The sequence below is a fragment of the Scyliorhinus canicula genome, chromosome 16, assembly GCF_902713615.1.
Source record: "Scyliorhinus canicula chromosome 16, sScyCan1.1, whole genome shotgun sequence".
NCBI classification, from domain to species: Eukaryota; Metazoa; Chordata; class Chondrichthyes; order Carcharhiniformes; family Scyliorhinidae; genus Scyliorhinus; species Scyliorhinus canicula.
Window position 1 is genome coordinate 42020283 of NC_052161.1, and position 144179 is coordinate 42164461.

Below are 144179 nucleotides of genomic sequence, written 5' to 3' on the forward strand. Positions count from 1 at the left end.
TGAAAATGTTCTTCACTATCTTGACCAGTCTGGAGAGGATCTGCAGTACACACATGTATCAAAGATAGTCATCCTCTCCTGTGCGCTGTGCAATGTAATTATTTAATGCGGAGAGATATGACAATAGAAACTGGGAGGAACAGCACTCATCCTCCGATAAGGACAAACTGAAGAGGCTATGAACGTACATGAGCCTTTATTGAATGCAAGGGCCATGGAGAGAAGTACGAGGAATCCAGAGACAACCTACTATACATCTGATTCAAACCTAAGAGCAAGGCAACTACATGACCACAATCCCATTACCAGAACTCTATTGTGTCCTTGGAATGTAGACCAATCCATGCTAGTCTCTCTCATGGAGCCACCTCTGATTCTACCTTCTCTGCCATCTTGATGATCAAGGAGAGTAGAACTATGTCACATTCACTGTGTTGCCCATGTACCTGTGCAAATCTGCCTACCATGACTGGCAAATCTGCACCATCTTTATAGGGTTTTAAGTTCACCTACAACATTCCAATTATCCTTGCTGAGAGTAATCTTGGATAATCTCTCTACAATGCATGAAGGGGAGGGTTAGCTGAATCTGGGATGTTCAGCCATGTCCCACAGAGTGGTGAGTACAACACTTGACATTAAAATGAACATTTCATAAACTGGAGCACAAAAATACAACATTGCATCTTTCGCGATAAAGAAAATTTCTCCATTGTAACCATCAATGTGTGCCAAGCATGAATCGTGTCTTCACATTTACCTCTCTGACTAAGCTAGTCTCCTTGAATGACAATTCTGCACAGATGAATAATGTGAAACCAATGTAAAGTGAAATTTAACTTTGTGCTCCCAATAGGTATTATATTAATGGCAATGGAGTTGGGCAGGAAAGTTATGGCCATGATGAAATGCATCACTGTTTGCTCAGGAAGCTCATTTATAGCCCATCAGCTGCATTGTCAGTTGACTGCACGTTTCACGAATAAAAAACTTCCTCTGCCATTTGACCGCATGTGTCTCCTGTGCCTGCTGCCATAAATTTGAATTCTAATCTCCTGGGAGCCAACTCCTGACACGAGAGTGGAAGTGCCGCCAAATTCCAGTTCCACCATTGGAAATGGTGCACCCCAGACAAAATACGGCACTAAGGCTGGTGGAAGTTTGGGACTCAAATGGAAGTTCATGCTTGGTCAATTGTAAATTATAAATCTGCGATGAGTAAATTTTTGTTATGTAAAGGAATTAATGGATATGGGACAAAGGCAGTTCTATCGGATTAGACGGCAGATTAGCCGTGTTTTATTGAATTGCAGAACAGGCTCATGGCTAAAATGACCAACTCCTGTTCCTATGTCATATACCACAGAAACATCTGTGAAACAGTACATAGAATGCAGAAGGAGGCCATTCGGCCCATCGAGTCTGCACCGACCCACTTAAGCCCTCACTTCCACCCTATCCCCGTAACCCAATAACCCCTGCTAACCTTTTTGGACACTAAGGGTAACTTAGCATGGCCAATCCACCTAACCTGCATGTCTTTGGACTGTGGGAGGAAATCGGAGCACCCAGAGGAAACCCGCGCAGACACAGGGAGAACGTGCAAACTCCGCACAGACAGTGACCCAGCGGGGAATCGAACCTGGGACCCTGGTGCTGTGAAGCCACTTGTGCTACCATGCTGCCATGGAAACAGTAGCTGCTTCTGTTTCCCATTCAAGTAATGATGTAATTGTCTTGGCGGTTTAGTGAGATGTTGCTTGATGTCACTGTTAACCATGTCCTGCAGCTATAGTTCAGAATTATTTTATGGACCTAATTTTGTCCTGGACAGTGAAAATGTTCGCACTCAGTCCTTAAAGTCCTAGATGTAGCTCATTCAAGCAAGAGACTTTCTCTGGCAAGAATCCTAGCCATGAACCCAGGCCGCATTATACAGCCAGTGGAGAAAGTGAAGGTGGATGGTCAGTAAAGAATAATGGGACCTCAGAGGGAAATTCAAAGAAAGGAGCCAAGGCCTTGCCATGTGGCAGCCATCAAACCATCATGTCAAGCAACAGGTTGGTGTGCTTACTTCCCACCACATGACTAAGAGTGGAAAATATTCTGCTACTCAAGGGTCAAATTTTTTATAAAGTTCACCATCTTCAAAGCATTGTCCTGGAACCCCTTCAAATTGGTCGGCATGCCTTCAGTGATGAGTGCGGCCATTTGTATATTGCAATGCACCCAAAATGACATTGGAATCAATGCTGTGATATATGTTTCTACATTGTTCTATTCAGTCATTGACTTTGCCACATTGGTGTAGGTGCCAATATATTGTGAGCAGGTGACATCATATTGATTTATGCAGTTGTTAAACAATTGAATAAACTCCTAAACTGTTGTTCTGCTAGGCAGCACCATTGAGTCCAGTATGATTCTGCTTTGGATCTGGAGAGGCAGGAATGTGATGCGTTTTATGCTGTTGGAAAATGAAGTTTGTTCTTGTTACTCTTTTTGACAGTGGATGCTTTACTGTTGGGAACCACTTGCCAAAGGTTGTAGTAGATATTCGCTTGTGCGATTATTTGTGGATTATTGCTTGCATCAATTTGTCCTGTTTTGATGAAAGTCAAGGCACAAAATCTTTGATTTATTCAGATACGCCTTGGGGACAATGGATTGATAATCAAAGTGATTTTAACACAGAAACCAGACATTCCATAAAAGCAGCTACAGGTCAAAAGAATGACCTCCACACATTCAATTATATATCAAATTTGGAGTTCCTTTTATTTTTAAATGGGACTTACCATTCCATTCAGGACCTTTAAAGAGAAAAAAATTCTCTTTAAAGATGCCAGAGAATATGCAGAGATGTAGCTTAGAGTTTAGTCAAGGGAGTGCGTGAGGGAGAGCAGGAGCATGAATGTAGGGGACAAGCAAGAGAATCCACCACCATTACTCAATTTGTCTTACGTACCCCCAAGCGATGTCTCACATATGCCCTGAGGTAGGCATACCAGTTTGGAAACTGCTGGTGTAAAACATGCGTTTTGGTAAGCTAGAAAATTTGAAGAGGTTGCTGTTGAAAACGCACCACTATTCTTAGAATTCCCCCTATACCAAAAAGGGGCGACATTCTAAATGGTGAACAGGGGCCGGGATTCTCCCCTACCCGACCGGGGGGGGGGGTCCCGGCGTAACGGAGTGGCAAGAACCACTCCGGCATCGCGCCTCCCTAAAGGTGCGGAATTCTCTGCACATTTAGGGGCTTGGCCCGCGCAGGAGTGGCTCCCACTCCACCGACCTGCACGAACGACCTGCCGAAAGGCCTTCACTGGCCGGCGTGAGTTCACACATGCGCCGGAGCATCAGCGGCTGCTGTCGACACCCCGGCGCATGCGCGGTGGAGGGGGTCTCTTCCGCCTCCGCCATGATGGAGGCGGTGGCGGCGGTGGAAGAAAAAGTGCCCCCACGGCACAGGCCAGCCCGCCAATCGGTGGGCCCTGATCATGGGCCAGGCGACCGCGGGGACACCCCCCGGGTCAGATCGCCCTGCGCCCCCCCCCCCCCAGGACCCCGGGGCCCGCTCGCGCCGCCTGCTCCCGCCGGCACCAGAGGTGCTCTGATTTCCGCTGGCGGGAACAGCCTGTCAGTGGCGGGACTTTGGCCCATCGCGGGCCGGAGAATCGCAGCGGGGGACCCGCCGACCGGCGCGATTCCCACCCCTGCCGATTCCCGGGTGGCGGAGAATTCCGGCCACGGCTGGGCAGGATTTCCACTGGCCGCGGGCGATTCTCTGACCCTGCGGAGGGTCGGAGAATTCCGCCCAGGAAAACTCACTCCCTGACTCCGATGCAGGCTTCGGTGGGTGCTATGCAGGTCAAACTATATTTTCAAGTTATCCCCCGGTATAACCCATACCTTCACCGAAGATTTCATCTACTTACCACTTAGTAGCATCGATCCTGGTTCCCCCATTGCTAAGTAAGTAAAGTAGACTTAGGAATAACCACTGTTTCAGGTTAAATTAAATTATTTTATTATTATATTTTTTTTTTAAAGCTGCAATCACTTTCTTTACAGAAAGGTAAAAAGATCTTGCTTCTGGATCCTGCTTGTTGGTTGAAGGGACCTTCAGGCCCACCTTGACAATCAATCTTCTTTAAAGTCTGGTCTTCTTCAGATGTATTCGCTGGTTAGCTCGGTTGCTATGTCTTGTCGATCCCATGTACTGACTTATGAGAGCTGGCTCTGCTGGCTATCTCTGAGCTGACTCTGCTTCCTCTTTAAATTCTAGTCTTCCTTAGATGTATTAGCTGTTTTAGCTCGGCTGCTATGTCTTATCTTTCCCATGATCGAGCTGGCTGTGAGCTGCCTCTGCGTCTCTTGTTCCTTCTCTCTGAATTCTGGTTCTGGTAGTTCCTGCTCTGGTCTCTGGGTTTATATTCTCTTTCTAACAGTTATTAAGTTTTTATGACCTTATTATAAAGTAACTATTAGTTCACTTTGATTGTAAAAAGTATCTTTGATCTAAACATTCTAATACAACTAAGTATTCATTTTGACATGACCTCACCTCTCAGGTCTCTGATTACATTGTTTCCTTTGTGATGTTCAAAGTTCCTTTGTGATATTCAAAAATGCTTTGGTTTCAAGAGTTGTTACTTTTAATTCCTGTATTTTCCAATTGTGTCCTCAGCTCATAATTTTGACTTCGATTTTGGCTTTAAATTATGTTTCTCGTAGACCGATAGTCTCCAGTTTCTTTAATTTACTTGGTGTTAACAGAATTTCACACCTAGAATTGTCACTAAATTCAACCGAACCTCATCCTGGTTTAGCTCACAAGGCTAAATCGCTGGCTTTTAAAGCAGACCAAGCAGGCCAGCAGCACGGTTCGATTCCCGTACCAGCCTCCCCGGACAGGCGCCGGAATGTGGCAACTAGGGGCTTTTCACAGTAACTTCATTGAAGCCTACTCGTGACAATAAGCGATTTTCATTTTTCATTTTCCTTTCCTTTCCAGCCGTTTACTAAGAGAGTTAATTTCAATGAAGGTGTGAAATATTGCTTTTAGCTGTATGCTAAAAATTCACTTGGTTATAACTTGAAAGGTTTACATTTATCACCTAAATCAAGTGAAACCCTCATCCATGTTTTTCCAGATGCTTACTAAGATAGTTACTTTCAATGAAGGTGTGAACCATTGTTTTTAACTTCATACAAAAATCCTGTGTGTTTGCTTGGGAGAAGGCATCTTCATTTTATAATCCTGCTCTTTGCAGCTGCTGTTAACCCTTTGTGGGATCTTCCCCTGTATTCTCTCGTGTTTCTCTCAGACCAGATATTGCCAGACTTCCATGTTTCAAATGACACATCTTTCCATTACAAGGTCAGATTGACAAACATGTTAGATGCCTATGTTTGGACCCCTTTGGACAATATTGTTGTGCTGAAATAGAGGCCAAAGTTGCCAAAAGAGAATAATACCTTTGACTGTGATGATGTACAGATTGAATAAAATTCCTGCAACTGCCCAGTCAGATGGTTAAGTGAATTTGTAAGCTTTAAAGCTCAGTTAAGTGCTTAAAAGTAGAGTGCATTTTAATATACCAAGGGATTTTTCTTTCAAAAGAACATGTTTTCATCTTAATGTCCTTAATGGATTATATACTTGTTATAGGTTTAGTTATGGAAAAAAAAAATCCCTTTGTTGCCAATTAGGGATACAATGGTGATCTGCTATATATTGAAGAGCCGCAACTGAAGCTTTTACTTTTCGATAAAAAGAATAAAGGACCCTTGAGTGCAGAGTGCTCTTGCCAAGTAATTACCTACTGGTCACATCTAGCACTATTAGTCTGTTAACACTAAATAAGGAATAGGTTTGTTTTGTATATTTTCCTGAGAGCTAATTTCTATTTCTCATTCCATTTTATAGACGAACTTCTATTTTTCCTGGAGCCTTTTCCTCTTCATTCCAATGGAAGTTACCAAGATAGTTTCCGTCCATTTCCTGATAGCAATAGTTTTTACTGCTCATGGCTGTATCTCTCAGCACTGGTCTCATGGTTGGCTGCCTGGAGGAAAAAGGAATGCCGTAAGTATGGATGCATATCTAGAGGTAAGACTCAGTCTTTATTCCATTGTTATTTGTTATGTTGTTTACAAACAATACATTGTAGCTGGTAAGATGTTGGATTGTTAACTTGTTAATTGTTAAAATTTAACTTGATGGTACTCACTCAAGTTCTCATTGTGAGCAACTCAAGAAAGTGAACCATTTACTGGTCAGTAAATCCCGGCAAGTGACTTCAGTCAAGGCTGCAACACTCCTTGTCTAATAATAATCATCTTTACTGTCACAAGCAGGCTTACATTAACACTGCAATGAAGTTACTGTGAAAAGCCCCAAGTCGCCACATTCCGACGCCTGTTAGGGTACATGAAGGGAGAATTTAGAATGTCCAAATTACCTAACAGCCCGTCTTTTGGGATTGTGGGAGGAAACCTGGACAGACACAGGGAGAACGTGCAGACTCCGCACAGTGACCAAAGCCGGGAATCGAACCTTGGAGCCCGGCACTGTGAAGCAACAGTGTTAACCACTGTGCCACCTCATATATTGATGTTAATGACTGGTGCCAGGAAATGCATCATTTGCACAAACCTTTCTTAAAACTTTTCCCCAACCTACCTCACCGCTGCTGGTGCTAACTATAAGGAAGCTAAGGTTCTGTGACGATTCAAACTATCCCTTGCCAAGACGCCAGCAGAAGACCGATGGGAACCCCAGAGAAATTATAGGTTTGATTATGTTCAGTTATTTCCCTGTTTTTTCTGGGATTCAGCTGCTCCTCTTCGGCCATGAGAGTTTCCATGGAATTTCAGCCCTAGAATTTTTACCTTCACCAGAGCTGAGCTCAGCTAACTCAGTACAGAGGAGGGTTGAGTCAGCAACTTCTCAGGTTTGTACCCCTTAACATCTTTTATGATATAATTTGTTCCCTATTGAAGTGAGCTACTTTAGCTGTTTGCATCCATTTCCAACAACAAGCTCACATATTAAATGGCTGCCAAACATTCCAACTTGATGGCTCAGCTTATATTTCAAATCTGTTGACAGGATGAGGGTAGTGAGAAGTGAACGAGTGACTTCAACCAACCAGGTATAAGCAGGAAATCTTCAAGCTTGCAGAGAATATTCAGTAAAGAATAATTCATTTACATTGCACATGCTTTCTTTTGCATAATGCTAGCGATTAACTTCTACTTGGCTTGGTCCAAGCAAGCAATCAGCACAGCATTTAACATGTAGAAGTAGTGAATGTTTTATGAATTAGTGGTTATAACAGGATTATGTTTGGGCAGCACGGTAGCACAGTGGTTAGCACAGTTGTTTCACAGCTCCAGGGTCCCAGGTTCGATTCCCGGCTTGGGTCACTGTCTGTGCGGAATCTGCACGTTCTTCCCGTGTCTGCGTGGGTTTCCTCTGGGTACCCCGGTTCCCTCCCACAGTCCAAAGATGTATGGGTTAGGTGGATTGACCATAATAAATAGTCCTTAGTGTCCAAAAAGGTGAGGTTACTGGTTTACGGGGATAGGTTGGAGGCATGGGCTTAAAGGGGGGTGCTCTTTCCAAGAGCCGGTGCAGACTCAATGGACCGAATGGCCTCGTTCTGCACTATAAATTCTATGATATTTGATAAACAGGAAACAGGGGTGGGGAGGGAGGGGATGGGGAGTGTCGGCTGACAGGTGAGGTGGGAAAGACAGGTGGAGTAGGGAACAGGGGAGCAGAAGAGGGGTAAGTGTTGAGGGAGCCTGACCCTTCACATATGTGCTCTGGTACTGACTGACAGCAGAATAGCTCAAACACTTAGAAGACACTATTAAGATCTTTTCTCCACAATTTTATAATTTAGTCCAAATTATGAGCCAGCAGTGTTGACTGGGGTTAGTTTTTGTATATCGTTGAGGAGAATTGATGTCCGCATTGGTGTGAGAGTAAATATTTATGAAGTGCTTTGCTGCTGACCTCATGCATTGTTGGCTGACCATGTGAGATAGTTTTTCAGGCTGTTAGCCAACGAAGGTTTTAAAAATCACGCTGAGCATTGCTGCAGCATCCAGAGTATCATCTCACAAGGAACTAAAATCCATTGTGATAAGTAAAGTGAAAGGGAAAAACATATTTTTAGAAGCAAACTGAGGAAAAGATGGAAGTGTTTGATAAAAGTGGGGGAGGTATAAATAAAATACCTGCGCAATAAACAAATGCTATAAATTTACATGGGTGATGGAACAAAAAAAGGAAAATCTTGTTGAGGCCTGGATTTTTCTGTGGTGATGGTGAAAAATCTGTCAGCGTTCACTGCAGTAAAACAGATCGAAAGTTCAGGAGCTTAGCCATGTGCAGGATAATGTGGAAATCAAAAAGCTGCTATGACTAAGTTCAGGCTTGGTTCATGAACTGACAAGGACTTTCACTCTAACGCTGTTAGTCTCACTGTAAAAACCTGGAAAAGAATTGCACCTTGTTGAAATAAGATGTTTTTGATGACATACCAATCTCATAATTAAACACTTTCACTGGCCCTGAAAATAATTTTATATTTGGAAGATTGTCAAATTTTCCCATAATTAATTAAAAGTTCCACATGCATTCAATGTGAAATATTCATAAAATCAATAAAAAGATAAAGATTATTTTCTTAAAAAGTCTCTTTCTCTTCATTTTCATTCCCACCTTTATATTGTCACACACTTACTTCACAATTTTAAAATTTAAATTAAAAGTGAAGGATTTCAAGTGCTTTCAATTCTTTGGTTTGCTGTGTATAAACACTTCAGTTTGATTGATTGCCTACCTGCAACTGGACACAGGTCATCCCCTTGTTTTGACAGCAGGTTTAAACTGGCGTTGGAAAGGGAGCATTTCCACCAAAGTGATCACTAAACCTTGTTGGACAGCTTTTATCGTGGTCAGCAGCAAGTGTCCTTGCCGACCGCAAAATCAGGGATAATATAAGTCATTCTAAATCAGAGATTTAATTTTTTTAATAAATATTTTTATTTTCCATTTTCACACTTTCTTCAGAATTTACACCCCACCAACAAACAGTAAATGGTAACGAATACAATGTCAATCCCTTTGATAACAACAACAATCCCATCCTCCCACCATCCCCCAAACAACGGCCCACCTGACAATATAAGCATCAAATAAAATAAACCCTCCCAAGGTGGAAATAAAAAGGTAAAAAGAAAAAGGAATCAGGAATCGCCTATGGTCACCATTGACATATATAGTCCACCCTCCAACCTCCTCCCCCCCCCCCCATATTCAATGCCATCCAATCCCCAAAAGAGTACCGTGAATGACACCCATGAATTGTAGACACCCCACCCCACCCCCTCCCAGATTCCTCCCCTCCACTTCCTCTTGTAAACTCCTCCCCCCAACCTCGGTTCCTTCCCCCATCTTTTCACCCCGGCTAGACTCACCGAAACCTGTTCTACCAGGCTCCGATGGCCGCAGCCCCTCCCCCCACCTCACTCCCACTCACTGGCTGGCTTAAACCGGCCAGCGTCGAGGCCTCCGCCGGGTCTCCTTCCCCCTTGCCTGGTCCCAGGAAAACCAAGAAATCTCCTTTAAACCACAACCCCACATACACACCCAAGCCCCAAAGAACCATCATTGAAATTAAAGTCCCATCTCTTCCCTTGTCCAAATATATACAGCATTGACTCATTTAGTACATACACCAACACGCAGTGAAAAAAGAAAGTTACACGAGGCTACATCATCAATTCTGCCTTCACAAACTCCTCCGCTGTTTCAGCTGTTCTAAAATAATAGTCCTTGGATTTGTAGGTCACCCTCAACTTAGCTGGATATCCTCTGTCGCACTGTACCTTGCTGATGTACAGTGCCTTCTTCACCCGGCTGAAGGCAGCCCGCCTCCTGGCCAGCTCCACCGCAAAGTCCTGGTATATACCTATACCTGCTCCAGCCCACCGCACCACTCGCTACTGTTTTGCCCAGCACATGACTTTCTCCTTCACTTTATACCTACGGAAACACAGAGTTACTACTCTTGGCAGCTCTTACGCCTTTGGTATAGGCCTCCACGATCAATGAGCCCGATCCAGTTCATATCAGGAGAGATCGTCCCCCTCACTCAATAGCTTTGCATCGTGGCAAAATACTCCGTCGATCTTGGGCTTTCCAACCCTTTGGGCAGACCCACAATCCTCAGATTCTGTCGCCTGGATCTGTTTTCCAGGTCTTCCATTTTGGCTCACATACCCTTGTTGGTCTCTATCACGCTCCGCAACTCCTTCCACAACGAGGTGAGTTGATCATTGTGCTGCAATAAAGCCTCTTCCACTGCCTTGAGTGTCTCACCTTGCTCCTGCACTCCGCCGCAGTGCTTGATACCGCCGCCCTCACCGGGGCAATCGCCTCCTCCACCAGCACTTTCAATACCGTCTCCATCTCCTTCTTCATCGCTTCCATGTGTTTTGTGAACTGTTTTTTCAAGTTCCACTGCCTTCACCTTGGTCATTTCTTCTGCCGTGAGCGATGCGGCCTCCCCTGGTGCCTCAGCCTCCGCTTTCCTTGCAGTTCCTGCGCTGACTTTTCCACTCACCGGCGGACTTTCATTAGCCCCCTTTTTCACGGCCATTTTTCTCCCAAACTTGGACATTTCTCCTCCCTGTGCCTTCTTACAGCCTTGCCAGCCTCCGTTGCCCCCGGGACCGGGCATTAAAACTCCGAAATTCCTATTCCCGAGCGGGAGCCCTCCAGTGTGCAGCTGCCTCCTGCCCACCGTCACCAGAAGTGCCCTAAATCAGAGAGTTGAGGAGAAAAGAACAAACTAGGTTAATTATGTATTAAAATATTTCTTAAATTTGAAGAAAACAATCGGAGTAAGAATGAATGCTGCTGCTGAGGATTAGCAGAGGAACTGGATGATTTCAATAAAAAAAGTCATGAGTGGCAATTGAATAAACTAGCTAAATCCAGCTCCAAATCTTTTGCTGCATCCTGCATATTGCTCTCATTATTTAATTTCTAGGTGATTAGTATAGATTAGAAAAAATATTGTGCAAGCAGGATGCCATTCAACATCTTCACCAGTCTGACATTATGAATCTCACAATTAATCTCTGTTTGCTAATTCAGGACAACTTTACTGAGTCCCATGTTTTCTACCTGAATCCTCTGTATTCAAGTTTAATTATAAGTCTTTAATGTCAAAACCTTTTTAAAGGGTATAAATGAAGGATATAATGTGGATTAATTGTGAAAAAGAGTACAGAGGTTAATGATAGTAATTGAAGAAACACTAATCGTTGCACTGACAGCATGTAAGTTTTCCATATCAATACCAGTGAAAGACCCATCACAACTATATTTGCACATTCATTTGCAGGCACAGCTGTCAGGATTTGCCCCCCTGCACTCTCAGCTTTCCATACATTTGTCAAACTCTTATAGTGATATCCCAGGTAATTAAAAACCATGATCACACTCACACCGCCACTAAACCTTTACCCCTCATCCCACCCCTCTGTGGTGAATCAGAATATGAAGTTTTGCTGGTGGGGGAATGATTAATAATACGGTGGGGGGGGAGGGGTTAGCAAATGAGAGGAGAGTGTGTTCAGGCACATGGCAATCCTGCCTAGCTAAATGCCCTTTCCTCCTCCATCACTAGGTCGGCCATAATATTTCACCCTTATAGTTTTTCAAGCTTCACAACTAAACGGGCATTATTGCTCCAAATCACAGTTGAACGACCAGGTCTCTTTTTTTTTTAAGTGAAGAGTTTAGTCAGCATTAAATTACAAACTTTATGGGAATACCCTTAACAGAATTGTGCATGTGTTTATCATGCTATGAATGCTGTGTATGTACTGACCTCAGTGCGGAAGGAAAATTGCATGTTGAAAACATTAGTTGCAAATTAATTTAGTTTGCATTGAGCAGATTGTGGTTCCTTGATTGATTGATTTTGCTCACTGGTTCGTCTCATTCAGTCTAGTAGCTTTCCCTACCTGGAACGTAACCAGTGGATATTTGAGCCAATCAACATGGCTAATTAAACAGGTTATTTAAACCAATTCAAGTGGCACAGCATAAATGGTTAAAGTGTGATGGATGTTGCACCCCATGTGTGATACCCTGTGATGCATGATATACACAAGACTATCAATTAAATAGAGAAGCAAAAGAAGAATGCGTTTAGAGAGCACCTTTTCATATCACAGGAACATGTTGAGCCACTTAGCATATAATTAATTTTTTAAAATGTAGTTCCGAGTACTTAGATAATTAAGATAGCCATTTTGTGCACCAAGAACGATGGGATTAATAACTATTAATCTGGTAGGAATACAGATAAGCATATTTTGAAAAATAATGCACACACAATACCCAGTTTGTAAATCTGGGGTAAGTTTGAAATGAAGAATCTGTTCTCTGAACCCAGAATAGTTATGCCCTTGCGAATAAATGTATCATATATATGTATGTTTTATCCCTCAACGGGGAGATGGTGGTTTAGTGATAATGTCACTAATCCAGAACCTCAAGCTGTATTTTCCCTGCCCTTCTCTCCTGAAAGCAAGAAAACCTTGATGGGTTCAGTTCCACAGACTCTGATCATCCTCCGCAATTCACCTGTAGAGATGCATTTTCTAACTGGAGGACTTTAAACAATTCAACCTCTCAAAATTATAATTTGGTAATTTGTAAAAATAATCTTTTTCATTTCAGATGGTAAATGATGAAGACATCATAACTGATTTTGAGATACCCAAATATCAGTATTTATACCAGAAGATGAATAGTCCTCCAGCCTATATAGTAAGTATACAGGCTTCATAAAAAGCACGATGATCCTGAAAGAAACATAGGCAATTTGGGGAAATTTGAATTCTTTCAGAAATGGGCATGTTTGGGTCGGGTGGAGAGCTGTAGTCGTAAAAGTTTGAATCCCAAATCCAAACCACTCACTCCAGGTTTTAAGGGGAGTGTGATGAATTGTGGGAATAACCTTAACAGGTTATTGTCAGGCTGTCAACCCATCCCCAAGAGAAGACTGGGCACATTAAATATTATAATGATGTTGCATGTCTCATTTTTACACCTCATTTGAAATTGAACTCTGGTTGGCCAAGATTCCCAGGCCTCGCGAAACCCAACAACTAAGGTTTAAACCAAGGCGTTAATTTCCACTTGGCTCCCTTCAATCAGGCCTCAGACTTAAAATCTTGTCCGGAGGTCTCCCCATCCTCTGATCTCCAAGCTCTCCGCGATGGGAATGAAACACTCGCCAACCCAACACCAGATTCCCACACACCTGCAGGCTGTAAAACTATGCCCCAATGGGAATAAAAATTGGGAAAAAGGAACACCGGTTCGAATTGGTATTCTATTTTAAGGCATACAAGACTAGTTTGGAACAGTACTCTTTATTTCCCAGCTTTTACTGTTTTGTTTCCCATTGGACCTGTGAACTGCATTTTGCCGAACTAGAAACCAAGGCTGTCAATCAGATTGGCTTCTGGGCAGGGAATCTGTTGGTGATGTCTTCTGGGTTTTCTAATTGCTACTGAGCAACCACAACCCACCGCTCATGATAATTCACCTCTTGGTGTTGCCACTGTAGGAATTATTTTCTTAACAATGTCAACGAATAAAGGTAATTTGGAATGAAAGATGTGGCACTGTTTTTGTTGTGCCATTTATATTTTCTTCACATTGATTGAATTGTATTTATTAATTATTGTCCCAATTTTGGTTGTGTTCCAGCCAGACATCAGCGATAGGAAATTTCAGGAAAAGAGGAAGCTCCAATCAAACTTGCAGCAAAATACTGACTGACAATTTATCACAATTGCCTATTTATTTAAAAACATACTTTGTTGCGGAGAAGATTTGTTCAATATTTTGACATTAAGATTTAAGTGAAATGTATTGGTACATCGGACCAACTACATCTGATACTTTGAAGTAGCTAAGCATGTATCACTAGTAGAAGGAATACAGATAAATATTAGATTGTTTCCATTGCCTGAAAGGGTGTTTCCTTTTCATTTTTGATAAGTGGATACATCTTTAATGTTTTCTACAGACAAACATTCTTGTAAGGATCATCAAGCCTTTGTCCATGTATTTAAGAACAAGGCATATTGCCATGTGAATTAACCATCTAACATTCTACCACAAGAACAAATGCTTCTAATAATTAACTTCTTATAACATACTTTGCTCAGAAATGCCCTGGCAATCAAATGAAAGTAAGGGCTTGATAAACTTCCAGTCATGGTCCATCAATTGCTCATGTTGTACAGCAAACTACGTTAAATCATTAGGGTTAACTCAAGAGAAGCCATTTCACTGAAAACTGAATTTAAATCCCTCCAAAATAACAACATAATTATATAATACAATTGTCAGATGTGAATGTAGAACATGCCATCTACATGGTAACTATTAACCTGACAATTCAGTCACCTGTATTGGGTTCTCAAACAATTTTCTTCTTCCTCCTTTCTAATTGGCTATTTTCTATTTTTAGTCACCAATCATCCAAAGCCTTTCTCCCCATCATTGTCAACGGAGCAAAAAAAACTCTGAAGTACAGTCAGTCAGTATCCCTAAAAATAACATGTAACCATTTATTTAAAATAAACGGACCCAGTTGGCTTTAAGGTCTTTTCTTATTTCTGTGAAGCTATAGAATCATAGAAATTACAATGCCGAAGGAGGCCATTCGGCCCATCGAGTCTGCACCAGCCTCTAGAAAGTGCCCCCCACCCAAACCCACACCTCCACCCCATCCCCGTAACCCAGCAACCTCACAGAACCTTTTTGGACACAGAGGGCAATTTAGCATGGCCAATCCACCTAACCTTAATTTGCAATTCGGACATGCAAATGGGCCAGCACTCTGCTGGCACGAATTGCAAGCAATTCAAATTCAAGCGGTGCAATCCCTGGGGCGGAATTAGTGCAAAACATCCTGGCAGCTGGTGCTGTTTTTAAAAGGTTCATTCACCACACACTGATTGCATACACAAAAATGGTTCAGAGAAGGCATACCCCCGATTTTGGGAGTCCGAGGTGGACCCACTGCTCAATACCAATAATGTGGAGATGCCGGCGTTGGACTGGGGTGAGCACAGTAAGAAGTCTTACAACACCAGGTTAGAGTCCAACAGGTTTGTTTCAAACACAAGCTTTCGGAGCGCAGCTCCTTCCTCAGGTGATTCACCTGTGAAAACCTGTTGGACTTTGACCTGGTGTTGTAATACCAATAAGGAGACGAGGGACACCCTCTTCCCCAGGGGCCGCAGACTCAAGCCCACCTTTCTGAACAGCGCCAGGGAATAAGTAGCAGAGGCAGTCAATGCTGAGAGGCTCACCAAGAGGAGACAGCTCGTGATCTTGAGGGGTGGAGGTCACTTGTGAGGCTTCTGTCCAGAGAAGGGCAGTGAACCAGGGATGGTTCCAAAGGCCACGGTGCAGGTGTCCTTAGTTTGGGGTGAGCTCTGTAATTCCCTGCTTCCTCTGCATTGGAGCAGCGCTTCTGAGGAGTGCCAAGACCTGGTGAGCCACTGATTGAACTTGACCATGACCATCCCCTCGATGATACCGCTGGGGTTTGAGGGTGTCCAGAGGGGTGGCTGGGTGGGCTCTCACATGATCAGAGGCTCACTGAATATTTACAGGACACAGTGAGCAGCCAGTAGTGTGAGCAGCCAGAAGCTTGTAAGTAGCACCTAAGGGTTATCCCAGTCACCCCTTAATCTAATCTAGACGTCTTGTTTGGGGTACTCAAGGGCGATTTAGCATGGCCAATCCACCTAACCTGCACATTTTTGGACTGTGGGAGGAAACTGGAGCACCCGGAGGAAACCCACTTTTTAAAATTTTATTGATGTGGAGATGCCGGTGTTGGACTGGGGTGAGCACAGTAAGAAGTCTTACAACACCAGGTTAAAGTCCAACATGTTCATTTCAAACACTAGCTTTCGGACCACTGCTCCTTCCTCAGGTGCATGAAGAGGTATGTTCCAGAAAAATATATATAGACAAATTCAAAGATGCTAGACAATGCTTAGAATGCGAGCATTTCCAGGTAATTCAGTCTTTACAGATCCAGAGATAGGGGTAACCCCACGTTAAAGAGGTGTGTATTATCTCAAACCAGGACAGTTGGTAGGATTTCGCAAGCCCAGGCCAGATGGTGGGGGGATGAATGTAATGTGACATGAATCCTAGGTCCCGGTTGAAGCCGCACTCAAGTGTGCGGAATTTGGCTTATAACTCAATTAATGGTCAATTGATCATTTAATAGCTACAGGGCAAACATCAAACTTGTGATTTGTCTCCCCCATTGACGTTTTAGTGAGGGTGTAGGGAGGAACTACAGCACCCTGTTAAACCCAGCTCATAGAATTATCAAATGATCACAGCACAGGAGACAATTCAGCCCCCTCATGTCCATGCAATTTCTCCATCAGAGTAACTCAGCTAGTCCATCGCCTTTCCCCTGAAGCCTGCAATTTCTTTCCCTTTAGATAATTATCCAATTGCCAGAATTGAATTTGCTACCATCACATTCTCAGGCAGTGCATTACAAATCGTAACCACTTACTGCTTAACAAAAAAATATTCTTCTCATGTCACATCTTTTTTTTGTTTCACTCCTTGATTCTATACTCCAACAGGTCTGTGATTATTCTGATCTTGGCTTACAACCAATATGTTATGATCTTCTTCTGACCAGTTGAATCCCCCACATTCTAAGGCTGGCTGTGCAAATAAGCAAAATGTTCATGTGCAGCAGCCCGTCCATTTCAAATGTAAAAGACAACAGCAGCTCGCGGAGCAGACCCAAGATGTAATCGTGCAATTATTACATTTGATGATGTGCAGATCTGAGCAGTTACCGTATATACTCACGTATCCTGCGATCTCGCGTATCATGCGACCCCTAAATTTTCGTCCCCAAAACATGATTTTATCATATATCTTATGTATCATGCGAGTCACTCTTTTGAGATACCAGATGACACTAGGCTAGGCTTTCCGCCGTAAACAACCGAATGAGAAACAGCTGTTTTGCTGTTTCTAATCACGATAATAAACAGTTACCTAACACGTAACAAGTACCGTAACACATAACAACGATCGAATACATTCTACCCTTAGCCACTATGGAGAAAAGATCTGCGAAGAAATATACTGCCAAATTGAAGCTGCAAGTTGTTGCCGAAGCGGAACAAAGCAACAACGTTAAAGCTGCAAAGCTGTTTGGTGTCGGAGAAAGCTGTGTCTGAAACTGGAGAAAACAAAAAGAAAAATTGAAGGAAACTCCTTCCTATAAATGCGCAAATCGCGGGTCGAAATGTCATTGGCCACAGTTAGAAGATAAAGTATCAAAGTGGGTGTCCGAAAATCGAGAAAATGTTTATATTATAACACGATCTAAAATAAGACTTTATGCTTTACGAGAAGCAAGAAAAATGGGCATTCGTGTGTTTACTGCAAGTCCCGGATGGTATACGCGGTTCATGAAAAGACATGACTTTGTGTTAAGAAGAAAAACAAAAATTGCACAGAAACTTACCGGAAATGGATACGGTCTGCTTAACAGCCTAACAGCCTAATCTTGGCCAGCACTTCACACCCGCAAATTTTGTATCTCGCGTATAATGCGACCCCCCAAATTTAGGTTACAATTTAGGTTTTCAAGAGTCGCATGATACGCGAGTATACGGTATCTAGGTACTTGGGGAACCTGTGACAAAGTGGAATAATATCTGTACCTGTGAGCAGTTTACACACTTCACCCATCTGTGGCTGAAAATATCAGTGTCAGTCAGAGCCTCAGTTCAGTCTCTTTTTACAGTTGAAGTTCATGTATCTGAGCCAATACCAACAGTTACAGAAAAAGTGCCAGACTTCATGAGCAGCAACAGTGCTCGGTATTGTCCCTTCCAAAGGTGGGGCAAACATACAGCAACAGCAAAGATAAATAAATGAGTTATACTGATAAAGGGAAAGAAAGAAATATCATGAAAAAGTTAGATAAAATCTGATGGGAAAAAGAGAAAAAACATAATCGGGGGAAAGTGCAACAAAAATTTAATTCAGTACAACAGAACACAAAACCGAAGACATACTGATAGAGATTTTTATTGAAAAATAACTATTCAGGCTGAGTCAGTACTGAGAAACAGAGTGTGAGCAAGAGAGAAATAAATGGAGCCTTGCTTTTTACAGATCCCCCAGTATGATCATCCATAACTTGAGGGGTAGAGAAATATTTGGCTTAGTTTCAGCCCAAAGACACATGACAATTATAATGAACTGATATTTGCCAGGGCCATAATAAACATGCAAACTCCTGACTTTATTTTATTGGTACCCAGTAGCAAGGAGAAATAGGAGCTGCAGAGACAAAGGTGTTGGATTGGGGGTGAAGGATGAGATTGTCTTAAAATGGAAGAGATTGGGTGAACAAGATTGGGTAAGGAGAATTTGTTGTAACCTGGAAGCCAAGTTTTATCAGGTTATATCAACACAATCATCTACAATAAGGTCACAGTGGCAAGGTCCTTGTTTGCAAGCAAATGGCCATTTATGAATGGGATGCAGAGAGGGGCAATAATTGTTGATCTGCCAGCAAAGGTCTCAGTATCAGCAGTGGGCGGAGAGAGTGTGCAGGACCGGAAGGAGGTTGGCATGGTTAACCCAACAAGCAATTGGGATGGGAAAGCAGAAGAAAAGAGGATAATGGGGCAGTTGAGGTGGCTACTCCTGAGGAGTCAGCAACACGTGCCTTGATAGGCCATTCAAAGCTAATAACCCCGCCATATCTGCATCTGTTGACATCAGACAGTCGTTTTGGTCAATGCCTTCACAACTTTTGTCAGTGTCAAGGATTTGTTTGTCTTTGACCACTTGGGTGCCTATTTTAAAGATACTGTCCCCAAATGCTGGTATGGGATAAGGAGCAGGATGAAATCCATCCCCTTAGAAGGGTCCATGGAACTTTGAGGTTATAGCAGTCAGTGCTAGAATTTCCTGTTAGAATTCCTTTAACATTTCCCCTAGATACAGCACTATCAATTTAATGGCACGTCCAATTCAGTAAATACTTGAGCATTATTTATTAAACTGAGTTCTACCTCATACCGGAGGGGGGGGGGGGGGGGGGGGAGGGTGTATGATGGCATTGTGGTTAACACTGCTGCCTCACAGTGCCAGGGAGCCGGTTTGATTCTGGCCTTGGGTGACGGTCTGGATTGATCGATATTCACATGTACCGGAGTACATTGAAAAGTATTTTTCTTGGCTAAGGGAATGTACACAGTAGACAAAAGGAATAATCAACAGAGTACATTGACAAATAGTGATTGGTTACCGTGTGAAACCAAGCAAATACACGAGCAAGAGAAGCATAGGGCATTGTGAAATGTTCTGACAGGGAACAGATCAGTCCGAGAGAGAGTTGTTGAGGTGTCTACTAGCTATGGGGAAGAAGCTGTTCCTATGTCTGGATGTCTGGGTCTTCAGACTTCTGTATCTTCTGCCTGATGGAAAGATCTGGAAGGGGCCAAAGCCTGGGTGGGAGCGGTCTCTGACAATGCTGTGTGCCTTTCTGAGGCAGCAGGAGGTGTAGACAGAATCAATGGGAGGGTGGCGAGCTTGTGTGATGCATTGGGCTGAGTTCACCACACTCTGCAGTTTCTTGCGATCTTGGGACAAGCAGTTGCCATGCCAAGCTGTGATGCAGCTGGATAGGATGTGCTTTACGGCACATCTGTAGAAGTTTGAGGGAGTCGATGCAGACATGCCGAATTTCTTTAGCTTCCGTAGAAAGTAGAGACTTGTTGGGCTTTCTTGACTGTTGCATCAATGTGAGTGGAGTAGGACAGACTGTTGGTGATGGTGACCCCCAGGAACTTAAACCTATCGACCATTGGAGCTATTGATGTAGACAGGGGTATGTGTCATGCTTCCTGAAGTCAATGATCAGTTATTTGGTCTTCGGTCGACTGATTCGTGTTGTTTGAGATATGACCCACCAGTTGTATGATCCACAAACTTATAGATCGAATTGCGGTTACATCTTGCCATAGTCATGTGTGTATAGTAAGTACAGTAGAGGACTGACACACATCCTGATGTTGAGGACTATTGTGGAGGAGGTTACTTATCCTGATTACACATTCTGCCCATTGTCTGCATGGGTTTCCTCCAGGTACTCTGGTTTCCTCCCAGTCTAAAAGATGTGCCAGTTAGGTGGACTGGCAATTATCAATATGTGGGGTTGCGATGATAGGGCAAGGGAGGGCCAGTGCAGACTCGATGGGCTCAATGGCCTCTTTCTGCATTGTAGGGATCCACAATAAGGTGTGTGTGATTTTTGCCCCCATTTTTCCTCTTTCAGAGGGTATTAAAAATGCCCGTCCACATCTTAAGGACTGAAGAAGTTTAACTGATAAACACGGATTTCCAGCATTTTCTGATGCTATTGTTTTTTTTTTAGCCATGATGTGGAGATGCCGGTGTTGGACTGGGGTGAGCACAGTAATAAGTCTTACAACACCAGGTTAAAGTCCATGATGTGGAGATGCCGGCATTGGACTGGGGTGAGCACAGTAAGAAGTCTTACAACACCAGGTTAAAGTCCAACAGGTTTGTTTCAAACACGAGCTTTCGGAGCACGGCTCCTTCTTCAGGTGAATGATTCACCTGAAGAAGGTGCCGTGCTCCGAAAGCTCGTGTTTGAAACAAACCTGTTGGACTTTAACCTGGTGTTGTAAGACTTCTTACTGTGCTCACCCCAGTCCAACGCCGGCATCTCCACATCATGGCTACCATTGACACCGCAAACTGCCGGCTCAAAGTGGAGAGGATCTCCAGGAAGATCGGATTCACCTGAAGAAGGAGCCGTGCTCCGAAAGCTCGTGTTTGAAACAAACCTGTTGGACTTTAACCTGGTGTTGTAAGACTTCTTACTGAGGTTAAAGTCCAACAGGTTTGTTTCAAACACTAGCTTTTGGAGCACTGCTCCTTCCTCCTTCACCTGAGTAAGGAGCAGTGCTCCAAAAGCTAGTGTTTGAAACACACCTGTTGAACTTTAACCTGGTGTAAGAATTTTTACTTTTTTTAAGAAGCACATCTCATTCTGAAAGAAGTGAGGATGGTCAGGTGAGTATTTGGAACTGAGTCCTGGCCATGGACGCGCTGGGGGGGGGGGGGGGGGGGGGGGGAGGGGAGATCATTAAGATCGCCTGCCAGTGAAGTGAATCACAACTGCTACTACCTCCCTCGAGCGGGCCGGACAACAACTGCCGACAGCCGGCCGGAACCGCGCAAGCGCAATCGCAGCGCGCAGGTTTAAATCTGATTGGTACGCGTCGACGAACGATCAGCCAATCGGTTGCTTTGGCGCCGAAATTCAAACGGAATTTTAAAAGAGAGGAAAGGCGCGCGCGCTGCTGGAGAGAAGGGGGGGCGAGGAGGTGCGCGCGCGCGAGTTTAAAGGGGGATTTGGTGAGGGAAATATCTGACAGTCGATTTAAACGGCGTCTTAAAAGTTTTAAAGGTATATATATTTTTGGTAAAGTTATTTGTGTTCCGCCGTGGGGACGGGGTGGGGAGAGGGAGGGGTGGGCGCGGCTGGGACGAGCGGGCTGGTTGACGGTTGGGGTGCAGGGGGCCGGGGTAACTGTCAGAGTGCGAGAGAGAGAGACGCGCGCACAGAGGGACTGAGGGGGGCGCCTGGCGGAGCTCCCGAGGATCGGCCAGCCCTGCCCAGGGCGAAGTTACACAGAATCAATCGCACCCGAGCCGAATAGACCGAAAGGACATTTAAAAGGTGCTCTCCAGGTGAGCTGCAGCCAGTAAAGGCTGTTCAAAGGGTATGGGAATGGACCCGAGCGTTGCAGGTGGTTGTATGTTTAACAGGATCGCATCGTGCGCTTGTTTTATTTGTGTGTGTGTGTCTGCATTTTGTACATTTCTGATGCCGACCCAACCGTTTGCAGTTGAAAAATATATACATCTCTCGTCCTTTGACAGTTACCAGCATCGTTGACGTTATGCCCTTTTTTGACATTCTCTCCCCGACGCGGGGTTTCGGTTTGATTCATTTTAAAGCACCGATCTGTCGAGTATTTAAAGGAAATCGGTGCGACTGAGGCGGCTGAACAATTTTGCATTGGTTTGTTTTTGATCCCCCGGTTTGACTGAGCCAGGGCGGGAAGCCAGCTCTTTGTGAAAGGCGCGGATCAATGCCGCACCTGCCCGCCCTCCCCAGTGGGAAGACCTCTCGGCAGCGCCGTTACCGACCAGCGCTTGTTTGCGCTGCAGTCCCTTCCCACCGCCGACCGCGCGCCCTATAAAACTTTCCTGTCCCCGGGTTGAAGTTAACTCGGAAGGTTAATGGGAAATTACTTGACACAAGGAATTTGGTCTCTATTCAAAATGGGGGCTCGTGTAGGGACGGTCTGGATTTTCCTGTTCTGGTCAGTGCCACATCACAGTGTAGCTGTGCAATGCTAGGATAACGGTCTGACAGGTTAACATTAATTGGAGTTAAAATCAAAGTTGATAGCAGGCATGTGTAAAGAAGAACTTCGAGATGTCACACATGCCGAAAGGAATGCCATGTCTCCAAAAGGTTACTGAAATCCCGAAAGACGTGCTGTTCGGTAATTTGGACGTTCTGAAGTCTCCCTCTGTGTACCTCACCATCGCTGGAATGTGGCGACTAAGGGCTTTTCAGAGTAACTTCATTGCGGTGTTAATGTAAGCCTATTTGTGACAAAGATTATAATTATTACCCCAAACGTGCCCATCTTTTGTGCCGCCCAAAATATGCCCATCCAATACCTGCTCCAGGTTTATCTATTCTGATCTGGATGGCTCTTTTGTCATCCAGCCTCCTCAAAACACTAGCTCCCTTCTCTCTCCACAGACGCTGTCAGACCTCCTGAGATGGTCCACAATTTTCTATTTTTGTTTTGGATTCCAGCATCATCCTGCAGTAATTTGCCTTTATCAGGACTATTCTGATGTTCTGACCAGCCTCCCCAACTTCCAAACTTGAATTCATTCTAATGCACTCATTGCTCCTTAACTGATGTTAGTTCCTAGTACAGCAACATCCAGTTTATTTAAAAAAAAATTCTCATCTGTTTTCAAATCCCTCCCTATCGCACACCCTTGACCACTTTCTCAGTCATTGAGCTCCCAGATCTCTGCATTCCTGGCATCTTGCTCATTCCATTTTGGCCCTTCTGGCCCAAAGATCTGGAGTTTTCTTTAAATCTCTCTGTGTCTTTGACCAAGCTTTTGGCTACCTCACCATATCTAATATTTTATCTGGCTTGGTACTCAATTTTGTTTAATACAGTTGTTATTAATAATTTTCTCTATGTTAAAGGTGATATATTAATACATATGGTTATGTGCAAAGTTTGTCATATCTGCTTTATCAATTTACAGTGTTCCTTCCCATAAGGAGTTGGCTAGGAAAGGTAGGCAAGTGAGACACGTCCTGTCAGTTTCTGGTGACTCTAACAGCAAAAGAATAAGATGTTTTGACAAAGTCAGTAGAAAAGTTTAAATTACTGTGGTATCATGTGGGCTGATTGAATAAACTTAACATGAAAGCTATAGGTGGAATCCTGTGCGCCCCCCCGATGAGTTTGTTGGGGTTCCCAACTTCAAAGGCATTCCATGCTCGATTAAGGGACCCAGTATCTAGAGGGGAGGCCTGCTAGGAGCCATCCCTTGACCTTGCTGCAAACGTGTTTCTGCCTCCCATCCATCCCAACCACTCACCTCCTTCTGGGTCTCAGGTGAATGTAGCACTAGCAGCAGCCACCGCCTTCCCTGGTGGTTCTTCGGTGTGCAGAACCTCTGCCTGTGGGGTCAATGATCCTAGTGAAGCGCCACTGCTGACCTGTCAAGTATCTACGTGGCAAAAGATGCAGCAGACCTTCCCAAAACATGATACACTGATCTAGCCGGCGGGAGACTGCAGTTGTCTCCACAAGATTCCATCTTTTATGAAATGGGGTTATTGTAAGAATTATTGGCAGCAACGAGCTGCTGAGAATATTTTTCATTCCTAATTTGGGGCGGCACGGTGGTTAGCACTGCCTCCTCCAAGCTCCAGGGTCCATAGACCCAATGTATGGTTGCGAAATTTGCTCACAAAGATCAGTAGGAGAATAAAGTTGTGAAGAGGATGTAAGTAGTCTGCAAAGGGACATTGTTGAAATTTTTGCGCACTCACTTAAACCATAATGTGGTGAAAGGTGAATTTGTCCATTTTGGCAGGAAGAATAGAAAACAGCATATTATTTAAATAAAGAGAGATTGCAGAACTCTGCAGTACAGAGGGATCTGGGTGCCTTGCTTCATGAATCGGGAAACATTAGTATGCAGGTATAGCAAGTGATTCAAAAGGCAAATGGAATGTTGTTGCTTATTGGAAGGCATGATGTGGAGATGCCGGCGTTGGACTGGGGTGAACACAGCAAGGTTAAAGTCCAGCGGGTTTGTTTCAAATCACCAGCTTTGGGAGCACTTTGGATTCACCTGAGGAAGGAGCAGTGCTCCGAAAGCTAGTGATTTGAAACAAATCAGTTGGACTTTAACCTGGTGTTATTGTAAGGTCAGTAGAGAGCGGAATGATGGCACAGTGGTTAGCACTGCTGCCTCATGGTGCCGAGGACCCAGCTACGATCCCGGCCTGGATCACTGCCGTATAGAGTTTGCACATTCTCCCCATGTCCATGGGCCTTACCCCCATAAACCCAACAGGTGTGCGGGGTAGGTAGGTTGGCCATGCTAAATCGCCCCTTAATTGGGGGAAAAAAACAATTGGGCGCACTGTAAATTTCAAAAGAAAAAAATTGGAAGAGGCAGGAATATAAAATAGATGTCTTCCTCCAGTACTTTAGTGAGATCAAAATGTTCCATTTTGGTTTCCCATTTAGGAAAGAAGGATATAATTGCATGAGAAGCAGTGCAGCAAATGTTCACTTGACTGATTCTGGGATGAAGGGGTTACTTGTGTGAAGGCTGGGAGTGTATTCATTGCAGTTTAGAAGAATGAGCGGTGATCTTAATGAAACAAAAAGATCTTGGAGGTTGAAAGGCTGTTTCTTCTTGTGGGAGTGACTAGAACTAGGAGATGCAATTTAAAAATGAGGTCCGCAGACCTCCAATTCAAAAGGATCCTTCGCCATGCAGTCAGAGAGGTGACGGCCATGGCATCACCCCCCTTCCCCTCCATCAGCTCTGGCTCCTCTGAAACCCCAAAGATTGCCACCATGGAATCCGGCTTTACCTTAGCCCCCGCTATCCTGAATAACATCCTGAACACCAGCTCCCAGTAGCTCTCCAGCCCCAGAACATGTGAGCATGATTTGACAGGCCCCTCCCACATTTCTAGCACCCATCTGTCACTCCCTGGAAGAACCTACTCATCCTTGTCCGAGTCATGTATACCCTGTGCACCACCTTGAACCCCCCCCCCCCCCCCCCCCCCCCCCCCCCCACACCCACCCACCCACCCACCCAAGTTATCTGGGAGCAGCAGTTGCTCCAATAATGTTTACTCCGGTAGCTTGGGGAATGTCTGCCATTCCTTTCGCACAAAGTCCCACACCTGCATATACCTAAACGTGCCTACACTTGGCCGCTCAAACCTCTGACCGGGTTAGATACTTGATTGACAAGGGTGCCAAAGGGAATGGGGTAGACAGGAAAGCTGGAATGGATCAACCTAATCTTATTGATCTTGAGTGACCGAATGTCCTGCTCCTAATTAATGTTTATATGATTACACTTTACATTCTACTTCTTGAAAAAACTCCATTCCATTTTCCGAATTTCTCTGTCGCACCTGTTCTAAAGATGCTACCTTCCATAATCTGCGCTAAATTTGAAATACACTGCAAAATGAATTAAGTAGAGATGGCTGGGCATGTAGCTGCGTGATGTGGGAGCTTGCAGATCCCATTGTGAGCTGCAGTGACTACATCTATAGCAAGTTTTGGTGGCTTGAGGAATTTTGGCTCAAAGTTGATGGCCTAGAATCTCAGCTTCAGACGCTGCGGCACATCCGGGAGAGTTGAGAGTTACCTAGACCCTTTGTTTCAGGAGCTGGTCTCATCCTGTAGATTAAGTACCTCAAATTTGGTCAGTGGTCAGGGGCAACAGGGTGTAGCCATCTCCAAGTGGCAAGTAGAGGGGTATTGAATTCAGGAATGGAGGAGCCTCAGCTATTGACCTTGTCCAACAGGCATGAGGTACTTTCTCCCTGTGCGGATGAGGAAAAGTGTGTTAGAGTGGATGACAGGAGGCCATTCAAGTGGGGGGAACAAAAGGGCAATTGGTAGTTGTCAGGGATTCTATAATTACGAGAATTGATAGCATCCTTTGAAAGTAGGATCAAGAGTCCAGCATGGTATGTTGCCCGCCCAGTGCCAGGGTGAGGGACATCTCTGACCGGCCTGAAAGGATATTGGAGGGGGAAGATCCAGTTGTTGTAGTCCATGTTGGGACGAACAACATAGGCAGGACTAGGAATGAGGACATGTTGGAGGATTATCAGGCACTAGGAACTAAATTAAAGAACAGGGGCGGGATTCTCCCCTACCCGGGGGGGGGGGGGTGGTCCCGGCGTGATGGAGTGGCGTGAACCACTCCGGTGTCTGGCCACCCCAAAGGTGTGGAAGTCTCCGCATCTTTAGGGGCCAAGCCCTAACATTGAGGGGCTAGGCCCGCGCCGGAGTGGTTGGCGCTAAACCGGCTGGTGGGAACGGCCTTTGGCGCCATGCTAGCCGGGGCCGAAGGGACTTCGCCGGCCGGCGGGAGTCCACACATGCGCCGGAGCGTCAGCGGCTGCTGACGTCATCCCCGCTAATGCGCAGGGGAGGGGGTCACTTCCGCCTCCGCCATGGTAAAGACTATGCGAAGGCGGAAGGAAAAGAGTGCCCCAACGGCACATGCCTGCCCGCCGATTGGTGGGCCCCGACCGAGGGCCAGGCCACCGTGGGGGGCACCCCCCCGGGGCCAGATCACACCCCCCCCCCCCCCCCCCCCCCCGGAGCCTGCCCGCGCCGTCTGATCCCGCCAGTAAGGTAGGTGTTTTGATCTACGCCGGCAGGAGAGGCATGACAGCGGCGAGACTTCGGCCCATCGTGGGCTGGAGAATTGCCGGGGGGGCTGCCAACCGGCGCGATTCCCGCCCCCGCCGAATCTCTGGTGCCAGAGACTTCGGGACACGACGGGTGCGGGATTGATGCCGGTCCCGTCGCGATTCTCCGACCTGGCGTGGGGGTCGGAGAATCCCGCCCCAGGTCTTCAAGGGTTATAATCTTGGGAATACTACCTGAGCCACGTGAAAATTCGCATAGGGATGGAAAAATTAGAAAAATAAACATGTGGCTAAAGGACTGGTGCGGAAACGGGTTCCATTTCATGGGTATTGGCACAGGAGAGATCTGTACCATTGGGACCGTCTTCACCTGAACCAATATGGGATCAGTGTCCTCGTGGAAAATATAAAGAGGGTGATCACAAGGACTTTATTCTAGCAAGTGGGGAAGTGCAAAACTACAGTTAGTATAATAGTTAATGGGAAGCAAAGCAGCAGCTTAGCAAGTGGGGAGGTGGGTTTTAACCAAATGTTAAATTATGGAAAAAGTTAAAGGGAAGAACTCGGGAGATGTTATTAATGGAAGTGTTACGATTCAAAAAGAAGATATAAAAACTAGCATAAAGGCACTTTACCTGAACGCTCGTAGTATTCAAAACAAAGTAAATGAGTTCACACAAATCATTGCGAATGAGTATGATTTAGTGACCATTATCAAGAGATATGGGGTGTGATTCTCCACTGCCCACGCCGGTTGGGAGAATAGCGGGAGGGCCTCCTGACATTTTTCATGCCCTCCCACTATTCTCCCGCCACGTCACGAACGCCGCTCGCCGTTTTTTCCGGCGAGCGGCGATTCTCCGCGGCCAGGCCTTTACGCCCGTTTTTTCACGGCAGCAAACACACCTGCTTGCTGCTGTCGTAAAAACGGGCGCTGGATGCCCGTTTGGGGCGGGAGCACCACCGTTGTGCTCGGGAGGGGACAGTCCCGCGAACGGTGCCCACCGATCGTCGGGCCTGCATCCAAAAGGGACGCACTATTTCCCCTCCGTCGCCCGACAAGATCAAGCCGCCACATCTTGTCGGGCGGCGGTGGAGAAATGCGGAACCGCGCATGCGCGGGTTCCGTCAATGGTGTGATGACGGCACCCACGCATGCGCGGGTTGGAGCCGGCCGCGCGTCATCAACGACGGTCGTTAAGGCCGCGACGCCGTGATTCCTGGGGTCCCGCTCCTAGCCCCAATTGGGGGGGGGGAGGAGAATCTGGTCCCAGGAACGGGCGTGAAGGCTGCCGTGAAACACGGCCACTTTCACGGCAGCCTTTACGACTCTCCGCATTTGCGGAGAATCTTGCCCATGGTTGCAGGGTGGTCACGACTGGGAGTTAAATAAGACTATCGGAAGGACAGACAGGAAGGAAAGGGAAGTGGCGTAGGTCTGATAGTTAAGGAAGCCATCAGAGTGGTAGTGAGAGTTGATATAGATTCTATGGAGAAAAAGATTGAATCCATTTGGGTGGAAATCAGGAATAGTAAGGAGACAAGTTCACTGATCGGAATAGTCTTATAGGCCGCAGAATAAAAATAAGACTAAAGGTAGACAAGTCTCCTGGCCATGATGGAATGCATTCCATGGTACTGAAATAGCTGGCGGGGGGAAAACGCAAATGCGCTTGTGGTCATTTACCAAAATCCGTTGGACTCTGGGGTGATTCCGGCAGATTGAAAAACAGCAAGTGTGACCCTACCGTTTAGAAAAGGAGGTAGATGAAAGATGGCTAACTATAGACCGGTTAGCTTAACTTTATAGTGGGGCAAATGCTTGAATCTACCATCAAGGAAGAAATAATGAGATACCTAGATAGAAATTGTCCCATTGGGCAGGCGCAGCATGGGTTCATGAAAGGCAGGTGATGTTGAACTAATTTAGTGGAATACTTTGAGGACATTATGAGCATGGTGGACAATGGGGGACCGTTGGATGTGGTATATCTAGATTTCCAGAAGGCATTCGATAAGTTGCTGCACAAAAGGCTGTTGAATAAGATAACGTGCACAGCATTATGGGTAATATATTAGCATGGATAGAGGATTGATTAACCAACAGAAAGCAAAGAATGAGGGAAAATGGTTGTTTTTCTGGTTGGTAATCAGTGGCTCGTGGTGTGCCTCGGAATCGGTGTTGGGACTGCAATTGTTTACAATTTTCATAGATGATTTGGAGTTGGGGGACAGAGTGTATGAGTGGTAGAGCAAAGTGCAGAGGACACTGAAAGTCTACAGAGGTTAGTTTTAGATAGTTTTAAGTGAGTGGGCAAGGGTCTGGCAGATGGAATACAATGTTGGTAAATGTGAGGTCATCCATTTTGGTAGGAATAACAGCAAAATTGACTATTATTTAAATGGTAAAAAATTACAGCATGCTTCTGTGTCGGGGGACCTGGGTATCCTTTTGCATGAATCGCAAAACGTTGGTTTGCATGTGCAGCATGTAATTAAGAAGGCAAATGGAATTTTGTCCGTCATTGCTAGAGGGATGGAGTTATGTTGCCGCTGTAGAGGGTGCTGGTGAGACCACACCTGGAGTACTGTGTGCAGTTTTATCCTCCTTACTTGAGAAAGGATGTACTGGCACTGGAGGGGGTGCAGTGGAGATTCCAGAGGAGGGTTGGCACATGCAAAGAGACTGAGTAGACTGGGACAGAACTCATTGGAATTTAGAAGAATGAGGGGGAATCTTATAGAGACATAAAATTATGAAGTGAATGGATAAGATAGAAGCAGTGAGATTGTTTCCACTGTTGGGTGAAACTAGAACTAGGGGACCTAGCCACCCAATAAGAGGACGAAGATTTAGGACTGAGTTGAGGAGGAATTTCTTCACCCAAAGGGTTGTGAATCTGGAATTCCCTGCTCAGGGAAGCAGTTGAGGCTACCTCGTTGAATGTTTTTAAGCCAAAGATATATAGAGCCGAGTCCATAAAAAGATCAGCCATGATCTTATTGACTGGCAGAGCAGGTCAAAGTGCCAAATGGCCTACTCCTCTTCGTTCTTATGTTATTATGTTCTTATAATGCTGCTTATGCCATGTCTTTTTCCTCAAGTCCCCCAGTCTGGTTGATGGCCCTAAACTGTCTGACCAATTTCCCACTTTCCCAGAACTGCGATAGTACACCCATTGTTCTCGCGTTCCACCCCACCAGCCTCTGCTTTCAAAGGATAATCCTCCACCATTTCTGCCATCTCCAGCCTGTTGTCACCACCAAACAAGCCTTCACCTCCTCTCACTATCAATATTTGCCTACTGTGGACCAATTCTTGCCCCATTGCTGTAAAAAGAGCTGAATTCCAGAGCAAGGCAAAAGCGACTGTCCTTGATATTTGCCCTATTATTACTTCTTTTGCCGTTTGTTCTGTAGCATCTGTATTATCTAATCTCTCGTGCCCTTTTAATTTATCCATGACTTCCCCTTTTGTATTACCTGGCCTCCCCAGATCTCCTGAGTTTTTTCCAACCCTTTTTTAAATTTCAGATTTCCAGCATCAGCGGTATTTCTCTCAACATAGTATTTTGTTCTTTATTATAGTATTTGCATGGCTCGGTTAAGTTTCTGCTCCATGGTAGATGTTTGGATATAGAACACTCCTTTTTAAAAAAAAAAAAACAACTACAGCAATAAATGCCACAACAGCCGTTTACTTTTGTGCTAGATGTGAATCCAACTAATGGAGAGTTTTCTCCCTGATTCCACTGACTTCAATTTTAATTAACTGCTTGATGCCACCTTTGATTTAATGTTGTCTTGATATCCAGGACAGTGCGCTTTCGGCTTGCTCTGGAATTCAGAAGTTTTGTCCATTTGGACCAATACTAATGAAGTCTGAAGCAGAGTAATCCTGGTGGAACCCAAATTGAAGGTTAATGAGCAGGTTGTTGATGAGTAAATGTCGTTTGATAGCACTGTTAATGGCTCCTTCCATCACTTTGATTGGGAGTACTGTAGACTGGTGGTACAGCAATCAGCCAGATTCGATTCATCCTGTCGTGTGCGTACAAAACTTATCTCAGCAATTTTCTACTTTGTCCTGTAGCTCAGATGCAGCATGGTTAAAACTGCTTTTCCACTATCATTCTAACGAAAGGTTATCTTAAACTGAATCTTTAACCTCTGTTTCTGTCTCCACAAATGCTGCCTGGTTTACTGGGTGTTTCCAGTGTTCATTGTTTATGTTTCAAGTATCTGCAGTACTGGGCCATCACGTGTTTGATTTGGTTTTAGATATCTGTTAGTGGGCTTCTTGCATTTACGCTAAATTCACCTTGCCTACTTGAATTATAAACATGCCATTGGAATGAAGAAGCCAAATTTGTTATTGCAGGTTTGTGGGTTACCTCTCGAACCCTGGACTTTCTACAAACAAAATGTATCAGTTGGTTAGTTATATCTGCTGCCTCATCCTCCCAAACACACGTATTATATTTTCCTTGGGCCATATCTCCTATCCTGTGATGTTTAGAGGGGGATGTCAAAATTTGTTCAGTTTTAGAATAAATTTCACCAAAGCTGCCCGAACACATTTCAGGCTGGCATTTAACTTGATGTCATTAATCGCCATGTAGTTCATTTAATATTCATTTGAATTTGAGATGGATTATAATTTCAGGGTATCTTTAAGATAACTCAGACAAAAGAATGGCAGCTACTTTTTTTCAGGACTTGAACCATATTTGAAATCCATGCATTATGGTGACAATTTGGACCGCAGAGTGGTTAAAATTGTTGCATCTTTCTTGAAATTTGATATAGTATGAAGATTTCATTTTTTTATTTCAATAATATTCCTAACAAGAATGTATAGTTTATGTTAACCATACAGGATAATGCTGTGTGCATGTATGCAATCATTCTGAAAGTTGCTGATATCACTGAGTTAAATATTCTTGGCCTAAATGCTGAGTGCTAAATTTCTTGAAGGGGATCTTCAGAGCAAAAACACAATGCATGGTTTAAATACATTGGGAAAGTGTTGTTTAAAATGATGAGTATAGAAATATTTCATGGTGCAAAGTTTCACTATTGAAATACCTCTGTTTTCAGGTAAGAAATTATCTTGGAAAATGCCGCTCTATGGTAAAATTATAGTTATCAAGCGTACTGGAGCAGATGGATATAATTTTCCGTTGACATCATCTTCATGCTTGTTTGGAAGGTAAGGATACTGTTCTGCATCTATGTTTCCAAATATAACTGTCCGACAAATAAATAAATGTTTTTATTTAATCTGTGATTTGGTATCTATAGGAAAACTGAGTGTGACATCCGTATCCAATTGCCTCATGTTTCGAAAGAACATTGTAAGCTTGAAGTGAATGAAAATAATGAGGTAATTTTTAATGTTTTAGTTATTTGACTTTAATTCCTTTAGCGTAGAATTTTTTACCTACCTCTTAGATATGTTACGTTTTGCTTTACAGGTAATTTTAACTAATTTGAGCGAAGTGAATCGAACACATTTGAATAGCAAAGTTGTACTTCTATCTGAACGTCTAAAGCATCGTGACGTGTTCACCATTATTGATCGATCTTTCAGGTAAGAGGTGCAGTGGCGTTGTGGTATTGTCAGTGGACTAATAATCCAGAGATGTAGGGTAATGCTCTGGGGACCAGGGTTTGAATCCCACCAGGGAAGAATTTGAATTTAATAAAAATCTGGAATTGAAAGTCTAATGATAATCATGAAAACATTGTCGAATGTTGTAAAAACCCATCCGGTTCACTAATGTCCTTTATGGAAGGAAATCTTAGATCTTTTACCTGGTCTGGCCAAACCCATAGCAATGTGGTTGACTATTAAATGCTTGATAATCAATGCCATTGCAAAAATGACAATTAGGATGAGACAGGAAGTTTTAGTTGGAAAACATAATGAGCTTCATGAATAACGTTCTTAAGCTCTTCAGATTAGTGTTCATTTCTGCTTTTTGAAGTGGCATTGGATATTGACTATTAACAGCACAACATAAAAAAGTTCACTCAGCAACTGAAAATATTGTCTATTAAAATGGGCTGTATTTTGGAAGCAAAATAATCCTATATTTGTTCATAAAAATACTTCAAAAAATTGTATTTTTATTACTCTGCAGTTGAAATGGGTCTACATTTAACTCTGCCACGCACAACTGGGTTACAGGTGTAATGGGTCAAATGACTTGCATCAACTTTTTTAACTTTGAGACTTACATCTATCTTTCTAACCATTTTATCTCTTATTTGAACTACAGATAGGCTTCCCTATTACTTTCAATCTTTCCTGGCCCCAATCTTGCTCTTATCCATGCATTTGTTATCTTACTCTTTTTTTTCTCGTCTGTACTTTTTCTGGGGTTGCACCTCGCTCTTATAAACTCAGTTTGCTACAACTCTTCCGCCTATAGTCTGGCTTGATTACTGATGCTAACATAACAATTTCAAAATCCTCATCCTTGCATGACAAATCCATGACTTCATCCCAATCTGCACCTGCAACATGCTCCCACACTCGCCCTGTCTTTTTGATATTTGCACTATGTGTACATACCCTATCTCCCGGGCATGAACAATAAACTCTTTTTTTTTTTAAATACTTTTTATTGAAGAAATTTTTCAGAGTACAAACATTTTAACCCCCTCTACATTTGAATTATATCAAAACAAAGTCAAACCCCCCTACTTAACAAGAATCCCCCCCCACCCCCCCCCCCCCCCCCCCCCCCCCCCGCCTACGAACCGGCCGCCAGACCACCTTGATACCGTGTTTCCTTCGTTGTTATCCCCCCTCCCTCCCGCCCTCCCCTCCCCTCCCGGGTTGCTGCTGTCACGACCTCAGTTTCTATCTCTGATCTAAGAGGTCCAGGAAGGGTTGCCATCGCCTGAAAAACCCCTGCACCGACCCTCTCAGGGCGAATTTGATTCTTTCCAATTGGATGAAGTTTGCCATGTCGTTTAACCAGGTGTTAACACTTGGAGGCCTTGCGTCCCTCCACTGAATCAAGATCCTCCTCCGAGCCACCAAGGACGCAAAGGCTAATATTCCAGCCTCCCTCGCCTCCTGTACCCCCGGCTCCACCCCAACCCCGAAGATCGCAAGTCCCCATCCTGGCTTGACCCTGGACCCCACCACTCTCGAGACCGTCCCTGCCACCCCCTTCCAGAACTCCTCCAGTGCCGGACATGCCCAAAACATGTGTGCATGATTCGCAGGGCTTCCCGAACATCTGACACACCTGTCTTCACCCCCGAAAAACCGACTCATCCTTGTCCCCGTCATGTGGGCTCTATGCAGTACCTTAAATTGAATGAGACTCAGTCTCGCACATGACGACGACGAGTTGACCCTCTCTAGGGCGTCTGCCCATGTCCCATCCTCTATCTGTTCCCCCAGCTCTACATCCCACTTGTCTTTCAACTCCTCTACTGGTACCTCCTCCACCTCCTGCATAATCTTATAAATGTCCGAGATCTTCCCCTCCCCGACCCAGACCCCTGATAGCACCCTATCGCTCGCCCCCCTGTCGGGAAGCACGGGAAACCCCTCTACCTGTCGTCTAGCAAATGCCTTCACTTGGAGGTACCTGAACGTGTTCCCCGGGGGGAGCCCGAATTTCTCCTCCAGCTCTCCCAAGCTCGCAAACCTCCCCCCTATAAACAAGTCCTTCAGTTGCCTAATGCCCACCCTCTGCCAGCTCAGAAATCCCCCTCCTGTATTTCCCGGTGCAAATCTGTGGTTCCCTCTTAGTGGTGCCCTTATCAAACCCCCCACTTCCCCCCTGTGTCGCCTCCACTGCCCCCAGATCTTGAGGGTGGCCGCCACCACCGGGCTTGTGGTATACCTCGTGGGAGGGAGCGGCCATGGTGCTGTTACCAGTGCCCCTAAGCTTATGTTGCCACAGGACGCCCTCTCCATACGCTTCCAAGCTGCCCCCTCCCCTTCCATCATCCACTTTCGTACCATCGATGCATTTGCCGCCCAGTAATATCCTGAAAGATTGGGTAACGCCAGCCCATCACTATCCCTACTCCGCTCCAAAAAGACCCTTCTAACTCTAGGGGTGCCATGCGCCCACACGTACCCCATGATACTACTCGTTACCTTCTTGAAAAAGGCCCTAGGGAGGAAGATGGGCAGACACTGGAACAAAAACAAGAACCTCGGGAGGACCGTCATTTTAACTGACTGCACCCTCCCTGCCAGCGACAGCGGCACCATGTCCCACCTCTTAAACTCCTCCTCCATCTGTTCCACCAGCCTAGAAAAGTTCAGCTTGTGGAGGGTCCCCCAGTTCTTTGCCACCTGCACCCCCAAGTACCTGAAACTTTTTACTGCTCTTTTGAAGGGGAGCCTCCCAATTCCCTCCCCCTGGTCTCCCGAGTGTATTACAAAGACCTCACTTTTCCCCAGATTTAATTTATATCCCGAAAAATCCCCGAACTCCGCTAGTATTTCCATAACCTCTGGCATTCCCCCCTCCGGGTCTGCCACATACAGCAACAGGTCATCCGCATAGAGCGAGACCCGATGCTCCTCCCCTCCCCTTGTCAGTCCCCTCCACCCCCCTGAATCCCTCAGTGCCATCGCTAACGGTTCAATCGCTAATGCAAAGAGTAAGGGGGATAGGGGACATCCCTGCCTAGTACCTCGATGGAGCCCAAAATATTCTGACCTCCTCCCGTTTGTTACCACACTCGCCATCGGGGCCGAATAGAGCAGCTTTACCCACTTGATAAATCCCTCCCCAAACCCAAACCTTTCCAACGTCTCCCACAGGTATTCCCACTCCACCCTATCGAATGCCTTCTCCGCGTCTAGCGCTACCACTATCTCCGCCTCCCCCTCCACTGCCGGCATCATGATCACGTTTAACAATCTCCGGACATTTGTGTTAAGTTGGCGTCCCTTCACGAACCCCGTCTGGTCTTCATGGATTACCCCTGGCACACAATCCTCTATCCTGGTTGCCAGGACCTTTGCTAACAGCTTGGCATCTACATTTAAGAGGGAGATAGGCCTGTAGGACCCGCACTGGACCGGGTCCTTGTCCCGCTTCAAAATCAAGGAGATCAGGGCCTGCGACATTGTTGGGGGCAGAACCCCCCCCTCGCGCGCCTCATTAAAGGCTCTCACCAGCACTGGGCCCACCAGGTCCACAAATTTCCTGTAAAACTCCACCGGGAACCCATCCGGCCCCGGCGCCTTCCCCGCCTGCATCTGGCCTATCCCTTTAATTAGCTCCTGCAGCTCTATTGGCGCCCCCAACCCTTCTACCAGCTCCTCCTGTACCTTTGGGAACCTCAATTTGTCGAGAAAGTTCTCCATTCCCCCTCTCCTCTTCGGCGGTTCAGACCTATACAATTCCCTGTAGAAGTCCCTGAAGACCCTATTCACCTCTTGCCCCTTCTGCACTACGTCCCCACCCCTCTCTCTCACTCCCCCAATCTCTCTGGCTGCATCTCGCTTACGACGCTGGTGTGCCAGCATCCTGCTCGCCTTTCCCCGTACTCATACGCCGCACCCTGCGCCCTTCTCCACTGCGTCTCCGCCTTCCTAGTGGTCAGTAGGTCGAACCTGGCCTGTAAACTGCGCCGCTCCCTCAGTAGCCCCTCCTCTGGTGCCGCCGCATATTTCCTATCTACTTCTAGGAGCTCCCCCACCAGCCTCTCCCTTTCCTGCCTCTCCTTCCTCTCTCTGTGTGCCCTTATGGAGATCAGCTCTCCTCTAATCACTGCTTTCAGGGCCTCCCAGACCGTCCCCACCTGCACCTCACCCGTGTCGTTCGTACCCAGATAGTTCTCAATGCCCGTTCTAACCCTTCTGCACACCTCTTCGTCCGCCAACAGCCCCACATCCAGGCGCCACAACGGGCGCTGATCCCGCGCCTCCCCCAATTCCATGTCCACCCAATGTGGTGCATGGTCCGATATCGCAATGGCCGAGTACTCCGTGTCCTGCACTCTCGGTATCAGCCCCCTGTTCAATACGAAAAAGTCTATCCTGGAGTACACTCTGTGGACGTGGGAGAAAAAAAGAATACTCCCTCGCCCTAGGCCTACCAAATCTCCATGGGTCTACCCCTCCCATCTGCTCCATAAACCCCCTTAACACCTCTGCCGCTGCCGGCCTCCTATTCGTCCTGGAACTCGATCTATCCAGCCCAGGGTCCAACACCGTATTAAAGTCCCCTCCCATGATCAGGCCCCCTGCCTCCAGTCCCGGGATGAGGCCCAGCAGGCGCCTCATAAAGCCCGCGTCGTCCCAATTCGGGGCATACACATTCACCAGCACCACATTCTCTCCCTGCAACCTACCCCTCACCATCACATACCTGCCCTCCTTGTCTGCCACCACTTCTGCCGCCACGAACGACACCCTCTTTCCCACCAGAATCGCCACCCCCCGGTTCTTGACATCCAAGCCTGAGTGGAACACCTGTCCCACCCACCCCCTTCTCAGGCGGACCTGATCTGCTACCCTCAAGTGAGTCTCCTGCAACATCGCTACATCAGCCTTCAGTCCCTTCAGGTGCGAGAAGACCCTTGATCTTTTAACCGGCCCATTCAGCCCCCTTACATTCCACGTAATCAATCGGATCGCTGGGCGACCCGTCCCTGCTCCCTGTCGATTAGCCATGTTCTGTCCCTTGCTCGCCCCGGGTCATCCCTCCCTTTCTGACCCGTTTCCCATAGCGATGCCCCCCCCCCCCCCAAGCTCTCCCCTTCTCGTCCCTGGTCTTTCCAGCAGGAACAATAAACTCTTGACCTCCCATTCAAATTACTACACTTGCTGAATCTTTTCATCAAAGTTCCTCAATCTGTCTCGATATTCCTTTAGTTGGCTTTCCATGAGAGGTTCACTTTATATGTAAAGTGCACATTGTGTTGATATATTTCTTGATTGTCAGCGTGTATATATATTTTTGGCAGTTGAAATCAACTGGATGTTTTAATATATAATCAGAACTTAAATCGTGGAATAGAAGTTTGAGTGGACTATTTGGTGCAGATGAAGGCATGCTCATTCTGTTTATTCACCTACAACTTCTATAAATATGTGTGATAGGAACAGTTGCTCACTTTAATGTGGCAAAATTTCTGGGTGTGAAGGTATTTTTTTTTTTCCTTTTTGGTGTTAGGTTTGAATATCCTTCGGATTCAGTCCACAACACTAGCCCAAGAAAAAGACGGAGTTTGTCAAGCCTGAAGAATGAAACTCTACAAGTATGTAACTGTCTTTATGTAAGGGGGGGGGGGGGAGATGGGGAGAAACCAGAATGTATCAGTATCAATCTTTGCAATACTTTGCTGGTACACTTTTGCTCTCATTTCTGTATGAACTATTAGAATGTTAATGTATATAAGTATTGACAATTTCAGATTTCCTTAAGGTGGATTGGCCTCTTTCTGTAATTCATAGGAAGGAAAAATTGGAAGTGCATTTTGTTCTTGCTACCCCAATTTAGACTGTTGAAATTGTGAATTGGAGAAATGGTTACTAGTCGTATCATAGAACATTACAGCGCAGTACAGGCCCTTCGGCCCTCGATGTTGCGCCGACCTGTGAAACCACTCTAAAGCCCATCTACACTGTTCCCTTATCATCCATATGTCTATCCAATGACCATTTGAATGCCCTTAGTTTGGCGAGTCCACTACTGTTGCAGGCAGGGCATTCCACGCCCATACTACTCTCTGAGTAAAGAACCTACCTCTGACATCTGTCCTGTATCTATCTTCCCTGCAATTTAAAGCCATGTCCCCTCGTGCTAGACATCACCATCCGAGGGAAAAGGCTCTCGCTGTCCACCCTATCTAATCCTCTGATCATCTTGTATGCCTCAATTAAGTCACCTCTTAACCTTCTTCTCTCTAACGAAAATAGCCTCACGTCCCTCAGCCTTCCCTCATAAGATCTTCCCTCCATACCAGACAACATCCTGGTAAATCTCCTCTGCACCCTTTCCAATGCTTCCACATCCTTCCTATAATGCGGCGACCAGAATTGCACGCAGTACTCCAAATGCGGCCGCACCAGAGTTTTGTACAGCTGCAACATGACCTCATGGCTCCGAAACTCAATCCCTCTACCAATAAAAGCTAACACACCATACGCCTTCTTAACAACCCTCTCAACCTGGGTGGCAACTTTCAGGGATCTATGTACATGGACACTGTGATCTCTCTGCTCATTCACACTACCTAGAATCTTACCATTAGCACAGTACTCAGTCTTCCTGTTATTCCTTCCAAAATGAATCACCTCACACTTTTCTACATTAAATTCCATTTGCCACCTCTCAGCCCAGCTCTGCAGCTTATCTATGGCCCTCTGCAACTTGTAACATCATTCCGCACTGTCCACAACTCCACCGACTTTAGTGTCATTTGCAAATTTACTCACCCATCCTTCTATGCCCTCCTCCAGGTCATTTAAAAACTGAAATGAAATGAAAATCGCTTATTGTCACGAGTAGGCTTCAATTTTTAAAAAAAAATTAAATAAATTTAGGTTACCCAATTATTTTTTCCAATTAAGGGGCAATTTTTGGGTTGTGGGGGCGGAACCCACGCAGACACGGGGAGAATGTGCAAATTCCACACGGACAGTGACCCAGAGCCGGGATCGAACCTGAGACCTCAGCGCCGTGAGGCGGTTGTGCTAACCACTAGGCCACCGTGCTGCCCTTCGAGTAGGCTTCAATGAAGTTACTGTGAAAAGCCCCTAGTCGCCACATTCCGGCGCCTGTTCGGGGAGGCTGTTACAGAAATCGAACCGTGCTGCTGGCCTGCCTTGGTCTGCTTTCAAAGCCAGCGATTTAGCCCAGTGTGCTAAATTTATAAAAATGACAAACTGCAGTGGCCCCAAAACAGATCCTTGTGGTACACCACTAGTAACTGGACTCAAGTCTGAACAATTCCCATTAACCGCCACCCTTTGTCTTCTTCCAGCTAGCCAATTTCTGATCCAAACTGCTAAATCACCCTGAATCCCATGCCTCTGTATTTTCTGCAATAGCCTACTGTGGGGAACCTTATCAAACGCTTTACTGAAATCCATAGACACCACATCAACTGCTTTACCTTCATCCACCTGTTTGGTCACCTTCTCAAAGAACTCAATCAGGTTTGTGAGGCACAACCTACCCTTCACAAAACTGTGATCTAATCAAATTATTCCTTTCCAGATGATTATACATCCTATCTCTTATAAACCGTTCCAAGACTTTGCCCACAACAGAAGTAAGGCTCACTGGTCTATAGTTACCGGGGTTGTCTTTACTCCCCTTCTTGAACAACGGGACAACATTTGCTATCCTCCAGTCTTCTGGCACTATTCCTGTAGACAAAGATGACTTAAAGCCAAGGGCTCAGCAATCTCCTCCCTAGCTTCCCAGAGAATCATAGGATAAATCCCATCCGTCCCAGGGGACTTATCTATTTTCACTCTTTCCAGAATTGCTAACACCTCCTCCTTATGAACCTCAAGCCCTTCTAGTCCAGTAGCCTGTATCTCGGTATTCTCCTCGATAGCATCGACTTTTTCCTGCGTGAATACTGACAAAATATTCATTTAGCACCTCTCCTATCTCCTCGGACTCCACGCACAACTTCCCACTACTGTCCTTGACTGGCCCTACTCGTCCCTAGTCATTCTTTTATTCCTGACATATCTATAGAAAGCTTTAGGGTTATCCTTGATCCTACCTGCCGAAGACTTCTCATGTCCCCTCCTGTCTTGTCTTTATATGGAGAGGGGGTTAAAAATCCTCCACATTGGGGCCTTTTGCACTGGAATGCTCTCCTCTAGGAAAAGTGTCTCTTGAAATGTGATCATTAATTAGAATTAGTCTAATAGCCCGATACTTATGGTCTTGAACTTTCAAGCCAGGAGGTGAGAATTCAGCACTGCCATTGCAAGTTGTGAAATTGAGAGAAATTGGCACAGTGCAGCGCCCAGCAAAATCACTGAAAGTTGCAGGATTGTTGTCAAAAAACAATCTGTCTACTAACCCTTAAAGAAGGGAAGCTGCTATCCCCACCAAGTTTGACCTACTTGCAACCAGTCCTGTGGTAGAAATTTAACATTCTCATGAAGTCCCATAATTCCATGTTAAACAAGATCTATGAAACCCGAGTGCCATCTATTGTCCCATCTCTTTTGGCATACCCCTATTTATTCATGCAGAAGACTAGTAGAGTGAAAATTGGAAGAACTAAGTGCACATAAAAATGGGGATTTGAGTGTTTTCTAGTAAGTTTGGCTTGGTAATACAACTGCTGGCTGAGGCATGGAAGTACCCGCCAGACTAGGTCCTTGCCAGGGAACCAACAAAGGGTAACAATCTGTTTTACCTTATGCCATCATGTCTGTAACAGACATCTGTCCATCGTAACATTGGTGGGAATGATCACCACACAATTGATCTTGTCTTAACAGTGAGGACCATGTCCATATAATAAGACTGCAGCTCTTGGGAGTAATAAAATCTTGGTGTCCATGAGGTGCAATTCATGATAAACTCAAGACCAGATACATCACACCCTCGACCTTCATTGAGCCAGAAGATCATCCCTGACTAACTGGAAATGCAAACGGGTATACCGGGAGCAGCATCAGGCATAGCTTAATGTAAAGTAATGCGCAAGGCTATTAGTTTACCGAACAGTTTGAGCTAAGCATTTCCATAACCAAAGTTAAGACAAACCGTGTCAATGCCTAGCTAGTTTTGTTCACTTCAACAAAAAGGACTTGTATTTATGTAGTGCTTTCAATATAATTAGTGTCCCAAGGCACTTCACTGGAGCATTATAAAGAAAATATTAGCACCAAACCAGATAAGCAATAATCAGGCAGATGACCAAAAGTGTGGTGAAGGAAGTAGGATTTAAGGAGTATATTAAAAGATAGGGAGGTAGGTATTAATGTTCAGTGAGGGAATTCAAGAACATGCGGACCTAGGGAGCAGAAAGTCACCACCGCCTTTGATTGAGCAATTAAAATCATGTTTCGCAAATACTCAGTGGGGTGTGAAGCTGAAATTAGAGTTAGGGAGGAGACAACAATGAGAATTATAATTGAGGCATTGCTTGGAAAAAAAGCTATTTTGGGGCCCGTGAGCTCAGGGGATGATGGTTTAATAGTGTTTTGTTTTATTTATAAATTTAGAGTACCCAATTCCCATTAAGAGGCAATTTAGCATGACCAATCCATGTATCCTGCACATCTTTGGGTTGTGGGGGAGAAACACGCGCAAACACGGCAGAATGTGCAAACTCCATACAGACCGTGACCCAGAGCCAGGATCGAACCTGGGATCTCGGTGTCGTGAGGAGGTGCTAACCACTGCACCACTGTGTTGCCCTAGGTTAATAGTGTTAATGGTATGTTAAATTACTTGCAAGGTGGTGTGCATTAATATGGTTTCACTTGGAACTATAGAATTCCTACAGCGCAGATTGAGGCCATTATTGCCCATGGAGTCTGCACCGACCCTCTGAAAGAGCACCCTATCAAGGCCCACTCCCTTCCCTGTGCTGATGAGGGCAGACCCTGTTATGGCATATTTTGCAGGCTGAGAAATGTAGCATTGTAATCTGTGATCCCAGACACACGTCTGCGCCTGTAGAATACGCTTAGCTGAGAGTTCCACTTGTTCCGCCAAGCTGTTGGACTGTGGATATAGGAGGCCGCTAGTGATGTGCTGAAAGCACTATGAGTGTGCAAAGTTGTAAATCACTGGGGACGAATTGGCAAGCGTTGCCTGTCATGAGTCTCAGGGATGCCATGTGTGACGTGTTTCTTGAGGGTGATGATGACTGTTACTCGTCATGTTTGGCAGGTAGTATAAATCAAGCCACCCGGAATACAAGTCAACTAAGACCTAAATGTTATTTCCCATTCCATTTAAAAATGACTGGGATGTCCGGGACCTCGTGATGGTGCAGTTGTTCTTTTCGTTTGATACTATTTGAGTGCATTACATGGTGCAAATCTGGAGACTTCATCTCTATGTCAGTGTATATGGAGGGACAATAATAATCAGGCTTTCATTTACACTGCAATAAAGTTACTGTGAAAATCGCGAAGTCGCCACACTCCTGGTCCTGTTCGGGTTCACTGAGGGAGAATTCAGAATTTCCAATTCTCCTAACAAGCATGTCTTTCGTGACTTGTGGGAGGAAACTGGAGCACCCGGAGGAAACCCATGCAGATATGGGGAGAACGTGCAGACTCTGCATAATGAGTCCATAGCCCTGCATCCTATTGTTTACAACCGAGGGTGCACCTGATGAAGTTGCTGGGTATAGGACAACAATGAGAAGTATGAATGACTATCAGTCCGTCCTGTATGGTAAACTCATCTCTGGCTAAGAATGTGTGGAGCTTGTGAGGAAGCTCCCTTGAGGACTTGGGCCATCCCTATATGATATTGTGCAGTTGTCTGCCTGTAAGACATCTTTGAGTTCCATGAGTTTGAGAGAATGAAACCTCTATTGTCATTGAAGTTTAAAAAAAAAAAAAAATTCCAATTAAGGAGCAATTTAGCGTGGCCAATCCATATATCCTGCGCAGACACTGGGAGAATGTGCAAACTGAACACAGTGTGATCTGGACTGGGAATGAACACTGGTCCTAGGTCCCGTGAGGCAGCAGTAGTAAATGTGTCACCGTGCCGCCCCATTTTCATGATGTCAGTATCCTCACGATCTGCCTGATCTCTAGTGGGTAGGAAGGCTCGAAAGAGTATCCGTGTTTTTTGAGGATGGCGATGAGCGGCTGGCGATCAATTTCAACAGTTGCAGGACGATCATACATGAAGTCACAAAATTTCTGACGGGAGAAGACTAGAGCGAGGAATTTTATTCTGACCTGAGCATTGCGGGTCTCACTTTCAGTGAGGACTCTTGATATAAAGGCTACTGATCTGTCATTCTGGATGTACATTGTGCCAGGTCCGCACTGGAATGCATCTGCTGATATGGAAGTCAAACTTGCAGCACAGATAAGGCTGAGGGTGCCTGTTTGAGTCCATGGAACACAGCTGTGTATTGCTCCTGCCAAAACCGTTCAGCATCTTGCAGGAGGAGCTGGTGAAGAGGTCCAGTGACTTCATTGTCACAAGGGATGAACTTGCAAAACTAATTTGCCATACCAAGGACGCGCTGTAAAGAGTGCTTCTTCACTGGGATGGCCACCTGTCATATAGCCCTTTTCTTGTCTGGATCTGGCTTCACGCCATTGGCTGAGAGTAAATGACCAACTTGGGGAACTTGGTTGACCCTGAATCTGCATTTAGCAGGCTTGAGCTTCAGCTATATGGTTCTGATGCTGTCTATGATGAAACAAAAACGTGCATCATGTTCTTGCATAGTACGGCCTCAAAGCAGGAAGTCATCAACAATGATTTGGGCAGCGCGGTAGCATTGTGGATAGCACAAATGCTTCACAGCTCCAGGGTCCCAAGTTCGATTCCCGGCTTGGGTCACTGTCTGTGCGGAGTCTGCACATCCTCCCCGTGTGTGCGTGGGTTTCCTCCGGGTGCTCCGGTTTCCTCCCACAGTCCAAAGATGTGCAGTTAAGGTGGATTGGCCATGATAAATTGCCCTTCGTATCCAAAATTGCCCTTAGTATTGGGTGGGGTTACTGTGTTATGGGGATAGGGAGGAGGTGTTGACCTCAGGTAGGGTGCTCATTCCAAGAGCCGGTGCAGTCTCGATGGGCCGAATGGCCTCCTTCTGCACTGTAAATTCTATGATAATCTATGATCATTTGCAAGGTTGGCCTGCAACGAGTTGCTCCAATGCAACCTGGCTGCCAGTGAAAATCCCATGGAGCATACAAACAAAATTATATTTGCCGATTGGAGACATTAAGATTCTTCATCCAGCGGGATCATGCCAGAACCTGCATTTCACGTCCAAGTGCTGAAAATCTTTATTGGGTATGTCTGCTATTACCTGTTCCACTGTATTTATAGGATGATCAGGTCTGAGCATCGCCTTGTTTAAATGAACTGGGTCCATGCATATTCTGACCATACCATCGTCCTTTACTGTGACTATCCACTGTGGGAAGTTTGAGCCAAAAAAAGGTAACTAGTCAGAAAGATGAAAATTAGTGTCAATTAAAAATAATTAGCACAAATTAACAGCATGCAGAGAAATTGAACAGACTTCTCACCACACTTCTCAGACCACGTCACAAAGTGATAACATTGAAAACAGCCCTCAGCACCTCTTCATAAATATCACTGTTTCTACCTCTTATCTGCCTTCTGTAAAGATCCCTTGCAACCCACATCTCTTTACATCTCCCTCCACATTTTGCAACCTCTCTGTCCTTACCCAAAATGGCTTCTTGAGACCCATTTCTTATATCTTAAAATATTGAACGTCCGCCATAGCCAATTGTTGGGAAAATAGTCAATTGGACTATACCTTGTCAATGATGAAAGAAGAATAAGCTCATTAGCTAATTATGCACGTTGTCTCCATTTTAAGACCATGCTATATCTCATGTCTTTAGGTAGGCTGGGTCTCGACCAATGATTGGTCAACATAACTGTTTATCATTTGGGAGTTGAAGTTCCTTATAACAGGGCCTATTCAGTCCTTAAGATTAACATTCATGTTATCTCTATTCTGTGTGCTGAGAAATACACAATAATTTTCTTACAGCACAGTCTATTAATAATCAAGTGTTAACATATTTATAAAAGTTATAAACATCTTTGTTTCTAATTACATTTCCAACCTTTATAACAGATTTACTAATGAATTACTTATTCTTTAATTGTCCCACAATTAATGCTGTCTACTTGACTAATCTGGCTGTTTTCTAATAATACTAGTTTTGTTCTGTTAAAATGGCTTTCATTAATTTTGGCAGAAAATGCTTAAGAACACATTAATAGAGATAACATGATAGTCACACTAAAACTACCAGCACAGTTTGGATGGTTTGTCTGCCAAAGGCCACAAAGTCCACCTGGCTATTGGGGTCTGGTACTGCGTATGGTCTAGTTCCTTAACATTTGGCTGGGCAATACATTGCACCAGGCATTGTCAAAGTCGGGGGCGCGACCCGCGGATGGGTCGCGGGGCAGCCTTCAAAATCGCCACGAACATATAAAAAAACAATGCGGCTGTACTGCGCATGCGTGCCGATAATCAGGCACGCATGCGCAGTGCGGCCGCATTTATTTTTAATATGATAAGGCCGCTCGCAGCCGGCATTGTTAAAAGCCGGCTGCTGCTTTCTCTGCCCGGTTTGGAAGTGCTCGGTTCTTCTGTCCAAAGCTAAGGCCGAGTTTCCTCCCCGGCGACTAGCAGCATCGGACCCACCCACATAGATCCAGAGCCATGGCCTCCACTTCAGAACTCACCTGTATCTAAGCGCGCTCATCCTGCACGACGATGAGGTCACTGTCACCGAAGCCAAACTCAATGCCCTGATTAAAGCAGCTGGTGTAACCTTTGAGTCCTTCTGGCCTAGTCTGTTTGCCAAGGCATTGGCTAATATTGTCTTCAATAGTCTTACGTCAATAGCAGTTGTTTCCACCGCTGCCCCTATTGCTGCTGAAGAGAAAAAGGAAGCGAAGAATCTGAAGAGTCTGACAATGACATGGGCTTTGATCTCTTTGATTAAACGTGCCAAGCAACAACATTGTTATAATTTACGAAAAATAAATAATTGAATATAAAAGCCGGCTGCTGCGGCTGAAGACCGCAAATTTGCGCATTCGGATATGCAGACGATTAAAAAAAAAAAAAATTCTATGCAATCTTCCTGCCTGAGGGAGGCAGAGAGCAGGTCACGGCCCCCGAACGTCGCCATCACGTGCTTTGGGTGCGATTTGCGGTTCCTCCATTTTGTCAGCAGCTAACAAGGTAAGAGAAAATGGTGGGTCGCGAAGGTCGGCCGGCATGGGTCCCAAAGGTTGGCCAGTTGGTAAAACTGGTTTCAAACTTGGTCCAGTTGTCCGCAATATCTTCATCAAACATGACCGGGTGTATTGTTACGCACATCTGGTCAGATCCCAACAGTGGCTAAGATACTGGGCCAGAACTGCAGCGTTGTTTAATTTTTAAGGTTGTGCGAAAAGATCGATTCGCTCCAGGACTGATTGCATAAAAAAAGAGGGTGTGGTTATTTTTACAAACAAAACATTGTTAAAACAATATTTAAAATTGTAAACTTCAAACCTAACAAAAACAGTTTATATGTATCTCTTAATTCTACCACACGATTTCCTATTAAACACCCCATGAAATGGACATACAGCTTTCAACTCCACTTAGGCAGGCAGCCAGGCCACACCGATGCTTTCATTTACAGAATATATTCCTGTTGTTAGAGTAGCACTTTCAGACACCCTTTTGAAAGCAGGTTTATTTGGCAGCTTATTGTAACCTCTCCGGTTGCTTTCCAAATCATCTTCCCTTCATCTGTTCGAACAGGATTCTGTTCTCCCTCTGAGCTCCGCCCAGCTCCTCAAACAATGGTTCTGTCCTGGGGTGCCCAGACTTCGAATTCCTCATGCTATCTGGGCTTTTGATTGCCCACTCCCATTTACACAAAAGAACAGGGCCATGCTAGGAATATGCAATTAACCTCCAATTTACGGACAGAAGAGGCCATCAGAGTCTGTAATGGGCTAATAGCTGGTCAGATCGGAGTGTCCCAGAGGGTAATGGATCTTGAGTGAATCGCCCCGGCTGAACATTGGTATCCTGTTTATTCCCATAAATGAGTTTTAAGTCTGGGTGTGACGATTTAACTCAGGCCAGGTGTGAGCATATACTTCAGACTCGGTGCTAGCGGTATTAGCTTCCGTCTGTTAAACCCTAGATTGTACACTACATCTTTGATCACATTTCTGGATGCAATATCCTAACTTCTTCCTATCGTGACACTCTGACTAAGTCCTTGTTCCCTACTGTCAACTCCTAACACCATGCAGAGATGCTGTGTTCCCAAAGACTTGCAACCAAAGATTGATAACTAACAATAATTTATTCACTAATTGAGCAACTATTACATGCCTGTACTCTCCCCATGCTCCGGAGAGAACTCTTATGCTTCCGCAGCTCATTCGGGTGTGAAGCAGGACTTGGCCAGCATCCACTGTTTGGTTGACACGTTATAGGGTAATGTTACATAAGCACCAGATTAATGATGTATTTTACCAAGGAAAGCACTGCTCTTCCGCATAAACCCCTACAACACCATATTGCAAATACCCCCTCCAACCTTTATCCACGGGGATATAATTGACAAAAATACTTAATAACATGCTACAAGAGCAGTGCAGATATTGAATGCTCTGATGAATGATTTTTCCACCTCCTACCAAGACCAATAAAGCCTTCCTAAGGCATAGTGCTCAGGACTGAACATCATGCTGCAGGTGTGGTCTTACCAGTGTTTTGTATGGCTGCAGCATGATTTCTAATCATTGTCTTCTAGACCTATTGAGAAAAAGATTTCTGCTATATTTCCAATAATTGATGATTCAATGTAGAGTCCATTTATGGAAATGGTTCAGCATTTTATATGAAACTCGATGTGGTCTTCCTTGAATTTCCTAATCACTAATTTACAGTACTCCACATCAGGTTAGGTTGTGGCAAGTGTCTGCGAATAATAATTTTTATTGTCACAAGTATGCTTACATTAACATTGCAATGAGGTTACTGTGAAAAGCCCCTACTCGCCACATTCCGGCACCTGTTCGGGTGCACAGAGGGAAAATTCAGAATGTCCAATTCACCTAACAACGTCTTTCTGGACCTGTGGGAGAAAACTGGAGCACCCGGAGGAAACCCAGGCAGACACTGGGAGAACGCACAGACAGCGACCCAAGCCGGGCATAGACCATGGGATCGTGGCGCTGTGAAACAACAGTGGATGAATTATAGTATGAAGTCCAATTCAATCTAAATAGGTTATTTTAGGATGCAGCAGAATTCTTTTAGGTGCTTGAAATAATGTAGATTCTGGAGAATAATTTCCCCCCCACCCTGCCCCATTTGTATGCCCAAACAGATTTCATCACGCTGTATCTTTTACCAACCTTATGAACTGTCTTCTACTATGGCTATCTTTATTTGCCATTTTCCCCAATGTCATGGCTGCTCAGAATGGATGTTTGCTCTTTGAGCAATTGATAAAATATTTAGGTTTTTCAAATTTTGATCTCTACCTGTGACAGTGAGAGCACTCCTGTTAATGTAAACCTGTATACCTCTGCTTTTTAACTGTAAAAATCACCAGCTTGATTGTGGACGTTTTGAATTATAAAATTGCTACAATTCCAAATACACTCATTGTTTGCTGTTTAACATGAGTTTGTGAAAGCGAATTAATATATGTAATTTGGTTTTCTTCCTTCCTGTATATTACTGTACACCTATCTGTTAAATATATTTTTCCTTTGCTTAGCTTGTTCTATAGCTTCTGAATTGTGTCCTTGGATTTTATAGACCCCTAGATTGCAAATTTGATTAACTTAGATAAACTTATAATAAATTAGAAAGTTTAGTGGCTTTGAAATAAGAAATGAGTGCTGGAAGCCCTGCTCAATGCCATCTTCCCTCCCTGACATTACGAGTCCTTTAGTTTGTTAATTTTTAAAAATATCATTATCAAGATTTAAGCAAATTACTGCAGATACTGGAATCTGAAACAAAAACAGAAAATATTGGACAATCTCAGCAGTTCTGACTGCATCTATGGAGAGAGAAGGGAGCTTATGTTTTGAGTCTGGATGACTATGCCAAAGTTGACAGAGTCACCGAGACTCTAAATGTTGGCTCCCTTCTCTCTCTCCACAGATGCTGTCAGACCTGCTAAGATTGTCCAGTATTTTCTGCTATTATCAAGATTTACCCTGAATTCATCAATTTTGTCAGTGCTGTTTCTCAATTTGGGCAGCAACTCAAGGCTTTCTGCACTCTGCTTGTCTTTTATTTCAGTAAGTTCTCATTGTTCAAGCAGGGCTTTCCCCTTCTGGAGTCATGCTCATTGACATTTATTAGATTATTGTACATATAATTAGATTTGCCCCTGAAGGTTCCATTATTATATGTGGAATTGAAGTTTATCAACCTTTAAGAATGTCAGTGCTTTAATTTGCCTAAATCCTGGGCACCTCTACCTCAGGTAATAACCTAAAGTTTGACAAAGCTTCACAATTCTGGCTATACTCTTACTGTTCCTTCCTTAATGTGATAATGTTTCAATTAACAGGTCCTTCATGTTCAACAGGGAGTAGATGATGGTTCACAACCTTCTGGTAATGCTCGTAGGTCTACAAGTGGACGTACATCTGGTTGGTATTTCTTGTATTATTTTTTAAAAAGCTCAATTCATGGGTTTGAACTATATGCTTTGCATATAGACTTTGTAATCTCTGATCTGCATGTAAAATTTTCTCAGGGTGTGGGCCTCACTAGCAACTGCCCATCCATAACTGCTGCAATATTCATTGCAGTGGTGCTCCACAGTACTGTTATGAGAGGGAGTTTAGGACTTTGACCCAACAGCGATGGAAATAATACCAGTTATGTATCCAAGTCAGAATTTTTTGGGGGGTGGGGGTTGGCACAGTGATCCCATTTTAATGCTTTTAAGGGATGCTCATCTAGAAAAGTTAAATTAACAGCATTGAAGATTGTTTGGCAACTTGAACCTGCACTGGTGCTAGTTGTGTACTAATTCAATTTCTGTTTTTTTCCCTGTGTTTGCTATATCCATTTTGTTGCAACCTATTGAAATGTGAAGGTTACTTAGATGAAAGCTATTCATATTCATAAAGCCTCAATTTCTTTCCTCTAATTTCCCATTTTTCTCCTGAAGTGTCATTTCTCCGGTCCAATCACTCCCAACAAATGGATGTACCAATTGGAAAGTTTTTTCAATTTACTCAAAACCATTTATCATCTTGAAAATACTCTACTGGAGATTGTTGCTTGAAAAGTGCCAGATTTTGCTCAGTCTTTTATACCATATCGTTCCTGATATCTAATCTATTCACAAACCTTCCCTATCTGTAGTGCGTCAGAAAAATCATGTGCTGTGTTTGCCAATCGAGTGCCGCAAGCTAGGGGCACAGTCAGAAATGTGCCATACATGCCTGGTGCTAGATGATTCTCCTGCTGAGATGTTATTCCTGAATGTTGCTTGTGGTTGAATCATATTACTTGAACCTTGCTTGTTAGCTATAATATTGTGAATTGCTTTTATCCTTTTGAATTTTATGTTTTTTGTCAGATAAAGTAGATGTGGATAAAATCTTCGAAGCACCAACCAAACCTGCAAAGGCTACGCCAAATGAAAGAGATGATTCCGCTCCAAAGCATGTGCGTAAGAGAAGCTCCACAAAAATCCTTAATGATGAACAACCTGCAGATGAGGAATACTTATCGCCTTTCTCCAAACTTTATGAAATGTTCAAGCAGGAGGCCACAAAACCAATTCAGGTTAATCCAAATGAAACTAATATGCACATAGCAGTTAAAGAAAACAGTACTGACATGACAAAGCAAACTGGTGTTCCAGAAAAAGAATCTGATGCTGCAATTTCTCAATATGGCCAGAATCCCAGAGCATCTCTGAGCGCAAAACTAAAATACGGGAGGAGGAGCAAGATTACACAAGAAGAGTGTAAGAATGAAAACAATAGTGGATATGAAAAAGTGAACCACCCGGAGACGCTGTTAATTGACGCTATTGCAACTGCAAAATCAGTGGCTAACATAAAGAGCCCAAACAAAAATAATGTTTCAGTGGAATTAAACAAATTTAAAGAAACTTTCACTTCTGAGGCAATGGTTACATCTCCTGCATTTTCTGATGTAGCTGTGAAAGAGAAAGAACTAAATTATCATCTGTCCCCTAAATGTACACCAAAAACAACACACAAAAGTCAAGATTTCACCACTCTCCAATCCTTAACTTATGGTAAAGCTGTGAAGGAAACCCAAGAGATTCATTGGCGTTCGGTGGAAAAGGATCCAAGTATAGTTACGAAAACTATTGGAATGGAGCAAGTACCGATTAATGTTGGCAAGGAAAAGGCTGAAACACCCAAAAATCGTGAAAGATCATCATTACGTAACAAAAAATTTGAACCTACAGATATTCAGTCTGAGCTGGGCGAATACACAAATATTTCTGAGCTTTCGACTGCAATATCAGAAGTGGAAGATAAGTCAGTAGAAATGGAACATCCAGCAGCTAATGTAGGTGAGGAAAAGGCTGAAAGACCCAAACACCGTGGCAGACCATCAGTACGCAACACAAATGTGCAACCTACAGAAAGTCAATCTGAACAGGCTGAATCCTTAAACCTTACTGAGCTTTCTGCTAGAAAATCAGTAGAAATGGATCATGCAGCAGCTAATGTAGGTGAGATTAAGGCTGAAGCACCCAAAACACGTGGCAGACCATCATTACGCAACAAAAATGTGCAACCTACAGAAATCCAACCTGAGCAGGCTGAATCCACAAATGTTACTGAGCTTTCTGCTAGAAAATCAGTAGAAATAGAACATCCAGCAGCTAATGTAGGTGATGAAAAGGCTGAAACACCCAAAACACGTGGCAGACCATCATTACGCAACAAAAAAGTGCAACCTACAGACACTCCATCTGAGCAGGCTGAATCCACAAACGTTACTGAGCTTTCTGCTGGAACAGCAGTAGAAATGGAACATACAGAAGCTAATGTAGGTGAGGAAAAGGCTGAAACACCCAAACAACGGGGCAGACCATCATTACGCAACAAAAATGTGCAATCTATAGAAAATCTATCTGAACAGGCTGAATCCTCAAACTTTACAGAGATTTCTGCCACAAAATCAATAGAAATGGATCATACAGAAGCTAATGTAGGTGAGATTAAGGCTGAAACACCCAAAACACGTGGCAGACCATCATTACGCAACATAAATGTGCAACCTACAGAAATCCAACCTGAGCAGGCTGAATCCACAAATGTTACTGAGCTTTCTGCAAGAAAATCAGTAGAAATAGAACATCCAGCAGCTGATGTAGGTGAGGAAAAGGCTGAAACACCCAAAACACGTGGCAGACCATCATTACGCAACAAAAATCTGCAACCTATAGAAAGTCCGCCTGAGCAGGCTGAATCCACAAACGTTACTGATCTTTCTGCTAGAAAATCAGTAGAAATAGAACATCCAGCAGCTGATGTAGTTGAGGAAAAGGTTGAAACACCCGGAAAACGTGGTAGACCATCATTACGCAACAAAAATGTGCAGCCTATAGAAAGTCAGCCTGAGCAGGCTGACTCCACAAACGTTACTGAGCTTTCTGCTGGAACAGCAGTAGAAATGGAACATACAGAAGCTAATGTAGCTGAGGAAAAGGCTGAAACATCCAAACGGGGCAGACCATCATTACGTAACAAAAATGTGCAATCTACAGAAAATCAATCTGAACAGGCTAAATCCTCAATCTTTACTCAGATTTCTGCCAGAAAATCAGTAGAAATGGATGATACAGCAGCTAATGTAGGTGAGATTAAGGCTGAAACACCCAAAACACGTGGCAGACCATCATTACGCAACAAAAATGTGCAACCTACAGACACTCCATCTGAGCAGGCTGAATCCACAAATGTTACTGAGCTTTCAGCTAAACAATCAGTAGAAATAGAACATCCAGCAGCTGATGTAGGTGAGGAAAAGGCTGAAACACACAAAACACGTGGCAGACCATCATTACGCAACAAAAATGTGCACCCTACAGACACTCCATCTGAGCAGGCTGAATCCACAAACGTTACTGAGCTTTCTGCTGGAACAGCAGTAGAAATGGAACATAGAGAAGCTAATGTAGGTGAGGAAAAGGCTGAAACACCCGGAAAACGTGGTAGACCATCATTACGCAACAAAAATGTGCAGCCTATAGAAAGTCAGCCTGAGCAGGCTGAATCCACAAACGTTACTGAGCTTTCTGCTGGAACAGCAGTAGAAATGGAACATACAGAAGCTAATGTAGGTGAGGAAAAGGCTGAAACACCCAAACGGGGCAGACCATCATTACGTAACAAAAATGTGCTATCTACAGAAAATCAATCTGAACAGGCTAAATCCTCAATCTTTACTGAGATTTCTGCCAGAAAATCAGTAGAAATGGATGATACAGCAGCTAATGTAGGTGAGATTAAGGCTGAAACACCCAAAACACGTGGCAGACCATCATTACGCAACAAGAATGTGCAACCTACAGAATTCCAACCTGAGCAGGCTGAATCCACAAATGTTACTGAGCTTTCTGCTAGAAAATCAGTAGAAATAGAACATCCAGCAGCTGATGTAGGTGAGGAAAAGGCTGAAACACCCAAAACACGTGGCAGACCATCATTACGCAACAAAAATGTGCAACCTACAAACACTCCATCTGAGCAGGCTGAATCCACAAACGTTACTGAGCTTTCTGCTGGAACAGCAGTAGAAATGGAACATACAGAAGCTAATGTAGGTGAGGAAAAGGCTGAAACACCCAAACAGCGGGGCAGACCATCATTACGCAACAAAAATGTGCAACCTACAGAAATCCAATCTGAGCAGCGTGAATCCACAAACTGTACTGAGCTTTCTGCGAGTATATCAGTAAAAATAAACCATACAGCAGCTAATGTAGGTGAGAAAAAGGCCGAGTCACCAAAAAAACGTGGCAGACCATCATTACGCAATAAAAATGTACAACCTACAGATATTCAATCAGAGCAGGCTGAATCCACGCACGTTACTGAGCTTTCTGCTCGAAAATCAGAAGTGGAAGATAAATCAGTAGAAATGGAACATACAGATGATAATGTGGGTGAGGGAAAGGCTGAGGCGCCCAAAAAATGTGGAAGACCATCGTTAAGCAACAAAACTGTGCAACCTACAGATGTTAAGTCTGAATCTGCAGAGATTTCAGAAGCCGCTATAAAATCAGAAGCCTTGAGTAAACAGAAAAGTGGTACCCCCGTCTCTCCAATCCGCCGGCTCAGGAAAAAGGAAAGTGATGCCCCTAATTACTCAAACGAAGTTGAGTGCTTGAAGAAAAAGGGCTGGGCATCTAAAAGTCCGCAACGTGACTTGGCCAGTCAACAACTTGAGAAAGTTGTTGCTGGGAGATATCGTAAAAGTCCTATTAATACTGTTGCTGTACAAATGGAAAGCTTTTCATCTGGAGATGTTGAACTTGATCTCTCCACCAGCAACAAAGGATCCCCTGCAGGTAAAATCTAGCTGTGGGAACTCTGATTTACATATAGGGAAGAATGGCTTACGTACATTAAGTTTGTCATATATTAGAACATTGAAGTCTATATTTTTAAAAATAGTCTGAAGCAGCTTCATAGTTTTTCTGCATTAGAGGTGCTACATAAGTTTTTAATCCAGTAAGTCTCAGTGAACTGAAAAATAATGGGCATTATGTTTTAAGAAATATTTGATCAGAATTCCAAGTGACTTAAATATGCATTGACGTGATTAAATTAAGAATGGGAATTTTAAAATAAGTCACTTGCTGATTTAGCCAGTCTGATTTCCTTTTTATTTCTATTTGATGTGTATCTATTGATAATGAACCATTTGAACACGTTTCGGACTTGCTGTGTGGACTTGATGTGCTGTAATACAGCAATGACATACTGCACTGCTGTTAATGTTTGATTAGCGGAAATTTGATGAAACTTTGCAGGCTCTTTGCAAATTTACATGAATTGCTAACATTGGAGGCTTTTTAGTTTAGCCGATATAGACGATGTCGACACAGGTGATAAATCTGAGAACAACCTCTTAAAGCTCCATACCGGGAGGTACCTAAACAGATCTAAGCCTGACAGCCCAAATTTGTCCTTCAATTCCTGCAGTCTGGCAAACCGCCCTTCCAGGGAAAAAATCGCTCACTCTCGCTAGCCCTCTCTCGCACCAAATGAGGCATCCAGCCGTGTCAGCTTAAACAGGTGGTTGGCACAAAGGGGCGAGTCTGTCCCCATTTAAAATGCGGGCGGAACCTGTTTCCATTTTTTTATGTGGACACCACCAGCCGAAAGAAATGGCGCCGTTACCAATTCCCTAAATTGTGTCCCTCTACAGGATCCCGACTCCATCGGAATCCAGAGAGCCCCGGATCCCTGCACCACCTATGTTGGCTGCCGAGTAATAGAACAAGTTTGGCACCGCTAGACAGCTTACCTCTATCTCTGAACGACCCCCCCTCAGAATCCTCGGGGCCATATCCCCAAATAAAGCCGGAAATAAGCTGCTCGACCCTTCGGAAAAAAGACTTTGGTAGGAACACCAGGAGTCAGATGTTCATCTTAACCGATAGGACCTGACCTGCCAAAGACAATGGAAGACTATCTCACTCTAAGTCTGCCTTAATTCTCACTAGACTCGTATATAATTCAATATTCGGAGCCTCGTCCAATCCCCAGCCACCTGGACTTTGAGTATCGAAAACTAGCCCCCACTAACCCCCCAAAATGACAACCTCTCCCCAATCCAGCTCCCCTCCCCGACACATCAACCAAAAAATATTTGCTCTTCCCTATATTCAAATTGTAACCAGAGAATCCAACAGTTTCTGTTGCTCCTCCTTTGCCTCCCCATCCATACAGCCTTATATGCTATGATCTCTCCTGATCACTGCCTTCAAAGTCAGAGGGCAAGCCTAGCCGGTTATCGTTATGTTCTACATAACGTTATGTTCCCGTACCAGCCTCCCCGGACAGGCCCCGGAATGTGGCGACTAGGGGCTTTTCACAGTAACTTCATTGAAGCCTACTCGTGACAATAAGCGATTTTCATTCATTTTTCATTCACATACTCCTGTAATGCCCTTCTAGCCTCACAACCCACAACTAACTGCCACCCCCTCCAATGCTCGTGACCAACCTCCAACACTAGATCTACCCAATGTGGAGCATTGTCTGAAATAACCACCGCCGAGTGCTCTGCTTTCTTCACCCCAGCAGAAGAGTCTGACTCGTAATAAAATAAGCAATCCTCGAATACACCTTGGGCGTGATTCTCCGCTCCCCACGCCGGGTGGGAAAATCGCGGGAGGGCCGGGCGAATCACGACACGCCACCCTGGCACCCCCCGCGATTCTCCCATCCCACCCCCTCCCCAAATGGCATGTCGTAGAATCACCGCCCACCGTTTTTCACGGCAACCGCCGATTCTCCGGCCGGAATGGGCCGAGCGGCCTGACCTGTTCACGCCGGCGGCAACCACACCTGGTCGCTGCCGGCGTGAACATAGTGCGAAAGGTAAGTTTGGGGCCTGTGGGGGGCGGAGAGGGGATCGAGCACCACGGGCATGCCTACCGATTGTTGGGCCGGCGTCTCCAAGAGACGCACTCTTTCCCCACCGCCGCCCCGCAAGATCAAGCCGCCATGTCTCGCGGGGCAGCGGAGGGGAAGACGGCAACCGTGCATGCGCGGGTTGGAGCCGGCCAACCTGTGCATGCGTGGCTGACGTCACTTAGGCGCCGCCGTCGCGTCATTCTCGGCACGCCGCTTTGACGCAGGCGTCAAGGCCTGGCGGCAGAGTTTCTTGAAACGCCGCTCCCAGCCCCGGGGGGGGGGGGGGGGGGGGGGGGGGGGGAGCGGCCTCCGAAGCCGTCGTGAAACTCGGCCGAGTTCACGACAGCTTTCCCGATGCCGCGCGACGTACTGAGGGGAAAAAACAAGAATTCCTTTTTTTCCCCAGGATGAGTAAACTGCGCAGACCTGGCCCCTACCCACCCGCCATCTCCTCCACAAACACAGACAATACCTTCACCATCCCAACTAGGACCAATGACTTCAGCCTGGCCGATCCACCTTCGAGTCCAATACACTGTTCATATCACCTCCCAAAATCAATTGGTGGGTGCCCAGATTTGGTACTGTAACCAGCAATGGCTTTGTGAACTATAGTGTTCCAGTTCGGGACGTACACCTTCATTAGAACCACTGACTTCCCCTCCAATGTACCTGTCACCATCACATACCGTCCCCCCTGATCTGCTATGACCCTCTTGTAAAAGTTCAACGTTGGCTACCAAACTCTTTAAATGTACAAACACCTCTGCCCTCTTTACATGTCCCCCACATGTTCCAGGTACTAACCTTGTCAGGTGCCTCTGACCCCCCCCCCCCCCCCCAAAAAAAAACCCGTGAGTCATAATACCACCATGAAGTGTCATACCATCACCAGTTCCTCGGCCCTAAGGCAACGTAAGATGACTGAACAAAAGGGATCAAAATACAAGAACTCTGGCAACAACCACTTTTGGTGCAACTTGCTCTTGCGTGTCATCAGCGGAAGTCTGCAATGTTAACACTAATGTTGCTTTGCATAGATTAACTTTTTGTTTTGGTCCTTTTTAAACCATATTTTTCCATTTTAATTATTTTTCAATAGCTGCTATCTCACATTTATCAAAAAAGCGCAGAAGTGAACATGAAGAGAACTTTTATGGGCCAAGTTTTAAGCGAAAGCGAGTTTCTTTTGGTGCAAACCTGAGTCCAGAAGTTTTTGACAAACGCATGCCGCCAAGCTCTCCTCTGCGAAAAGGAGGTACTCCAACCCGAGTGAGCACACCATTTCGATGTACTCCACGTACAGTGCTGAAATGTGCTTCCGGCATAGGAATGCACACTTGTACTATTCAGGTAATATTAATGTGCATTTATGGACAGCTTAAATCTATTATGCATAGAACTATTTGTTTATCTGCATCAGCACAGGGTTATTGCTTATTTACATGGTTAACCCTAGGAATGTGTAGTTGCTACTGTATAGTTGTTCTTGTCTTTGACTTTATAAAGAAAAATAACCATATCTATAGTAAAGTCACAATATACATTAGGTGGAATTCTCCGTTTTGCCGGCGCCTGGGGGTTTCCCGACAGTGGAGCTGTCCCACAATGGGAAACCCCATTGACTGGCTAACAGGTCGAGGCAGAATGTGGCGCGGTGGGGCGGAGAATCCAGCCTATGGAGTGATAATGCATAATTATAAATATGGCAATTGGGTAAGCTGGCATCCCTAATGGTGGGGATGTTTGAAGAGGCGATAGGGAGCGGGTGTTGCCACAAACTTTGGGGCAGACCTCGATTTCCCTGTTGCTAAAAAAAGATAAGGATCCGACGGAGTGTGTTGTATAGGCCCATATCAGCCCATATAGGAGCTGGTTTAGCTCACTCAGCTAAATCGCTGGCTTTTAAAGCAGGCCAGCAGCACGGTTCGATTCCCGTACCAGCCTCCCCGGATAGGCGCCGGAATGTGGCGACTAGGGGCTTTTCACAGTAACTTCATTGAAGCTTACTCGTGACAATAAGCGATTTTCATTTTTTTTTTCATATCACGTCTGAATGTGGACGCAAAAGTATTGGCGAAGGTACTGGCGGGTAGGCTGGAGGAGTGCCTCCCAAAGGTGATGGGTGAAGATCAGACGGGGTTCGTGAGAGGGAGGCAGCTCTTTTCAAACGTTAGAAGGATATTGAATGTTGTTCTGGCACCGGCAAGAGGGGAAGGAAGCAGAGGTGGTTGTGGCATTGGACGCTGAGAAGGTGTTTGACCGGGTAGAATGGGGGTACTTGATGGCAGTTCTGGAGCGGTTTGGGATAGGACCAAGATTTGTGAACTGGGTAAAGCTACTATATTAGGAGCCGAGCGCGAGGGTCCGCACAAACAACATCAGCTCGAGATACCTTTCTCTCTACCGTGGGACTAGGCAGGGATATCCTATGCCCCCCCTGCTGTTTGCACTTGTGATTGAGCCGTTGGCCATAGAGTTAAGAAGTTCGGGGGTATGGAAAGGAATGGTGCGGGGGGTTGGGGTGGATAGAGCATAGGGTGTCCTTATATGCTGATGACTTGGTGTTATACTTGTCAGAACTGAGTGTGTCGATAGGGGGAATATTGGAGCTGCTTCGAGTGTTTAGGTCTTCGGGGTACAAACTAAATATAGACGAGTGAGTATTTTGTGGTGTCTTGGCCGGGGATGGGGGAGGCTGCCATTCTGTAGGGCAGGGACTCACTTTAAATACCTGGGGGTGCAGGTTGCCTGGGAGTGGGGGGAGTCTCTGCAGGTACAACACTTCTAGTTTGGTGGTGAGAGTGAAAGTTGATCTGGCAAGGTGGGATGGTCTCCCTCTGTCACTGGCGGGTCGGGTACAGACGCTTAAAATGAGCGTGTTGCTGCGATTTCTGTTTATTTTTCAATGCCTGCTGATTTTCCTGCCAACGGCTTTTTTCAGAGAGATTGCGGGAAGGATCACTTTGTTCATATGGGGAGGGAAGGTAGCCAGTTAGAAAGATGCTGCTACAGAGGGGAAGGCAGGCAGGGGTTTGGTTCTTCCGAACCTGGGGCAGCATTCTCCCCTACCCGGCGGGACGGGGGGGGTCACGGGCGTAGGGGAGTGGCGCCAACCACTGCGTCATCGGGCCTCCCCAAAGGTGCGGAATTCTCCGCACCTTTGGGGGCTAGGCCGGCTCCGGAGCGGTTGGCACCACGCCGACTGGCGTCAAAACCGGCACCAGCGGCCTTTCAGGCCCGGCGCGTGCGCGCTGGGGGATTCTCTTCTGCTTCCGCCATGGCGGAGGCCGGGGCGGCGGCAGAGGAGCACTGGCCCGCCCCCCTGATCGCGGGCCTGGCCACCGTGGGGGCACCCCCTGGGGTCTGATCGCCCCGCTCCTCACCCCCAGGACCCTGGGTGCCTGGTCGCCCCGCCGATCCTGCCGCCACCAGAGGTGGTTCAAACCTCGGCGGCGGGAGAGGCCTCCCAGCGGCGGGACTTCGGCCCATCGTGGAGAATCGCCGCAGGGGCCTCACCGATTGGCGCGGACGTCAATGCCAACCGGCGGGGCGTGATTCCCGCCCCCGCCAATTCCCGAGTGGCGGAGAATCTCTGCCACGACGGGGGCGGGATTTTCGGCGACCCCAGGCGATTCTCTGACCCTGCTAGGGGTCGGAGAATTTCGCCCCTGATGTATTACTACTGGGCAGCGAATGTGGAGAAGGTGTGGAGCTGGGTCAGAAGAGTTGATTCCCAGGGGGTCGAGATTGAAAGCGCTAGCAACAGCTGTGCTTCCAATAGCCCCGGGGAAATACTCTGGGGGTCCGGTAATAATGGCTTCATGGAGAATTTGGAGCCAGTTCCGCCAACAATTTGGGTTGGGGGCAGGGTCAAGGGAAATGCCGATTTGGGGGAACCACAGATTTGAGCCAGGGAGGTTGGGTGGAAATTTTTGGAAATGGGAGGAGTAGGGGATTAAGACACTAAAAGATTTGTTTCTTGGGGGTCGGTTTGCAAGATTGAAGGAGCTGGAAGCGAAGTATGGACTGGAGCAGGGGGAAATGTTGAGATACATGCAGGTTCGAAATTTTGCCAGAAAGGAGATACAGAGCTTCCTGGTGGAGCCAGCCTCCACATTGCGGGAGGAGGTGCTGACGACAGGGGGACTGGAGAAGGGGGTAGTGTTAGTGATTTACGGAGCTATTTTGGAAGAGGAGAAGGCACCCTGGAAAGGATCAAAGCAAAGTGGGACGAAGAGTTGGGAGAGGATATGGAGGAGGGGTTCTGGTGTGAGTTGTTCCGGAGAGTGAATGCCTCCATCACGTGCGTGAGGTTGGGGCTGATAAAGCTGAAGGTGGTATACAGAGCACACCTCACGAGGGCGAGGATGAGCCGATTCTTTGAAGGAGTAGAAGATGTGTGTGAACGTTGCCTTGAGTCGTGAAACTGGACCCGGGCCCCGGGAGGTCATATTCGAGGTGTCGGACCAGCCAGGGTTGGAAACGGGTACAGAGGCAAATGTTGTAGCCTTCGCCTCATTGGTCGCCCGAAGGCGGAGGCGGATCCTGATAGGGTGGAGAGCAGGGGGACCTGTTGGAATTCCTGACTCTTGAGATGGCTATGTTTGAACTGACGGGAAGGATGGAGGGGTTCTACAATACATGGGCATTATTCATTATGTACTTTCAAGAACTGGATAACATCGAACATTAGTTGGGGCATGTGGTGGGGGGGTGGGGGGGTCTGTGTGTGTTAATGGCAACTATGGGTGATCCCTAATTACTTTTGTCATTTGTGTGAACATGCGGGATAATGTTTGGTGGGAGGATGGGATCGTTGTTATCGATATGGGAATTGACATTTGTTACTGTTTATTGTTGGCGGGTGTAAATTTGGGAGAAAATGTGAAAAAGGAGGAGAATAAAAAAAATTAATAAAAAAAATATTAAAATATGGCAATTGGATTATGTTCTTTTGTGGATAACTGTTCTATTTTGTAGCTAGTTACTTGGAACTCTGTTGTCACAATGTAAAACTACATTGTGCCATGTAGACATGCTGTGTTCCTGTTTCCCCACAACACATAGCTTTCAATTGGATATTATAATCAACATTATACTGTAAAAGCTTGGTGACAGTACCATCTTGTGGCAAGAATCTTGTATTACAACAGCTGTTACTTTGCATGAAAATTTAGCTTTGAATGGGAGCGCTTTTATTTCCATTATTTACTTTTTAATATAGAAATGCTTCAATGCTTCAGAGAACTTGTATCTGCATCATAAACTTAAAGTTGATCCATGGATCAGGCAACCACTTCTCTTTATTTGAAGTACAAGTTGTACAGGGTAATGATGCTGCTTTCTTCTGAAGTAGCAAACCAGCCTAAGATGGACTTTGCAGTGCTTTTGAAGGAAATTGATGATTCAGTATCCTTTTTTTCACATCAGGGAAGTTGATTGGATTTGATTTTACAAGGCTAGTCGTGATGCTTTGTCATTTCCAGATCTATATGGAAACTGCCATAACTATTGGGAAACAGTGGACCAGGGTGTGGTTGAATGACTAGTTGATGATTGCTTGGACTTGTATTCCCATTCTAGGGAACCTGTTGTAAATATCAACATATTAAACAAAAAAAAATCTGCCAATTTTTCTAGTTACCATTTAATATCTGCCTAACTCAAAAGTCAGAGTCTTAGAATGTTGAGCCATCCTTGTCAATGGCTGATAAGCACATGCAAAATAAAGATAGAATAGAAGAAACTTATTTTAAACAGATTCAGATGCCTGACTGTTCAAAATATAAATCATCAATTAAGAGCAGTTTTTATGAAGTATGATAAAAGAAAAAGTTAGCAATATTCATCAAGACCTATATATATTTACTGTGGAAACTGCATTCTTAAGTCACAAAATTTGGTTGGACATGTGACTGAAATTTGTTTTTTGAAATCCTGGAATTCCAGGATTCATCTCAAAAGGCAATAATAGTTTTTTTTTAATATTTGTGTTTTAACTCCAAAGCATTTTGGACAATTGAATTCTCGTTATACTACAAATACTAAGTAGCCATGTTACTTTAAAGTCTTGCCTGAAATAATATAAATTGTACTTGCTTCCCCTCAGGAATTCGGTGAACTAAATGAAAATCATCCAAGTCCTATGAGGTCAACTGTCCCTTCAGGAACCTCCCCCAGGCAAACTAAGAAATCACCTGCTGAAGTTCCTTCACCAGGCAAGAAGTCTTTGACAAAAACTAGCATTAAACCACCAGCAAAGAGGACACCTTTGGTCAAGATGACAGCATCAACTAAGACACCCTCCATGTTAGATATCAAGCAGTCATTTGATGCTAAGACTCCTTTGCCATCAAAAACACCTTCCAAGAGGTCACCCTGTGCAAAACGTCCTTTACAAAACAAAACTCCATCATCAGCTACCAAGAAGTCAGCTGTTGCTAAGACATTGCCCAACTTGTCACCCAGAAAATTGGTAGCCAATAAAATGTCCAGTCCAATTACTGAAGGATCCATTGATTGTTCTCCACGTGTACGTGGGCGTTTCTCCATCTCACAAATTGCTACTCCTCCCCACTTAACACGGTCTAAATCTCCTCACTGTACACCATCTCATAATCTGGTGCCTCAGCAGAAAGCAAGTTCTGTGAAAAAGCCTTCCAGAAAAAGTGGTTCATTACTCGCAGCAGGACGTTACAGAAGGCAGACAGGTGCTTCAGCTGCCAACCTATTAGGTAAGGTTTATTCTACAGTTAAACATTTTCATTGGAACCAACTAGGGTTGTATCATTTTTATGACGGCCTCAAAATTTCCCAACTGTTCATCTTTTTGGTGGCAAGTCATGGATTGGCAATGACGTTGTCTATAAATGTAAAGTACTTAAATTGCTGGTCTTTGACACTAATCGTTTAACTTCTTTCCCTTATTTGGAGAATGCTGTGAGTGATTCAAGGGGAAAATATTGCAACTAAAATTAGCAACCTGTTTCATGGCATTGATTGGATGATCGGAACATAATTAAGCAGAGTTGTCACAGGGATTTTAATAAAAGATAATGTGAGAGAAATTCTTGAAATCATTTGACCTGTATTTCTATTGGACTGCAGATTCTGCCTGTCTGCATTTAGTATATGGAGAGTATTTTGAGCTCAAGGTAATACTAGGAGCAGTTATCTTGAATTATCACAAGGAGCATAATAGTACTATATTGCAGTGTCATAACCTGCCTCTTCTGCCTTACCACCCACCTACTTCCAATTCTCATATCTTTATCTTCACCTGCTGAGTAACTGGGTCCACATTCCAACTGTTAAGGATGGTATTAAGGTTACTGTTCTCATTGACTTGATTTATCCAAAGCATTTCAAAAATCTGTTTCTCATGATACAGAACAAACAAATGACCATGATACTGGTATTAGACCAATGTTTGCATTGTATTTGCACAAGATTGCTAGAAGACTTTTGCCAGTGAGGACCCGAGATGAATGAAGCTCAAATTATTGTAGTTAATAATAATCTTTATTAGTGTCACAAGAAGGCTTACATTGATAATACAATGAAGTTACTGTGAAAATCCGCTAGTCGCCACACTCCGTTGTCTGTTCGGTTGCACTGAGGGGGAATTCAGAATGTCCAAATCACCTAACAAGTGAGGAGGGGGGGAAAGAGGAGAGGGCCGGGACGGGACGACACGTCTGGAGTGCCTGGAGAAAACCTGCCCAATCATGGGAGAAGGTGCAGACTCCGCGCAGACCCAGGTGGGGAATTGAACCTGGAACCCTGGCGCTGTGAAAACGGAGTGAAGCAATGGTGCTAACCTCTGTTCGACCATGCTTCTAACTCTGAAAATAATCATGCACGAAAGGCACCAACCTTGTAAGTGGAAACCAACAAGAAATGTTACAGACCACATTATACTTGATGTGGCTACTTGGTGATCTTTGGTTCATCCGAAGAACAGGTTTGGGGTGTTGTTAGAATCATGTTACAATGCGTGCATGTTTAATTTGTAATTGAAAGCAGCTGCCATCAGTTGGGGAAAGATTAGGGAATTATTCCAAGTGTATAAAAAAAAAGTTTATACCAGACGCAGGAGTGTGTGCCTGTACCCTGTGGTTTTGTGAATAAACCTGGATTAAGTAAGACTGCTCGGAGATTCATCCTTTTCCTCAAAGCATGAGTAGTGACTTTAACATGGGGCAGATGTTTCAGTAAAATATTTATGGCATATAAAACTTCATATTTCCTTTCCAACTCAGTATGATTGTTTTTTATTATGTTGTTTACATGGCCTCGACCTAAGTAAATTATTAACAACAGAATGACAAATATTCCTAAAAGCACCTAAGTTCCTAAGATTTTTAGACCACAGAATGGAAGTGATATCTCGTTCAAATCTGGAAATTGCATCTGTTTCAAAGAATGAAAGGTGGTTGACCCAAGATGGGTAAATTAGAAGGAGGTTTTAGAGTCTAGCTGATTTATTTTAAATTGAATATATGCAATTTGATTTTAGTGACAAAGTCGTGGGCACAGATAGTAAAGGAAGGAGTGGCAAGACCTCAGTTGCAGTGTGCTAGAAAGAAATCTGCTGTGGTGCAAAAACGGACTAAGAAAACATCTTCAAAAGTGGTAAAAGTTTATTGAACATTGTAATGGGAAATTCTGCTAAACATGACCGTATCGTGTCTTAAGATGATATTTAATAGTGCTAAATTAATGTGTAAAGTTCCTTATTAAACTATTGTATAACACTTTCAAACTAACTGCAAATATGTGGTCTCAATTATACAAACTAGTCTGGGCATAGACATGTAAACTTCAAATCTTTGTTTTCAGTTTTGATTCCATTCATGTTATATTACATTTTGTTTCAACAGACACCTGCTTGTTCAGTGAAAGGTCACTTTAGTACTGGCCATGCAGCTTCCCCAGCAACGATAGTCATCGGCAGGTCACAAGCTACTACCATTAAGACACCGAGAAAGGCCCCACAGGTTGTCAGACCTGTCTCATTGACATATAAAGATTATGATATGGATGAAAGCTTTACAGGTACTATTAATAGTTTAAAAAAAAAATCTGTTCTGTTGATCAACTTGGACTTGACTTGGAAGTGAGATCAATAAAGTCCAGTTTCATTCAATGCGATGGGTTGAATTTTTCAATTTGTACCATACAATTTTGTGCTAGTGCTCTGGCATCGTGTTTATAATTGAGGTAATGATGTTATTACATCCCGTTTCCAACTCCTATCTGTTGCGCTCATGATAAAGTTGGCTTCTCGTGCTGTGAAGCAAAATTTTATGTAAAGGGACCAGCATGTAATTTTTTATCAGAAATAACTTAACTTTCTGGCCATTTTGGTTGCTTTTTGAATTTTGTTTGTGCTGACCATTGCATCACCATAAATCTTGTGTTGATGGGCTCCTAACTGTGACCACGCAGACAGAGAGTAGTAACTTCTGCTATGGCCTCGACTGCAGTTCGGTCCAGAGTTGACACATGAACAACTAGGTCGGCACGTTTTCTATGTTTTCTTCATCCTTGAGCGATTTTTAAAAAAAAAAAAGAAAAATTATTAAGACTAGTTGTATTTAAGGTCTGAGATCTCTCTAATTCTCTAGGAAGCAACATCTTCCTTATTTATCACTTTCTACTAAGGCTGCTTTCCACTAGTTCTGTGTTGTAACTCTTCACAAGTTTCTTTCTCCTCTCCAGGTATGTTGTGTATGTGTGAGTATCTATAGTGACTTGAGGGAAAATGTCCCTTTCTCTCATTGCTATTATTGACAACCAGTTTTACAGTATTTGTGATGTACAGTCAGAAAGGTGATGAAGTTTATGGATCATGCAAAGGTTTGTTGGCAAGAAATTATTAGAATGGACTTTGCCTGAGTAAACAATTCTGATAAACATATAAAAAATGGTGATCAAGAATTTTAAATGGGCTGAACAGACCCATTCGGTACTATGGGCCATCAACAGCAGAATTGTGTGCCTCCTCAGTCTCATGGCACAGTACATCCGTCAGTTTACTACTACCATCAAGCCAGAAGACCACTTCTGGTTCAATAAGGAGTCCAGGAACAGCACCAGGCATACCTTGAAGTGCCAACCTCGTAATCCTACAACACAGAACCAATTGCATGCTAAACAGTAGAAGCAGAGTGCACTGATCAGTTCAGTGATCCCATGCACAATTGATTAATCAAAGCTCTCAAGTCCTGCCACGTCCCATTGTGAATAGCGGCGCACAATTTACAAAACTGTAAATTATTATCGGTGGAGGAGGCTCCACCGAAATTTCTATCCTCTGTGCCAGTGCAAAGATGAGGCTGAATCATTTGCAACCATCTTCAGCCAGAACTGCTGAGTGGATGACCGATCTTAGACACTTGAAATGAAATGAAAATCGCTTATTGTCACAAGAAGGCTTCAAATGAAGTTACTGTGAAAAGCCCCTAGTCACCACTTCCGGCACCTCTTCGGGGAGGCTGGAACGGGAATTGAACCGTGCTGCTGGCCTCCCTTGGTCTGCTTTAAAAGCTAGCTATTTAGCCCTGTGCTAAACTTCCTGAGGACTCCCAATGCCTGTCCTCAGCCAATTGTGTTCACACTGAAAGCATGATACAGCAAAGGCTATTGGTCTTGACAACATCCTGGCTGTAGGACCGAAGACTTATGATCCAGAGCTAGTCGCATCTCTAAGTGAGCTGCAAAATTGGCATTTATCTGGCGATCTCTTCAAAAAATGTCCTGTCCGCAAAAAGCAGGACAAATCCAATCTGACCAGTCTACACTGGATCATCAGTGAAGTGATGGAAGGTGTTGTTGACAGTGTATTTAATGGTCTTGCATAGCAGTAACCTGCTCCATTTAGGTTCTACCAGGTCCTTGACCTTATTCATGGGGAAAATCTTTGCTAGTTGGAGGCATAACACAAAGGAAGGTCATTGTTAGTAATTTTGTAGTACGGAACTTGAGTATAGCTGGGGGGAAAAAAACCATCCAATCAAAGCTTTTGTATCTTGCGCTCATCAGGATAGCTCACAAGAAATTTCCCAGCAGTAACGGAAGAGCAACAATTATTGTGCGAGAAGAGTTACGATTGGTTGGCAAGTGGACTCTGGTGGAGGTGTTGTCATGGAGAATAGAATGGAGCAGTTAACTGCCCAGCTTTGTTCAAATTCAAATAGGGCAGGTAGACTCCGGTCCATGGTCATGCCTTCATCCATCCGAGTCCACTTGCCAACCAATCAGCATTCTCTTTCCATACAGTGTAAAACACTGGTCCCCTGTTAAATGTTGTTAATTTCCTCATAGCTTCTGTCGCGACACGACGGACTTCCTACAGAAACTCAGCACCCATGGACCAGTTGAACCAGGAACATTCCTCGTCACAATGGATGTCTCGGCACTCTACACCAGCATCCCCCATGACGACGGCATTGCTGCAACAGCCTCAGTCCTCAACACCGACAACTGCCAATCTCCAGACGCAATTCTGCAACTCATCCGTTTCATTCTAGACCACAACGTCTTCACCTTCGACAACAAATTCTTCATCCAGACGCACGGAACAGCCATGGGGACCAAATTTGCACCTCAATATGCCAACATCTTCATGCACAAGTTTGAACAGGACTTCCTCACCACACAGGACTTTCAACCGATGCTATACACCAGATACATCGATGACATTTTTTTCCTTTGGACCCACGGTGAGACATCACTGAAACGACTACACGATGACATCAATAAGTTCCATCCCACCATCAAACTCACCATGGACTATTCTCCAAATTCAGTTCCATTCTTGGACACACTCGTCTCCATCAAGGACGGTCACCTCAGCACCTCGCTTTACCGCAAGCCCACAGATAATCTCACGATGCTCCACTTCTCCAGCTTTCACCCGAAACACATTAAAGAAGCCATCCCCTATGGACAAGCCCTCCGTATACACAGGATCTGCTCAGACAAGGAGGAGCGCAACAGACACCTACAGATGCTGAAAGATGCCCTCGTACGAACGGGATATGGCGCTCGACTCATTGATCGACAGTTCCACTGCGCCACAGCAAAAAACCGCACCGACCTCCTCAGAAGACAAACACGGGACACCACTGACAGAGTACCCTTCGTCGTCCAGTACTTTCCTGGGGCGGAGAAACTACGACATCTTCTTCGCAGCCTCCAACACATCATCAGCGAGGATGGACATCTTGCCAAGGTCATCCCCACACCCCCACTACTGGCCTTCAAACAACCGCGCAACCTCAAACAAACCATTGTTTGCAGCAAATTACCCAGCCTTCAGAACAGCAACCACAACACCACAAAACCCTGCCAGGGTAATCTCTGCAAGACATGCCAGATCATCGACATGGACACCACCATTACACGTGGAAACACCACCCACCAGGTACGCGGCACATACTCGTGCGACTCGACCAATGTAGTCTACCTCATACGCTGCAGGAAAGGATGTCCCGAAGCGTGGTACATTGGCGAGACCATGCAGACACTGCGACAACGAATAAACGGGCATCGTGCGACTATCAACAGGCAGGACTGTTCCCTTCCAGTTGGGGAACACTTCAGCAGTCAAGGACATTCAGCCTCTGATCTCCGGGTCAGCATTCTACAAGGAGGCCTTCAGGAGACGCGACAACGCAAAATTGCTGAGCAAAAACTTATAGCTAAGTTCCGCACGCATGAATGCGGACTCAACCGGGATCTGGGATTTATGTCGCATTACATTCGGCCCCCACCAACAAGCCTGGACTTGCAGAGGCCTACCGACTGAACTGGCTTGGGACAATTCACACCTCTTTAACCTGGAGTTACCTCTCTCTCTGCATCTTTGATGATTTGATTGCCTGCAGGTGCTCGCATTCCGGGGCATCTCTGACTGTGTCTATATAAACATTTCTGGAACAAGCCTTTCCGTTCACCTGAAGAAGGAGCCGTGCTCCGAAAGCTCGTGTTTGAAACAAACCTGTTGGACTTTAACCTGGTGTTGTAAGACTTCTTACAATTTCCTCAGAGTTATTGGATGTTTACAAAACAAACCCTTTGATAGCAAATCTCTTTCAGCAATGGTCTAGTTATGTTTGTGATTTTTGGAGGCCAATCAGCTCAGTCCCAGGACATGCTGCAGGAGTTCTTTTGGGGTCGTGTCCTCTGCCCATTCGTCTTGAGCTGGTCATCAAGGACCTTCTTTCCATTATAAAGTCCGAAGTGAGGATGTTTGCTGGACGATTTCACAGTGCTTGGTATCATTGATGATTCCTTAGATACTGAAGCTGTCGGTGTCTGCAAGCAATCCCTGGACAACATTCGGGCTTGGATTGGTAAGTGGCAAGTAATATTCATGCCACAGTGCCAGGCAATGACTATGCCCAACAAGAGAGAATCTGATCATCCCATGACATTCAATGGTATTATCATCGCTGAATCCCCTATGGTCAATATCCTGGCAGTACTATTGACCAAAAGCTAATCCAGTGTTATAAGTACTACAACTACACAAGCAAGATCAGAGGCTGGGAATTCTGTGGCAAGTCATTCAATTGATTCTTAAATCTTTTCACCAAGTCAGGAGAGTGATGTAATACTCCACCCCCCTGGATAAGTGCAACTTCCAACACACGAGAAGCTTGATCATTCAGGACAAAGCAGCCCGCTTGCTCGGCAGCCCATCTTAAACAATCCCTCCACCACACAGTAGCAGCATTGTGTACCATATACACAATGTACTGCAGCTTCCTTTGAAAGCACCTCCCAACTTCATGATTTCCACCAACTGACAGGGACAGTAGACACATGGGAACGCAACCACATGAAAATTCTCGTCCAAGTCAAACATCATGCAGTTGTGGAACTATAACATCTCAACTGTTATTGGATCCAAACAGCATTTTATGTACACCAAAAGCAGATGGACTACAGCAGTTCGAGAAGTATACATAATCTGGACAGGGAAGATAACTAGATTCATTTGGAACAAATCGATAAGTTTAAAGAAATTAAAGTTATAAATAGTGAATTCCCTGAAACTGAAAATATTTACAATCATTTTTCCTCTGTATTGGCAGCTACCATGTAATCTAGAAAGATAATTCAAATTAGTATGAGGCAAGTCTTTTGTTTAAGGAACTTAATTGCTAATATTGGACAAAATATGATATTTCTGCTACTTTTATTTTATCTATAATACAGGTGTAGCTGAAATGTTCAGCACTCCTATTCATGAAAATGAAAACACCCATCCGATACTCTGTACCTCGAGCATTGTTGACGAGTCTCAAACTGCTGTGACCAGTCCAGTAACCCAGAAATCATTTGATGACTCCATTATCAAAACACCTGAAGAAACTGGTTAGTGTAATACAACTTGCTACTATGTTAAGAGATGGGTCTGTGCCCTTTTTGCTGTCCCAATCCTATATACTAACTCTTTTTTCATTCCTTTACTTCACTGTCATCTTTCTTGCATTTGTCATACCTGCTTGCTTTCATTGCCCTTGTCCTGCCTTCACTTCTCAACCAACTTTATCCTGCAACACGGATTTCCTAGCTCAGTGTACCTACTCTATAAAGCAGTGTTCTTCAAATTTTTTTCCCGGGGACCCATTTTTACCAATCAGCCAACCTTCAGGACCCAACCCGGCTGACCTGCGTGACCCACGCCGGCTGACCTAAGCGACCCACCATTTTCTCTTACCTTGTTTGCTGCTGATAAAAATGGAGGAAATGGTTTTGGGTGCCTTTGGCACTCGTACACGCTCCTCCAATGGAACCTGTTGGATGAAGGTGAAGTCTTCCGGTGTCGGAAAGTATGGAGTCTCCATCTGTCCAAAGTTCTGCATTTTTTTTCCTGTAAAATTTTATCAAATAAATCCACCCTGAACTTGTGGAAAAAAAATGAATTAAATAAATGAAAGAAATAAAAATTAAATGAATAAAGTGAATAAACCCCCCCAGAACTTGTAAAACAAAAAGCTGCGACCATCTAAAAAAAATAGCGGCACGGGAGGGGCCAGAGTCACAGAGGGAGGGAGCCGGGCACCGGAATGGGCACCCCAGGGGGAGGGCACACTGGGGATTTGGGGGGGGGGGTGGGAAGGGAAGAGAGGGCAGGATAGGGGTGGGGAGAGAGGGTCAGAAATACCAGCTACAACTTTGAATCACGTCAGCCTTAGAAGCAAAGTCAGGGGTGGGATTCTCCGACTCCCCGCTGGGTCAGAGAATTGCCCGGGGCTGGCGTCAATCCCGCCACTGCCGTGTCCCGAATTCTCTCTCTCTCTCTCTCTCTCTCTCTCTCTCTCTCTCTCTCTCTCTCTCTCTCTTTCTCCCCCCCCCCCCAAGATTCGTCGGGGGTGGGAATCGCGCCAGTCGGCGGGCCCCCCGCAGTGGGGTGTGTGGTGGGTGCACGATCTGACCCCGGGGGGTGTTCCCACGGTGGCCTGGCCCGCGATCGGGGCCCACCAATCGGCGGGCCTGTGCCGTGGGGGCACTCTTTTTTTCTTCCGCTTTCGCCATGGTCTTCACAATGGCGGAGGCGGAAGCGACCCCCTCCCCAGCGCATGTGCCGGTATGACGTCAGCAGCCGCTGACGCTCCAGCGCATGCGCGGACTTAAGCCGGCCGCCAAAGTCCTTTCGGCCCCGGCTGGCTTGGCGCCAAAGGCCATTCACGCCAGCCGGCGGAGTGGGAACCACTCAGGCCCGGGCCTAGCCCCTCAATGTGAGGGCTTGGCCCCTAAACGTGCGGAGACCTCCACACCTTTGGGGCGGCCCGACGCCGGAGTGGTTCACGCCGGGTCCCCCCGCCCCGCCGGGTAGGGGAGAATCCCGGCCCAGATTTCTACCAGCAGTCAGAGGAAACAGCAAGCTGCGAACTGTGATTTTAAAATATTTCTTACGGACTCTAATTTGGCCAATTCATCTGATTTATTCTGAAATGTATACTTATGCATGAGCTTAGAGTGTGCTGAAGTCAAGAGTGCATTTTTAATATTTAAACCAATCTAAGTAAATACAAATAAACTAACCTCCAGTAAACTTGTCTGATTAGTTAGTATGTAACCAAACTGGCAAGGGATATCCTCTGTCACTGCGGTCAATGCAGGACAGGGACGAGGCATGAACTGGAGGGATTTGAAACTGATGAGAATTTTTAAATCTAAATGATGCTGGACCAGGAGTCTTGTGAAGTCAGCAGGTACAAGGCTAATCGGTGACAGGAATTGGTGCCTGTAAGGACGTGACCAGCAGTAGTTTGCATTAGTTCAAATTTATGTCGGGCACATGGTAGGTGACTGATATGGATACCATTGATATTTTTCATTGCAAGTGTGGACATTAACATTTATTACTAAAAACAGAACGCACAGATAATTTATTAATATGATTGCTTTGTCCGCTTACGACTGATTGCACAAATGCATTGTTGTACTGGTTTTTATCAACATTGAAAATACCTCAAATTTTAAAATGTCTGTATTACTTTTACTTCTAGGTGTAATGGCTATCTCACCACTAACTACCGCTGATCCAAGAAGTAATAGAAAATACAACAATTCAGTTTCTCGTTTATTGAGATGTAGAGCTAATTTCTCTTCTAGTTTGAATGATCTTTCTGAGAGCATATCCCAAGTACCAAAAGTAAAAGGCAAGCCAGTAAAAGACGTAGTTGATATAAAACGAACCATGAAGACACCCAGAATAAAAGGAAAGCCAGTGGAAGATATGGTTGGTGTAAAAAGAATCATGAAGACACCCAAAATTAAAGGAAAGCCAGTTGACGATATGGTTGGTGTAAAAAGAATCATGAAGACACCCAGAGTAAAAGGAAAGCCAGTGGAAGATATGGTTGGTGTAAAAAGAATCATGAAGACACCCAAAGTAAAGGAAAAGCCAGTAGAATATTTTACTGGACTATGCAAACTTATGGCTGAGCCGAAACCAAAAGTAGAATCTCCTGAGGTTAGCTATGTTGGAATTAAAAAATTGTTTCAAGGGAATAAAGAGATGGAAAGCTGTGACTACAGTGGTTTGGCTGAAATGTTTTCAACTCCTGTAAAAGCTGAAGAGAGTTCAGATTCCAAGCTGCAACAAGCTTCAAAAATAAGTACAAATGAAGAGGAATCAGATATACCACCTGCATTGCCTGAGAAGATCTATAGTGATGGACAGACAACAGAAAATAAATTTAGCCAGATTGTAAAACAGCACAGTGATGAACTATTGACAACAAACAATCCTCCCCAAGAAGGTGGAAATTCAAGCCTGACATCAGATGCTCAGGTAAATAAAACTGTAACATTTAACATGCTAGTAGAACTAGACAATACTCAATTATTGTTATGTCCATTTTAATCAATAATGATGTGGAGATGCCGGCGTTGGACTGGGGTGAGCACGTACAAAGTCTTACAACACCAGGTTAAAGTCCAACAGGTTTGTTTCAAACATGAGCTTTCGGAGCGCAGCTCCTTCCTCAGGTGAGCTGCGCTCTGAAAGCTTGTGTTTTAATCAATAATGGTCTTTGATTCTCTAATACAAGTTGTACATGAAGATTGTTTTCCCACACATGTCATTTGATATCAATTTGACCTGGGGGCTGTTTGTTGCTTTATGTGAATTAAGCTGTCGTGCCATTGTGAATCATTATTTCCCACATTATCCTGTCAGAAATACCATGTTCTTATGCATCAGTAAAAGTTTTTGTATTTGCCTTAAGGCAATCCTAATGCTTTAAGTTGACCACACAAGTGCTTGCTTCAGTTCACCATTGTCCACCATAGAAATACCATCATTGGATACTTTTATATCAGACATTCAAACCAGGTGACCAGCCCACTTTTTATTCTCACTATATTTCCTCGCCTCAGAACATCTTAGGTCTTGCCACCATTGAATGTTCAATATTAATCTTCACTTGGATGGGAAGAAAGATTTCTGATGGAATGGCTCCAAAGATTTCCTGTTTGAGGCTTACAAGACAGTAATTATATTTTGTTATCAGTTTAATGCCCTTTTGCTTCCATTATCTCTCAGCTGTCAAATAACATTATCGGCTATAAGTAACCTGGTTCACCTCATAATTTATGAGTACATCCTAGAAAGCAATTGGTGCTTCCTAGGTAGACAAACCTATTTATTGCAGGCAGCATGTGTTCTTACGTGGGACGTAGTTTCTGAGGCAGCAAGGTCATCAGTAAATGAACTCCTAAGTTATTCTTCAGAGGTTTTCGTATTGGACTGCAGGGTTGGAGCTTGTTTAATTTATTATCCAACCTGAAGCAAATGTATGCTTTTTGTCCACGGTCCTGAAGGAAAATAAACAACCTAGATGCAGAATGGGAGCCAAAATACAGCCCTGTTTGGTTCCATTGAAGACATGGTGACTTCATCTTCCATGACTCTTGCTTGGAACATGGGATTTGTCTCCTTTTTCTGAGCGCACATCATTAATTGGGCAAGAAATTTTCAGCTGCAGCATACTTTAGGAAAGATGTGTAAGATATTAAACCTTTTTTGCATAGTTGCTTGAAGAATGGTTCCAGATTTGAGGAATTTTAGTTAAGTAGATAGATTGGCTGAGGTTTGCCTTGGAGATAAGACAATTGAGAAGAATTTGATTCAAAAATCAATAGAGCGTGGACAGAATTAGTGGGAGAAACTTCCTGCAGGCAGAAGTTTCGAGAACCAAGGAAAGCTGATTAAGAGTTAATAGCACAAAAGTAATGACAAAATGAGGGGTGAAAACACTGCCACAAGTAGTTAGGATCTGGAATGCACTGCACTGAAGAGTTTGGTGGAGGAAGGTTGAATTGTCATTTTCAAAAAATAATTGGGTAATTATTTGAAGAGACAGTATTCCGAATTATGGGACTAGGTGATGGAGTGGTACTAGGCAAGTTGGTTTTGCAGATTATGAAGCCAAATGGTCTCCACTTTATGATTCTATGTACCAAATTGGGATAAGCCGGGCAAGAATTTACCCTGTGTAATTCCTCTGGCACAGACAATGGGCTGGATTCTCCTAAAAAAGGGACTATGTCCCCACGCCTGAGTAAAAATGCTGGAATTTTACTCCAGAGATGCCTGGAAAAAAGATTGGCTAATTCATTGCCGTCCAGGGGGCTAGCAGGTACCTGGAGTAATTCACGCAGCTTTAGCTGCGGATACAGGCCCACGGTTTGGTGTCCGTGCATGAGCACGGTGGCGGACTGCGGAGCCACAGGCAAAAATTAGAACCCCCAATCAGCCAGGCGCTCGAGCATCTAACCGTGCGTTCTAACCCCGGCCGCCTATAAGGCGCCCCCCTCCCCCCACCAGGGCGGCCGCAGACTGAGTCCGCAGCCGCCACACCAGCATCCCGACCGGAAATACGTGGTTAGAGCCACGCCACTGGGAACTCAGCCGGTTGGGAGCGGAGGATCAATGGGTCCCGAGCCGTGCGGTCCCGTACTCCACGATCACGCCGATTCTCAGGTCCCGGAGAATCACCTGACTGGCTTTGGGCGCGAAAGTGGATTCCCCGCGCCGAACGCAATTTCGGCGCAGGGCTGCGGGGAATCCAGCCCAATGTGTCTATGCTCTAGCTGGAAAGGCTCAACCAGAGACTGAGCTAGCCGGTGTACTCCAAAAGATCTCAGCTGTTATAGCATTACTATCTTGAGAAAACCCGAGAGGCTCAGTGGTGTCAGGCAGTGAGAGACATTGATCAGACTTTCAGGGAGTTGATTCATGACCTTAGTAAGGGCCTCCAATTTAACAGAATCTTGAAATTAATAATCTATCTATAAAATTCCGTCAGTTAATAAGGGGGGGGGTTTATCAACTCATTAGGACTGTGGTGTCCTTAATCACAGGGAAGTATATGGTTCATAGCGTCTTAGAACACTAGCATATAAGTGGATTTTTGTTTGAAGCTCACAATTCTAGTTCTATGGTCTTTCTGAGGTACCCCTAAATCTTTCCCAATCTGTTTAGAAATTGTACTAACTTTAGAGATTCTATTCCACAGCTCATCTGAGCTGATGTTCTATTCCAACTTTAACCTTGGTGCCACTGAAACTGGCAGGGTGATTTGACTACACTGTCTTCAGAATAGAACTGTATGGATATTTTCTTGAGGAAAGGGGTGGAGCAACACGGTAGCATTGTGGATAGCACAATTGCTTCACAGCTCCAGGTTCCCAGGTTCGATTCTGGCTTGGGTCACTGTCTGTGCGGTGTCTACACATCCTCCCCGTGTGTGCGTGGGTTTTCTCCGGGTGCTCCGGTTTCCTCCCACAGTCCAAAGATGTGCAGGTTAGGTGGATTGGCCATGATAAATTGCCCTTAGTGTCCAAAATTGCCCTTAGTGTTGGGTGGGGTTACTGGGTTATGGGGATAGGGTGGAGGTATTGACCTTGGGTGGGGTGCTCATTCAAGAGCCGGTGCAGACTCGATGGACCGAATGGCCTCCTTCTGCACTGTAAATTCTATGATAATCTAATGATGCATCCAAAGCTAGAATCCCCTGATTCTCAAAAGAATGGGGGTTAAAACCGAAAAAGTAGTTTTTGATAAAGTACTGAATACAGTAGGAAATTTGAATTGTTTTTTGGAGCAGGCATGGAGCTGGATTAGGGGTTCGCCCCTGTCCACACTCTGAGCCCTGGCTTTGTAACTCTGAAAAAGTAATACAGTAGGAAACGAGGTGGAGTTCAGGAAGGGTGGGGGGGTGTGCAGAAAGGTAAAGATTGGCAAGCAACATAAGAGGGAACTCAAAAATCCCTCCGCATTTAAAATAAGTTTAAAGAAACTGGGGTTGATTAAAGATGAAAAAGAAAATATGGAGGCAGAGGAAATAGCTGATACTGAATGAGAGGTTTTTACATTTTCCATCACTGGTGTTGCAGTAGATGAGATGGGACTATAATCAGGTTACGAACAAATGGGAGGTAAGGGATCAAATTTGGGAAGATTTGGTAGATTAGGGACAAGGCAAGAGAGAAAGGTACAAATATGGGAAATGATAGACAGACTGGCAGGAAGGGTCAGTGAGTACAAATCTAAGAGTAAATCAGATAAGGCTACAGATGCTACAAAAATAGTAAAAGGTCAAAACTCCGCATCAAAGGCTCTGTATCTAAAAGCGTTCAAAACAAAACCGATGAACTGATGCCGCAAATTAATAAATATAATCTGAGGCATTACAGAGAATTGGCTACAGGATGACATAGATTGGGATCTGTATATTGAAAGATGTGACGGGAAGGACAGGAAGTTAATATATTGAATATGTGACCGCAAGGACAGGAAGTTAAGAATAGGTGAAGGTGACCGTTATACCTATGATGGTATTAGCACATTCGAGTGGGATGACCAAAGGTCAGGAATCATGGTGGTAGAAGCACTTTGAGTCGCGATGACAAATTATAAGTGGAAGAAGTCATTTGTGGAAGTAGTGTACAGGCCCCTAGTTGTAACTACAGGGTAGGACAGGATACAAAATAAGAGGAAATGGGAACTTGTCACAAAGGTATGGTGATAGTTATGGGGCATTTTAATTTACATATAGATTGGAAAAATGAAATAGGGGAATTCATAGAATGTTTTCGGGTTAGTTTCTCAGAACAGTACTTGTAACAACCAAGAGCAGACTATACTAGGCCTGATATCGTGTATTGAGAGAGAATTAATTGATAACTGCACAGTGAATAGCAGCAAGCATAATATAATTGAATTTTACATTCAGACTACATCCAAGACTAGAATTTTAAATGTAAATAAGGGCAATTATTATTATTTTTTTGTTTAAATTTAGAGCACCCAATTCATTTTTTCCAATTAAGGGGCAATTTAGTGTGGCCAATCCACCTGGCTTGCACATTTTTGGGTTGTGGGGGCAAAACCCAAGCAAACACTGGGAGAATGTGCAAACTCCACAGGACAGTGACCCAGAGCTGGAATCGAACCTGGGACTTCAGCGCCATGAGGCTGCAGTGCTAACCCACTGCGCCACTGTGCTGCCCCAATAAGGGCAATTATGAGGGCAAGAAAGCGGAGCTAGCTAAAGTGAACTGGTAAATGTACTTGAGGGATAGGTCAATAGAGATTCAGTGGCAGATGTTTAAAGGATATTTCAGAATGCACAAGACATATTCCAATAAGAGAGAAGGCCTGTCATCCATGGTTAACTAGAAAAGGAAGACCATGAAGCTGAAAGAAAAGGCATACATTTGCGCAAAGACTAGTCAGGTTAGAAGATTAGGAAAAAATATAGAAAAACAAAGATTGACATGGAGCGGAAAATTAGATAGAAAGCTAGCTAGTAATATTAAGATGGATAATTTCGATAATTTCTATAGATATTTAGATATGAGCATTGGTCCTATAGAAAGCACACCTAGGAAATTGATGATGGAAAGTAGGGCTATGGCGGTGAATTAAAAAGGTATTTTGTACTTTTACTACAGAGGACACAAGGAACATCCCAGAAATGTATGTAAATCGGAAAATGGAAGGGAGGGAGTAACTCTAAAAATGGAAATTGTGTAGAATAAATTGTTAAGTCTGCAGGCAGGCAAATCCCTGGGTCCAGATGGACTATACCCTGAGCTCTTGAAGTGGTCAATTAAATAGTTTTAATTTTTAATTTTCTAGATTCTGGAAAGGTTCCATTGTATTGGAAGATAGCAGATATAACTCCTTAATTCCAAAAAGGGAGGGAGACAAGTCATGGGGGAAATGTTGGAAGGGACTATTAATGATATAGCAGAGCTATAACTTGGAAAATTTGAAGGCAAATCGGAACACTTTCCCGAAAGGCAGTGGAAGTAGAGTCTTTTAATATTTTAAAGTCAGAGCTTGATAGAGTTTTGATGAACAAGGTGGTAAAAGGTACCTGGGTAGGTAGGATTGTTGGGTTGAGGTTACAGTCGGATCAGCCATTATCTTATTGAATGGCAGAGCAGGCTTGAGGAGCCGAGTGGCCCACTCCTGTTAATTTGCATGTTTGTACATGTTTGTTCATAAATGGCACACATGTGAAATATCAGCTGAATTTGATTTGGATGGTGTATACCCAGTAATGTTGTCTTCCAGTAACAAAAAAAAACGGGCAATTTATTCCCCGATTCTGGATCTGGATTTCTTGCTTGTATTGCATCTGTGGAATCACCAGCTGTTACTGCCTGACTTGGACTTTTTATATATTTTAAACCGTTTCCGTTTGCCAAAACATTTGCTTACAAACCTCCAATTGAATTTTTAAGGAAATAAAAACAGTTTCCTTTCTGTGTTCGCTTGTTCTTTTTCCAGTTTCTGTTTGTTTAGGGTCTATCTTATAAAAAAAAAATTTAATTTAGAAACACAGAACTTCTCGTCATAGTTTACAGAGTTAAATTTTCCTCCACTCGTGTTCTATATTGGTTGGAGTTATAATTGGTATAAAATATGACCAATAAGAAGGGTGCTTATTTCTGATTATGCTCCAACAATGCTGAAATGCTTGAAGTAAGGGGTTAACATTTAAGTTAATATTTGAGTGATGCATTAATTAGATATGTGAAACTGGAATCTTTTGCACACTAGTGTTCTGTACAACTAAGCCACGTGTAAGAATCTTTTTTGTGTTTTAGGTGACTAGAAAGGGACAAGTCCGAACCAAAGGTGTGACCTCTCCATCTTCCAAAGAAGAGTCCATGCAGCGACCTGAGCAACTTAAAGCTTCACAAATGTTTCCTGAAAATGGGCATGTTGATTTTTCAGAGGGGGAAATAACTGGTATGATTCTTTTAAAAAAAAATCAAATTATTAAATAGTTATTATTTGGGCTAAATCTTCAATTCCCCTTAGCATGTCACTCACTTCAATATTTTAAATGAAATTTGAGGGAGTGAAATCTGATTTTAGGCTTCCAGTCATTTTTCAAAATAATCCTTTTTAAGGGTGGAGACCTCTCTCCTGATAGCAAGATTAGGAAAAAATATAGAAAAACAAAGATTGACATGGAGCGGAAAATTAGATAGAAAGCTAGCTAGTAATATTAAGATGGATAATTTCAAGCTATGATGTAATTTTAATTTTGAAGGATTGTGGCAGATTATAGTTATATCTGCTGCAAGTTTTTTTTGGTCGGTTCCACAACTCTCCTTTCACTTCTCGATTGTTTTTGAAAGAATTCGACTTCCTGCACCTTTTCCAACCACCATTGCTCTGCTTTCAGCCAGGGAGCCTGAAGACTAATTTAATTGTCCTGCTAGAGTGGATCTAATCAGCCTTAATAAATAAATAAATAAATAAAGCCAATTAAAGAAAACCCTGCGTTTTTTAATGTAAGAATTCGGAAACATGAAATTATAATGGCTTTTCTTGTGTAGCTTTAGTCTAATTGAAACCAGTAATATATAGTGCTAAAGTTGTTAAGTACCAATGTGCTAATAAACACAGCTAATTTTAGATGAGCACAAATATCTAATTTTGGATGGGGTTATGAAGCACTTTTGCATAAGTGTCAAAAGGGTTTCAGACTTGTCCCATCCAGAGAGCTGAACAGAAAATTCGGCCAGATGTTCCAAAGGAGATGCTGTTTTTTTTTCAGTTGGGATTTATATCAAGGTCTTGTCAACTGGACATGAGGTCCCATGGCACTGCGTTGCAGATCAGTAAAATTTACTCCGGCCTGGTTACTAAAGCGCAGATATGTGTTTGGGCACTATCTTTCTACAAATTGGCTGCCATAGTTCCTGCATTGCAATAGTAGTTACATTTAGAAGTAAGGCTCTTTGGATGTCTTAAGCTTGTGAAAGGTGTTATCGTAATTTTTTTTTTCTCTATTAGAATCTAAAGATGGACATGCTGCAGTGAACAAATGGATTTCACCAACAAGGAGATCTTTAAAGGAAAGGAAGGAAATGAAAGATACTGGTGCAGAAGAATTCCCAACAACAGTAAATGCCATACCAAACAACACAGAGGAAGTAGGAAAATTGAATTCAACAAGGAGATCATTAACAAGGAAGATTAATGATACTGATGTGAAAATGTCACTTATGCCAAACAAAACTACACCAGGCAAAAGAGAATCTCACCATGAACAGAGTGAAGAGCTAATTGTGTTGAAGCCACAGGCGAGGGGATCATTGAAAAAGAAGGGTAATTTTCAAAATGCTCCCAATGTTGAATTGAAAGGATTGCCTAGCTCAACAGTAAAGATCCCCACATCAAGCAAGAATGAATCTCCAGGTAGAGCAATTGAGGAAATTAACAAGCTGGTTTCGCCCAGAATTAAATCATTGAGAGGGAAAAAGAAAGTCCAAAATGTTCACAGCAACAAAATGAAAGAATTATTCGCACTTGGCAAGACTATACCAGGCAGGAAAGAGTCTCACATTGGGCAGATTGATGAAGTAAATGAAATTACTTCACTAAAAAGCTCATTAGAATGCAAGAAGGAAGCCCAAAATATTCCAGACGTTGAAGTAATAAGTCCACCTATTTCAGCAAAGAACTGCATGCAAGATGAGAAGCCAATTCCAGTGGCACAAATTGAAGAGGTGGTGTGTACAGCTTTGAGAAGATCACAAAGAAGAAAGAAAGAAACTGAAAATATCCAAGTTACTGGAGTGAAAAAATCATCTACTGTAGCCAAGAGCTCAAATGGTAAAACATCTCGGTATGGACAAACTGAGAAACAAGACAATTCAACTTTGAAAATGATAATGCAGGAAAAGAATAATACTAAAAATGTTGACTCGGGGTTACTGAAAAATGGATATGCATCACCAACCCCCCCCATAAAAGAGACAGAAGAGGTTAAAGATCATCCAATTGAAGATGAAAAAGCACTCATTAGAGTAGGAAGACCACAGAGGAGAAAGAATATAAATGTTGAAGAAACAGAGACAACAAATGGGTACACAAGGAAGAGAGGTGCTCGCTGTGCACATATTGAGAACATAAAAGAATCAAATGACTCGCAAAATAGTTTAACAGATCAGGAAGAGGTTGATAAAACAGGAGTGAATTCTGATCCAAAGGAATCTGTGAGAAATGGAGTAAAGACTGAAAACATAAAAATACTTGAAAAGAAAGACCTGGCTCACTCAAAAGCTAGATCCACACGAGGAAAGAGAGGAGCTAAAGACTTGCTTTTGGAAGAAGTTGGAAAGGATTCTGTACCAGCAAAAAGATTGCGGAAAGAGGAAGAACTGGCCAAGGCTCCAAATAAAGCTGTACAATGGGATCCGAACATTGCAACTCCCAAATTAGCAGAATGTACAGTCGAGGCATTAAAAGAGACAGCTAATAAAACAGAACCATCTGTACTTGAAAGGACGTCACGAAGAGGAAAAGCTGCAAAAAGGGAAGTAAATACGCAAGTTTCAGTGGAGTCAGGAGACGTATCAAGAAAAGCAGTATCCGAGCATTTAAACAGTAAAGTAAATACTGATGCATTTGCATCCCATGAACCAACTGAACAGAAAGGAAGGCCAAAAAGGACCAGAAAAGACATTTCGTGTGAGATAAAGGCAGTCACTAAAAAGGACAACGGTGCTGAAAATACCAATGAAGTACCACCTGTAATAAAGTTATCGCCTACACCAATAAAACAATCACTGAGAGGGAATGTCAGACATAAAGTAACTCAAGTTAAGGAAGAGCATGTAAAGGAAATGTCTTCTAGAAATTCAAAAAGAATCACAAGGAGGCAAAAATTAATGGCAACTACTGGCGAAGAACCACATGTTCCAGTAAGGGGAGCTTCAGGGAAAGAAAAACATAAAGTGACCACGCCTTCATCAAAGATGATGGTGAAAGGGGAGCAAGCAAAGGAATTGCTGGTTGAATGTGAGGATTTACCAGAACAAACAGAAGAGCAGCAGACTATAGTTACAGTCGATGCACTATTGGATACTGTAAGTAAACAGGTGCTACTGCAAGAAGATGAACCAATTGTTCAAAAAGGCAAAAGTGAAATTTGGCAACAGACTAAAGGAGCTCTTGCTTCCCTGTTAAATGTTGATATTACTATTGGAGAACTGGCCCTGAAAGAGAAGAGAAGCCATTTGAATGTCTCTATTGGTGGTAGTGAAATGGTTGATGATTTAGATATCCAAAGCAACACTGGAGCTACTAAAGGATCTTCAACTAAAAGTAATATTTCTAATGCAGCAGAGAGGGCCTCTGAAGTGAGGAGAGGTACTAAGAAAACGGATATGGTATCACTTAATAAATATGAAATGAAAGAGAACGCTCGATCAAAGAGAAGTGTTAGAAAAGGAAGATCTTCAAAGATGATTGCAACAGAAAGTGAAGTGGAAAATTTAGTTCTTGATACTGCAGAGAAAACATTGGACTTGCCCAAGAGGGCTTCAAAAGCATCTACTCGGTTTAAAGATACTCAGGAAACAAAATCTGATGATAAAAAGCTGCCTGAGCCAGCTACTAATAAACTCAGTAAAAGGAAAATTGCAACCGAAGATGCGCCATCAGGTCCTCCAGAAGGCCTACAAATTGAGAAAGAAGTGGTTGATCCTGCTAAGGCCCCCAGAAAAGGTGGCCGTGGAATGGTTAAAAGAAATACTTCCGCTGTAATCAATCAGGAGTTGAACATAGATGTAACTGAAAAGGAACAGGTACTGAGTTCAGCCAACAAAGCTGAGAAAAACAAGAGAGCCAGAAGAGGACAAAACTGCTTTGACAAGGAAACTGCTATTACGGTTGCTCAAGTAGAGAACAGTGAACTGATTGATAAAAGACGGAAGAGAGCTAATCCTGCAGCACAAAGAAATGGTGATGAGCAAATACAATCCAGAAAAGATGAAGCTAAAGTCAAAGACCAAAAGAGTAACAACCTGTCAGTGGAATCCTCAAAACCAGCTAGGAGGGCAACAAGGGCTAACAAATCTTGTGAAATTGCAACAATAGAACCAATTTCAATCCAGCCATCTGCTAATGCATCCATATGTCCGTCAAAAATAACCCTCCGAGGAAAGCGTGTTAGTGCAGAAACCTCTGATCCATCTCCTAAAAAAACAAAAATGGGTAAGAACGTTCTTTCATTTGCCTGTAAAATGAGGGGGGAAACCCAGTAACGCACATGTTTTAATATTTTAAAGCGGCAAATAAATTGCTTAAATTCGTTAATAAAGTTATATGACAATAGCTATACAAGTGTAACCGTATGTGCTGCCCCCTCAATTACCATTATGCTAAGTGGCAAAAACAAAAGTATTTGGCTCCAGTTTTAATTCCATTTTGGCCTACACTCTACAATACATAGTTCATAAAATGCCATTTGTCTTTATTATGTCACTTTGTGCACCAGACTGATGCATCTTATGGTTTTATTAGAAATTCTCTGGCTTATTTGTACAAGTTATAAGAATTTTTGGTGGAGGAGCAAATGATAACAGCTCATTGACCATGGTTGAATTTTTACATCAAATCCTATACATCTCCGATACCCATATTCCTGATGAATATACTGAATGACTAATTTGTTTTTGTTTTTTGTAGTATACATTTGCACATTTTACTGTAGCCATATTCTGCTGCTTTTCTGTTTGGGTACAGCCACACATGCAAGGATTCTTAATTAATTGACTAAATTTCTTATTTCGGTCCTGATTGGCCAACTTCTTACACCGAGACAGTAATCCTTAGTTCTAGACTTTTCATTCAGGAAAATTTGGGGCAGCACGTTAGCATAGTGATTAGCACAGTTGCTTCACAGCTCCAGGGTCCCAGGTTCGATTCCCGGCTTGGGTCACTGTCTGTGCAGAGTCTGCACGTTCTCCCCATGTCTGCATGGGTTTCCTCCGGGTGCTCCGGTTTCTTTCCACAGCCCAAGGATGCCCAGGTTAGGTGGACTGGCCATGCCCAATTGCCCTTAGTGTCCAAAATTGGCCTTCGTGATGGGTGGGGTAACTGGGTTATGGGGATAGGGTGGAGGTGTGCGGTTGGGAAGGGTGCTCTTTCCAAGAGCCGGCCCAGACTCAATGGGCTGAATGGCCCCCTGCTCTATAAATTCTATGAAAACAGCCTCTTAGCATGTACTCTGTTGAGCCTTCTAATCAGGGAAATATTGTTCCAATAACATCAATTTATTTTTCTAACTTTCAGAGAAGTAGACCCATTCTACCCTATCTGCCTTATGCCAGGCATCAGTCTTTTACTCCCAGGGAAACATCTATTTTCTTGTTCATCTAATTTACTAATCTAACACCACTGACCTATACCTGAGTAATTGGCTTTGTTTAAATGTAAGCCCTTAGCTTTAGACTTGATCATATCTCCATGTAACATGATGTGAAATTCATCATATGACCTCACTTTTATCAGCAGATTTTTTTCTATATGTGCACTTATCATCCATGCCTCATTATTGGTATTGTCGAGGTATTTATCGGTGATGTTTTAAAGTGTTGCTTTTAAGTTATATTCTTCTGTATATTTATGACTTTACAGAAAAGGTGACTGGAAAGGTTGAAACGGTAACGGCCCAAGGCAGAAGAACAACTAAAGTAGCTGTGAGCACAAAAAAGCCACTTCCTGTCACACCACAACCAGCCAAGCCAACTGGACGTTCGACCAGATCGCGAAAATAGAAAACCCCACATCCAGTCGTACTCTTATAATCCACCTGCATATAGATTGTAGAAATTGCATTTTATTTGCCCTTTTGATTTTCCTACCTTTTTTGTTTGCTTTTGGCACAGGTGAGCTGTCGCATAATTTCAGTAGGTTGCTTGGCAGTCGACGGAAAAAGAATATATTAATGTATTGGAATTTTGGTAGAAGGACCAATGTTTTTGTGATTTTTTTAAAGTTTAAGATTTCGGGTTTATGGCTTATAGGGATAAAAATAAAGCAATTATCAATTCATGCGCATAGTGTTAATTGTGAAGATGTAAACTCAGCTGTTGTTTCCTTGCTTTTAAGTAATCTGTATCAAGTATTGGAATTGTACATGGATATCAAAAAAATGCATTTTTATACACTCTAAATTCCTGTTGCAAGAGATTTAATTTTAGCAATACATTTTGTATATTGGGTTCCTTGTCTTGCATCCAAGTTCTTTTAAAAGGGAAAGGCTTCTTAAGGCATTTAAACTGCTTTATTTAAAAAAATGTTGTGTTTGCCTTGCTCAGCTGACTAGCATTAAGATGGCATGAATAACCTAACATTTAAAGGAACCATGTAGTACATACAGGTTAGCTGCTGGATTATTTCTTCTGGCTGCTGGTAAACTTTTAACTGCTTCTGGAGGTTTTCTACACAGTCGATGTTTTATTGCATTACAGGGTGTGGTTTGACTGAACTTGCTATCTATTTGTGCCATTTAAAAATATTCTGATGTAAAGTTATTTCCAAGTATGGGAGAACTGGCAGACCTTACTCTGGGAAATTAACATGATTGGGAAGGTAGGCTGCAAAAAGCAGACTCCAGTTGGAGGCCAAAAATAAGTGTCTTAAGGGAGAAGAATTTAGCTCAGCTTTAACAAGGACCAGCGCATGCAAGTGAATTTTTTCGGTATTCACTGAAATAGTTTGCTGTCGCCTCAGCATGGCAAGGACCCTCTTTTCTATGGTATCAAGGTGACCTAGCTTTGAATTTTTAAAAATTCCATTCTCTTCTTTCAGGCTGCTACTAAAGATAAAATCTCATTTTGGAAAATGAGTTGACTGAGATCTCTTAAGAGAGAAGTATATCTTGTTCCCATTTGCAGAGGAGCTCAACTGTACTCGTTGCAAACTTTCCTAGTTACGGTGACATTGACTGCAAGCTCCTTGTCTAAACATTGCCATTTTAATAACAAAGGGAATTGATTCCGCTTCCTCAATGCACAGCATTGCTGTGACCATGGGCAGGTGAATGCCTGATATCCTCCGTCTAATTGGGCATCTTCGCTGTATGTGTAGAATGAAATGACATGTCACAAGGAACATAGAACAGGTCATTAGTCTCCGTAAACAGTCTCCATGTCACTCTGCTGAATACGACAAGTTTTTTTCAATGTGGGTAGTGAGATTAGTGGTAGTATATGCAGCCATATACTATATGCATATATAGGCAATCTGTCCAGTATAAGGAAATGAAAATTGCTTATTGTCACGAGTAGGCTTCAATGAAGTTACTGTGAAAAGCCCCTAGTCGCCACATTCCGGCGCCTGTCCGGGGAGGCTGGTACGGGAATCGAACCGTGCTGCTGGCCTGCTTGGTCTGTTTAAAGCCAGCGATTTAGCCCAGTGAGCTAAACCAGCCCCTACATCGTCCACTTTCTAGCAATACCTGCTGATACCGTTGACTATCAGTACATCCAAATATCTTGAATGAACCCTAATGTGAGCCAACACTAACCTCACCATCCTTTCGCATGGTGTATTTGGATGTTATAACATTGTAATATATCACATGTGTAATAAGTGAACAGGTAAAAATTATGGCATGTGCCAGTCAGAAAATGGAGAAAAAACTTAGTTGTAGACTAGATTCGGTTTAGGCAATTGTTATGCAAGTAGGCCTACGCCAACTGAATACTGTATATGGTACCTATGACACATCCAAAAATATCTGAATACTGAAACTCAATTGGCCACAAGATTTTGATAAAGGATGCTTGACCTGTACCATAGTTTAGTTCACCTCCGTTCAACATCAAATGCTAAGTCAAATCCACTATACTATGCAAGAAAATCACTTTTTGTTTGTTTTGGGTGTGTCTACTTGTCTGATGCTCCTTCGAGGTGCTTTGCTAGTGGCTGGGGACCATATGATGTAGGCATAGAAGTAGGTCATTCGGCCTATCGTGTCTGCCATTCAATGAGATGACTTCTGACATAATCCTCAGCTCCACTTTCCCCCCATATCCACAGAACCCTTGATTCCCTTACGGATTAAAAATCTTTCTTGCTTTGAACATACTTAATGACCCAGCCTCTACAGCTCACAGTGGTAATGAATTCTCCGCCAGCAGAGATTTGGCGGGGGTGGGAATCGTGCTGGTCAGCCCCCCCCCCCCCCCCCCCCCCCCCCCGGTGGCCATTCTCCGGCGTGGACTAACCCACCTACCTTACCGGTGGGCACTTGGGGGGGGGGGGGGGGGGCTCGCGGGGTAATCTGACCCCGGGGGTTGCCCCCACGGTGGCCTGGCCCATGACTGGGGCCCACCGATCAGCATGCGGGCCCATGGTATGGGGACATTCTTGCTTCCGCCTTCGCCATGGTCTTCATCAGACACTCCGGCGCATACGCGGACTTATGCCGGCCGGCAAAGTCCTTTTGGCCCCGGCTGGCGTGGCGCCAAAGGCCGTTCATGCCAGCCGGCAGAGCGGGAACCACTCCAGCGCGGGCCTAGCCCCTCAATGTGAGGGCTTTGCCCCTAAAGGTGCGGAGACTTCCGCACCTTTTGCGGCGGCCCGATGCCGGAGTGGTTCATGCCACTCCAACATGCCGGGATCCCCCGCCGGGTAGGGGAGAATCCCAGCCCTGACTTCTTGGGCGTGATCCTCCAACACCCCGCTGGGTCAGAATCGCCAGCGAATCCTCTCCCAAAGTATCCGACCGGTAAAAACTCGGTGCGGCGTCAATCCCGCCGCCCGCCTCGGAGAATGGCGGGAGGCTATGGACCCCGGTGCTGCCCCTATTCTCCTGGCCAGATGGTCCGAAGTCCCGCCGATGTGACCATGGGTCATGCTAGTGTAAATCAAAACACCTATTTAACGGTGTCAACCAGTGCTGATGGTTGACGCCGTTCAGTGTGGAGGTAGGTGACAGTGTGGCCGCAGTCTGTGGGTGGGGGGGGATGAGAGCGAGTGCCGGGGGGGGGGGGGGGGGGGGGGGGGGGGGGGGGGGGTTGTCTGCCTGGCCAGGTGCCATCCTCCCACAGTCTCGCCAATGGCATCTGGCTGCCCAGGGGGGTACGGGCAATGATAACGTTATCGTTCCCCCTCCCCACAGCCTGTCATGTTTATGATCAGCCAGCGATGTTGGCTGCCGTGGTGGCAGCCGCTATTCTACATGTTGCCCTGGAGGAGGAGTGTGGCAAAGAGGTGGTGCAGACACCCAGGCATGGTGGGAATGCAGGACGAGACTCTGGATGAGCTGGGAAACCGTGGCACACATCTGGCACCGGGGGAGGACACCCTCTCCTCATGTCCGTCAAGGTTACGGTGGCCCTGAACTTTTATGCCACTGTGTCATTCCAGGCACTGAGTGGGAACCTGTCCGGCATCTCGCAGACATTGGTGCATCCGGGCAGTAACAGGCGCCCTTTATGCCATTGCGGACCGCTACATCCGGTTCCCTGTGGACCGGGCGAGCCAGGATGCCCGGGTCGTCGGCTTCTCTGCTGTGGCCGGTTTTCTCATAGTCCAGGGCGCGATCGATGGGATGCACGTCGCTGTGAGGCCACTTGCAGATAACAGGGCCGTGTTCACCAACTGGAAGGGGACGTATTCAAAGAACATCCATGTGGTCTGCGACCACCGCATGATTATCATGTACGTCTGCGCCCGGTACCCGGGAAGTGTTCATGACTCATACGTGTTGTTGCGGTCTTACATCCCCGGCATGTTTGAGGGACGCCACCCCCGGCTGAGCGGTTAGTTGCTGGGCGGCGGGTTCCCTGTTACGGTCATGGCTGATGACGCCTATACGGAGGCCACAGAGTGACGCGGAGAAGAGCTACAATGATGCCCATGCAGCGACAAGGGGTGTGATAGGTGCTTTGGGCTGCTGAAGAGTTTCAGGTGCCTGGACCTCACTGGGGGGGCCCTTCAGTACCCGCCAGCTAGGGTCGGCCATATCGTTGTGGTCTGCTGTGTCATGCACAACACAGCCCAGCAGAGGGGTGCTGTGCTGCAGGCAGAAGAGGGGGGAGTGGAGGAGCAGTAGGAAGAGGCGCAGACCTCTCCCGATGAGGGAGATGGGGGCAATGGTCAGGGCAGATGGGCTGGACATGGGTGGGTGGCTGGCCACCATTACCGGGTGGGCCAGCGGGCACGGGACAGCCGCCCGGTTCACTGACTAGGGGTGTGCAAATCGGCAAGTATGGCCACATACCGCACACCATGGCAACACCACCACAACACCCTCACCCACCCAGCACCAACACCCTAACCCTCAACCACCCCCACCCCATCCGCATGTACAACACCCCTCCATTGCACATCCAGCTGCGGTACAACGGGCCGGGCTCACACGGTCGCCGGTGGAAGCGTGTCTATTGCAGGCCATAAGGATGATGACGACCCGCTCTGCGATGAGCACCTGGTTCCACATCGTTGGACAATGTCTGACCCATGGCCACAGTACCACCATCCGACCGGACCATCCCTGCATGCGGCCGTGACACTGCAGCGCACGGTCCCGTCCTCTGCCCCGGGGGATGGAGAGGGCGGCCCAGGTGGAGGGGGGGCACACTCACCTGGGGCCGATGTAAGACCACCCCTCACACACACACTGGCGCTCAACGTACATGACACCCCCCGCACGCTTCGGGCAGAACACAAAGGCAGCTTCTGTAGGTGTGAAAGTGATTTTAATTACAAACTGTCCATACATGTGCCCTAGCCCCTAAAACTCGTCTGTGCCCTGCACCCGTGCCAACTTACTCAGTTTCTAATTGTTTGGCCTTACGGGTACTTTGACTATGCCTAGGTGGTTACCCAGACGGTACAGCAGAACCGGAGGTGGACTGCTGTGATTCCTGCCCAGTGACTCGGGATCCCTTTGGTGGCCGTTTCCTGGGGCGGCCCGGCCTAGATGGGCCAGGCTGTGGCTCGAGCAACTGGGATGGCGAGTTGCCAGCCTGTCCTGCCCGTTGCCCACCAGATGCACCTGGGACGGAAGGGGTGGGGCAGTCCGCGGTGTTCTGGGACCTCCCCTATAGAGGGACCCGGGACGGGCCCCAGCACCTCCTCCCTCGTGGTGCCCTATGGTCCCCAGGCTTCTACATGGGTCAAGGGTGCGAACGGACCGGCCACCCGACGCACCCCCGACACCTGGTGCTGCCAGTCCTGGAGGCCCGTGCTGGTATCGACAAGGGTCTGCAGGTTTGAAGCCATGGAGCTCAGGGAGTTGGCCATCCCTGTCTGTGTCTGTGCGACGCCGGCCAGCACCTGGGCAATGGCGCTGATGCCCTCAGCCATGGTCTACTGAGACTGGGCCATTGCCTGGGTGGCACGCATGACCGGCACCACTCCCAGCTCCTGGATGCGGGTGGACTCCTCCACTCTGCAGCCGCTGCAAGCCAGCCATCATCCTCTTCCTTCATCCCAGGTTTGGTGGCTGCATCGGGTCTATGGGTGGGTGTGGTAACTCCAGGAACAGGGACCCGTCTGGGCGGCAGATGTTCGCTTGTGCCAGGATATCCTCCAACCTCCTGCCCCTCTGCTGCTCCTACCTCCACCTGCTGTACCGGTACGGCTGTGTTGTGCGCACCAGTGAGTGTACCAGAAGCCTCATCACTAAAGTGCCCAAACGAGGTGAGTGTCTCTGCGATGGTGGAGGGTGTTGGAGAAAGCAGTGGCGTTTTGGCATACGCATTATCAGACGCCGAGTCAATGATCTCCTGGGGTGGCGCCTCGTCTCCACCCGTCCGCTGTGTGTCACTGTCCTGTCTTCCAGTGTCATGTGTGTCAGTGCCCTGGATAGGGCTGTCCTGAGTAGGAATGTCCTGGGTAGGGCTATCCTGGGTAGCAGTGTCCTGGGTAGCAGTGTCCTGGGTAGGCGTGTCCTGGGTAGGCGTGTCCTGGGTAGGGCTGTCCTGGGTAGGGCTGTCCTGGCTCGGCTGCCTGTGGCTGTCCTCGGTGTCACAGCCACAGCGCTGATGGCCCCTGCCACCTCCCTCCACAGGCGCCGGCTGAGGCATGGGGCTACCCTGCGGCCATGCCTGGGGTACAGGGCCTTCCTCCTCTCCTGTACTGTGTCCAGGAGCGCCTCGCTGTCACGCTCCTGGAACCTCGGGGCTGCGCGGCGGCTGGCCACCGTTGCGGGTCTTCCGGGGGTCCATCTTTTGTGCTGTGACGCCGGCACGCGGTGCGTCCACGGTGGGTGACTCCGTCGCGAATGGTGTCACGCCGCTGCTAGCCCATTTGGGCCCGGAGACTTCGCGACGTTTGAGGGGGCCCGACGCCGGAGTGATCTGAGCCGTTTTTGGCGCCGGTTCCCGGCCATCGCGCCGGTTTTGGGAGTATCCCGCCCCAGATTCTTGAGATTATTCCCACTGGTCCTAGACTCTTCCACAAGAGGAAATGACCTCTCAGCATCGAACCTGCGTATCCTATATGTCTCAATAGGTTGCCTATCATTCTGAAGTCCAACGTATACAGGTTCAACCTACTTAACCTTTACTCATAAAAATCCCTCCATTCACAGGATTAACCTAGTGTACCTTCTCTGGGCTGCCTCCAATGCCAGTATACCTTCCCTTGGATAAGGGAACCAAAATTGTTCAGTATTCCATGTGTGTAGTTTTAGCAAGACTTGCCTAATTTCATATTCCATTTCCTTTGAAATAAAGGCCAGAGAGGGGGGGGTGCCGGATGCCCGGGGCCAACTCACCGTCTCCCCCCTCTGCACGCCGCTGCCCCCTACCCCAACCGCCCCTACCCCCAACCACCCCTACCCCCTCCAACGCCCCTACCCCCCTCACCACCCCTACCCCCTCACCACCCCTACCCCCCTCACCACCCCTACCCCCCTCACCACCCCACCTCCCTCCAACGCCCCTACCCCCCTCACCACCCCTACCCCCCTCACCACCCCTACCCCCCAACCACCCCTACCTCCCAAACACCCCTACCCCCCAACCATCCCTACCCCCCAACCACCCCTACCCCCTCCAACGCCCCTACCCCCCTCACCACCCCTACCCCCTCCCCACCATCCCTACCCCCCTCCAACGCCGCCCCCCCACCCTCAACGCCGCAACCCCCCCCCTCAACGCCGGGTCACCCCTCCTCAACGCCGGGTCCCCCCCCCCCCAACGCCGGGTCTCTCTTCCTCTCCCCCCCCCCCCCCAACGCCGGGTCTCTCTTCCTCCCCCCCCAACGCCGGGACTCTCTTCCTCTCCCCCCCCAACGCCGGGTCTCTCTTCCTCCCCACACCCCCCAACGCCGGGTCTCTCTTCCTCCCCCCCCCCCAACGCCGGGTCTCTCTTCCTCTTCCTCTCCCCCCCCCCCAATGCCGGGTCTCTCTTCCTCCCCCCCCCCTCCAATGCCGGGTCTCTCTTCCTCCCCCCCCCAACGCCGGGTCTCCCTTCCTCCCCCCCAACGCCGGGACTCTCTTCCTCTCCCCCCCCCCCCCCCAACGCCGGTCTATCTTCCTCCCCCCACCCCCCAACGCCGGGTCTCTCTTCCTCCCCCCCCCCCCCCCAACGCCGGGTCTCTCTTCCTCTTCCTCTCCCCCCCCCAACGCCGGGTCTCTCTTCCTCCTCCCCCCCAACGCCGGGTCTCTCTTCCTCCCCCCTCCCCAACGCCGGGTCTCTCTTCCTCCCCCTCCCCAACGCCGGGTCTCTCTTCCTCCCCCCCCCCAACGCCGGGTCTCTCTTCCTCCCCCAACGCCGGGTCTCTCTTCCTCCCCCCCAACGCCGGGACTCTCTTCCTCTCCCCCCCCCCTCCAACGCCGGGTCTCTCTTCCTCCCCCCCAACGCCGGGTCTCTCTTCCTCTCCCCCCCCCCTCCAATGCTGGGTCTCTCTTCCTCCCCCCCCAATGCCGGGTCTCTCTTCCTCCCCCCCCCCCAACGCCGGGTCTCTCTTCCTCTCCCCCCCCCTCCAATGCTGGGTCTCTCTTCCTCCCCCCCCCAATGCCGGGTCTCTCTTCCTCCCCCCCCCCCCAACGCCGGGTCTCTCTTCCTCCCCCCCAACGCCGGGTCTCTCTTCCTCTTCCTCTCCCCCCCCCCCAACGCCGGGTCTCTCTTCCTCCCCCCCCCCCCTCCAATGCCGGGTCTCTCTTCCTCCCCCCCCCCAACGCCGGGTCTCCCTTCCTCCCCCCCAACGCCGGGACTCTCTTCCTCTCCCCCCCCCCCCCCCCCAACGCCGGGTCTCTCTTCCTCCCCCCACCCCCCAACGCCGGGTCTCTCTTCCTCCCCCCTCCCCAACGCCGGGTCTCTCTTCCTCCCCCAACGCCGGGTCTCTCTTCCTCTCCCCCTCCCCCAACGCCAGGTCTCTCTTCCTCCCCCCTCCCCAACGCCGGGTCTCTCTTCCTCCCCCCCCCCCAATGCCGGGTCTCTCTTCCTCCTCCCTCCCCCAACGCCGGGTCTCTCTCCCTCCCCCAACGCCGGGTCTCTCTTCCTCCCCCAACGCCGGGTCTCTCTTCCTCCCCCCCCCCCCCAACGCCGGGTCTCTCTTCCTCCCCCCACCCCCCAACGCCGGGTCTCTCTTCCTCCCCCCACCCCCCAATGCCGGGTCTCTCTTCCTCCCTTCCTCCTCCCTCCCCCCCAACGCCGGGTCTCTCTTCCTCCCCCAACGCCGGGTCTCTCTTCCTCCCCCAACGCCGGGTCTCTCTTCCTCCCCCAACGCCGGGTCTCTCTTCCTCCCCCAACGCCGGGTCTCTCTTCCTCCCCCAACGCCGGGTCTCTCTTCCTCTTCCCTCCCCCAACGCCGGGTCTCTCTTCCTCTTCCCTCCCCCAACGCCGAGTCTCTCTTCCCCTTCCCTCCCCCAACGCCGGGTCTCTCTTCCTCCCCCAACGCCGGGTCTCTCTTCCTCCCCCAACGCCGGGTCTCTCTTCCTCCCCCAACGCCGGGTCTCTCTTCCTCCTCCAACGCCGGGTCTCTCTTCCCCAACGCCGGGTCTCTCTCCCTCCCCCAACGCCGGGTCTCTCTTCCTCCCCCAACGCCGGGTCTCTCTCCCTCCTCCAACGCCGGGTCTCTCTCCCTCCCCCAACGCCGGGTCTCTCTTCCTCTTCCCTCCCCCAACGCCGGGTCTCTCTTCCTCCCCCAACGCCGGGTCTCTCTCCCTCCCCCAACGCCGGGTCTCTCTTCCTCCCCCAACGCCGGGTCTCTCTTCCTCCCCCAATGCCGGGTCTCTCTTCCTCCCCCAATGCCGGGTCTCTCTTCCTCCTCCAACGCCGGGTCTCTCTTCCCCAACGCCGGGTCTCTCTCCCTCCCCCAACGCCGGGTCTCTCTTCCTCCCCCAACGCCGGGTATCTCTTCCTCCCCCAACGCCGGGTATCTCTTCCTCCCCAACGCCGGGTCTCTCTTCCTCCCCCAACGCCGGGTCTCTCTTCCTCCCCCAACGCCGGGTCTCTCTTCCTCCCCCAACGCCGGGTCTCTCTTCCCCTTCCCTCCCCCAACGCCGGGTCTCTCTTCCTCCCCCAACGCTGGGTCTCTCTTCCTCCTCCAACGCCGGGTCTCTCTTCCCCAACGCCGGGTCTCTCTCCCTCCTCCAACGCCGGGTCTCTCTTCCTCCTCCAACGCCGGGTCTCTCTTCCTCCCCCAACGCTGGGTCTCTCTTCCTCCTCCAACGCCGGGTCTCTCTTCCTCCCCCAACGCTGGGTCTCTCTTCCTCCTCCAACGCCGGGTCTCTCTTCCTCCCCCAATGCCGGGTCTCTCTTCCTCCCCCAACGCCGGGTCTCTCTTCCTCCCCCAACGCCGGGTCTCTCTTCCTCCCCCAACGCTGGGTCTCTCTTCCTCCTCCAATGCCGGGTCTCTCTTCCTCCCCCAACGCCGGGTCTCTCTTCCTCTTCCTCCCTCCCCCCCCTCCCCCCCCCCCAACGCCGGGACTCTCTTCCTCCACCCCCCCCCCCCCCCCCCAATGCCGGGTCTCTCTTCCTCTTCCTCTCCCCCCCCAACGCCGGGACTCTCTTCCTCCCCCCCCCAACGCCGGGTCTCTCTTCCTCTTCCCCCCCCCAACGCCGGGCCTCTCTTCCTCCCCCCCCCCCCAACGCCGGGTCTCTCTCCCTCTTCCTCCCCCAACGCCGGGTCTCTCTTCCTCCCCCAACGCCGGGTCTCTCTTCCTCCTCCTGCACCCCCCCCCCCCCCCAACGCCGGGTCTCTCTTCCTCTTCCTCCCCCAACGCCGGGTCTCTCTTCCTCTTCCTTCCACCCACCCCCCCCCCCCCCCCCAACGCCGGGTCTCTCTTCCTCCTCCGCCCCCCCCCCCCAACGCCGGGTCTCTCTTCCTCCTCCCCCCCCTCCCCAACGCCGGGTCTCTCTCCCTCCCCCAACGCCGGGTCTCTCTTCCTCCTCCAACGCCGGGTCTCTCTTCCCCAACGCCGGGTCTCTCTCCCTCCCCCAACGCCGGGTCTCTCTTCCTCCCCCAACGCCGGGTATCTCTTCCTCCCCCAACGCCGGGTCTCTCTTCCTCCCCCAACGCCGGGTCTCTCTTCCTCCCCCAACGCCGGGTCTCTCTTCCTCCCCCAACGCCGGGTCTCTCTTCCCCTTCCCTCCCCCAACGCCGGGTCTCTCTTCCTCCCCCAACGCCGGGTCTCTCTTCCTCCCCCAACGCCGGGTCTCTCTTTCCTCCCCCAACGCCGGGTATCTCTTCCTCCCCCAACGCCGGGTCTCTCTTCCTCTTCCCTCCCCCAACGCCGGGTCTCTCTTCTTCCCCCAACGCCGGGTCTCTCTTCCTCCTCCAACGCCGGGTCTCTCTTCCTCCCCCAACGCCGGGTCTCTCTTCCTCCTCCAACGCCGGGTCTCTCTTCCTCCCCCAACGCCGGGTCTCTCTTCCTCCTCCCCCCCCCCAACGCCGGGTCTCTCTTCTTCCCCCAACGCCGGGTCTCTCTTCCTCCTCCAACGCCGGGTCTCTCTTCCTCCCCCAACGCCGGGTCTCTCTTCCTCCTCCCCCCCCCCCCAACGCCGGGTCTCTCTTCTTCCCCCAACGCCGGGTCTCTCTCCCTCCCCCAACGCCGGGTCTCTCTTCCCCAACGCCGGGTCTCTCTTCCCCAACGCTGGGTCTCTCTCCCTCCCCCAACGCTGGGTCTCTCTTCCCCTTCCCTCCCCCAACGCCGGGTCTCTCTTCCTCCTCCAACGCCGGGTCTCTCTTCCTCCCCCAACGCTGGGTCTCTCTTCCCCTTCCCTCCCCCAACGCCGGGTCTCTCTTCCTCCTCCAACGCCGGGTCTCTCTTCCTCCCCCAATGCCGGGTCTCTCTTCCTCCCCCAACGCCGGGTCTCTCTTCCTCCCCCAACGCTGGGTCTCTCTTCCTCCTCCAACGCCGGGTCTCTCTTCCTCCCCAACGCCGGGTCTCTCTTCCTCTTCCTCCCTCCCCCCCCCCCCCCCCCCAACGCCGGGACTCTCTTCCTCCACCACCCCCCCCCCCCCCCCAATGCCGGGTCTCTCTTCCTCTTCCTCTCCCCCCCAACGCCGGGACTCTCTTCCTCCCCCCCCCAACGCCGGGTCTCTCCTCCCCCCCCCCCCCAACGCCGGGTCTCTCTTCCTCTTCCCCCCCCCCAACGCCGGGACTCTCTTCCTCCCCCCCCCCCAACGCCGGGTCTCTCCTCCCCCCCCCCCAACGCCGGGTCTCTCTTCCTCTTCCCCCCCCCCAACGCCGGGTCTCTCTTCCTCCCCCCATCCCCCAACGCCGGGTCTCTCTTCCTCCTCCTGCACCCCCCCCCCCCCCCCCCCCAACGCCGGGTCTCTCTTCCTCTTCCTCCCCCAACGCCGGGTCTCTCTTCCTCTTCCTCCCCCAACGCCGGGTCTCTCTTCCTCTTCCTCCCCCAACGCCGGGTCTCTCTTCCTCTTCCTTCCACCCACCCCCCCCCCCCCCCCCAACGCCGGGTCTCTCTTCCTCCCCCCCCCCCCCCCCCAACGCCGGGTCTCTCTTCCTCCTCCCCCCCCTCCCAACGCCGGGTCTCTCTCTCCCCACCACACAAACGCCAGGACTCGCCACTTCCGCAGCGGGTGAAACTGACGCGTATCGCGTCAGTCCGCTGCTGGCCCTTTCGTGAACGGAGATTACCGGCTTAAAATAAGGCCCTGACGCCGGAGTCATCCGCACCGCTTTTTCCCGCCGGAAATGGGCGTCACGTCGGTCCGCGGAGAATTTCGCCCCAGATTTCCTTCCCTAAAGGACATTTAGTGAACCAGGTGGATTTTTAATGACAATTGTTTACGGTCATCATTAGACTTTAATTCCAAATTTTTATTGAATTCAAATTTCATCATCTGCCATGGTGGGATTTGATGGGGCCCCAGAGCATGACTGGGTCTCTGGATTACCAGTCCAGCGACTATGCCACTGCCTCCCCTTATTGATGCTGGAGGTAGTATAATATATTTTGTAAATAATTGTGGCCCCGACACTGATCCCTGTGACACTCCATTAGTTACAGGTTGCCATCCTGAAAATGCTGGGCTTATCACAACTTTATATCAGTTAGTCAATCCAATGCTAATGTACTACACCCAACACTATGGTCTCTTATTAAGTAGTCTTTTGTGCAGTATCTTACCAAACACGTTTTGGAAATCCAGTATATTACATCGGGTTCCCCACGGTCTACCATGCTTGTTACTATCTCAAAGAATTGTAATAAACTTGTCAGGCATAATTTCCCCTTCATGAAACCATGCTGACTTTGCTTAATTATATTATGCATTTCTAAATGCTCTGCTGTTGCATCCTTTAAAATGGACTCTTCACTTCAGATTTTAAGCTAACTGGCTGATAGTTACCTGTTTTTGAAGGGTGTTACATTGGCACTTTTCCAATCCTCTGGGACTTTTCTAGAATTCAAGGATTCTTGGAAAATTATTACCAGTGCATCCACCATCTCTAGCTACTTTGGGGCAGCACGGTAGCAAAAGTGGATAGCACTGGCGTCACAGAGCCAGGGTCCCAGGTTCGATTCCCCGCTAGGTCACTGTCTGTGGAGTCTGCACGTTTTCTCCGTGTCTGCGTGGGTTTCCTCTTGATGCTCTGGTTTCCTCCCACAGTCCAAAGACGTGCAGGTTAGGTATTTGGCCATGATAAATTGCCCTTATTGACCAAAAAAAAGGTTAGATGGGGTTACGGGGATAGGGTGGAAGTGAGGGCTTAGTGGGTCAGTGCAGACTCAATGGGCTGAATGGCCTTCTGCACTCTATGTTCTATGTACTTTCTTTAATATCCCCGGCTACAACCCATCACATCCTGGCTACTTACTGGCCTTTAGCCCTATTAATTTCCTGAATACTTTTTCCTCTAGTGATAGTTATTGTATTAATTTTTTTCCTCTCCCCTTCCCTTGATTATTTAGTAGTTTTGGAAGTTATTGTCTTCCACCATGAAGACTGACGCAAAGTATTTGTTTAACTCTGCCATTTCCTGGTTCCCCATGATTATTTCCACAGTCTCATTCTCTGAGGGGCCTATGTTCACTTTGGCCTCTTCCTTTTTACGTTTTTATGCTATTTTCTAGTTTACCCTCATAGTTTATTTTTTTATTTTTTTTAATGATTTCCCATACCTCTGATTACCACTTATCTTGCCACATTGTTTTTTTCTTTCAACTTAACTTGATTTTTCCCCTCACTGGGATATATCTTTGTGAGTCAGTAAGTGTAGCACAGTTGTTTGTGACCCAAGTTTCACACTCAAACTGACTTTATCATTTTATGGTCACTTTCCTAAGGGATCTTTTACTCTTGAGAAACCTGCCTCATTACACATTCCCAGATCCAAAATAGTCGGATCCCTGGGTAGTCCACATGTTCTAGGAAACTGTCTTGAAAACACATTCTGAATTCTTCCTCTTGGCTACCTCTGTCAATTTCATTTTCCCAATCCGCATGAAGGTTAAAGTCACCCAAGATCAAAGTATTGCCTTTTTACATGCCTTTATTTCCTAATTTATTCTCTGTCCTCCAGTACAGCTACTGTTAGGGGGCCTATAGACTACTCCCACCAATGCCGTCTTCCCCTTGTTATTTTGTCCCTCCACCTTTATGGATTATACATCTTCCATCCAAGATCATTTCTTGCTATTGTACTTATTTCATCTTTGCTAACAAAGTTACCCCACCAACCTTTTCTTACGAAAAGTCAAATACCCCATAATAGTTTGTTCCCAGTTTTGATCTTGTAAGTACATCTCTGTAATGGCTATAAGTTTATACCTATTAACCTGAAAACTTGTGCCATTAATTCATTTATTTTGTGCCAAATACTATGTGCAGTTCAGTAAAGAGCCATTAATCTGCCTTGTAATTTTTTGACCCTATTCGTTGCTGGTTTTTTGTTTGTTCCCTTCCTGTCACAGTCTGGGTATCTCAATAGTTCCTTTCCTTGGGTTGTTACCTTGCTGTGGTAGAGACCAGAGCAAACTTAGCAACATCTCCCACACTGACCAGCCCTGTGGCGAGAGGTGACAGGGACAGGGCCATGAGATCTGGAAGTCCCTAGCTTCAGATTGGCACATAGCGGTGTTTGATTCAGTCGTCTGCCACTGGAATAGGAACAGGAGCGAGTTTCAACAGCTTTCTTCATGAGCAGTCCTCTTCAGGATCCACCTCACCCTGCATAAGGAAAGGGTTAGAAAGGGTACTCTAAAAATAATCTTTTGTTCTGTCCTCAATCTGACTGGAAAACCACATCCAGCAGGCTCATCTACCTGCAGTCAGAAAATCAAAGTTAAACTGAATTTCGGACCCTGGAATGTACGATAATGAACACAATCGACCGGAATGGAGAATTCTCCATGAACTCGAGCACTTCAACATTGACGTCTCTGTCCTGCAAGAGACGCGAAGGGCAGCTGAAAGAAGATGGTGGTGGTTGCACCTTCTGGAAAGTAAAATCTGCGGATCAGCCAAGGACACAGCGAATTGGTTTCGCTATCAAAAATAAACTCGTCAACCGACTCTGAGCTTCTTGTTGGCATCAACGAGAGCCTCATGATCCTCCATCGACAACTTGCCAACTCTTGATAGAATCATAGAATTTACAGTGCAGAAGGAGGCCATTTGGCCCATCGAGTCTGACCTTGGAAAGAGCACCCTACTTAAGCCCATACCTCCACCCTATCCACATAACACAGTGTTGCACGTTTTACTTGAGTGTTACGTGTTTTATTGGAGTGTATTAACACGCCTCCGTTTAAAGGCCGTGTGCTTAACACTGCTACAGCTCTGTGTATGTAATTCAGCTCAGGAGTCGCCAGGTGCCGTATCTAGACACCTCACAAGTATATCAAGGTCAGGTTCAAAGTAATAAATCTGTACACCGATTAGTAAGTTCAAACGATTGATATTTATTATAACAAATATAATAAATACACATGCATACGCAAAAGAGACTAAGTTACTTCTAAACTAAACGACTAAAATACTTATCTAAACAGGAACAGGCAAGGTCAGGGAGCGAGGCCTTCGTCCCGTTCTTGGTCTGCAACTCTGAGAGTGTTAAAGGTCATCAGGGTCTAGCAAGTCTGGCTCACGTAGCGATCGTTGTGGTGACACTTACAGTTCGATGGCTGGTGGCTCAACGGCTGGTGATGGAACTGGAGTCAGAATGCGATGTATCAGCAAAGCGATGAAGACAGCAGAGAGCCGGAGCCAAAACAATAGACCGGACCATGTGCGGGGTCTACTTTTATAGGTCCCCCAAAGTCCGTGCCTCTTCGGGGCGGTCTCTACCTGCTGTATATCGATTGGGCCTTCTCCCAATCAATATTTTCCAAACCCCCCAATCTGAGGGTCGCTTCTCGATGGGTGGGGCGGTCTCTATGGTGCTTTGTGATGGATACTTATGGTGCCGTTTCGTCTGGGCGTCTACTCAAAAGTATCCATTCATACCTAAATGTTTCTATTGTGTGGGCCTGGATCTGGATCACCTCATTACTATGTAAATCGTTGTTGCCATTTACACCTTTGGCTGAGACTCTGCACCTGGCCATAAACTGGTTTCTGTACGTGCAGAATGCTAATTATCCTTCTGCAAACTGCTTGTCCTTGCTAAGACTGTTTTCCTCCTGCAGCCTTAGCAGTTCTCCATTTTGTAGCCCAGTGTCCATCTTAGGTGGCTACAACAGTAACCCCACCTCACCTTTTTTGGACTATAGGGGCAATTCACCATAGCCAATCCACCTAACCTGCATATCTTTGGAATGTGGGAGGAAACCAGAGCACCCGGAGGAAACTCACGCAGACACAGGGAGAACGTGCAGACTCCGCACAGACAGTGACCCGGGAATTGAACCTGGGACCCTGGAGCTGTGAAGCAACTGTGCTGACCACTGCTACCATGCTGTCCTTATCATTGATGCCAATGATAAGCCCAAAGAAGGTTCTACTCCACCCTGGATACCATACTCTCCCAACATTCCTAAGGAAGATAAGATTACCCTCCTTGGGGACTTCAACGCCACTGTTGGAAAGGAAGGAGTTGGAAATTACAACTCCAATGGTGTTCTCCTTGCCAAATGCACAGAACATCAGCTTGTCATAGCACACACAAAAACGATAAGTTCAAGACTTCTGGGAGACATCCATGACCAAAACACTGGCACATGAACAATTTAATCATCGCCCAAGATCAAAAGAATGCCCTCATCGCAAAAGTGATGACCAGTGATGGATGCCTGTCCCATTGTCCCTTACACACCACGTCCTCAAACATCTCCATCAACAGCGGTGCCAATGTATCCACAAACTTTTTATAAAACCCTACTAGGAACCAATCCGGCTCTGGTGTCTTACCTGTTTGCATTTTCCCTATCATACCTGCAAGACCCTTCCACCCCCACTGGCTCCTCAAACCCTGTCCTCTCCTCTCCTACGTCGGGACTCTTCAATTCCCCCCAAAACTCCCTCATGGCTGACTCACCCGCCAGAGGAGCTGACTTATACAAATTCTTATGGAACTCCTCAAATGTATTGTTCACCTGCTCCGGTGCCACAACCTCTCTCATAACCACTTGCCGGTGGAGCTGGCCCACCAACAAGCGGGTAGCCTTCTCCCCATACTCATACACAGCCCCCTTCACTCGTATCAACTGCTGAACCACCTTTCCTATGGACACAAGGTCAAACCTCGCTTGTAGCTCCTTCCTCCGCACTAGAAGATCCAGAGTCAGATCCTCTGCATACCTTCCATCCACCTCCAAAATCTCCTTTACCAATCGCTGCCGCTCCTCTCTTGCCTCTGCCCACCAGAGCCTTAAACGAGATGACATCGCCCCTCACTGCCGCTTTGAATGCTTCCCACACCACTGATGGCAAAACCTCCCCATTCCTGTTGAACCCCATGTAATCCTCATTCACCTTTCAAGATTTGGGACAGAAATTTGGGTCTGCCAAAAACCCCACGTCCAACTTCCATGCAGGCCACTGAGCTAGCCCTTTCTCCAGGTCCACATCCCATTGGTCTGAGATAACAATCGCAGAATATTCTGCCTTCCACATCCCGGCCAACAGCACCTGTTGCATAATGTAAAAATCAATCATTGAATACACATTGTGTACTGCCGAAAAGATGTGTACTGGCGAAAAGAATGAGTACTCCCTATCCCGCGGGTGCAGAAACCTGCAAGGGTCCGCCCCTCCCATCTCCCTCATAAACGTAGCCAACACCTTCGCCACCCCAAGGGGGTCAGCGAATGCGGCTTGGACCTATCCACCTTTGCCCCCCCCCCCCCCCCCCACCGCGCCCAGTATTAACTGGCGAGTATCCAAATTCAGTACGGCAGCCCAATTTGGAGCATATATGCTAACCAACACCACCAACCTCCCCTCCAAAGCACTCGTTACTATAACCTTATCTCCCCCCTAATCAGCCACCACCTTTCCATCTGGAACGTCACCCTCTTGCTCACCAAATTTGCTTGCCCACCAGATTCGCTATCCCCTGGGGCCCTACTATCAAAGCCCGAGTGGAACACCTGACTCGCCAGCTGTTACGAAGCCTCACCTGGTCCTTCACCCTCAGATGGGTCTCTTGCAACAGCACTAAATCAGCTCTTCAAATGCGAGATCCCTCCAGCCTTGCATGTTAGAATTTGGGGTCTCTGACTGCCCGCCATCCGCCCCTCCTATCAGTCATAACTGCTACTCCTGGCCCCAGCCAACAGGCAGGACCCAGCCCTGCCCCTAGTCAATGTCAGCCCCTTCCCCTAGTCACTGTCAGCCCCCTATCCCTCCCCCTTCCCAAAACCTCCAAGCCACTTCCTCTCGAAACCTTCTCACCCAGTATCGCCACCAACCTCCCACCATTCACACCTCCCAGGACCATCAAAACCTGTCCATACCGGTTCCAATGACTGCAGCCCCTACCCCCACCTCACTCCCATTCACTAGCCAACTCACATTTGCTAGTGAGCAGGCTCCTGCCAGAGCCCCCTCTCCCACATGGGAACAAAACAACATTAACACCCCCCACACCCAAACATTCCAAACTTCCAAACTCCCCTCAAACCCAAAAGAAGCAAATCCTGACCAATCATTACAAAGCCCCAAACCATCCCTTCCCAAATACAACTTAAGCAGGAAAAAAAACCCAAACCAGCCGACAGAATTCTTGAGCCGAGGCAGAGAAAAGGCTGCATCCTGTGATGTTTTTGAATTCTGCTTGTGTCCGCTCCCATGGAAATGTCCCAAAACAGTCTGCTGGACAAGCCCAAAGCTTATAGCACAATGAGCTATTTAATGATGGACGTAAGCACGAAGCAATCCCCACAGGTCAAAAAAGCTTACAACTCTGAAGTACAATTGTTGTTACAATTACCAGAACACCCAAACCAAGCAAAATGTGTAAATTGTGACGTTCTCATGCACCAAGGAACTGCCCAGCTTTACAGACATGGCAGAAAAGGCCATTGGCACCAGCTGTGACTGCACTAAAGGCTAATGCAGCTATCAAGAACCCTGATCCAAACAAACCGCACACAATGGGTGGGATTTACCGACCACCCCGTCATGTGTTTTTCGGCAGGGGAGGCAGCCCGCCAGCGGGATCTACCGGTCCAACCATTGTCAATGGGATTTCCGGCTGACAGCACCCCTCGTCACCGGGAATCCCGTGCATTGGTGTGTGGCCGGAATTTCACGCTAGCGTGAATAGCCGGTAAATCCCACCAAATATATGACTTCAAACAATATGACCGTGCGGTATCCCATCTGAAGCATATATGTGAGGCAATTGACAAACTAGAAAAAGGCGTGCACAATGAGACAAAGAGCAGTTGAACATATGTTTTACACTGTCAATCTGTGGCAAACATAGGTGCCATCTTGCCATCTGATGTATTTGTCAATATTTGAATTATCTGCCCTAAGTTAGTAACTAATCATCATTGACCCAGATTGACATCGAGGAAAGTGCTAACATACTCCTCAAAATTATAAAAGACATGCATCCACAGACATGGAAGGCCATGGGAAAACCTACCACTGTGCAATTTTCAGTATACAATGGTTCACTAATTCCATGTGCAGGATCCATAGTTGTGGATTGCAAGTACATGAATCCTCCTGGGTGCCACAGGTGTTCTATGTCACGGAGACTAAAGGCCCAGTGATTGCAGGTCTACTGGCATGCCACAAACTCACGCTAGAGGCAACCCATCGAATTAATTTACCTCACAAGGTAGATCAACCTGAATACCACCACAGTTTTGGCAGATTCAAGAGAGCTGCAGGATAATTCAAGTACATAATTGGTCTGATACATTTTGTGCAATGCAAACACCAGCAGCTGCAAAAAGAAATGGTGAAAGATTCTCCTCTACAGAAATTGGAAAACCATCGTCAACGGTGGCTCATTTCAATTCAGCATGTCCAGAAACATGGGCAATTCTGACCTTACCGGGTAAAGTCAGTCATCACCTGGCGAGTCATTTTTAAAGGCACACAGGTCATCTAATATTCTTCAACAACTTCAACACTAATACATAAACATGGATTAGATGGGAAGATTAGCAAGTGGGACAGATTTGTTCGGGGATATTGTGCAATGCAAACATCATCGTCAACAAGTGGGAGTCACGTCGTGAGCAAATGCCATGTCCGCACAAACACTACTGATTCCAGATGACATTCCTGTCCATCATTGGTCGAAGGTTGCATTCGACTTTTTTCATGCCCATGGCATTGACTTCATTGTCTCTGTCAACTACTTTACCAAGTACGTCATTATTTGATAATTGCAGAATATGTCAAGCACAAATGTCATGCACACTCTAAGTGCAATTTCAGTTTATCTGGTGGACCTGGAGAGATCATTGCAGATAATAGGTGCAATTTATTGATAAGCATTTCTGGATATGTGAGAGAAGTGGAATATTGATGACACTACTCAATACCATAAATCTAATGGTGAAATCTTGAATTCACAATCGTAGACAGACTGAGTAAGATCTACATATTGCAGTGTTACGTATGAGAGTAACATCTGCAACTATTCTATCACTAGCAGAGCTCATTTTTAGCAGACTGGCGCGTACCAATCTACTTAATCTTAACCATTCTACTCTCTCAAAAAGTAGAGAGCAACTTGTAAAACTGCAAGAGAAGCTGACCAGCATGCAAGATATAAATATAGGTACAGGATAGTCAAGTTGAGCGGGTGCATAATACCCTACCAGTTATTTGATTTGATTTTTTATTTCTCTCGTGTTGTTACTTTTTTTTTCTTTTTTCTTGCCCCTTTGTGATTTCTGTGTGTGTGCCCTTCTCTTCCTCTCTCTCTCTCTCTATATATATATATATCCTATCCTGTGTACATAACGGCAAATATACTTTGTTCAAAAATCCAATAAAAAACATTTAGAAAAAAAAAGTTTACAGTTAGACGATAGTTTGCATCCAGGATGCCACAGAAAGCACATAGCACCTATTCATGTTCAGGTACAATTACATATATTGTAAATAGTTATATTTCATTAGCAAGTATCTTTACAAGGTAGAAAGGAGATGTTGTAATATGTCTTCAAATATGATCTCGAGAACGGGAGTATGTCATGCAATACAGTTTTAGTTTAACTTTTGCTTTCAGCAGAGCTCACACACAGCTCTGCAGCCTTCAAGGTTTTGGTTATGTATGCCCATGAGAAGTAGCATGTCTAACAGCCATCTTCTGATTTATACTCCATAAATGCATGTGGGGCAAGCTGGCATCTGGTGTCTTCTCCAACCCTAATATTTATGTACTCGTGCCCAATATCTTACCATGTGCAGATCCTCTAAAGTATTCACTGACAATCTCTGATCTGTAGCTACTGGAGTAAAATTGAGTTGTGTATTTTCATTATTGTCTTCGTCCTCATCTGGTTCTATTTCTAGACGATTGGAAATGAAAAAGGAACAAGGCTTAGATTGTGGGGAGCGAGCAGAGCAGAGTGAAGTGTATGTTTACACCATCTGCAGCGTGTGAGTCAAAGAGATTATGCGATGCATGAGAAATGGGAAGAAACAAGAAAGATTAATTATACCGAGAGCCTCATCATCAACTTCTTCAAGTGCCACTAATGGTTGTATCCTGAACAATGCCCTTTTTCATGATAACCTGTACTGCTTTCTCCATGGGTGCATTAAAGTTCAGCCATGCTCAACTGGAAGCAGCAGCGTGAAACTGAAATGTGCCACTTCCTTGTGTTAGAATCCTGTGATTATATCTGTGATTACATTTGGCTTTATGTGGCTGCCATGGTTGAGAAGCTGTTTTGAGTTGGTGTAAACTTGCAATTGCTAAATGTGTGAAGGTGAACTAAAACACCTGAACTAAAATGTTGGATACTGATTGATAGAGACTTTTGGTAGTTGAGGGTTGTAAATTGTTAAGTTCAAGAGGCTAGTGGTACAATTAGTAGATATGCCATTTGAAGATTAACTCACCATTACAATAGTTGTCAGATCATTAAAGTTTGCACTACATCTATGTTCTTAGAACTATACTCCTGTCATTAATCTCTGCTATTTATTTTCCACTACCTCTTTAGAATGCGTTTTAAGGATCTCCTGCCCCCTCCAGGAAGACAATGTCCCACTCCATGTCCTGCACCAAGGCCTCCAATGTAGCATCAAAAAAATCAGTTTGAGACATTCTTCACATAGAATTTTTCAGAAAGAAGCCAGGTCTACCAGTGTCTTTGCCACATGAACATCCTCCTGCCTTCTTTTATCTCACCTTATCAATATATCCTGTTTTTCTCTGAACAACTTAAAGCTTTTACTTAAATGTACTTGAACCTCAACTACCATGTGTGGTCACATTTGGTTCCATATTCTCACTACTTTACATAAAAATGTTTCCCTCAAATTCTTTAACTGGTGACTACTTCATATTTATAATATCCAATTTTGGACTATCCAAAAAATTGGAAGCATCTCTATGTCTACTCTATCAAACCTGCATGGTAGCACAGTGGTTAGCTTTGTCACTTCACAGCACCAGGGTCCCAGGTTCGAATCCTGGCTTGGGTCACTATCTATGCGGAGTTTGCACGTTCTCCCTGTGCCTGTGTGGGTTTCCTCCAGATGCTCTAGTTTACTCCCACAAGTCCTGAAAGACGTGCTGTTAAGTAACTTGGGCACTCTGAATTCTCCCTATGTGTACCCAAACAGGCGCGGGAATATGGCGACTAGGGGCTTTTCACAGTAACTTCATTGCAGTGCTAATGTAAGACGACATGTGACAATAACGATTATTATTATAAACCTTTAATAAAGACCTCTATTAGGTAACTTTGCTTATAGACAGACAAGCTCAATGAATATACCCTCTCAGTTCTGGTATCATCTTGGTAAATCTATATTGCACTTCCTATGATTCTATATCCTTTTTGTAATATGAAAACTGGAACGATGCACTTTCCCTTTTATGAATAGATTTACTAGCAAATTGCATAAATGTCAGATCTGTAACTTGTCACCTCCATTCCTGAAGCAGTTAAGTAAAAATTTGTCACATTCTATAAGGTCAGATTTAATTTGTTTGAAACATCATGCGTGAAGTGATGTTTTAGCAGTTGTCTGGTGCAGCTTCATTAAAGCAGGAGCTGCTTAACTATAAAATCACACTAATGTGGTCGCTAGCAGTGGGATTTGTCTTGCAACTTTTTTTGCTTTCATTTCGAGATTCCTGTGGGTCCTATTGGAAGATACAGGCTAAAATTATCCAGGATACTAACTACTTTGTTCCTGGTTTATTTGAAACAGGAATTTAATTTCTGGCCTCCATTTGGTAAATTAGCATGTAAGTATTCTCTCATTTCTCTGGGGGAATGTGTGGCTCCTGAGCTGGGAAGTCTGTCCAGGTAGCTTTTCATCTGTTTTTAGATGTTGACTTTTGTTCTGTGCTTTCTTGTTTTAAACACAGTTCTCTGGCTTGATTCTCCTAACCCCCAACACAAGCTAATCGGGTTTGATCCACCTCCGCATCCTGAGGCACCTGCCATAGAAGATGCCATCTTCAGATAATTCAATTATTTCAACGTTATAGCAAGTAATGGCTGAGCACAGTGGGCACAACAAAGGCGACAGGCCTTCTTCCTGGTCATAGTGCTGAAGGCTAATGGTCCAGAACTAGATGTGCCTCTGGTCAAACTCATCCACCATTAGCAAAGTGATAAAAGATTGGTGACATTGCCATTAAGTTGCACTCACCTGTACACCCATCCCCATTTTGTATTCTGCGAGGACCACTCATTCCATCCTTGGTTTAGACAAGGACCAAATAACGTAAAATAGGTGAGCTGAGAGTGATTGCCAATGGTATCAAGATTGCATTTAGGTGAGTGTAACATCAAGGAACCCTGGTAAATTTGAAGTCATCGAAGGAGTCCACTGGATTAACATCCCATCACCACCTTAAATGTTCAGTGCCTCCAACACCAGCACAACATGCCTGCAGTGTCTACAAGATACATGGCAACAACTCAATAAGGCTTCTTCGACAGCACATCCTAAACTTGTAACCTCTACCATCTAGAAGAATAAGGATGGCAGGCATATGGTAACACATAAATTCTAACAGGACTAGACAGGGTAGATGCAGGGAAGATGTTACCAGTGATGGGTGTGTCCAGAACCAGGGGTCACAGTCTGAGGATTCAGGGTAAACCATTTTGGACGGGAGATAAGGAAACATTTCTTTACACAAAGAGTGGTGAGCCTGTGAAATTCATTACCACTGTCTGCAAGTCACACACCATCCTGACTTGGAAGTATAGGACCATTCTTTCATCAGGGCTAGGTCAGTATTTAGGAACTCCCTTCCTTGAGCATTGTCACCACAAGGACTAAATCTCACCAACTTCTCATGGAAAATTGGGATGGAAATCAATACTGGCCTTGCCAATGACACATTCAGTAATTGGATAATAAAAAAGACAAGGAAAAGGATTAAATGTGTTATTTGGGCAGTCATTAACAGTTAGAACTGAGCTCCTTGGTAATTCAGAAATACTTGGAAATTAAAGCTTTTCTTTATTCAGTATTTTAGCTATGTCAGTACTTGAGAGCATTTTTAAAATAATAACTTACATCTATATTCCATCCTTGATGTAATTAAACTTCCCAAGGCACTTCACAAAGTGCATTGTAAAGCCAAATATGATATTGAACCATTTAAGAAGACATTACGTCAAATGACCAAAACCTTGCTCAAAGAGACAAGTTGTAAGGAATACATTAAAGGAGGAAAAGCAAGATGGGGTGGTGTAGGAGGTAGTTTCTGAGCTTAGAGTTTAGACACCCAAAGATACAAGCATCACTGGTTGAGCAATTAAGATTGGGGAATTCAAGAATCCAGAATTAGAAAAACTCCGATATCTTGGAGAGTTATAGGACTTGAGGAGATTAGAGAGATGGTGGGGTCTGAGAACCATGGAGAGGTTTGAAAACAATTGGAATTTTAAATAAAACTATATGTGGGAAATACTCAGTAGGTCAGGCTGCATTTGTCATGAAAGAAACAGTAACATTTTCAAGTCAATAACCTTTCACCAGGACAGAGAATTGAGAAATGGGAATTTTCAAATGAAGACACTCTTTGACTAAGAGCTAACATAGGGCAGTGAACACAGGGGTGATAGGTAAACCTAGCTTTTAGGTTTTCAAATCCAGGATCGATTGAGAGGCATCCTTATTTTAAATGCTGTTGACTAAATGGTTGACTCCATTGGCTTGAGTCATTGACGTCAGATTAAAAATATTCTGGGTCATATTTTGTGAAAAGAGTGTAAATTGATGCTAAGTGGGTAGTGTGCTTAAAAAGAACAAGATACTCCTCTCTGATTTTAGCTCATAACTTTTGGCCTAATTGCTAATTACCGTCATTTGAATTTGTCTGAAGTTGTTGTCCAAAACCTGGAGCTTTCTGATTTGAGCAGTGATGACACACAACTTTCATGGAGCGGTACATATGTGGCCTTCATTTTGCCCAGTTCTACCAAAGTGCGGTTCGAAACTGGGGATTTACATTTCTAAAAGCTTTTAATTTAACCTGGACCTGACCAAACATGCCATAAACAGTCCTGTCAGCAGACCACCAAGGGGATCATCAAACCCGACTGCCTGCCCCTCTACTGCGGCTACATTTTCAGTCGGGTGTCCCTGAAGAGGGAGCACAAGGAATCCATTGACATCGTTGAGGCCTTCCGTTCCAGCAGGGCACCATAGGGACAGGGGTACTTTATTGACCCTTTAATCAGGTTTTGGTTGGATGTTCTACATTTTATTTGTTTTTGTTTAAGGTAAGGTCCCTTTAAGGGACTGTCCTTTTAAATTTTCCCTCAGTCTGATGAAGTTTCCTTGGTTATTTGCTTTGCACCAATATAGCTGCAGTGGGCTAGCTGTCACACAATGGCCTGTTTAAGGATGGTTCAGGACCAAACAAAAGGAACACAGGCCCTTGAACGTGATGCTGTAGTCCTGTTGGAGAAGGAGGGATGTCCTGTCTCCACAGTGGGAGAAGGAGCCCAGCTCGCCTTCTTGACCATCTCTCTTGCAGCAGCTGGTGCTGTTCTGACTGATAACATGTCCTCCCATTCCTCCGGCAAACCAAGGCGGGACCCTAGCCAGAATCTGAGTATACCCTTTCTCATGATGACTTCTATAAAGTGTTCTTAGTAGCATAGCATTCATTGTTTTTAGGAGGAATCCGCAGAAAATTTCTAGAATAAATGTTGATAACATATTGATGACGTTTCTGCAGAAAGTCTCCCAATATGTTTCAAAAGACCACTTCAAACCTGCAGCAGCAGTTAAACAGTAAGCAGACCTTTAAGCTGTGTTTAAAATTCACTGCACTGACTAATTTATTTCCAAGCAGCTGGTTGGTGTTAAAATATGATACTAAGTCAAGGGTTAGCTATCAAAATGTCAAGCAGCCTTGTTAATGAATGCTTGTGGACAATATAAGTTGCAATTAGTTGCTTAATTTTCTGGGTGTTCCTTTGAGCTAACAGTTCAACTCCTGGATGATTGTTACTGGTCCTAAACCCAGGCTAAATCAGCGCTACAGCTAAAGACCTGATCTTGGCTAACTCAAACTCTTTAGTGCCTAAAGCAGCTGGGGAACATGGACCGGGATTCTCTGACCCGGTGCCGGGTCGGGGAATCCCTGGGGGTAGGGGCGTGAGAATCGCAGCGTGCCGTCCCGACACCAGCTTCCCCATTCTCTGGCGCCGATTTTTGAGCGCCCGCGGGATTGCCGCCACACCAGTCCCCCCCCCCCGACGATTCTCCGGGCCTGTTGGGCTGAATGGCCGACGAGATTGGCCGAATCCCGCCGGCGTGGATTACTCAGCTCCCACCCGGCGGTACCTGGACGGTGAGTGTGCGGTGGCTGTCCTGGAGGCTGGGCGAGGGGATCTGACCCGGGGGGGGGGGGGGGGTCCAACCCACCCCATGGTGGCCTCGCCCATGATCAGGGCCGACCGATCTTCGGGCGGGCTGGTTCCGTGGGGGCCTACTTTACTCCGTGCCAGGCCCCTGTAAGGCTCTGCCATATTGCCTGGGGGCCGGCGCGGAGAAGGGAACCCCCGTGCGGAAATACGCCGGCCATTTACGCCGGCCTTCCGCACATACACAAACTCACAGAGGCTGTTCCGTGCTGGCTGGATCTGCAGGGACCACTCCGCCGCCAACCTAGCCCTCGGGAAAGGTGAGAATTCCTCACTTTCAGGGGCTGTTGACGCCTGAGTAGTTGGCACCGGTTTTCACGCCGACGTGGGGGACATAGCCCCATTATTAGAGATTCCCGCCCATGATTCCTGGACCTGGACCTCTTGGTGCTTGTTAGGAGTTCTCTCTTTAGATTATATGATTTATCATGCTTGTTTCTCTTGTACATCGAACATAGAACATACAGTGCAGAAGGAGGCCATTCGGCCCATTGATTCTGCACCGACCCAATTAAGCCCTCACTTCCTCCCTATCCCCGTAACCCAATAACCCCATCTAACCTTTCTTTTGTGGACACTAAGGGCAATTTAACAGTGCTATGGTTTCCTCCCACTGTCCAAAGATGTGAGGTTAGATAGATTGACCATGCTAAATTGCCCCTTAGTGTCCAGAAAACAAAGTTGGGTTACAGGGATAGGATGGAGGCATAGACTTTCCAATGGCCATTGTAGAAGGAGGCCATATGCCTCCTTCTGCACTGTCAGGATTCTATGGATAAATCTGCAATGAGGTGGGAAAGATGGTGCAGGAGGCTGAAATATGGTGACAGAAGGACATGGGAGGGTCGTGTGATTGGTCATTGAATAACGAGAGCTGAAAGCCTGGAAAGATTGATTTTAATTGCATCTGGTGCTAGTGTAGTAAATGAGGCCTAGCATACTAGGGTAAATGGTACGAAGACTACAAGATTTGGACAAATTGGGAGCTTTTGGAAGGTGAATGATAGCAGTTGCTGTCATTGGATGGAGGAGAGCAGCAGAATAATTGATTGTCCATGTGAAAAAACTGTCAGTATGTTTTGGCAATGGTAGTGACAGAGATGGGTGATGTTTCAGAGGGAGCAGTAAGTGGACTCCCCTGCCTGACTGCTGGTGGGATGACATCGGTGAACCTCTTCAACATGCTCCTCCTCATTTTACTGGCTCACCAACACCTCCAGCTTCAAGCCCCTCATCACAGGGTTATTAAAATTTGGCCATGTCCAAAAATGTCTTTGTCAGAAAAGCAAAAAAGTCATATCTGGATTTCTAATTTACTTTTAAGTTCATTTACGGGATGGGGAAATCACTGGATACGCCATCATTTATTGTCCATCCCTAATTGTCCTTGCTTCTTGAACTGCTCCAGTCCATGTGATGTAAATAGACCCACAGCACGTTTTAGAGAGGGTGTTCCAGGATTTTGACCCAGCTACACTGAAGGAACAGCAATAAATTTCCAGGATATTGAGAGGCTTGGAGGGGTGCTTCCGAGTGTTGGGATTCCCAAGTGCTTGCTCACCGAGTCCTTCTACATGGTAGTGGTAATGGGTTTGGAAGGTGCTGCCTAAGAAGCCTTGGTGAGTTCCTGCAGTGCAACTTGTGAATGGTACACATTGCTGCCTCTGAGCATCGTTGATGGAGGGAGTTGTGGAAGGGATGTCAATCAAGCGGCTGTTTTGTCCCGGACGGTGTCGAGCTTTTTCAGTGTTGTTGGAGCTACACTCATTCAGGCAAGTGGAGAGTATTCCATCGTTCTCCTAACTTGTGCATTGTAGATGGGGGACAGGCTTTGTGGAGTCAGGAGGTGAGTTACCCGCCACAGGATTCCTAGCTTCTGATCTGCTCTTGCAGCCATATTAATATGACTAGTCCAGTTATGTTTCAGAGGCCGAGAGCTACATGGATAGCACATTCCGAGAGGTGCTTACACCACAGCTTAAGGGCAAAGAGGGAATGGTTGAACACCATGCAGTCCAAGAGAACTAGGCAAGCAGTGCAGGAGTCCCCTGGGCTGCTGCTCAGAAATCGGTTTTCATTTTGAGAGCTGGTGAGGGCGCTAGTTCATCAGAAGAGGGCAGTCAGAGCCAGGTTAGTGGTACCACGAGTGGCTCGTTTGTACAGGAGGAGAGGAAGAAGAAGGGAAGAGCAATAGTGACAGGGATTCATCAGTTAGAGGAACGGACTGGCGTTCCTGTGGCTGTAGGTGGATTCCAGGACGGTATGTTGCCTCTATGGTGCCAGGGTCAAGGATGTCCCTGAGCAGCTGCATGACATTCTTTTGGGGGAAGGTGAAGAGCCGAGGTCATCGTCCACAATGGTACCAGTAACTTAATTAGGGAGGGGGGGTGGGGTCCTGCAATCAAAATTTAGAAAATTAGCAAGCGAGACCTCAAATGTAGTCATTTCTGGATTTCTCCCAGTGCCGTGTGAAAGTGAATATGGAAATAGAAGGATAAGGCATATGAATGTGAGGCTGGATAGATGGTGCAGGAGGGAGGACTTCAGATGCCTAGGACACTGGGACTGGCATCGGGGGAGATGGCATCTGTACAAGCCAGATAGGTTGCAATTGAACAGAGCTTGAACTGAGTTCCTTCTCGAGTGATTACGCACCATTGACACATTGGCCGCCCAATAGGCCGCCCACCTGGGCCGCACGGTAGCATGGTGGTTAGCATAAATGCTTCACAGCTCCAGGGTCCCAGGTTCGATTCCCGGTTGGGCCACTGTCTGTGTGGAGTCTGCACGTCCTCCCCGTGTGTGCGTGGGTTTCCTCCGGGTGCTCCGGTTTCCTCCCACAGTCCAAAGATGTGCGGGTTAGGTGGATTGGCCATGCTAAATTGCCCGTAGTGTCCTAAAAAAAAGTAAGGTTAAGGGGGGAGGGGGGGGGGGGGGGTTGTTGGGTTACGGGTATAGGGTGGATACGTGGGTTTGAGTAGGGTGATCATTGCTCGGCACAACATCGAGGGCCGAAGGGCCTGTTCTGTGCTGTACTGTTCTATGTTCTATGATGGTTAGAGCTTTTGGGAGGGTTTTAAACTGATTTGACAAGGGTTTGGGAACCATGAAGAAATATTTAGAGAGGACTACCAGGATGGACAAAATACTGGGCAGGTCAGAGAGCACTAGTACTGAAAACAGTAAGTAAATAGGTGAAGTTGGAGGTAGACAGGAGGTATGTAGAGGCACCAGAGGAGAGACTGTTGGGGGAGAGGCGCAGCCTGCAGGCTAAATTTGATTTGCTGACCACTAGAATGGCGGAGGCACAGTGGAGGAAGGCACAAGGGGCAGTGTACGAACATGGTGAAAAGGCGAGTAGGATGCTGGCTCATCAGCACCGCAAGCGGGATGCGGCTAAGGAAATTGCTGGAGTGAGAGACAAGAGTGGGAATGTGGTGCGGAAGGGGGTAGAGGTGAATGAGGTCTTCAAGGACTTTTACGGGGAACTGTACCGGTCGGAGCCAACGGGGGAGAGGAGGGGAATGGAGAGGTTCCTCGACGGGCTTTCTTTCCCGAAGGTGCAGGAGGAGAAGGTGGAGGGGTTGGGTGCGCCGATTGAGCTGGAGGAGCTAGTTAAGCGGATCGGGCAGATGCAGTCAGGGAAGGCACCGGGGCCGGATGGGTTCCCGGTGGAATTTTATAAAAAGTTTGTGGACCTAGTGGGCCCCTTGCTGGTGCGGACACTCAATGAAGCGTGGGAAGGGGGGACTTTGCCCCCGACTATGTCGCGGGCGCTGATCTCGTTAATTTTAAAGAGGGACAAGGACCCCCAGCAGTGTGGTTCATACAGACCCATATCTCTCCTCAATGTGGATGCTAAGGTGCTGGCAAAAATCCTGGCCACCAGGATAGAGGACTGTGTGCCAGGGGTTGTGCACAAGGACCAGACAGGTTTTGTGAAGGGAAGGCAGCTGAACACGAATGTAAGGAGATTGTTGAATGTCATCATGATGCCGGCGATTGAGGGGGAGGCAGAGATAGTGGTGGCGCTGGATGCGGAGAAGGCCTTCGATAGAGTGGAGTGGGGTACCTATGGGAGAGGTTGGGGAGGTTTGGATTTGGTGAAGGGTTCATTAGATGGGTAAGGCTGCTATATGAGGCCCCGATGGCGTGCGTGACCACGAATGGGAGGAGGTCGGAGTACTTCCGGCTTTTCCGAGGGACCAGGCAGGTTTGCCCCCATCCCCCTTGTTGTTTGCACTGGCAATCGAGCCGCTGGCGATGGCGTTGAGGGATTCAGAGAGGTGGAGAGGCTTGGTGCGAGGTGGGGAGGAACATAGGATGTCGTTGTATGCCGATGACCTGTTACTGTGTGTGGCGGACCCGGTGGGAGGGATGCCGGGGGTGATGGAGCTGCTAGCTGAGTTTGGGACCTTTTCAGGCTATAAATTAAATTTAGGAAAAAAATGTGTTTGTGGTGCACCCTGGAGACCAGGAGGAAGGAATTGGTAGGCTCCCGCTTAGGCGGGCAGGGGAGAGCTTTAGGTACCTGGGGGTGCAGGTGGCCAGGGACTGGGGGACTCTTCACAAACATAATTTCACCAGACTTGTAGATCAGATGGAGGAGGAGTTCAAGAGGTGGGACATGCTGCCATTATCGTTGGCGGGGAGGGTACAGTCCGTCAAAATGACGGTGCTTCCGAGGTTCTTGTTCCTGTTTCAGTGCCTCCCCATCTTTATCCCCAGGGCCTTCTTTCGGAGAGTGACTAGCAGTATTTTGAGCTTTGTGTGGGCACATGGGTCTCCGAGAGTGAGGAGGGTGTTCCTGGAGCGAGGGAGGGATAGAGGCGGGCTGGCGCTGCCCAACCTTCTGGGGTACTATTGGGCGGCCAATGTGTCAATGGTGCGTAAATGGATGATGGAGGGGGGAGGGGCGGCGTGGAAAAGAATGGAGATGGCGTCATGTAAAGGTATGAGCCTCGGTGCCATGGTAACGGCGCCGTTGCCGCTCTCCCCTAAGAGGTTTACCACGAGCCCGGTGGTGGCGGCGACCCTAAGAATCTGGGGACAGTGGAGACGGCATAGGGGGGAAACAGGGGGCTCGATGGAGGCTCCACTGGGTGGCAATCATCGGTTCATCCCGGGGAACAAGGATGGGGGATTTAGGGGGTGGCAAAGGGCGGGCATCAGTAAATTGAGGGACCTGCTTATTGGCGGGAGGTTTGCGGGCCTGGGGGAACTGGAAGTTAAATTTGGGCTTCCCCAAGGGAACATGTTCAGATACTTGCAGGTAAAGGCATTTGCTAGGCGACAGGTAGAGGGATTCCCTCTGCTGCCCTCGCGGGGGACGATGAACAGAGTGCTTTCGGGGGTGTGGGTCGGAGAGGGGAAGGTGTCTGACATCTATAAGGTAATCCAGGAGGTGGAGGAGTCGTCAGTGGAGGAGCTGAAGGCTAAATGGGAGGAGGAACTCGGGGAGCAGATAGAGGACGGGACTTGGGCGGATGCCTTGGAGAGAGTCAACTCTTCCTCCTCATGTGCGAGGCTTAGTCTCATCCAATTTAAGGTGCTGCACCGGGCCCACATGTCCGGGACTAGGGTGAGTAGGTTCTTTGGGGGTGAGGACAGGTGCACCAGATGTTCGGGGAGTCCAGCGAACCACGCCCATATGTTCTGGGCATGCCCAGCACTGGAAGAATTCTGGAAGGGGGTGGCGGGGACGGTGTTGAGGTTGGTTGGATCCAGGGTCAAACCAGGGTGGGGACTCACGATTTTTGGAGTTGCGGTAGAGCCGGGAGTGCAGGAGGCGAAAGAGGCCGGTGTCCTGGCCTTTGCGTCCCTAGTAGCGTCCCTAGTCCCTAGTCCCGAAGGATTCTGCTACAGTGGAAGGATGCGAGGCCCCCAAGTGTGGAGACCTGGATCAGTGACATGGCGGGATTTATAAAATTGGAAATGGTCAAATTTGCCCTGAGAGGATTAATACAAGGGTTCTATAAACGATGGCAGCCTTTTCTGGACTTCCTGGCTCAAAGATAGGTATCTTGGTCAATGGCAGCAGCAACCCGGGGGGGGGGGGGGGGGTGTTCCTTATTGTAGTTTCTTTTCTGTAACTTTATATTGTGTTAATTTGCGTTGTTGTTAAAATGCTGTGTTGTTCATGGAGGAGGGGCGAATGTTTATGATTGTTAATATTATTGTTATTTTTGGTATTTTACTATGGTGCGTTATTGTTGTATAAATTCAAAATTTTTCAATAAAAATTATTAAAAATAGGTGAAGTTGGAGTAAGGGCGAACGTAATGATGTCTAAATCAGGGGTTACTATGTATGTATATGAATGCACAAAGTATAGTAAACATGATTTGGGGAGTTAGAGGGGCAGATTGTATTGTGGAAATATAAAGGTAAAGTCGCCATAGTCCCAGGTGGCCACAGGCTGCTTGCCCCTTTGAGGGGAAGAGCTGACTGGTGGTGGTTTAACTTGAGGGTCACCACACCTCAGGTTGGTGGGGCAAGGTTGAGAAGGCGGGAATTCATGAATAACCTTGTTGTGGCGATAACAGAGACCTGGCTCAGGGGAGGGCAGGACTGGTTGCTAAATATACCTGGGTACAAGGTGTTCAGAAAGGAAAGAAAGTGGGAGGGGTAGTGGTATTGCTAAAGGAGAGCACAGCATTGCTGCAGAAAGAGGATATCACAAAAGATTCAAGGACAGGATCAAATTGGCTCGAGCTTAGGAACAAGCAGGGTGCAATTACATTGTTCGATGTAGCCTATAGACCACCAACTAGTGAGAAGAATGTAGAAGAATAAATCTGCAGGAAAATTACAGAGAGATTGAAACATTATAGAGTAGTTATGATGGGGAACTTTAATTACCCAAATGTAGACAGTGGTAGTGTAAAGGGTGGAGAGGGGAAAAAGTTCCGAAATCGTGTTCAGGAAAATTTTCTACAACAGTATGTGCCCAGTCCAACAGGAAACAATGCACTGTTAGACCTAGTTATTGGGAATGAGGTGGGCCGAGTAGATCAAATTTCATTGAGCGAACTTTTAGGAGATGGTGATCATTACATCGTAAGATTTAGGATGGTAATAGAAAAGGAAAACAGGCAATCCAGAGCATAAATAATCAAATGGGGAAGAGCCCACTTCAAAGAACAGACTGGAATGAAAGGTTGGTGGGAAAATCTATAACTTAAAAATTGACTACCTTCAAAACTGAAACGGTATGGACACAGTCGATGTTAGGCTTAAAAGGGAAAAGTAGGGCAAAATAATTTGGCGCTCCCAGGATGTAAAAAGGAGATGGAATTTAAGGTAAGGAAGGAAAAAGTTTTCTTATGACAGGTAGAAAATACAGCTGAGAACAAAGAGGAATACAGAAGGTTCAGAGGGAAGGTGAAAAAGTTCATTAGAGGCGAAGAGGAATTATGAGAAGAGACAGGCAGTCAACATAAAGACGAAACCCAAAGTCTGCCATAGGCATATAAATAATAAAAGAGTGGTAAAAGGAGGGGTAGGCCTGATTGGGGACCAAAAAGAGAACTTTCACATCGAGACAAGGGGCATGGCTGAGATGATAAATTAATGCTTTGTATCTGTCTTTACCAAGGAGGTAAATGCTACCCAGGACATGGTGACAGACGAGGAACTTCTTTCCTTGGTAGTATTCGAAAATAGACAGTTGGAACTGAGAGTTGACAAGGCACTGGGAATGGATGAGATGCATCCAAGGGTATTGAGGGAAGTGAGAGTTTAAATTACAGGGGCGCTTATCATAATCTTCCAATCCTCTCTTGACTCAGGGGATGTCTCAGAGGATTGTAGTATCACAAAAGTTATGCCCTTGTTCAAAAAAAGGTTGTAACAATAGCCCCAACAATTACAGGCAATTCAGTTTAAGCACGTGAGCACTTCACGTGGTGAGCACGCTTCCAGAAACAATTATTCGGGATAAAATTAGTAGCCACATGGAAAAATGTGGGTTGATTAGGAAGAGCCTAAGGGAAAAATTGTATTTAACTAACTTGCTGGAGTATTTTGTGGGGGTGTCACAGAAAGGGTCGATGAGAGCAACATTGTGAGAACAAAAATATAGCTCATGGAATAAAAGGGACTGTAGCAACATGGATACAAAATGGGCTGTGTAATGGTTTAGACATAGAATTTATAGTGCAGAAGGAGGCCATTCAGCCCATAAAGTCTGCACCGACCCTTGGAAAGAACACCCACACTGTCACCCTATCCCCATAACCCAGTAACCCCACTTAACCTTTTTCGACACTAAGGTTTAATTTAGTGTGGCCAATCCAGCTAACCTACACATCTTTGAAATGTGGGAGGAATCCGGAGTACCTGGAGAAAACCCACGCAGATACGGGAAGAATATGCAGACTCCGCACAGTGACCCAAGCCAGGAATCGAACCTGAAATCGAACCCTGAAGCTTTAAAGCAACTGTGCTAATCACTGTGCTATTGTAGTGCCCTGAGGAAGGTTTGTCGTGGTTTTTCCTCGCAGTTGGTTTTGGGTTCCTTGCTTTTCTTGATATATTAATGATCTAGGTTTTGGTGAGCAGGTGACATTTTGAAAATTTGCAGCTGACACAAAACTTGGAAGCATTGTCAACTGTGAAGACGATAGTGCAGAACATCAGAAAAACATAGTCATTGTTGTGGACAAATAGATGGCAGATGAAGTTCAATGTGGAAACTTGTGAGCTGATACATTTTGGTTGGAAGAACATGGGGAGACAAAACAAAATAAGGGGTAAAATTAAAAGGAGTGCAGGAGAAGAGGAACTTGGGTGCATATGTATGTGTATGACAGGTGGAGAGAGCAGTTAATAAAAGATATAATATTCTGGACTTAGTTAAAAGGGGCATAGAGTACAAGAGCAAGAGGGTTGTGCTTGACTGATACAAGAAACTAGTTGGACCTCAGCTGAAATATTATGTACAGTTCTGGGCACCAAACTATAGGTCCTGTGCCACATCAGTTCTGTGATTCTGAGAGTTTCTGGTCAATGGGTACTCTCAGGATGTTGATATTTATTTGTGAGCAGTGTTAGTGTACTGGGAAGCAATTTCTAACATATTGGCATGCAGTGTGTTGTTTCAATAAAATAAAACCCAGTTTTTCAAGTCTATATTTACTCATATCAGGAAGTATTCGATGGCAACGCTTGTACCCACTACAAAGTTTCGAATGCCTTTCCTTTGTGTGGAGCTCAAAACTACACGTAGTACACTGATTTTGTTTGTTTAATGATATGTATGCAGCTGGGGCACTGGGCTTGACGAGTTGAGGAGAGCGCCCTTTTAAGATGAAATCCTCCTTTGAAAACCATTTACACAAAATTGGAAGGTTTCAAAATCATTGAAAGAACATCGATGACTCCAAGGTGTGATTTCCAGAGAGGCCATTGAGGCATAAAGGAGACATAGAATCCCAAAGGTGCAGAAGGAGGCTTTTTGGCCCATGGAGTCTGCACCGACCATCCGAAAGAGCACCCTACCAAGGCCCACTGCCCTGCCCAACTAACCTTTAGATACTAAGGGACAATTTAGCATGGCCAATCAACCATTTGGACTCGTGAGATTTTGAAAAAACTAGGGGCGGGAGTCTCTGCGAATCGGCGGGCTGGGCCACTCCGGCGCCAAGGAGTGGCGTGAACCACTCCGGCGTCGGGATGCCCCGAACGTACGCTGACTGGTGTGGCGCGATTCCCACCCCCACCGGAGAATTCGGCAGCCAGCAGGGGCGGGATTCACGGCGGGGGTGGGTCAGAGAATCCTGCCCTAGATGTCTGGGGGTATGAGGTACATGGTGAAAAGGTACATCGGGCATTCGACCGGGCTCAAATCCTATTGTGGCTGCTAAGTCTTGATGAGATCTCGGTTTGAGATTTTCCCTTCCAACTCCTAGTGATGTGAACAGATCCACGTCATTTCTGGGCATGATCAGGTTCTGAAATTGCAAAACACTCGTGATGACCAGGTCAGATGCAGAGCTGCATGGAGGCCTTGGGGCTGAGAGCTGAGGCTGGTCAGTGGCCCCTGCCAACCTGACACTGCCCATGATGCGCAGGAGAATGCCTGAGTCGGGAGGAGGGGTGGGGAGAGTGCTCTCCAATAGTTCTGTGGATAGTGGAGGGTTGTCCTGAATTTGGGGGTAGGGGGAGTGGGTGGTTCATCCATGGATGTTGGGGATGTGGGAGGGAGTCCAGTATTCTTGTTGATCATGGCACTGCACTGTTTAGAGATGGTCCCTTATCTTGTGTGTAACCAAGTTTGCTGGCTCTATGAGCCCCCCCCCCCCCCCCCCCCCCACCACCATCACCACTACCAGAGTGGCAGTATTAAACATGCGCACAGATTTTTTTTTAGTGGAAGTGTCAGAAGATCTGGTCAGAAAACCAGGCTGTGTTTCTGGGCAGAAACACGATGGTTTTCAGTCAGAACCTTGCCAGTTTAAAAAAAAATTTAATCCTTTATTGGGCTTTTAGCTCCTCTTAAAATAGTCTTATCGAAAGGACCGAGCACTCGGGGAGACCACATTTACACTGGCAGCAATCCGAACCTTTCCAGATCATTTGGAACGCAAATAGTGACTTAAATCCTAAATTTCCTTGGATCCTAATTATGGTGGGCAAGGACAGGGGTGGAGGGTAGATTGGGCAGAATCTAGTAATACAAGGACTTTCTCCAAAGGCACTTACATGGAAATATCTTTCAGAAATGGGGTCAGTCATTAATTACTCTTGCCATCTGACAGTTATCTTCATCTTGCAGTCTTTCAGCTGTAATAAGAATTAAGAGCAAAAGTGTACAATTCGGCCCCTTGAGCCTACTTTGCCTTTCAACATGTTCAAGGCAGGTCTTCCATCTTAACTCCACTTTCCTGCCTGCTCCCCATATCCCTGTACTCAAAGACCAAAATGGAATTGATTTTGCTCAGTGAACATTCACAGCCCTCTGGGGTAGACAATTCCAATGAGAGAAGGAATTTCTCCTGATCTCAGTCCAAATTGATCAACTGATTATCCTGAGACTTTGTGCGTGATCTAACAAAAACAGAGTCAGTTCTGGGTGGGATTAGAGAGGTCGTTCCTGGTGCTTGCAGCACCAGCAATAACCCCGCTATCTAATGACACTGTTTTTTCTCCGAGCCTGCCCTCAGTCACTTTTTCTGCACTGAGGAGGTGCGCTTGTCAGTGCAGGAAGAGATTGGGGCGCCATTTCAAAATGGCGGCCCGATCTCTCAATCCCTGCCCCCCCCCCCCCCCCCCCCCCCACCCACAATGCCCCAACTCACCTGTTGGGGGGGGGTCCTTGAGCACCCCGCACTCCCACCTCATATGGGCATGGCACCACTGGACCTGATCCCCGCTGTGAGCAAAATGCCGCTTGGGCACATTGGCACTGCCAGTCAGGCAGTGACTCCCAGATGGCACTGCCAGGACACCCAGGTGACACTGCCAGGGTGCCAAGCTGGCACCAGCAGTGCCAAGGTGCCACCTGCACAGATACTAAACACCCAGGGGGGCTCCGATCATCTGGGAGACTCCCACAGGTGTTGTTCAATCTTGTCCCAGTGGTAAACCTCTCTCACTCGTGCCTCCTCAGCAAGACCAGTAGATCCTGGTAACCGATTAGATCTGGTGTCGGCAGAATTAAATGAGCTTTTAAGTTCCATGTGGGCGGGACCCATATCACGATGTCTTGCATGATCTTAATAGATCTTGCGAAGCTTAATAACCATCGTGAATCCCGGAAGAGGTCTCTCATGGGATATACCAGCTGCGACCCATCCTGATGTCCCGGTAGATTGTGCTCATTCTCCCTCATTCTCCCTATGTTGTGGATTCATCAGACAGGGGAAACAATTGCTCAGATCTTGTTAGGGACCATTAACTTTTAAAGCAGAAATCCAAATACCCAGCAATTAAGCAACAAAATTACACCACAGGAGTCATGATTTTCTTTTTCAAAATTGTGTGTATATATGGAGAAATTAAACCAAGAAAGTGCCTCTAACTCAACACTATAGCTATAAAGTGTAAGTTCTGCTTTTTACATCCCTGCCAAGAGTTTCCTTATCTTCTGAAATATTGAAGGTTCAGTCACTTTTTTCCTGGGACCAAACTAAAAATGATGCCACAGACCATCAGAATTTACTTGAATTCTCCTTCATATTCTAGTTATTCCTCGAAATACAAAATGCATGCGTATTTGCCAGGACACTGATCCTGGCCTAGTTGAAATGGAGCCCACCTCAATGGAATAATTAATTTTTCATAGAATTTACAGTGCAGAAGGAGGCCATTCGGCCCATTAAGTCTGCACCAGCTCTTGGAAAGAGCACCCTACCCAAGCCCACACCTCCACCCTATCCCCCTAACCCAGTAACCCCACCCAACACTAAGGGCAATTTTGGAAACGAAGGGCAATTTATCATGGCCAATCCACCTAACCTGCACATCTTTGGACTGTGGGAGGAAACCCACACACACGGGGAGAATGTGCAGACTCCACACAGGCAGTGACCCAAGCTGGGAATTGAACCTGGGACCTTGGAGCTGTGAAGCAATTGTGCTAACTACTATGCTCGTGCTGCCCTCTCCTGAATTTCCTGAATACTGTCCCAAAATTGAATAGGATTCAACTCAATTTTCCCCCCTAACTCTAAGTTTGGATCTAGCCATGAGGAGATGACACAGGTTCTGGCACAGGTCGGGCAACAGAACCTTCAGAACTCCTGGTTATAGTTGCAGGTCGTAGGTCCCTGACTATACTGTCCCCCAACATTACCATGTCAGCTTTCACTACCCCCCCACTTCTCCCCCTCCCCCCCCCCCCCCCCCCCCCCCCCACCTTGAACTGTCTCCTGCACTGTGGTGCAATTGTCAGTTTGCACATTACCTTGCAATCCTCATCGGTCCTCATCGGTAGCAAGCACCTCATAACTATTGGTCAAAGTTAAGGGACAAGGCGTTTTCATCACTACAACCTGTAATCCATGATCTGGCTGACCCATTGTCACACACTCATGCGCGTGACCACCAACTAACTCTGAATTACTGCCATAACCATGAACCATGAAACCACTGCCGCCGGAAAGCCTAACTGGCTCAGTGAAGTCCTTTTAGTTAAGGAAACTTGTTGTATTACCTGGTCTGGCCTACACGTGACTCCAAATCCATTTTCATTTGGTTGACTCTTAAATGCCCTCTAGCAAGCCGCTCAGTTATATCCAACCGCTACAAAAGTAGGAATGAAACCGGACCGATCACCCAGCTTCGACAATAGCAAACACGGACCTGTCGACCCTGCAATGTCTGCCTTACTAACATCTGGGTCCTTGTGCCAAAATTATGAGAGCTGTCTCACAGATTAGTCAAGCATGATATAGCCATACTGATGGAATTGTACATCACAGATAATGTTCCAGTCACCATCATTCCTGGGTATGTCCTGTCCCACTGGCAGGACAGTTGAAGAAGTGGTGACGGTTACATAGTGGGATGCATTCAGGAGGGTGTTGCCCTGGGAGTCCTCAACGTCAACTCTGGACATCAGATAAAAAAATGGAAAAAGAAACCTCCTGCTGATTACCATGTATCAACTCCCCTTAGCTGATGAATCAGCACTACTCCATGTTGAAAACCACTTGGAGGAAGCACTGACAGTGGCAAGGGCACAGAATGTACATTCGATGGGGGTCTTCAATGTCCGTCACCAAGAGTGACTCGGTAGCATCACTAATGACCGAGCTGGTCGAGTCCCAAAGGACATAGCTGTTAGACTGGGTCTGTGATGGGTAGTGAAGGAACAAACAAGAGGGAAAAAAACATACTTGACCTCATCCTCTCAGCGCCAAGGACCTGGGTTCAATTCCAGCCTTGGGTGACTGTGTGTGTTGGGTTTGCACTTTCTCCCCCTGTCTGCGTGGGTTTCCTCCGGGTGCTTTGGTTTCCCCCCACAGTCCAAAGATGTGCAGGTCAGGTGGATTGGCCATGCTAAATTGCCCCATAGTGTCCAAGAATGTGTAGGTTAGGCGGGGTTAAGGGATGGCGGGGGAGGAGGTAGGGTTTTCTTTCAGAGGGTCAGTGCAGACTCAATGGGCCAAATAGCCTCCTTCTGCACTGTAGGCATTCTATGGTTATAACTAAATAGTGCAAAGTAAGGGCAAGTTAAAATCTAAGTTGGAGACAAAGTGTCATTCAGCAGCGACTTGAGGTGAAACCAAAGGAATAAAAAGTATAATTCTCTTCTCTCTGCAGAGCATTCCCCCACCCACCAATTCTCAATTTTAGAACTCCGTTTATGGAGCTCTCTGATCCCCATCACTCTGAGATCCACACTCATCCCTTAGCAGCCTGACTGTTATTTTCCTTTAATAGCCTAACAATTGTCTTCTCTTGCAGTCTGACATTTCAAAGGGGCGTAGAGGCACTGTGATGACATTATATGCCAAAATTTACACTGCTCGAGCTTTGGAAGAATCTTTGTGGGAACAGGGGGAAAGCCAAGTTGGCCCACCTTTCTATGCATTATTTTATTATCAGGTTTTAGTTTGTGAACTGAGCCCTTCAGGGAAGCAGCATGCAATACAGGGAAACAATCTTTTCCCTTTTCTACACATCTTTTACTGTTTAGTAGCCATAGTGCACACTTCTTGCACTATAATATCAGTGTTGAAAGATGTGCTGACAACCCACACTCCTATTAGAACGAATATGCATGACGCATTGAAATTTCTCTGGGAAGGAAAGATATGGACGAGCTGCAGGGCTGGTTATCTGGGTGCTCAGTCAAGTTATAACATCTGGCTGCTTTGCTCGTGCTTCAATGGAAAGCTTGCTCACAACCACCATGAGCAAATGCAGATTGGCAAGAGATGTTTCAAGTCGAATAACTGTCAAGGTTTATGGTGACACTGGGACTTTTGGCCCAAGGTTTGTTGAAGAATAGGTGAAGGAGGATTTTAAAGTCATGCTGTTAAGGCCAGTTAGTATTCTCCTTTTATTACTCTCATCACTGTTTATCCATGTACTCACTCAGCAACACAGTGGCATACATTGCACAATAGGTTGACATGTATCACATTGGCAAAAGGGGAGAGATTGCGGAGTGGTGGTAATGTCACTGTAGTCGTAATCTAGAGGCACAGGCAAATATGCTGAGGACGTGGGTTCAAATTGAATTTAAATTTACTTCAGTAAATTGGAATATGAAGCTCGTCGCCGTAATGGTGACTGTGAAACTATTAATTGTCGCAAGACCCGTCTGGCTCACTAATGCCTTTTAGGGAAGGAAATGTGTTGTCCTTGCCCTGTTGGGTCTCCATAAGATAAGTAACCTTTATTGTGACAAGTAGGCTGACATTAACACTGCAATGAAGTTACTGTGAAAAGCCCCTAGTCTCCACATTCCAGCGCCTGTTTGGGTACACCGAGGGAGAATTCAAAATTCTCAGCTGGTACGGGAATTGAACCCACGCGGCTGGCTTTGTTCTGCATCACAAACCAGCTGTCTAGACCAGGAGTTCTCAACCTTTTTTAACCCATGGACCCCTTTTCCTCTTAATTTTGTTTTGTGGACCCCCATAGCCATTCCACAGAAAAAAAAGCTTCTTATATGCGTGGTAAACTAATCCTAAAGTCCATCTACGTTACCGTGAGGGTTGGAAACGGATTAGCGGTATTTTCGTACGTTGCCAAACTTATTTTAATATGAAAAGTAATGAAAAAAACTTTTTACTGACTAAATTGAATTAAATTACTCTAAAAAAATAACCAATTCATATCAAATATACACAGTTTCTAGTGATTACTGTGTTAAATCATTCATTAAACTTGTCAAGGAGAAACATGGCATAAGCGTCAGGTCAACCGTGGGTATTTACCTCAGTAATGTTACATGGACCCCCAGGGTCCATGTGGACCCCGGTTGAGAACCACTGGTCTAGACCACTGAGCTAAACCAGCCTATGTGACAACCAACATGTGACTCCAGACCCACAGCAATATGGTTACCTTTTAAAAAAAATTTAGTATACCCAATTCATTTTTTCCAATTAAGGGGCAATTTAGCATGGCCAATCCACCTACTCTGCACATCTTTGGGATGTGGGGGCAAAACCCATGCAAACACGGGGAGAATGTGGCAGCACGGGAAGGGGCAGCACGGTAGCATGGTGGTTAGCATAAATGCTTCACAGCTCCAGGGTCCCAGGTTCGATTCCCCACTGGGTCACTGTCTGTGCGGAGTCTGCACGTCCTCCCCGTGTGTGCGTGGGTTTCCTCCGGGTGCTCCGGTTTCCTCCCACAGTCCAAAGATGTGCGGATTAGGTGGATTGGCCATGATAAATTGCCCGTAGTGTCTTAAAAAGTAAGGTTAAGGTGGGGCTGTTGGGTTACGGGTATAGGGTGGATACGTGGGTTTGAGTAGGGTGATCATGGCTCGGCACAACATCGAGGGCTGAAGGGCCTGTTCTGTGCTGTACTGTTCTATGTTCTATGTTCTAATGTGCAGATTCCTCACGGACAGTGACCCAGAGCCGGTATCAGCAGTGGTAACCACTGTGCCACCGTGCTGCTCTAGCAATATGGTTACCTTGAAAAGGCCTCGCAAACCACTCATTGTATTCAAGACACATCTTCTGAAGGGCAATTAGGGATGGACAACAAATATTGGCGTTATCTGCAATGCCCACATCCTATCACATAATAGAAATACTAGTCTCTCTTTCAAAACTTTAAAACTTGGAAGGAATTGTTTTCTCATTCTGTAGGAATTTTTGAAGATACGGCAGTGGCAGGGAAGAATGAGCACATTTCTGCAGTACATGTTGCACACTCCACCTAATTCAAGAAAACACAAACACCACACAGTATTTAGATAGTAGCTTTCAGGAGAAACACTGACTGAAACACCCCTCACAAGTGAGGAGAAGCGAGACGGAGGCAGCTAGGGAATGGTCAGCAGCTATCATGGCTTACAACCATGTTATCCCTCACTGGATTGGCTAAAGATTTGTATCTTACTGGACCAGCTTTCTGAAAGGAATTCGTCAATAATCAGAAAACGTCAACATCAGATTTTAAGATTATAATGAGCAACTTGCAAGGGTTGTTGGGTAAATATACAGCAATTTCTACAAGAACGTACCATGCATTTTCAATGAGCACATTGCTCTAAATGAAAGACCAGGTGGGGGATTTTCCACCTGCCAACGCCAGAATCGGGGAAAAGCTATTGTGAGGCGGAAGTAGCAGCCGGCGCTGGGTGCCCAACATAATGCCATGCGCCGGTGCCTCGACAGTGAAGTCAACATGTTCTGCTCTGCACACACAGTAAATGCCATTTGCATATCATTAGCGGGCCTGACTCGGCATTCTCTGGACTCTCCGCGAAACTCCATCTTCCCCAGGAGGAATTATCGATGGCGTGTTTCACTTGTGATTTTAAAAATCGGGAAACAGGCACCGTATCTGATGAGGGAAGGAGAGGAGGTTGGACAGGCACAGGCCCGACCATGGGTTGCTGGTCTTGTCACTGGCAGGGCTGCGAGGGGGGGGGGGGGAGCAGCGGGAGGCGAACGGGGGTGACCAGGGGATGGGCCTGGGGTCGGGGTGACCCCACATGGGACGTGGAGGCATGGATCACCATTGCTGTGGCCAATGTGCAGCGCACCCCACTGACCTCCCTCCATGGCCCGAGGTTACGCAGAGTGCCGCTAGCCATATGGGTGTCCCTACCTCACCATCCCCCCAGACCACCCACCACTCTGGCACACCGCCCCCCCCCCCCCCAAACTGGGCACCACCCACCAGCGGGACATCAAGCCCACCTAAGGGCAATGCCCACAGTAGCCCCTGCAGGAAGGTGCTGGATGGGGCCGTGGAGCGTACCGTTGTAATGGGTAGGGTTTGCCACCGTTACCCCTGTCGGCAGGGAGTGGGAATGGAGATGGGGGGTGGGGGTGGGGGGGGGACGTGCGGAGGCAGGAGATGCAGTGCAAGCCGGGGCCATCATTTAGTTTAGAGGACCTGGTTGGGCACCGGGCACGCACCATGCTAATATGTCTGCCTTTCACCCCCTTCAGACAGCGGCTATCGGAATCCAACTCGGAAAAGTGGCCATCATCCTGGCCGCTGCAGCCCTTGGGGATGCACTGAGGCTGTACGAGCAGCAGTTGCTCAAGGGAGACTCTGCAGCGGCGGAGCATTCCCCAGAGGAACAGTGAGGATGGAGAGCTGGCTATCAACAGGCTGAGGAGGAGGTAGGAAGGAGGTACCGCATCAGGCCTCATGTGCGCCTGCAGCACCTGCCATTCAAGGACCATGCAGGACAGGTCATGTCCTCAGAGACTCCGGCTGAGCAGGGGACTGTACAGTATATCTGTCAGATCATTGTGCACCTGGCACTGCAGGGGGTATGGGGGGGAGCACCCGCTCCCTGTGACTGTCAAGGTGATGGCCACCCTGAACGTTTATACCATGGGGTCCTTGCAGGTGCTGAATGGGGACCTGTCTGGGATCTCGCAGACCTTGGTGCATCCATACCGTGAAGAAGGCCCTGTATTCCTGCTCAGCACAATATATCAACTTCAGTGTGGACCAAGGTCACCAGGATGCCTGGGCAACGTAGATCGTCGTTGGTTCGCCGTCATCGTCCGGATGCCCCAGGTCCAGGGAGTGATCGATGGGATGCACGTCCCCTACGACCACTGGTTTATGACAGGCCAGTCTTCATAAACCGAAAGGGGTTCCACTCGATGAATGTGCCGTGGGTGGTGTGACCTCGCGATGCAGTTCTGCGCCCGTTACCTGGGCAGTGTGCACGATGTCTTCATCCTGGCACACTCGACGGTACCTCCGGGTGAGAGGTTGGCTCCTGAGCGACAGTGGTTATCCATGCGTTCATGGCTGATGATGCCTATCCAAAGGCCACAGATCGACATAGAGACCCGCTACAGCGACACCAATGCCACGACCAGGGGTGTGATCAAGCGGTGCTTCAACATCCTGAAGATGCAGTTCAGGTGTCTGGACCACTCTGAAGGGGCCTTCAAGTATAGCGCTGGAAAGTCCCCCACAGCGTGATGGCCTGCTGCGTCCTCACAACATCACGCAGAGGAGGAGGATGAACATTAGGCCTTGTCTTACGAGGAACATTGCAGGGGAGTGCGAGGATGGGTCGGACATTGGCCCGGGCAGGCATAGGAGGCCACAGAATGTGTGCATCAGGGACGGGGCGCATGGGGCACCCTAAACACCTCCAGGTTCACCAACCATGAGGCCTCGGCATTGGGACGGACACCAACCCCCCATTTCTCAGCCCCCCCTTGCAACCCCCTCTGTGATTCCTATCTGCCTCACGACAGGGTAAGGACCATGGGTTGGAAGTATCATCGGGTCTGGTCCATAGAATGGAGGGTGATGATGACCCGCTCTGCAATGGCGTCTGGTGCTCCGCATTGTTTGACAACACCTGACCCCTGCCCATGGTAGCACCCTCCACTGTCCACCTAGTGATCCCTGCATGCGAGCTGGACATTCCATCACATGGAACACAGTCGTACAAAATATTGGGCTCCAGCATCCAGCCACTGTTGGGACACAAACAGCATATACACTTGGTTAGGAAGTTGCAGAAGCATGTTTTATAGCGCTAGGTTTAGAATCACTTTATTACTCCTTGCTGTGTTGGAACAAGCTATAGGAACCATATGCTGTTCATATGTTTGAAAATCCTTAAATGGAGAAAGTGCTGTTGATAGGTATTTTGTGATGTTACCCTCAGCTGTATTAGGTGTGCCTCTCCAGGATTTAAACACAAAAGACAAGGTTGATACTTCAGTCCATAATGTTTACAGCGTGGAAACAGGCCCTTTGGCCCAGCTTGTCCATGCCGCCCAGTTTCTATCACTAAGCTAGTCACACTTGCCTGCATTTGGCCCATATCCCTCTATACCCACCCTGCCCATGTAACTGTCTAACTGCCTATTAACGGACAAAATTGTATTCATCTTTACCACTGCCTCAGACAGCTGGTTCTCGATGCTCACCACCCTCTCTGTGAAGAAATTTCTCCTCTGGTCTCTTTTGTATCTCTCCCCTCTTACCTTAAATCTATGCCCTCTCGTTCTAGACTCCACTACCTTTGGGAAAAGATGTCGATTATCTACCTTATCTATGCTCAGTATTTTATAGACCTCTATAAGATCACCCCTAAGCCTCCTGTGCTTCAGGGAAAAAAGTCCCAGCCTATCCAGCCTCTCCCTATAACTCAGACCATCAAATCCTGATAGCATCCTCGTAAATCTCTTCTGCACACTTTCTAGTTTAACATCCTGGACCTTATTGTAGATTATTGCAAAATATTGCCTTATTGCCAAATATGAAGCCACCTGCCTGGCTATACCTTCCACCATTTGCCCTGCCAAGACATCACAGTGATGACTTGGCTTTTATTGCTGTTACAACCGGGATTGGAGTTGTGTGGAATTTCTGTAGCCCCACTACTCTACAGGTCACACCAAATGTGTAAATGTTTTATTCACTTACCAAAATGGCTATTACTGTTAGACCTAGAAGGACAGAAACTTTAACCAGGCATCTTTCAATAATCTTAGATGATTGATTATTATGAAACAAAACCTTTAAAAAAAAACTAGTGCAAAGATTGGTTCACATACAGTCTGTACTCCAGAAGAGCGACTATATAGCTCTTTAAATCACAACACATAAACACACACTAACAAGGACAAAACAATCGGACCCTGCAGAGGTTGATGTTTAAGGGTAAAAACACCTATTTTTGAATGGGAGTACATTATGAAAAAGGATAAAGTTCAAAGGGTTTTGACACTGTTGATCTGGTGTTCTTGCATGCAAAACTGGATTGCTGATCAGAACCATTGTCTGAAAGTTCTTTCCAAAGGAGCCTCAGTGAATTACAGTCCTTGGGATCTTTCACTTGTCTCAGCTCTGTCTGTCAAATGCAGACTAGTTATACTGCGCTGAGTGTTTTCTGGCTGGAGGTTGATAACCATACTGAATTTCAGGCCATGCGGGGAGAAAGATAGTTAGGCAACCTTCCTTTTTGATTTACTCCAAAAAAACAAATTCATAACATAAACGTCTCGCAGTTAGGGGTTCTCCAGAAAAAGCAGGAGGGCCTCTCAGCCTTGAACAAACAATAGCTCCACTTACAGTGCCCCCCTCCAGTAATTAAAGCTCAAGTAAACAAATAGTTCTTATCCACCCAGGCGCCTTCCTGGGCGTTTATTTGAAGTCATATGATAAAAGAGTTTGCACAAAGTGCAAGGTGAACTTATAATCTTTTTGAAACAACCAGTCAATTCCTGAGAAATTGTCAAATTAATTCAATTTCCTCCAAATTCTTTTGAAAAAACATTCGGCCACGATTTACCGGCTTCGTCACGCCCGACTTGGTGACTCAACAAGGCCGTTAAATCACATGAGAGGCTATTTGCGAGGTTCGCGACACTCGAGATGTCTCACACGATTCAATCGAACCTTGCGAGATGTCACGATTTGGATCCCGCCCCCGCTAGACAAGATCCAGATAAGCATATTTAAATGATCCATTAGGCTCATTTAAATATGTCTGTGCCAGATTCTCCCAGCACCCGGGATCAAACGGCCATGCCTGGGAGACCTCATCAGGGTACTCTTTAGGAGTGGTTTCCTGGGGGGTAGGGGGGCATTTTGCAGGACGGCACTCTGGCACTCTGGCTGGCACCCTGTTCCACCCTGGCAGTGTCAAGGTACCTGGGTGCCAGGTTGTCCATGCTAGGGGTTGGGCCCGGGGTGCCTTGCCCTTAGGTGAGGTGACGGGGAGGGTTCAAGGACCCCGGAAGAGTTACGTTGGGTGCAGTGGGGTCACCCAACAGGCAGTCAAAAGATCGGGGTTGCCTATAAAAATGGTGTCCCGAGCTTGTCAGTACAGGAAATATGTAAGTGTGGCCTGAACAGGGCATTCCTCACCGAGGCCAAATAAAGGGCAAAGTCCCGTTGAATAATTGGGTCTTTCTCGGTGCTGCAGGCACCGAGAAACATACTGGTAAATGCTCCCAGAAACTGACTCCGTTTTCTACTGGTAATTGTGCCCATAGTTCTTGGAGATATGTATTCCTAACCTGACTGAACTTCATATTGGTCTGTCAATTAATCCTCTGGCACTTTCTCCTCCATTGAGCATCTCACCCTACTCCATCCTCTTGCCTCTTATGTGAAATTCTTGTTCTCTACTACCCACCCAAGAACCATGAAAACCTTCTCATTGAGATATCTTGGCCAGGATTCTCCCCTACCTGGTGGGGCGGGGGGTCCCGGCGTAGCGGAGTGGCGCCAACTACTCCGGCGTCGGGCCTCCCCAAAGCTGCAGAATTCTCCGCACCTTTAGGGGCTAGGCCCGCGCCGGAGTGGTTGGTGCTACGCCGACTGGTGCCAAAACCGGCGCCAACGGCCTTTGATGCCCGCCGCCCAGCGTCGGGTCTGGCCAAAAGGCCTTCGCCGGTTCACGCATGCGCCGGTGCGTCAGCGGCCACTGACGTCACCACCGGCACATGCGCGGTAGGGGGGTTCTCTTCTGCCTCCGCCATGGTGGAGGCCATGGCGGCGGCGGAAGAAAAAGAGTGCACCCACGGCACTGGCCCACCCACCGATCAGTGGGCCCCGATCGCGGGCCAGGCCACCGTGGGGGCACTCCCCGGGGTCCGATCGCCCCACGCCCCCCCCCCAGGACCCCGGGGGCCCGCTTGCGCCACCAATCCCGCCGCCACCAGAGGTGGTTGAAATCAGAGCGGCGGGCGAGGCCTCTCAGTGGCGGGACTTCGGCCCATCGTGGGCCGGAGAATCGCCGCAGGGGGCATGTGATCGGTGCGATTCCCGCCCCCGCCAATTCCCGGGTGGCGGAGGATTACTTAATTTTGCCCCTTAATTGTGTTCCTATTTTTTTTGTTATGCTCTTGACGTAGCATAGCTGCTTCCTAGATGTGCACTCTGACAAAGGAAGGTTCAGACTTGGAGATAGCTTTAACACGTTTATTAAACTGTTAACAATTCTCCTACTTGGATTCGACTCTCCTGTTAATCCTGCTATAGCTACTCAGACTGACGAACCAGTCTGCTACAATCCAGGTGGTGGGTGTAAGGTGTTTCAAATAAACCCTGTGCACTCACTGAGTGTCTCCACTGGAAAGAGGAAGATCATGTGTGCTGTGTCCTTTTATATGGGTTGGTGTAATGTCCTTCTGTGGTAGTGTCACCTCTGTGTGTATTGTGAATGCCCATTGGTTGTATCCTATCTTACTGACCTCTTGGTTGAATGTCTGTGTGTCATGTCTCTGGTGCTCCCTCTAGTGTCTAGCTAGTCTATGTGTATTTACATTAACCCCTTGTGTATTTACAGTGATCCACACTTTGCACAAGGACTTCTCTCTTCAGCCTCCACCTCAATTAATTGTGCTCTTTTCCCTTTCAGTTCACTGCCCCCTTATCCTCCCTCAATCTCTCTCTTCATATAAACTCCTCCGCACATAAATCATGCCACCGTCATGACATTGCCAGCTTACATGGTTTTACTACTTCATTGTGTTAATAAGGCCATCTCTGAACAATCCCTGGTATTGCTGTTCATCACACCCACTTCCATTTGTAGTGCTGCTTTCTGTGTTCATCCCGGAAAGAAAGTCTCTCTCAATTTATTGGTAATTGCACTTGCAAAATTCCTCTTCCTGTAGCATTTCTCTTTTCTCACTTTGTGCCCTCTCTTGTGCCTATTCCTGTTGATGAGACTCATTCTCTGCTTCCTTGACCCTATTCCCACCAAATCACTAACCTCTTAACTTCTCCTTCCTGGTCCCCATGTTATCTAATAATGTTTGCACTTTTCTCTCCTCAGTTACTGTCCCCCTCTCCTTCAATTCTGCATGATCACTCTTCTCCTAAAAACACCTATATCCTTGCAAAACAAAATCCTAGCTCCAACTTTCTTTCCTCTCCAAAGTCCTTGAATATGTTGCTACCTCCTAAATCTATGCCTACTATTTCCAGAACTCCATGTTTGAATCTCACCAATCAGGTTTCCATCCGAACAGCTCTTTTCAAAGTCTCAAATGGCTAACTATGTCACTGTGACAAAGGTAAACTTTCTCTCCTCATCCATAGAATCATGGAATCACGACTTTGCAGAAGAGGACATTCAGCACCAACCCTTTGAAAGACCACCCTACCTAGGCCCACATTCCCACCCTATCCCCATAACCCAGTAACCCCACCCAACATTTTGGACAGTAAGCGGTAATTTAGCATGCCCAATTCACCTAACCTGCACATTTTTGGACTGTGGGAGGAAACCCACGCAGACCCGGGGAGAAAGTGCAAAGTCTACACAGTCAGTCACCTGAGGCCGGAATTGAACCCGAATACTTGGCAGCATGAAACTGCTGTGCCACCATCTCGACTTGTCTGCAACCTTTGACAAGATTGACCACACCATTCTCCTCCGACGCCTCTTCACTGTTGTCCAGTTAGAAGGGACTGCTTTCATCTGGTTTGATTCTTATCTATCCAATCATAACCAGGATAAATATCACTTGCAATGTTGACTCTTTCCACTCCCACACCATTACCATTACTCCCATGGGTCTATTTTTACCCCCTCCGACTTCCCATCTACATACTGCTTTCTAGTGACACCATTCATTAACAGCATCAGTTTCCACGTGTACGATGCAATAACCCACCACCACCTTTACCCCACTACCACCTTTCTCATAGAATCATGGAATGATTACAGTACACAAGGAGGCCATTCAGTCCATCATATCTGCGTCAGCTTTCTGGGCAATACGGTGGTACAGTGGTTAGCACTGCTACCTCATGGCACTGAGGATCTGGGTTCAATCCCGGCTCCGGGTCACTGTCCGTGAGGAGTTTGCACACTCTCCCCGTGTCTGGGTGGGTCTCATCCCCACAACCTAAACCGATGTACAGGGTAGATGAATTGGCTACGCTAAATTGCCCCTTAATTTGTGAGATACCCTCAATTACGACACAGGAGAGAAGATTGGTAATTCAAAGGCTTTAATCATCAGAGAACTGAACAGCAGGCGAGAAGTGTGCTCACCACATGCTGCCGAGTGAGCCTCCGCTTATATACCGTTTCCTGGAGGCGGAGCCAGAGACGGAGTCCCCCAGGGTCCCAAGCCCGGTCTTAAAGGGCCAATGTACTAAAGGTAAGGTACAGTTACAGCGGCTACTGATACCATTCATCACATTCACCCCCTGTTTAAAAAAAACACATAGTCCGTCGGGGGTGAAGTGGAGTTATAAGTTCAGTCTTGTGGGTGGTCTGACCGTCCGTGCTGACCTTCCCCGCTCTGGTGGTGGTGCCGTGGATACGGTCGGTTTCGATGGTGGTATATCCGGGAGCACGGTTGACTGAGCATTTGCCGGCCTTGGGGCGGGTATCCGGGGTGACTAGGGTGATCGGTGCCGGCGCCGGCTGGGGGTCAGGGGGCTCTATGGGGGGGGGCGCTGTCGGGGTCGGCAGTTGGTGAGGCGAGGGGAGCGTCGGTAGGAGGGGGGGGGTTGGTCGGGAAACCGGCGGGGTCGGTGGCGAGCCAGCGGGTGCCAGATCTCGCAGGGAGATGATATCCTGCCTGCCGTCGGGGTGCTCGACGTAGGCGTATTGAGGGTTTGCGTGTAGCAGTTGGACCCTCTTGACTATTGGATCTGTTTTATGGCTCCTCACGTGTCTCCGGAGTAGGACTGGTCCCGGAGTCGTCAGCCAGTGTGGAAGCAAGACCACAGAGGTGGACTTCCTGGGGAAGACAGACAAACGATTGTGACGGCTCTCGTTCGTGGCCGTACAGAGGAGCGACCTAATGGAATGTAGGGCATCGGGTAGGACCTCCTGCCAGCGGGCAATTGGGAGACTCCTTGACTGTAGGGCTAGGAGGACGGCCTTCCAAACTGTCGCGCTCTCCCTCTCCACTTGCCCGTTTCCCCGCGGGTTATGAGCAGATACCGACGCAGCTCATCGCTCATGAACGATGTACCCCGGTCGCTGTGGATATAAGCGGGGAAACCAAACAGTGTGAAGATGCTGTGCAGTGCCTTGATCACGGAGGCCGAGGTCATATCGGGGCAGGGGACAGCAAAAGGGAAGCGGGAGAACTCATCGATAATGGTGAGGAAATAGATGTTGCGGTTGGTGGACGGGAGGGGCCCTTTGAAGTCCACACTTAGTCGCTCAAAGGGCCAAGAGGCCTTTATCAGGCGGGCCCTGTCTGGTCGATAGAATTGTGGTTTGCATTGCGCACAGATCTGGCATGCCTTAGTCATGGCCTTGACCTCCTCTGTGGAGTAGGGTAGGTTGCGGGACTTGATGAAGTGGGCAAGCCGGGTGACCCCCGGGTGGCAGAGGTCATCGTGGATGGCTCTCAGGCGGTCTTTGTGCGCGTTGGCGCACGTGCCGTGGGTCAGGGCATCTGGGGGCTCGTTGAGCTTCCCCGGGTGATATTTAATATAGTACGTATAGGTGGAGAGCTCTATCCTCCACCGCAGAATTTTGCCATTCTTTATTTTGCCCCGTTGTGCGTTATCGAACATAAAGGCGACCGACCGTTGGTCGGTGATGAGGATGAACCTCCCACCGGCTAGGTAGTGCCTCCAGTGTCGCACGGCCTCCACTATGGCTTGTGCCTCCTTCTCGACTGCAGAGTGCCGAATTTCCAAGGCGGTGAGGGTTCGGGAGAAGAACGCTACTGGCCTGCCTGCCTGGTTGAGGGTGGCAGCCAGGGCGACATCTGATGCGTCACTTTCTACTTAAAAGGGAATGGCTTCGTCCACCGCGTGCATGGCGGCCTTCATAATGTCGGCCTTGATACGTGGTCTTAATGAGTGGCCGGGCTTTGTCCGCATATCTGGGGACCCACTGGGCGTAATAGGAGAAAAGCCCCAAGCACCGTTTGAGTGCCTTGAGGCTACGGGGGAGGGGGGATTCCTTAAGGGGATGCATGCGGTCGGGGTCTGGGCCTAGGACCCTGTTTTCCACGACGTAGCCGAGGATGGCTAGCCGGGTTGTGTGGAACACGCATTTCTCTTTGTTGTACGTGAGGTTGAGGGCCCGGGCAGTCTGGTGGAACTTCCTCAGGTTTGCGTCGTGGTCCTGCTGGTCATGGCCGCAGATGGTGGCGTTGTCCAAGTACGGGAAGGTAGCCCGTAAGCCATACTGGTCCACCATTTGATCCATCGCCCTCTGGAAAACGGAGACTCCGTTTGTGACACCAAAAGGGACCCTGAGGAAGTGAAACAGCCAACCGGCTGCTTCGAAAGCCGTGTAGTGGCGGTCCTCTGGGTGGATAGGGAGTTGATGATAGACCGATTTTAGGTTGACCGTGGAGAATACCCAATACTGGGCGATTTGAGTCACCATTTCTGCTATGCGGGGAAGTGGGTACGCATCAAGTTGCGTAAAGCGGTTTATGGTCTGGCTATAATCCACTACCATTCGTTGCATTTCCCCGGAGTGGACTACCAATACTTGAGCCCTCCAAGAGCTGTTGCTGGCTTCTATGACCCCCTCTTTTAGTAGACGCTGAACCTCTGACTTGATAAAAGTCATGTCTTGGGTACTGTACCGGCGACTCCTGGTGGCGACGGGCTTACAGTCGGGAGTGAGGTTCGCAAAGAGGGGGGGTGGCGCAACTTTGAGTGTCGCCAGGCTGCATACCGTGAGTGGGGGCAGGGGTCCGCCGAACTTCAGTGTCAGGCTCCGGTGGCTGCACTGAAAGTCCAGACCGAGCAGCAGGGGGGCGCAGAGGTGAGGGATGATGTAGAGTTTAAAACAGGTGTATTCAGCGCCTTGAATTGCGAGGTCAGCGACACAATACCCCGTGATTTGAACCGAATGGGACCCAGAGGAGAGGGTGATAGTTTGGGAGGCGGGGTAGGTGCGCAGAGAGCAGCGCCTTACCGTGTCTGGATAGACAAAGCTCTCCATAGTCCCGGAGTCGAATAGGCAGGGAGTGTTGTGGCCGTTGATTTGTACCCGCATCATTGAGTTCCGCAGGTGCTTTGGCCGCGATTGATCGAGCGTGATCGCTCCTAGTTGCGGGTAGTCAGAGTCCTCGGTTAAGTCGGACTCACAAAATGGCCACCTGGAGTCACAAAATGGCTGCCGCCGTCGGTCGCAGGTCTTGGGGTTCGAAGATGGCCGCCGCCAAGATGGCCGCTCCCATGACTCGCACGAGGTCGATGACACGTCGGAAGTGGGCGTGTCTGGCCACCGTGCGGCCGTGTTGAGGGGCCTGTGAGTCCGGGAGCTTGATTTCTGGGCCTGGTGAGGAATCTGTTTGTGGCCTTTGGGCCCAGCCAGGCAGACTTTAGCGAAGTGCCCTTTCTTCCCGCAGTCATTGCAGATCGCGGAGCGGGCCGGGCAACGTTGACGTGGGTGCTGGCCTTGCCCACAGAAATAGCATGGGGAACCCCCGGAGAGAACGGATCACCGCGCGGCGCAGGCCTGTAGCGTGGCCGAGTCTGGAGGGGATCGAGAGGGGTTTGCAAGGTCCGCGGAGTATGTACGGAGGTTACGGTGGGCCGTTTCTAGAGAAGAGGTGAGCATTACCGTGCCTTGGAGATCCTTTGCCCCGTCTTCTATGAGCCGCTGCCGGATGTACGAGGACCTGATATCGGACACAAAGGCATCGCGAATATGCAAGTCCATGTGGGTTTCTGCCGTCACTGCTTTATGGTTGCAGTTCCTCGCGAGCACAGTGAGTCTCTCCACGTATTTGTCCAGAGTTTCCCCGGAACGCTGGCTGCAGGTTGAGAGCAAATGTCTGGCATGTACCTCGTTAATCGGCTTTACGAAGTGTTTCTTCAGTATCTCGACCGCAGTTTCGTAGGTCGTAGCATTCTCGATCACGGAGGAGTGTCAGTGGCCCACCCGGGCATGTAGTAATCTCAGCTTGCGAGCGCCGTCACAATCAGTCGCTGAGGAGTCAATATAGTCCTCAAAACACCGCAGCCAATATTAAACATTTCCGAGCATCCAGGTTGAGTTTCTCCGGCTTTAGAGCGCTGTCCATCTTGATGCGTCTGATGATTAAATTGAGATACCCTCAATTATGACACAGGAGAGAAGATTGGTAATTCAAAGGCTTTAATCATTAGAGAACTGAACAGCAGCCGAGAAGTGTGCTCACCACATGCTGCCGAGTGAGTCTCCACTTATATACCGTTTCCTGGGGGTGGAGCCAGAGGCGGAGTCCCCCAGGGTTCCAAGCCCGGTCTTAAAGGGCCAATGTATTAAAGGTAAGGTACAGTTGCAGCAGCTACTGATACCATTCATCACAATTTGAAAAAAAAAATTGGGTACTCTAAATTTATAAAAGAAACTCTGTGCCAGCTTTCTGCAAGAGCAAACCAGCTAATCTCACTCTACTGCATTTCTCTCTAAAACCTAAAACATTCTTTTCTCTTCAGAATATGTACCAATTCCCTTCCCAAAGTCATGATTGATTCTGCCTCCATTACACGTTCAGGCAGCGCATTCCTGATCGGAACCACACAGTGCTGAATTTGCCAATCACTTTAAATCAATGTCTTCTGTTTTTCGACGCTGTTTTTCGATGCTTCCACAATGGGAATAATTTCTCTCCATCTACTCTGTCCACACTGCTCTTGATTTTGAATAGGTCTATCAAATCTCCTCTCTATCACCTCTTCTCTAAGGTGTTTAGTACCAGATTCACCAATCTATCAATGTCGCACATCTCAACCCGTCCACTGTCTCTAA

At 46.7% G+C, this 144179-nt stretch overlaps 2 protein-coding genes across 10 annotated transcripts; both read left to right on the forward strand.

Annotated features, from left to right (window-relative positions):
- Positions 1–5769: 5769 nt before the first annotated feature.
- Positions 5770–14084, forward strand: gnrh3 (gonadotropin-releasing hormone 3). 2 transcript variants are annotated; one of them, XM_038773283.1, is made up of 4 exons: positions 5770–5817; positions 5933–6115; positions 12779–12868; positions 13817–14084. In XM_038773283.1, exons 2-4 carry the CDS (start codon positions 5975–5977, stop codon positions 13886–13888), a joined length of 303 nt encoding a protein of 100 aa, XP_038629211.1. In that variant the 5' UTR covers positions 5770–5817; positions 5933–5974; the 3' UTR covers positions 13889–14084. The 2 variants fall into 2 exon arrangements, with proteins under 2 accessions (XP_038629211.1, XP_038629210.1); XM_038773282.1 differs by having other exon boundaries at positions 13821–14084.
- A 7446-nt stretch (positions 14085–21530) lies between these two features.
- Positions 21531–87646, forward strand: LOC119950706 (proliferation marker protein Ki-67-like). 8 transcript variants are annotated; one of them, XM_038773370.1, is made up of 17 exons: positions 21743–21916; positions 32307–32418; positions 32511–32592; positions 32684–32799; positions 38375–38459; positions 50491–50572; positions 51514–54194; positions 54678–55497; positions 58677–58927; positions 63687–64311; positions 66096–66211; positions 66460–66634; positions 71807–71965; positions 74107–74894; positions 81227–81371; positions 82428–85634; positions 87060–87646. In XM_038773370.1, the coding sequence occupies exons 2-17, from the start codon at positions 32327–32329 to the stop codon at positions 87197–87199; spliced, it is 9564 nt and encodes a 3187-aa protein (XP_038629298.1). In that variant the 5' UTR covers positions 21743–21916; positions 32307–32326; the 3' UTR covers positions 87200–87646. The 8 variants fall into 8 exon arrangements, with proteins under 8 accessions (XP_038629293.1, XP_038629300.1, XP_038629298.1 ...); XM_038773369.1 differs by having other exon boundaries at positions 51514–53870; positions 54195–55497; XM_038773367.1 differs by having other exon boundaries at positions 51514–52650; positions 52813–55497.
- Positions 87647–144179: the final 56533 nt, after the last annotated feature.

What these genes read in the sequence shown, in the direction of transcription:
- LOC119950706 (XM_038773365.1), top strand. Translation starts at nt 32,327, where the DNA reads ATGCCGCTCTATGGTAAAATTATAGTTATCAAGCGTACTGGAGCAGAT. An exon ending in TCTTCATGCTTGTTTGGAAG is followed by an intron (nt 32,419 to 32,510) that starts GTAAGGATACTG and finishes TGGTATCTATAG; the next exon opens with GAAAACTGAGTGTGACATCC. An exon ending in TCCTAAAAAAACAAAAATGG is followed by an intron (nt 85,635 to 87,059) that starts GTAAGAACGTTC and finishes ATGACTTTACAG; the next exon opens with AAAAGGTGACTGGAAAGGTT.
- gnrh3 (XM_038773282.1), top strand. Translation starts at nt 5,975, where the DNA reads ATGGAAGTTACCAAGATAGTTTCCGTCCATTTCCTGATAGCAATAGTT. An exon ending in GTATGGATGCATATCTAGAG is followed by an intron (nt 6,116 to 12,778) that starts GTAAGACTCAGT and finishes TTTTCATTTCAG; the next exon opens with ATGGTAAATGATGAAGACAT. An exon ending in ATAGTCCTCCAGCCTATATA is followed by an intron (nt 12,869 to 13,820) that starts GTAAGTATACAG and finishes TGTTCCAGCCAG; the next exon opens with ACATCAGCGATAGGAAATTT.